Source organism: Dendropsophus ebraccatus, chromosome 8 (assembly GCF_027789765.1).
Source record: "Dendropsophus ebraccatus isolate aDenEbr1 chromosome 8, aDenEbr1.pat, whole genome shotgun sequence".
Classification (NCBI taxonomy): domain Eukaryota; kingdom Metazoa; phylum Chordata; class Amphibia; order Anura; family Hylidae; genus Dendropsophus; species Dendropsophus ebraccatus.
The window spans coordinates 108,682,195-108,826,373 of NC_091461.1; the positions used below are offsets into that span (position 1 = coordinate 108,682,195).

Sequence of the window (144,179 nt, forward strand, 5' to 3'; positions counted from 1 at the left end):
CGGCTATTATTCATACAGGATAAGGCCAATTTACACACAGCCCCCCAACCACTGATGCTTGTTACCAGACACTGAGCAATGACACACGAGCCTGGTGTATAATCTCCGTCTCTCAGATATCTCATAGGTCATTATGGAGAGAAGAAGCCATTTATTCTCTTCTCACATTATTATATATTCCGCTTGTAGATCTTAGGCTTTAACAAACAGATTGGAGAAGATTGATCAAGACTGTGGCAAGGGGAAAAACACTCTGTCCTTGTAAAGTAAGCCTCAACGTCAGATCAACATCATGAATTGTCACCCACTTGCCATGAGGGGCCCTGGTTTTCACTGGGTGTCCCTCCAATACTTGAAAACCATAAGGCTGCATTCACACCTCCAATGTGTATCTGTAGTGCCCACAGTTGCGGAGAGAACTACAGATGTGTGAATGTGGCCTAAGGGCCCTATTACACGGAGTGATAATTGGTCAAATTGGCCAATTATCACTCTGTGTATGCTGCGTTTACAGGAAACGATAATTGGCCCGATCGTACGAGTAATGATTTTTTTTTCATAACGATCAGCGTTTAGACGGTACATTATATCGTACGGAAAATCGTTTTGCGATCGTTTTGTGATCGCTTAAGCCTATCTCACACATTGGTTAAATCGGCGAACGACTGTTTACACAGAACGATCTGCAAATTTTTTGCAAACGACGAACGACGATTTGAGAACATGTTGTAAGATCAAAATGAATGATTTCTCGTTCGTCGTTTGATTGTTCGCTGCGTTTACACGTACGATTATCATTCGATCGTTATCGCGCAAATTCGCACGATAATTGTTACGTGTAAACGCACCATAATAGAGATAACGGTAGGAACAGTAAATACTTCATATGTCCACCCTCCTGGTCTTCTCCTACGTTTTGCATGTGTTGCGGTGCCATGCGCTGTGGCTTCAGAGCGGCCTGTCTGAGCTGACAGGCCGCTCAAAACTTGCTTGAGAATCCACAAGGCCGTCTTCCCTTTTCCCCTGGTGAGCTTACCAGGTTGCTGACATTATTTGATTCCGCCATCTTGTGATATAAATTCAGCTGTGTCAGGGTATAATGGATTTTTAGAAGGTTCCAAGAACTGAAATAACCAATGTTGTCAGAGAATAGATGGCTATACATGACAGGTGTCAGAAAAACTTCTGATGCGATCTTAAAGGGGCAGAACACACTGCAAAGGTTCCCTATAGATACGGTATAACACATTGTATAATAGGTTACTAGTTGCAGCTGTGTTGTCCCGCAGCTTTGGATGTGACTAGAGCATAAGATACAGAATATACTGCAGAAACATCTTCTAGTGTCCGGTAAAGCCATCTAGGATAAAGTGCTCCTAGACCCTCTTGTCCCATCCTACTGTGATCTGCTGCTCCCTAGGATCCTGATTCCAGGAGGACCCCAGCGTGACGCCACAATCATCATCTGCTCACACACTCTCTGTATGACAGGCTGGTAGGTGAATAGTTACTAAGCTTATCAGCTACAAGTGGTCATCTGGAGGCCATGATGTGACTGACAAAGACTGAGACTGGGGCAACCTAAACAGGTGAATATCAGACCATAAAGACTGAGGCAACTTTATGGACAATCTCCGAATATGCTTTTTTATTTATTTATGGCACAATTCATATGAGCACTGTATGGCATTATGGATACAGCACTGTATGGAACAATTTAAATAAGCAGTGTATGGCACAATTCATATAAGCACTGTATGGCACAATTCATATTAGCACTCTATGGCACATATCATATGGGCACCATATGGTACTATTCATATGGGCACTATATGACACTATTTATATAAGCACTATTTGGCACAATTCATATAGGCACTGTATGAAACTATTTATATGGGCACTATATGGCACATTTCATATGGGCACTATATGGCACTATTCATGTGGGCAGTATATGGCACAATTCATATGGGCACTGTATGACACTATTCATATGGACACTAGTTGCATTCCCTGATCCTGTGTCACTCTGTGCCTACAAAATAGTCAAAGCAGATGTTCATCCCCATGGAAGTAGGTATTGTTTTATCACCACCCCCAAAGTAGTCAGAGTCCCTCTTGTTGAGAGCCTTCAGGTCTAGATATTTTATGCCACTCTTCATATGGGCACTGTATGACACTCTATTGGCACTGTATGACTATATAGGCACCTGAAAGTAATATTCATATTGTTGCTTGCTGATATTATATGGGCAGTATATGGCAATATTTATGTGACAGCGATGTGGAACTATTTATACTTGTATCTTATGACAACATATACAGTATAGGAACCTTTAGGTCACTATTCAGATGGGCAGTGTACACTATATCTGGGAGGTATATGTACTAGTTTTATGTAATCAGTTGATGTCGTGTATAGATTAAACAGGTGTAACACGGACACAAATCCCAGGACGCTGGCCCTGAATTACACAAACACCTCATATATCTGAACAAACAGAGGAGATGGATTCTCGGCTTTGAAGTGAAGAGTTTTTAAATCCGCATCTTTCTTCTTAACCGTGTTACATCTCAAACATTTGATGCAGATATGGAGGGATGTGGAGAGACTTGTCTGAGGCTTTTATGCATTTCTTTTATGGACACTACAATAAATGGATTTTTCTGTAAAACCACAAAGGCTGCAGTCTGAAAGCAGCTTAATAGATTTGTGTTACAGTCATTGACAACAAAACCCAGGAGACATGTATTGAGCAATACCTGGGCCCTATCTGCAGATCACCCATGTGTGACTTAAAGGGGTAGTTCACAAAAAAAAATAGTTTCAACTCAACTGGCGCCAGAAATTTGTAATTTACTTCTATTAAAAAATCTCAAGTCTTCCAGTACTAATCAGCTGCTGTATGCCTTGCAGGAAGTGGTATTCTTTTCAGTCTGGAGAGCAGGAGAGGTTTTCCATGGGGATTTTCTACTGATCTGGACAGTTCCTGACATGGACAGAGGTGGCAGCAGAGAGCACTGTTTCAAACTGGAAAGAATACACCACTTCCTGCAGAACATACAGGAGCTGATAAGTACTGGAAAACTTGAGATTTTTTAATAGAAGTAAATTACAAATCTCTGACACCAGTTGATTTAAAAGAAGTCCCTTTTACATGGGGGGATTATCGGTTGGAGTTTTGCTAGAAACGCCCCTGTGGGCAATAATTGGCCTGTGTATGGCTATGTTCACACTATGTAAAACTACGTCCGTAGTTCTCGCCGCGGAACTACGGACGTAGTTTTGAGGGGTGGAACATAGCCTTATTTTCAATGGGATCCCGGCCGGAGCGTACAAACATCGTACACGCTCCGGCTGGGATCTGTGTGGCGCCGGAAAAAAAATGACATGTCAGTTTTCTGCTGCCGGAATTCAGTGAATTTCGGCCGCAGAAAGACCTTTCAGTTCACACAGTGAAGCAAGCGGCTCCAGCCACTCGCTTCACTGTGGGCTATGGGAAGCTCTGATGCAGGCATGCGCTGATGCGCCCGCATCAGAGCTCCGCGGCCGAAAGATCATCCTTAAGATACTTAAGTACCGGCCGGCCTGTGATTGGCTGAGCGCTCCGTCAGCTGACAGGCCATTCTGAAGCTAGAGCGCGCGGGACCCAGGGAGGAAGACAGAGCGAAGGAGAAGACCTGACAGGTAATGTATGCTGATTCTCAAATCGTCGGTCACCCGCCGCGCACCGCTATTCCACCGAAGCGATGCTTGGTGTGGGAACGATGATTTTAGGTCTGGCCCTAAATGAACGATCAGCCGATGACACGACTATCAGCTGACCGTTCTCTCTATTCCACCAAGCAATAATCGGCCGAATCGGTCCTAATGGGGCCGATTCGGCCAATTATCGTTCCTGTGGAATAGGGCCTTTAGACTCAGCACTTTTACAACTTCCACTTTTTTGTGTCATGTGCAGTAAAGTCAGTAGCTATATGGGTTGCCCCCTGTATATAGGATCCCCTGCTATGTCCTCCATATAGTAATAATGTCTCCTGCTGTACCCTCCATATAGTAATAATGCCCCTGCTGTCCCCCCATATAGTAATAATGCCCCTGCTGTCCCCCCATATAGTAATAATGCCCCCAGTGTGCCCTCCATATAGTAGTGTCTCCTGTTGTGCCCCCATATAGTAATAATGCCCCGTTCTGTCCCCATATAGTAATAATGCCCCCAGTTTGCCCTCCATATAGTAATATCTCCTGCTGTGCCTCCCATATAGTAATAATGTCTCCTGCTGTGTCCCCCATGCTGTACTCCCATATAGTAATAATGTCCCCTGATGTTCCCCTCATATAGTAATAATGTCCCCTGCTGTGACCCCATATAGTAATAATGCCCCTGCTGTCCCCCCATATAGTAATAATGCCCCCAGTGTGCCCTCCATATAGTAGTGTCTCCTGTTGTGCCCCCATATAGTAATAATGCCCCGTTCTGTCCCCATATAGTAATAATGCCCCCAGTTTGCCCTCCATATAGTAATATCTCCTGCTGTGCCTCCCATATAGTAATAATGTCTCCTGCTGTGTCCCCCATGCTGTACTCCCATATAGTAATAATGTCCCCTGATGTTCCCCTCATATAGTAATAATGTCCCCTGCTGTGACCCCATATAGTAATAATGCGCCTTCTGATGTGCTTCCTATATAGAAATAATGCGCCTGCTGTACCCACCATAGTAAGAAAGTTCCCCACCTGCCTGCAATTAACCCGACCGCCATCCCCACACACACTACCCCATCTTACCCCCGCACACATACTACCACACCTGACACCCCCCCACATACACACTACACCATTTGACCCCCCCCCACACACACACATACACACTATCCCTCCTGACCCCCCCTCCACACACTATCCCCCTGCAGCCCCCCTCCACACACTATCCCCCCTGACCCCCCCTCCACACACTATCCCCCCCTGCAGCCCCCTCCACACACTATCCCCCTGCAACCCCCCTCCACACACTATCCCCCCCTGCAGCCCCCCTCCACACACTATCCCCCTTCAGCTCCCCTCCACACACTATCCCCTGGAGCCCCCTCTCCACACACTATCCCCCTGCAGCCCCCCTCCACACACTATCCCCCCCTGCAGCCCCCCTCCACACACTATCCCCTCTGCAGCCCCCCTCCACACACTATCCCCTGGAGCCCCCCTCCATACACTATCCCCCTGCAGCCCCCTCTCCACACACTATCCCCCCTGCAGCCCCCTCTCCACACACTATCCCCCCTGCAGCCCCCTCTCCACACACTATCCCCCCTGCAGCCCCCTCTCCCCACACTATCCCCCCCTGCAGCCCCCCTCCACACACTATCCCCTGGAGCCCCCCTCCATACACTATCCCCCTGCAGCCCCCTCTCCACACACTATCCCCCCTGCAGCCCCCTCTCCACACACTATCCCCCCTGCAGCCCCCTCTCCACACACTATCCCCCCTGCAGCCCCCTCTCCACACACTATCCCCTCTGCAGCCCCCTCTCCACACACTATCCCCCCTGCAGCCCCCTCTCCACACACTATCCCCCCTGCAGCCCCCTCTCCCCACACTATCCCCCCTGCAGCCCCCTCTCCACACACTATCCCCCCTGCAGCCCCCTCTCCCCACACTATCCCCCCTGCAGCCCCCCCCTCCACACACACACAAGCGCTAGTGAAGGCAGCCTCACCTACTGCCCATCCGACATATTGATGTGTTCTTCCAATGCCATCAGCCCAGAGCGGGAGAGTGGAGCCGCTGCGGGCAGCCGTGGTGCACGCAGCCAATCAACGCGTGCGTGACGGCCGCCCGCAGCGGCTCCACGCTTCTGCTCTGGGCTGATGGCATTGGAGGAGCACGTGCGGGCGGGCAGTAGATGAGGTGGAGGGACGGCTGGGGCAAGTCTCAGGCGCTCACATGAGCGCGGTTGCGGCGGGCCGGGTGACAGTCTGGGTGTAACTGTCTGCGCCCTGTGCCGTCGCCCGGCCCACCCGGTGCAAGAAATGGCCCTGTGTAGTATACATCCTTGAGCATAGAGTGTTTTTTTACTCCTTGGAGGCTATTTAGCAAACGTTTTTCGGTTTACCAAAAAAAAACAAGATAGCAAGATGAAACTATACATTTATTCCACATACTTTCCACTCATGTCAACAAACATGGCATCAGAAATGGTGTGAAATTTGGTACCCTTAAGGTGTTTCTTCAGGTTTGGAAACAGATAATAGTCGGAGGGAGCTAGATCTGGTGAATAAGGTGGTCAACCAGCTGGAAGCCTAGCTCCACCAGTTTTGCCGTGGTCGCTTGTACAGTTTGAGCGGAGGCGTTGTCTAGCAGGAACAAGGTTCCTCTGGACAGCTTGCCTTGCCTTTTGGCCTTTAGAGCTGCCTTCAATTGGTCCAAAAGTTTAATGTAATACCTTGCATTAATGGTGGAACCATTTTGAAGGTAGTTTACTAGCAGCAATACCCTCCTTATCCCAGAACACAGACCCCATCACCTTAGTGGCTGATTTTTGCACCCTGAACCTCTTTGGACCAGGAGAACCACTGTGCCTCCACTCTTTTGACTACTTCTTGGTTTCGGAGTCATACAGTACATATAAATCCAGGTCTCATCCATAGTGACCAGTCGTTCCAGGAAGTTCTTATCAGTCCAGAAACGCTGACAAATGGACCGGGAAGTTTTCACTCGCCTGCTTTTCTGATCTGTTGTCAAACATCTGGGAACCATTGGCTGTGAATATCGCCTTACACTCCGCCATTTTGTTTTGTTTTCCTGTGTGTCTCGATCACTGGTGCCATAAGCTACATGCACAAAATTTTAAAACGTTTAAAATGTGACTTAACACTCATTACCATAGAAACAGTAAAAAAAAACACAACGCCAAAGACTTATCAGCAGCCCCTTGTATATAGTATCAATTGCTGCTTATTGTAGAGGAGCAGAACACATGTCAAAATGAAGGGTGTCATGCTCCTATACAGTAAACAGTGGTGTGCTCTGGCTGGTGGAGGTAAGTGGCAATGCTATACATCACCTGTGCAGTGTCCACATGACATGTAAATCATCCCCTGGCACAGTGCAAGCTTGTTTAATTAGGCAAAAGAACCCTGAGCTGCATCCTTTCTTATACTCCAGAGCTGCACTCACTATTCTGCTGGTGGGGTCACTGTGTACATACATTACATTACTTATCCTGTATTATACCCCAGAGCTGCACTCACTATTCTGCTGGTGGAGTCACTCTGTACATACATTATATTACTTATCCTGTACTGATCCTGAGTTACATTCTTATACTAATACATGTATATACAGTTGTTCTCCACTGCCGTCACCTTGTAGGCCGCCACCTTCCGCGTTTCTCAGTATGTTTTGGCGGTTCCTGACCTCTTACTATAAATATAAATATGGGCAGCATATGGCAGCGCACGGTGTGTGATATCTGTAGAACATTTAGTCCCTTTTATTAATGAGAGGATTAACTGAGATAATATATAGCGCCGTGATGGTAGGCGGTAATAACTTCTAACAAATGCCACCACCGTCGGGTCCATATTTGTGTGCCGTAAGCTTCTTATATTGGAAATGACTCCAATTAGCGGCAGGCTCCGGTAACATTGCCGCTTATCTGTGGGGGTCAGGTCTGTGCCGGTTAATGAAACATATCTCTCCTAATGAGTTTTCAGAGCCACGTACATGGATGAGCGCTCATTGCACAACATGAGAAATAATTGGACGCAGCTCAATAGCATCTAAATGTCAGGCACGTGAGGGGTTAAATGTACCTAATTAACACATTACTGTGTATTACATGCCTGACATCGTAATAACCCTTTAATACCCCCAATGACTAATTTTTAACAGTTCTAGGTAGATAGTGAAGCTATAAGGAGTACAGAAGTAGAAGTCCCACCCAGGACAATTACCTAAAAAGCCCTTTCACACCTCAGGAAGTTAAGGTCAGATATAAGGTTAGGGGCAAAACTATTGGGGTAACTACCATAGGGGCTGCAGCCTATTAAAAGGATGCACAATAGCACCTCTGTTTATATGGGATGCAGTCTGGTATCACAACATAACCATGGTATAGTATACTAGTGTGACAACCATGATGGCATAATCTTTGGTACTGTGGTTTCAGCTCTCTTAAGGACATTGGCCAGGTCCTCCCTTGTAGTTCTCGGTTGATTCCTGACCTTCTTCAAAATCACTCTTACCCCACAAGACGAGATCTTGCATGGAGGAAGAATGACAGTAAGCGCTGCGGAATCTGTTGGCGCTATACAAGTAAATATTATTATTATTATTATTATTATCTTGTGTTTCTTCCATTTTCTAATAATTGTGCCAGCAGTTGTTACCATCTCACCAAGCTGCTTGCCTATTATCCTTTAGCCCATCCCAGCCTTGTGCAGGTCTACAATTTTGTCACTGTTGTTCTTAGACAAGAGCCGGGTAAAAGTGGTCTTGATTTTGTAGCGCTGGATAACCCCTTTAAATGGGAAAAAATGATTGAAGTTATCATAGTCTTTATAAATCATAGGCACATTCTGTACTATACAGAGTACAGAGATAGTAGTCACACCTAGGCTTGATGCCTGTGGGGGTCCAGGGGCATGTTACAAGACACTAGTATTATAAATGGCACATGAAGGGTGAGGGCCATGAACATGGGACTTGTTGTCCCTCTATAATAAGTCACCGGATCCCAAGCTCTGGTCAGGAGGAAGCTATAACATTTATAATTTCCCTTCAAGTGGAAAATGCATTGAGCCCATTGCTTTGATGGTTGGTAATGTCGGATTTTGTGGCTTGGTGGGTACAGAACACGACATTACTCATAATAAAGGAAACATTCAGCATAATGGCAGATGGCGCTCAGCTCTGCTACACCAACAATTACCATCTCAAGAGCATAATTGTCAACGAGGCCTTTTCTTGTTTTGTTCCTTTGCCTCTTGTATATGATCACAGTGTACTCTATGGCAGGCTCTCCGGTGATGGACGCTTCAATGAGACACTCAAGGCTTTTTATCCTGCAACAAACGTCAATGTTTGCTCATAATTGGTCTAAATGGGGTAAGGGCAAAAGTGGAGGGTCTTATAGCAGCGGGCAGATAGCGGGCCTTTGATAGTGATGCTTGATGTCCGCTGATGATATAAATGCATGTACAATGAATGAATTTCATGTTATCATCATTTAAATTGCTCTATGTGTCTGAGTGCTAGCTATTGTTCTCTGATGTCATGTATTTCAGGCAAACACTGACTGCACATAATGGAGTGTGCTATAAGAGAGTCTGTGTTCCTGTAAGGTTACTGTTCCTACTTGGCTATCTGTAATCACCACTTTTGAAACATAGAGCTCCCCTTAGTGGCCGCTAATGGCAGACTGAATTTTATTATTTTACTCTATGGGAGGGATTTATTAGGATCAGATGTGCTGAAAATATACACCTGTGTGGTGTCCCACCACTGGTGTTTTTCTTCTTTGCACCTGTCTAAAAGTTCTCAGGTTAAAACAAGTGGTGGATGAGGTATTTTAAAGTTTCCCCACTAGGTGTCAGTATTTCTTATCTGTATATGAATTTTTCATGCACAGCTGAAGGAAGTAATGGGTTAAGTTTTCTATGTCATATGCTTTATGTTATCTCAGATGCTTCTTCTGTCTGTACTATCCTCTCTAGTCTATTTCTCACACTCATCCCCACCACTCACAGGCAGGTACACAAAGTCCCCCGTAGGAGGAGTTACACTGGTGGAGGAAGTGAGCTCTCAGTTTTTCAGTGAGAGAGGACAAAAACAAGACAGTTCCTGCTGTAGTTAAGCCAGGGCCTGGCTTTTGCCAGTACCCCTGTCATGGACACCAAAGTCAGTTCAGCGGGAGACCAAGAGTTCTTCCGAAGCAACTACTACTTACACTATGCAGTGCTAATCACAAGTAGAGGAGAGCAGCCACCAAGGAACACCCTAGCCCACGCCAGGAACATGTCTAAACAGTTCAGGACAGACTCCTGATACAAGAGGAGCTGATCCTAGGAGGACAAAGCTACCATAATGAAAAAGGTCTACATATCCTACTGCACAGTGCAGGTAACTGGGAAGTCTTGCTACACCCAGATAACCACAACTGGGGCTCGTGCTACCCACCTAGGACGGGTTCTACGACACTATGGGGCAGAAGGCGGTCAGACATAGTCTAAACATGACTAATAGTATCACTTCACTACTAAGATATCTAAACTACTACTACTAAAGTTCCGGCAGAGTACAAGGCTACATCGGGCATAGGGCTCCTTTGGCAAACTCCTCTCTACCTTCTACAAGCACTACTACTTCTACTCTTTCTAGTGCTGATGAGATGTCAGTCATTAGGGAATACAGTGCTGCATGTGATCAAGGAGGTGCGTCAGGCCCCCTGCAGCACAAATTATTTTAGAGAAGAGTGCATCAGTTTCGTACATGACATTGATTGTCATTATGAGAGAAGAAGAGACATATACATTAAGAGTTAATGACTGGGATGATGTAACAGCAAAGAGTTACCAAAAAGTTAAATATACTAGAAATTTTGAAAACATTATTATTACTCTGGACTTATTATCGGAGACTAATTCATCCATTGTGCGGATATTTGCCTTTGGGAGAAAGTAGTTTTTACTGTCATTATAATGTTTCTAAATTAAAAGATCCGCTAATGGAGAATGTTCTGTGCGTCGACATACAGCCATTTCCTTCCATTCTAAAGTGGTTATAAAACATATAGAGATAAATACTGAACAGAGAGCAAGGAAATGCGTAACAAGGAGATTGTGGCTTTTGGACAATTAAGCATCAACCATTCAATTAAAATATTCTATTTGGACTTATGATCTATAAAGTCAAATAAGTTTTAATTTTCAAAATATATTTAAAATAGTAGTAATATTACATTTTTGTGAAATTTAAAGGGGTATTCCAGTATGAGAATTTTTTTTAAAGGGAATCTGTCAGCACCAGGGCCCTAACACTGATGCTGACAGTGTGCTGTAGCTGGCAGTCCATGGAGTGGATTATGCACAATCTCAGGTCTCCTACTGTAATGAAGAGTCAAAGAGAAGTTGAGGCTTATTGTTTGGGCCGCAGTCTAGCAAATCTCACCACTCCTTCCTTCTCCCTCTTCTTCAGGAATAATCAATGCCCGGCCTCCTGCTCACTCAGCTGTCAGTCAGTATCTGTCAACAGAGGACTGATCTGCAATCAGATATAGTTGAATGTCCTAGCCTGTGTTGGAGCTGTGGCCTTGGGGTAAATCATCTGTCTATAGACCACCAGCAGGTCTTTCTTTGGTTCAAATCCCCTGATAAAAATGAAATATAGGTCTTTATTTTTTCTCATTATTGTATCATTTTTAACAGTGCAAAGAATTCCCAATCAGGTCCAATTTTTTTTTTTTTAACTATACTGCTAAATTTATTTCTGTGGGTGAGGGTATATGCATACGGAGTAATTCTGCTGGAAAACTCTGTGGAATCTGCCGCTTGTCCCTGCGCGCTCCCGCGTCAATTCTCTGGGCGGACAGCGGAATTTTTTAAAAAATATTAAATTTTTATCAAAAAGAAGTTTACAAACGTAGGGAAGACTATGCACATACGTGATTCACCTTATAATCCTACAACATGACATGTATTTCACCCCAACCCCCGATCACCCCACACCCCACCCAACCCCAAGAGAGAGAGAGGAGGAGAAAAAAACCCCACAATACCCAATCTCCTTTATATAGACCCAAGATGGCCTACTCCCCTGTCCATGGTGCCCATAATTTGCTACATCTCTGCATAGCCTTGCGAGAGTTTTGTTTTGCCCAGTATACCTCATATTTATGAAGATAAACTGTCAAACATATCCATTCCTCAATCGAGGGGGCCTTATCGACAAACCACCCCCTGGATATTACAACTTTCGCCAGAGAACTCAGTTTATTTAATAAAGAACCCACCCGACCATCATTGACAATCAGGTCCAAATTAGTTTTTCTTTTTTTAAATACAATGATGAGGGGGAAAAAAAATTATATTTGTTTTTTATTTTTCGCATCATTTTATTAAAAAGAAACTAATTTTAAAACTAATTTGGACCTGATTGGGGATTACTTGCACTTTTAAAAATGAGAAAAAGAAAAAATAAAGACCTATATTTCAGTTCCATCAGGGGCGGTCTTGGCATTTCTGGGGCCCCAAGCGAAGTTATGTCTGACCCCCCCCCCTCAACACGCGCTCCACAACAATAGACCGCTGTGTGCTGCCCCCAGTAGTATATACCCCTTGTGCACTACCGCCAGTAATATATACTCCTCATGTTCTGCCCCCAATAGTATATACCCCTTGTGTCCTGCCCCCCCAGTAGTATATACCCCTTGTGTGCTTCCCCCAGTAGTATATAGACCCCTGTGTGTTCCCCCAGTTATATATAGCCCCCCGTGTGCTCCCCCAGAAGTATATAGACTTCCTGTGTGCTGCCCCAGTTGTACATAGACCCCCTGTGTGCTGCCCCCAGTCGTATATACCCACTGTGTGCTGCCCCCAGTTCTATATACCCCCTGTGTGCTCCCCCACTAGTATATAGCCCCCCTGTGTGCTCCCTCAGGGGTATTTAGCCCCCTGTGTGCTCCCCCAATTGGATATAGACCTCCTGTGTGCTCCCCCACTTGGATATATACCCCTGTGTGCTCCTCCAGTTGTATATAAACCCTCTGTGTGGTTCCCCCAGCAGTATATAGACCACCTGTGTGCCTCACCAGTAGTATATAGACCCCCTGTATGTTCCCCCATTAGTATATAGACCCCCTGTGTGCCCCACCAGTATTATATAGACCCCTTGTGTGCTGCCCCAGTAGTATACAGACCCCTGTGTGCTCCCCCAGTTATATATAGACCCCCTGTGTGCTGCCCCCAGCAGTATATAGACCACCTGTGTGCTGCCCCAGCAGTATATACAGTAGATCTCCTGTGTGCCTCACAAGTAGTATATAGACCCCCTGTATGTTCCCCCAGTAGTATATAGACCCCCTGTGTGCCCCACCAGTAGTATATAGACCCCTGTGTGCTCCACCAGTGGTATATAGACCCCCTGTGTGCTCCCCCAGTAGTATATAGCTCCCCATGTGCTCCCCCACTTGGATATAGACTTCCTGTGTGCTCTCTAAGTTGTATATAGACCCCATTCTGCTGCCCCAAGTAGTATATAGACCCCCTGTGTGCTGCCCCCAGTAGTACATAGACCCCTCTGTGAAGCCCCAGTAGTCTATAGTCTGTGTGCGCCCCCAGTTATATATAGCCCCCCCTGTGTGCTCCACCTGTTATATAGCCCTCGTGTGCTCCCCCCATTTATATAAACCCCCAATGTGCGCTCCCCCAGTTAAACAGACCCCTGTGTGCTCCCCCTCCCATATAGTATATAACACAATAAAACAAACACACATACTCACCTGGGTCCGAGCGTCTCCTCTTCTCTTAACTCTTGTGGCCACAGGAAGGGTTTTCCCTGCGGTCACAAGAGGCCGCACTCCCCTTGTCCTGGCGCCGATGCTCCAGTGATGTCACTGCAGCACCGACACCACAAGGACAGAGCGGCCACTTGTGACCGCAGGGAAAACACTTTCTGCAGCCACAAGAGTGACTGACAGGAAGGGGGCCAATGGCTCCCGCCCTGTCAGTGCTGCTGCATGTAACTGTGAGCGCTCATTACGAGTGCTCATAGTTACAGTTCAGATGGCAGCAGCGAGCGGGGCAGCGGCCCTGTCCAGCCGTCTTGAGCACAAGAGCGGGGTGTGGGGGCCCTCTTGGATGTTGGGGGCCCCAAGCGTTCGCTTGGGGTGCTTGGTGCCCAAGACCGCCACTGAGTTCCATCAGGGGATTGAAACCAAAGAAAGTTTGCTGGTGGTCTCTAGACAGGTTAATTACCCCTAGACCACAGCTCCAACACATTTGGGTTCAGAGATTCAACTATATCTGAGTGTTTCTTTCAGACATAACCTGCCTACAGAGGACTGATCTGCAATCAGAGACAATGGCTGACAGCTGAGCGAGCAGGAGGCTGAGCAGCATTGATTATTCATGAAGAAGAGGGAGGAGAAAGGATTGGTGAGGTGTGCCAGAGTTTGGCACAAACAATGAGCCACAATTCCTCTTTGACACTTTATTACAGTTTGCGATTGTGCAAAATTCACTCCACAGACAAATTACCAAAAGGTGCCATGCTCACTAGGGGACTGCCAGCAATGCACCTAGGATTTCACTGCATTGAGCGCTTTAACCAGCAGCCGGCAGTGTTATCTTTGGCTGGTCTCTCTGAGATCAGCGATCTGTTTCTCTTATGGCTTTACTAGTCAATGCTCCCACCAAGCCAGAATCCTGTTCCACACTGATGAGGGGTGACACCTGAAACAGCTGTCTGTGGATGGATACCTGGCCTTGGTCTTTCCCTTGTCATTAGATTGACTTATGGCAGCTGTCTAAGTGCAACCTATATTGGGCTTCTGGAGAGAGGAAGACCAATCTTGAACATAATAGGGGCTTATTTTGAGCTTTGCTTTGGGGCCCCTTATCTATGCATTACACTTTTGGTGTCTGCTTCCTGGTCTGAGCGGACACCCAGGTCGTGACGTGTCAGTGGCCGAGGTGGGACCCCGCTCAGACCAGGAAGCGGCCGGGGGACCAGGAACTGGAGCAGGGGACAGAGGACTTCTGGACTGGAGCCGGGGAGAAAGGTGTATGCTGTTATGTTCAGACACCTCCTCCCCAGTTCTTTAAAAAAAAAAAGCCTGACACCGGACTTCCCCTTTAAGAATAATATTAGGATCAGGTTATTGCTGAGGATTGTTACGGGAGCTGAGGCTTCATTCACTTCCTCCCACGCAGCCTCCAGCCTGTTTGTTGTCCGGTTCTCTGCAGCAATGACATATTTACCGCCAAACATCAAACTGGAGGTCTGATATCAAAGCCTCCACTGCCGCTGATTCCCCACCGGTGTGAACCATTGACCCAGGTGGTCAATACATATTACATTACACCGGACAAACGTATCATCCCAGGTTCTATCCATTAACACTAAAGAGTGTATTCATAGAGGTGGGATGCATCCGTATCACCCCATGTCCATATCACTATATTAACCCGTTTGTTATTGCATGGTAACAGGCTGGAAACATCTGCTGCAGCTTTGCGTCTCGGTGTCTGTAGGATCCCATGAGGTTTTAATAAGTAATGACTAAGCCTGATGCAATAAAACGGAGAGTTTTGCCTCCTTCTTTCCTACATAATGACACAGGCCGGCCGTCTGCGGGGAGCGTTGCATTAATAATACATCAACACCGTCTTTCTGTGAATTAAATCACTAGATTGAATTACCTCATATTCCTGCGCTTCTTCCTAGCAAAATAACTACATAACGGATCCTGTTTCAATACAAGTAATGAATGTGAACAGCATTTAACCCCTGGACTGTCTGACACTCAGGATATCTGCTGTGTAGAGTCCCTTGTAGTCAGATGTGATATGCTACAGTGATCAGCTATGATCTATGGTGGTCCCCAGCACCAAGTGATTTTTCTACAGCACCACCACAGGAGAAATGAAGTATTACATGTTAGTTAATGGGCTGTATGGGTAGTGCACGGACACACCACGTCCACCACACAGGGAAAGGAGATGCTCTTTGCAGTTCTGCTCAGTCTAATAGATGAGAAACCTGAACAGGAGACACCCCATTATTATATTCCAATTTCCTAAAATTGGACTTTTTAAACCAGACAACTAGAGATGAGGGAATCAGTTCAAAATTGTTGGAATTTTATTTTGGGCAAATAGTTTGGTGCCTGATATAGTAGGAAAAGTACATACAGAAGCAGTGACTCCTTTAAAAGGCGGAGAGGGGGAGTCCAGCATGATAGAGGTAAGGGGAGGGGTCAGTGGGAGTCGCCACTTAGGACCTACCTCTTCCTGGAACGGGACTTGGAGTTGGTGGTTACATTTTGGGGGGAAAGCATTGTGGGTATGCTTTTTTCTATTTGAATGGATTACACCATAACCCCCCCCCGCCTTCCTCAAAAAGACACCAGATTTACTGGCAAGTCTGAATAGGAGGTGGGAGACTAAAAAAAAACACAGGCCGGGACTGCTGCAGCCTGTGATTGGCTGAGAGGCCTGTCAGCTGACAGGCCGCTCTGAAGCTAGAGCACGCGGGACCCGAGGAGAAGCGGAGCACAGCAGCAGTCCTGGAGCGTGAATAGGTAAAGTATACAGTTTAAGCAAGGGCTGCAAGGACAACGATGTCCGTGCAGCCCTTACTAAACGATTATCGGGCTGTGTAATAGGCCCAGTCAACGAGCGACGATCTAGCAGATATGCAGATTGAAATCCAAATCCAAAGGGCACAACATCTCAACAACCCTTGCTTACATACAAATTAGGCAGCCATATTGTTTGCCATTATTTTATTAGGGATATTGGATATCCCACACGAAGAAGGAACAAAGGGGGAGATTTATCAAACATGGTGTTAAGTGAAACTGGCTCAGTTGCCCCTAGCAACCAATAAGATTCCACCTTTCATTTTCCGAAGAGTCTGTGAGGAATGTAAAGTGGAATCTGATTGGTTGCTAGGGGCAACTGAGCCAGTTTCACTTTACATGTTTGATAAATCTCCCCCAAAATGTCTGCTGGATTAAAGTTCACATCCACTGGACCCCAGGGACAGGTATACTAAACCAATGGAGACAAAAACTGTTACATGCACCCACTAGACACCAATGACTAAGGTTCCAGTCCATTGGAGACCTGGGATTGGTACACTAAAGCAATAGACACCAGGGACTGTTATAATATCACAATAAATGCACCTGGGATTGGCGAACAGTGGAAAGAGGGAGCTGATACACAAAACCACTAGTCACAGGGACTAAGATTCAGGTCCACAGGACACTGGGATTTGTACATTAACCACTGGGTAACTGAGACTGAGGAAATATCAAGGTATTAGGTGCCCAAAAAACTAAATAACCTAATGTAGCATTAAAGGGGTTGTCCAGTGAAAATCTTTTTCTTTCAAATCAACTGGTTTTATAGAGTTATATAGATTTGTAATTTACTTCGATTTAAAAATCTCAACTCTTCCCATACTTATAAGCTGCTGTATGCATACCTCCCAACTTTTGCAAAGAGCAAAGAGGGACATGTGCGCCGCGGTCCCCATAGTCACGCCCCCATAGCAACCCTCCATAGCCACACCCCCATAGCAATCCTCCATAGTCACTCCTCTACAGTCACCACATGCTGCTGACTGAATAGTGCCCCATATAGTATCCAATCCTAATTATAGTGCCCTATACAGTATCCAATCCCCCCCAAAATGCCCTATATAGTATCCAATCCCCCATTATAGTGCCCCACATAGTATCCAATCCCCCCAATAGTGCCCACATAGTATCCAATCCCCCCATATAGTGCCACACATAGTATCCAATCCCCCATATAGTGCCCCACATAGTATCCAATCCCCCATATAGTGCCCCACATAGTAGCCAATCCCCCCGTATAGTGCCGCTGGGACCGGCGGACAGGTGAGTTACTGGTTTATTGTTTTTTTTCGGTGGGGCCACGTATAATGCGGGACACTGGGTGCCATTCCGGGACCGCGGGACACCACCCCGAAAACGGGACTGTCCCGCAGAATTCGGGACAGTTGGGAGCTATGTGTATGTCCTGCAGGAAGTGGTGTTTTCTTTTCAGTTTCTGACACAGTGCTCTCTGCTGACATCTCAGGAACTGTCCAGAGCATGGGTCTCCAAACTGCAGCCCTCCAGCTGTTGCCAAACCACAACTCCCATCATGCCTGGACAGCTAAAGCTTTGGATTTTGCTGTCCAGGCATGATGGGAATTGTAGTTTTGCAACAGCTGGAGGGCCGCAGTTTTGAGACCCATGGTCCAGAGCAAAAGAGGTTTTCTGTGTAAATTTGCTGCTGGTCTGGACAGTACCTGTCTCCAACAAAGATGTCAGCAGAGAGCACTGTGTCAGAAACTGAAAAGAATACATCACTTCCTGCCGGACATTTAGCAGCTGATAAGTACTGGAAGGTTGGAGATTTTTAAATGGAAGTAAATTACAAATTTATATAACTTTTTGAAACCAGTTGATTTGAAAAAAAAAAAAAAAAAAAAAAGATTTTCGCTGGATTACTCTGGTTCACTAGCGACTATGAGGACCATGAATATTAAGGATCTGGTATATTTTATTTCTTCACATTTAAGTAGGTTAGCAGGATGGAAAAGTATTTCCCCTCTTCAGCACAAGGTTGGGATTAGTAATTATGACAATGTATTTAAATTGCTTGAAGCTGGTTACTGGGGTGGTGGGGTAACTAACAATTCACTATGTAATCTATACGATAAAGTATGGTCCTACACTAAGCAAAGATGTGGTATAGTGGGTAGTATGAGTTGTTCTCCATTATGGAACAATTTCCACTTGTTGGAATTTATGAAGATTCCCAACTGGAGGGGGATGTTTATTGACATATGTTGGCAGCAGCAGAGGATGGATACCTCTTATGTGTTTATGTCTCGCACAAGAGTATGAGATTCTTGGCGGTGTATCACCCTTCGATGTGATGATCCGCTCTGCCGCTGGATGTTTAGCACAGTTTAAAAAAAAATAAAAAATGATCTTCTTATTTGTGTGGAATGTACTGAATTGTTTGTCGCACAGTTGTCCTTGTTGTTGAGGACCACTGGCTTTCCAACGTTTTTTCTTTGTTAATGGAAAAACTAAAATAATAAAGAGTTTAAAAAAAAAAAAAAAAAAAAAAAGGATCTGGTGACATCGCTCTTACTCCCTGCTCAGCATTCACGAGGATTAAGCTTCATTTCTTGGCTTTTACTGAGCATTGGGCCTGAATAATCTGCTTATGAATGAGTGTACCGTACGCTGCACTTGTTGTTGCTCCTGACTTTTAAATTCTTGGCAGACACGGCGCTCCAGCTGTGAGTTTACAGCTGCGGATATTGAAGACATGGAAACAGCCCACCAGAGGAAGGAGCCAGAGGACCACTGTGACTGTGTCACCGAGACCTGACGCCTTTTCAATCTGTTAGACATATTTTTGTGTGTATCCTCATATCCCCATTTCTCACCTCCATCACATGAATCCCTGTCCTTACTAACACATGGGAGAGCAGGACACTACCTCCCACCAGATCAGCACACTCCTCTCCTGAAACTCTGTACGGCTGGGACCCCTGTTCTCAATTTATGACCTGTCATATGCATCCCTGTGCTTACTACCATCATCACAGGAGAGGATAGGTCACTGACACCCCCCCAAGATAGGGTCACTCCTCTCCTGCTGTTCCTTCCATCTGGTTAAAGAGGGTGCAATCTCAGCCTTTTTTTTATGCATCTGATCAGTGGATCTAAATTACAGCAGAGAGGGTCCCAACTGAACTGCAAGCAGTTCTTGCTCACACGGCATGTCATAAAAAGAGGACTGTAGTGGAGACCAGGCACTAAGGATTATGGGAGCTGGCAGGGTATGTATACTGCTTTATTTTCTCTGTAACCCCACCCTTGTGTAAAAAAAATACTCCACCTCTCATTTTACTGATTAGGAATATATATATATATATATATATATATATATATATATATATATATATATATATATATATATATATGCAGTGAGCTCCCCCTAGTGGTGGCTGCAGATAAACAGAACTTTATCATTCCACTAAAGAGAAGCAGAGGGACCACTTACAAGCATGAGTCCCAAAGTATTGGCATATTCTGCCTTATATACTGCAGGACTTGGGACCCTAAGTATATTGATGTGTTGCACACAGTGAAGAAACACCAATGTGATGAAAAAATGCTGAACTGTACATATACCCCGTGTCCTTTGCGCCTGCTGTACTTTACGGTTTCACAATATGCAAGTAGGAATATAGTTAAACTTTTACCATAAGGTAAAAAAAATGTTTGATAAAGATAAAGTTGCCCTTTATCTTGTGTATACCTGCCATATTAACTTCTACCACTAGGTGTCAGTAGCAGAAACTTATATAGAGCTGCCTGGCAGGAAGTAGGGTCAATGTGTGTCTGGAGCATGTGTAGGAGTAGGGACTCCAAGCACCCGAGTCATAAGTTAGAGGTCAACCTACTATGGAGAGGCTGCAGACACTAACTACAAGACTGACAGATTGATCTAAACTGTGGAGATGCCATCTAGCTCTGCGAAATCTGTTGGCGCTATACAAATAAATATTATTATTTTTATTATTATTGTTAAATTCATGTAAATGTTTATTCTGGGGCCAAGGACCATAGTTAAAGGACCCATCGCCTGGACGAAAAGTTAACCTCCACCTCTACTCGAACATCTTACACAACTATTGCTTTAAAGGGGCACTTCAACTGGTGTCAGAAAGTTATATAGATTTGTAAATTTCATCTTTTTTTTTATTCTCAAATTTTCTAGTCCTTATCAGCTGCTGTATGTCCTGCAGGAAGTGGTGTATTCTTTCCAGTCTGACACAGTGCTCTCTGCTGCCACCTCTCTCCATGTCAGAAACTGTCCAGAGCAGGAGAGGGTTTTCTCTGGGGATTTTCTTGAAAGAATACACCGCTTCTTGCAGGACATAAAGCAGCTGAGAAGTACTGGAAGACTTTAGATTTTTAAATAGAAATTCCAAATCTGCATTGCTTTCTAAAATCAATAGATTTAACAGAAAAAAGGTTAATTTGGAGTTCCCCTTTAAGTCTACATACAATAAGGGACGTAAACACAACTTTAAAACTTGAGTTATAGTGGTCCGGCGAGAAAGGTTAATATATTTAGTTGTACCGATTCCATCCCATGCCCCAGTGGTCGCACATAGCCGCTCGGTTACCGCGTTACCAGGCATCAAAATCCAATGAGACAGGTTGGACAAGGATGACAAGTTCTGCGGATTAAGATTTTCTGGGAAATTCTGCAAGCGATGGAATGAAATCCGCATAACATTCTGTTCAGTTCTTAGAAGGAGTGAAGGCTACCATGATAGAGTGAGCTGTGCGGCGGTGTGGGCACAATGTGTATGGAGAAGATGAATAGGAGTGAGAGGCTGAGGACATGGAGCCGGCGGAGGCTCAGAACAGGCTGGGCTGCTCATCCATTGTACAATCACTATGGGGAATGAGTCAGTGGTGTAAGCCCATCCCCCACCATCTGCAGCTTCTGATTCACCCCATTCCTTCACCAAATGCCAATCTGTCAACTTCTAGATAAAACCTCAGCTGCCGACCTTTATTGTCTACATCACATGACTCCATTACGTGGCCTCAAAACCTGATGAATGAACTGAGGATGTGCAAATCTTCGGAGTCAATGATTTCCAGATGTTCAAAAAGCTGATTAGATTAAGTTACCCACATATGCGTCACATGATCACCGTGTTACTCATGTCTCTGCCATCTAAGCACCCCAATAAATCTGCACCATGTAAGGACCCCTATAATTCATATCTGCACCATGTAAGCACCCCAATAACACATATCTGCACCATGTAAGCACCCCAATAACTCATCTGCACTGTGTAAGCACCCCAATAACTTATATATGCACCATGTACGCACCCTAATAACATCTGCACCATGTAAGCACCCCAATTACTCATCTGCACCATGTAAGCACCCCAATAACTCATATCTGCACCATGTACGCACCCTAATAATATATCTGCACCATGTAAGCACCCCATTAACTCTTATATGCACCATATGAGCACCCCAATAACTTATATGCACAATGTAAGCACTCCAATAACTCATATATGCACCATGTAATCACCCCAATAACTTAAAAATCTGCACCATGTAAGCACCCCATTAACTCTTATATGCAACATATAAGCACCCCAAAAACTTATATATGCACCATGTAAGCACCCCAATAACCTATATATGCCCCATGTAAGCACCCCAAAAACATATATGCACATGTAAGCACCCCAATAACTTATATCTACACCATGTAAGCACCCCATTAACTCTTATATGCACCATGTAAGCACCCCAATAACTCTTATATGCACCATGTAAGCACCCCAATAATTCATATCTGCACCATGCAGCCTATTATTTGTATATATCAGGTAAGCACCCTATTATTTGTATACATCATGTAAGCACCCTATTATTTGTATACATCAGGTAAGCACCCTATTATTTGCATACATCAGGAAAGCACCCTATTATTTGTATACATCATGTAAGCACCCTAATATTTGAATACATAATGTAAGCACCCTAATATTTGTATACATCATGTAAGCACCCTATTATTTGTATACATCATGTAAGCACCCTAATATTTGAATACATCATGTAAGCACCCTATTATTTGTATACATCATGTAAGCACCCTATTATTTGTATACATCAGGTAAGCACCCTATTATTTGCATACATCAGGAAAGCACCCTATTATTTGTATACATCATGTAAGCACCCTAATATTTGAATACATAATGTAAGCACCCTAATATTTGTATACATCATGTAAGCACCCTATTATTTGTATACATCATGTAAGCACCCTAATATTTGAATACATCATGTAAGCACCCTATTATTTGTATACATCATGTAAGCACCCTAATATTTGTATACATCATGTAAGCACCCTATTATTTGTATACATCATGTAAGCACCCTAATATTTGTATACATCATGTAAGCACCCTATTATTTGAATACATCATGTAAGCACCCTAATATTTGTATACATCATGTAAGCACCCTATTATTTGTATACATCATGTAAGCACCCTAATATTTGAATACATCATGTAAGCACCCTATTATTTGTATACATCATGTAAGCACCCTAATATTTGTATACATCATGTAAGCACCCTATTATTTGTATACATCATGTAAGCACCCTAATATTTGTATACATCATGTAAGCACCCTATTATTTGTATACATCATGTAAGCACCCTAATATTTGTATACATCATGTAAGCACCCTATTATTTGTATACATCATGTAAGCACCCTAATATTTGTATACATCATGTAAGCACCCTATTATTTGTATACATCATGTAAGCACCCTATTATTTGTATACATCATGTAAGCACCCTAATATTTGTATACATCATGTAAGCACCCTATTATTTGTATACATCATGTAAGCACCCTATTATTTGTATACATCATGTAAGCACCCTAATATTTGTATACATCATGTAAGCACCCTATTATTTGTATACATAATGTAAGCACCCTAATATTTGAATACATAATGTAAGCACCCTATGTAACACTGAAATGCTAATGATGGACCAAGTGGTCTTTTTGACAATCTTCTGTTTTTATGTTTACTTCCCTCATGTAAGCTCCCTGATACTCGGCCGGAGCCATCCCTTTGTTGGGTCCTTCTCTGGAGGGATATCTGGCTAGTCCCGTGTTTTGACACTTGTAACTGAGGCTCCACGGACTCTCTTTTTTGCATATTAATCTTTTCCAGGGGGCATTTCCCCTAGGATTTCACTGTATTGAGCGCTTTAACCAGCAGCCGGGTCTTTTTTGGAGTTGAAAACACAGAAATTGTGCAGACCTTTCTATTATAATTTTGCCCTGTTAGGTCCACTCATGATTTTGGTTGATAAAATACTGACCAATATACACTGTCGTTTCATTTTTTCTTTTGCAGAAATCAATAGTACAGGCGATTAGAAACATTGTAATTAGGGTTATTAGCCGAAAAATGCATTTTTTTATCCTGAAAAAGCAGTTAGAAGCTCTCCCCCCTGTCTCCATTGTTCTCTATGAGATGAGGCAGATGAGGCACCAAAACAGGACAACAAAGAGTTAATTTACTGCTACATCACCGGGCTATCTCCTCTGAAGTCAGCACTGACCTCTCTGAGCTCTGAATACCGGCTTTCACACAGCTCCCACTGTGCATTCCTTTGTTCTCTGCTCTCTGCTGGTGACTAATCTCCCTCCTCCCCCTCCATAGGTTACACAGGGCTCGACTGATGTAAAAGAGTGAAGATTTCCTGATAACGAGCAGTGAAAGAGAGGGGGAAGTCTTTTTGAATGCAGATAATGGCATATTTGCCTAAGAAACCCAGTTACAAAGTTTTTTTTAAATCGCCTGTACTATTGATTTCTGCAAAAAAAAAAAAAAAAAAATGACAGTGACACTTTAAAGAGAATGTTCCTGTTGGTACATTCGCTTTAACGAAGTACTGTATGTGAAAATAGCCTTACATATATCCACATATCCACCGTGTTTAACCCTATTACTTATATATGTACCATGTAAGCACCCCATTACATACAGTAGATGCATCATGCATACAGTCAGGGCCGGCGTCAGCACCCGGCTAAGTAGGGCAAATGCCGGGGCCCCCAGCTCCTCTAGGGGCCCACTCCCCTTTGTTACTACATTTTTTTTGTTAGTAAAAAAGAAAAAAAAGTGTAGTAACAAAGGGGACTGGGCCCCTAGAGGCCGCATGTGACAGTTAGGGGCCCGCCGATCCATACTGGGGCCCCCGAGCACCTGTCTTCCATCACAAATCTTCCCTACAGCCGAGTAGGAAAGAGGACCTTTGAGTCTGAAGGACCTTTGATGATGTCACGGGTCATGTGATCGGACACATGACCTGATAAAGGGCAGCAGGTAGGCTCTGCAAACTAAGTGTCCTGTATGTGCTGGTTCTTCTACTTGTTTTGTGTATAGAGGTCCTGCTGTAATATATCTATATCTATTACAGCAGGATATATATATATATATATATATATATATATATATATATATATATATATATATATCCTGCTGTAATAGATATAGATATATTACAGCAGGACCTCTATACACAAAACAACTAGATATCTGTATCTATCTATCTATCTATCTATCTATCTATTTCCCTATCTCCTATCTATCTTCTATCTATCTATCTATCTATCTATCTATCTATCTATTTATCTCCTATCTATCTATCTATCTATCTATCTATCTATCTCCTATCTATCTATCTATCTATCTATCTATCTCCTATCTATCTATCTATCTATCTATCTATCTATCTATCTATCTCCTATCTATCTATCTATCTATCTATCTATCTATCTCCTATCTATCTATCTATCTATCTATCTATCTATCTATCTATCTCCTATCTATCTATCTATCTATCTATCTATCTATCTATCTATCTATCTCCTATCTATCTATCTCCTATCTATCTATCTCCTATCTATCTATCTATCTATCTATCTATCTATCTATCTATCTATCTATCTATCTATCTCCTATCTATCTATCTCCTATCTATCTATCTATCTATCTATCTATCTATCTATCTATCTATCTCCTATCTATCTATCTCCTATCTATCTATCTCCTATCTATCTATCTATCTATCTATCTATCTATCTATCTATCTATCTCCTATCTATCTATCTATCTATCTATCTCCTATCTATCTATCTATCTATCTATCTATCTATCTATCTATCTATCTATCTATCTATCTCCTATCTATCTCCTAGCTATCTCCTATCTATCTATCTATCTATCTATCTATCTATCTCCTATCTATCTATCTATCTATCTATCTATCTATCTATCTATCTATCTATTTCCCCATCTCCTATCTATCATATGAACATGGTGAGACCTCTAGTTCTCCTATATTCAGGCCCTGCAGTGATATACAGTGTGTGTGTGTGTGTGTGTGTATATATATATATATATATATATATACATATATATATATATATATATATATACACACACTGTATATCACTGCAGGGCCTGTATATAGGAGAACTAGAGGTCTCACCATGTTCATATTATAAATAAATAAATATATATATATATATATATATATATATATATATATATATAATGCTGGTGCTGCTAGTTCTCTAGTATACAGTTCCTGCTCTGTGTGTGTGTATGTATATACACACACACACACACACACACACACACACAGAAGGAGCTGTATACTAGAGAACTAGCAGCACCAGCATGATATATATATATAATCCTGTGACTGGGTCTGACTCCTCTAGAGTCCTGACTACTGCAGAGATCAGGAGATACAGGAGGAGAAAGATATGCAGCAGCCGCATGTTTCTTCTGCTGCAAATCTTTCCATGCCTGTCTCTCCATGATTTGCTCCTCAAAGGGGCCCGCCGAGGCTCTGTCGCCCAAGGGCCCACAAAAAGCTGGAGCCGGCCCTGCATACAGTATATGCACCCATATATCCATCTTGTAGTCACCTCATTACTCATATATCAATCACACGCACCCGATAGTCACGTCATTGCCCATTGCTGATACACATTTCACTATTCTTCTACATTACAACGTGCAGACGTAATATGTAGATAGGAACAATGCCGGAGAGAATGTCAAGGATTTCCTTAATATAATTATTACAATGGGGAAAACAGAGCAGCGTAACAGTATAACCAAGCACTACATCATAGCAAACATCCACATCTTATTATATAGCCACACCTGGGGAAGAGGAAAAAAGTTCTTCAACTTTCTATTATATGTTGCAGTTTAATTCCCCTGCGGTTTATAATAACTCTGCTTGCTGTTAATAACTGTGCTCTGAATGAAGATTAAAGGGGTACTCTGGGGATTTTTTCCCTCTTTCAAATCAAAAAGTGTCAGAAAGTTATATAGATTTCTAATTTACTTCTATTTAAAAATCTCAAGTCTTCCTGTACTTATCAGCTGCTAAATGTCCTGCAGGAAGTTGTGTATTCTTTCAAAAAATCAAACTGGGACAGCACTGGAAAAAGTGGGAAAAAAAATCAAGAATGTTTAGATGGAGTGCACGTCTCACCGCACAGGAACCTTCAGTTCAGCTTCAATCCAATAGTAAACGTAGGAGACAGCACTACTTGTGAAAAAACTAGATTTTTTTATTCACATCAGACGCAACATTTCGGCTGGTACTTCAGCCTTTCTCAAGCGCTTGAGAAAGGCTGAAGTACCAGCCGAAACGTCGCGTCTGATGTGAATAAAAAAAATCACGTTTTTTCACAAGAAATGCTGTCTCCTACGTTTACTAGTGTATTCTTTCAAGTCTGACACAGTGCTCTCTGCTGCCACCTCTGTCCATGTCAGGAACTGTCCAGAGCAGCAGCAAATCCCCATAGAAAACATTTCATGCTCTGGATAGTTCCTGACATGGACAGAGGTGGCAGCAGAGAGCAATGTGTCAGACTGGAAAAAATACACTGCTTACTGCAGGGCATACAGCAGCTGATAAGTACTGGAAGACTTGCCATTTTTAAATAGAAGTAAATTACAAATCTATGTAACTTTCTGACACCAGTTGATTTGAAAGAAAAAAAAACTTTTTTTTACCTGAGTACCCCATTAAACATTGATTTTTTTTTCTTGTATTCGACAACATACACTGAGGCTAAATGTCACGACCTACAACAATGGATCCTGAAAAACAACTCTGACAATGCAGGAATGAAGTCTATTCCACAAGTGACTCATCCGGCAGCAAGGCATAAATCATCAGGAAAATGTTAAACCCATCAAAGTGATTGCAGATACACGGCTGCATGTTACATAACAGTGCATGTGTATCTCTGTGTATAACTCTATAATAAACTCCCTCTTCACAGCTGCACAATGATGCTTGCTGAAAAGTTAAGAAAAAAAGGAGTCCCAAGGGTCTGAAGAAATGTATCCTGTGTTCTTGTGTGATTCCCTGTACAATGAGAGGCTTTCCATATACAAGAAGGTACTGACATCTGCAAACTTCCACAGTGGGGTCAATTTAAAGGGATTTGTCAGCAAAAATCTTTTTCTTCAAAATCAACTGTTTTCAGAAAGTTATATAGATTTGTAATTTACTTCTATTTAAAAATCTAAAGTCTTCTAGTACTTATCAGCTGCTGTATGTCCTGCAGGAAGTGGTGGATTCTTGCCAGTCTGACACAGTGCTCTCTGCTGCCACCTCTGTCCATGTCAAGAACTGTCCAGGGCTGCAGCAAATCCCCATAGAAAACCTCTCCTGCTCTGAACAGTTCTTGACATGGACAGAGGTGGCAGCAGAGAGCACTGTGTCAGACTGGAAAGAATCAAACACTTCCTGCAGGGCATACAACAGCTGATAAGTACTGGAAAACTGCAGATTTTTAAATAGAAATAAATTACAAATCTATATGACTTTACGATACCAGTTGATTTCAAAGGGTAAAAAAATCACTAGAGTTCCCCCTTAAGTATAACTTGCAACGTATTGATTCAAATATCTGCTCTTTATATTCTAGGAGTCCAGTAGACAGTGTCACTCAGTATCACACTTTTTCGATTGTTGCTTGCAATTACACAGAACGATTATCGTTTAAATTCAAACAATTTTTCTCACGATCGTCCCGTGTAATAGGGCCCCTAGTTTCTGCCTACTTGTGGATTCTGTTTCCTTGTATCTCTTGACTTTTGCTTTGTATCTTTGACCTCCCTTGCTTGCTGTCTGCCCCTGACCTTATTGCCTTATTTCTTACTACGCCTATTGGTTCCTGATTTTGTACTTTTTCCGCCCTACGTTGCTAGGTTCCTTTTTAGGGAAATTGTGAAAGTCTTTACCAGTACCGGCCAGTCAGTACCGGCTGGATGATCTTTATGGCCGTAGAGTTCTGATGCGGGCGCATCAGCGTGCGCCCACTCCAGAACTTCCCACAGTACACTATGAAGCAAGCGGCCAGAGCTGCTTGCTTTATTGTCTGCACTGACATGGGTTTCTGCGGCCGCTATTCACTGAATAGCGGCTGCAGAAAACTGACATGTCAGTTGTTTGCGGCACCGCGAGGGATCCCAGCCGGAGCGTATACTATGTTTATATGCTCCGGCCGGGATCCCATAGACAAATAGGCAACATATTTTTTCGATGTTGCAATCGGCCTTAGGCTATGTTTACACAGCGGATCTTTTAGTAAAAGTACGACCGCTGTTGAAATCGGCAACAACTGCCGTACTTTGTGCGAAAAGACACGCTGCATGTTCTTCTATGGGATCCCGCCGGAATCCCAAGCGGCGCCGCAAAGAACTGACATGTCAGTTTTCTGCGGCTGCTATTCATTGAATTGCGGCCGTAGAAAACCATGTCAGTGAACACTGTGGAGCGAGCTGCTGCGGCCGGTTGCTTCACAGTGTGCTACGGGGAGTTCTGATGCGGGCGCGCGCTGATGCGCCCGCATCAGAACTCTACGGCCATAAAGATCATCCGGCCGGTACTACTGTACCGGCCGGGATGATCTTTGCAGAGACCGGCCGCTCCATGACACGGAACGGCCGTTCACAGAACGTCTGGACTCTTACGCCATGTGAACTTGGCCTAATTATTGTCGTCATTATAGATTTAATCTGTTACATTTTAAATTATTGTTGTGTTACACCAAGTTACTGGAATCGCTGAATTCCATTCAAGCAGAGTCCCATATCCTGTTCTGGAGCAGCAGGACTCAATATTTTGAAGTTTTCATATTTGGCAGGAAATTGTTATGTTTGTAAATTTTTGGTAACAAGAGGAGGAAATATAATATGAAGAAAAGACAAATTGTACAATGGTCAGAATACCCAGGGTGCAACATGAGAGGCGGGGGATGGGCAAATGCTGGAGAAGAAGTCAGGATGGTCCCCTGCCGTGTAAGTTAATAATCATTGTTCTTAAGTTCATACAACTTCAGAGAAACATATAAAAATTATTTTTATCATTATCAGTAAATAAGAAAGAACTTCCTTTACTGGGTAATAGCATATAGGGTGACAAAAGAAAATTTTGTAAATGACTACTCACTGTGGAAAAGACTATAATTACCATAATATTTCCTCCTATGTACAAGAACATATCTACTATAATACTGCCCCTATGTACAAGAATATAACTACTTTAATACTACTCCTATATACAAGAATATAACTACTATAATACTGCTCCCTATGTACAAGAATATAACTACTATAATACTGCCCCCTATATACAGGAATATAACTACTATAATACTGCTCCTATATACAAGAATATAACTACTATAATACTGCTCCTATATACAGGAATATAACTACTATAATACTGCCCCTTATATACAGGAATATAACTACTATAATACTGCTCCTATGTACAGGAATATAACTACTATAATACTGCCCCCTATATACAAGAATATAACTACTATAATACTGCTCCTATATACAAGAATATAACTACTATAATACTGCTCTTATATACAAGAATATAACTACTATAATACTGCTCCTATATACAAGAATATAACTACTATAATACTGCTCCTATATACAAGAATATAACTACTATAATACTGCTCCTATATACAAGAATATAACTACTATAATACTGCCCCCTATATACAAGGATATAACTACTATAATACTGCTCCTATATACAAGAATATAACTACTATAATACTGCCCCCTATATACAAGGATATAACTACTATAATACTGCTCCCTATGTACAAGAATATAACTACTATAATGTCAATGTAAAGAAATAGAGTCTCGCACTCACCAACTTCACAGATTCAGGTGGTTTATTGCAGACACATCGGAGCTTGTGCAGCGGGGAGAGGGAAGGTGGAAAGGCAGGTGCGTTCACAGAGGAGCAACAATGTTTCACGCCTGCTACGGCGCTTCGTCGGGCTAGGAACAGCGTGTGCGTGAGGGGGAGGTGCATATATACAAGTGAACAATAAAGTTACAAAGGTATCAATAAAGTTACAATAAGTTACAATGCAGGTAAACAAGTGGCAAAACATCAAAGGAGGGTATTAAGATCGTTCCTCTCGTTGAGGCCGCAAGGTCCTGTAGCGTCTAGACGCATAATCCATAGAGTCTCGCGTTTGAGGAGGAGTTTAAGCCTATCTGCGCCTGTGGTAGGGGGGTTAACCCTTTCTAGGCCGATAAAGCGGAGCAGCTTAGTGTCACCTGAGTGTGCAGACCGTACGTGTTCTATTAGCCGTGAGACACCCTTGCCCGTGCGCACAGAGTACAAATGCTCTTTAAACCTTGTCCAAAGGGGACGTTTCATTTTTCCTACATAGTACCTGTGGCACGGGCAAAGGATGGCATAAATCACGTGGGTGGTCCTGCACGTAATAAAATCGCGAATGAAGCAATCCTTACCCCCTAGATTGATGAAGGCAAGACACAGCATTTAGGGATAATATTGGCAAGTGCCACACCGCTTATTACCTTCCGGTAGACAGCGGTCGAGCCAGTTCCCTGGTCTAGTGGCCTGACCTTCTGTTAGAGCACCTGCTACAGTCTTGCTTTTCCTGAAAGTAACCAGTGGCTTACGATCTGCCACCGCTTTCAGGTCACTATCCTGCTGCAATAGAAACCAGTGGTTTTTGATGATCTTCATCACTGTGTCATTGAGATTACTATTCTGTAATGCGAATGTGAATCTTTTAGTATCTGCACTGAAAGTTTTTTTGGGGTGGCTGCTGGGTCTGGAACGGGTGAGGGAAGATCTATGGCGGGCGTTAGCTTTAACGAGGGCTTCCTCCACTAAAGGTCTGGGGTAACCCCTATCTAGTAGTCGTGATTTTAATGCAGCAGCTTGGTGCTGAAAGCCCTTCTCGGTGTTATTAATAAGTTTTAAACGCAACATCTGACTGAAAGGTATGGAATTTTTCACTTGAAGTGGATGGGAGCTACTAAAGTGAAGGAGTGAATTAGCGGCTGCTTTTTTACGGAACACTGAAGTGTGGAGGCCCTGTGCTGAGGCCTCTACCATAACGTCTAAAAACTCAAGAGTAGCGCCACCAAAACATGAAGTAAAAAACATGTTGCACGTATTGTTCTCATTCAAAAAGGTGACAAACTCATTAAATTTATACCCTCCTTTGATGTTTTGCCACTTGTTTACCTGCATTGTAACTTATTGTAACTTTATTGATACCTTTGTAACTTTATTGTTCACTTGTATATATGCACCTCACGTACACGCTGTTCCTAGCCCGACGAAGCGCCGTAGCAGGCGTGAAACATTGTTGCTCCTCTGTGAACGCACCGGCCTTTCCACCTTCCCTCTCCCCGCTGCACAAGCTCCGATGTGTCTGCAATAAACCACCTGAATCTGTGAAGTTGGTGAGTGCGAGACTCTATTTCTTTACATTGACATTTGCTCTCCTTTGCTTTGCCTCTGCACCACAACTCAGTGGTAAGGACACTATCGCTTACAGCCGCAATCTCCTGTCCCATACTTCCTGATTGAGTGTTCCCAATATCAGCTAGTGCCGGTCGTCATCCTCTCCACACCATATAACTACTATAATACTGCCCCCTATATACAGGAATATAACTACTATAATACTGCCCCCTATATACAGGAATATAACTACTATAATCACAAGTAGAGAAAGAGACTGGGGCACTCACCGGGCTTGCAACTTCAGTTTATTAAACGATAAGGCTTCAATCCATAGGTGAGGGAGGACAGATGGAATGGCAGGCGCTTACACCCCCGGGACGACGTTTCACGCCCACTCGGCGCTTCTTCCTGCCGGGGGCCAAAAAAACATCACTGTGCCGGTCAGCGACCACAATCCCAGCAAGACGTGCGCAAGCAGAGAAGGGGGGCCACGGAATGGCCCTGCAACCCCATTGTCACAGGACCAGACCCTAAAGGGCCCCCAGGACCCCGCAGGCACCACCGGCGGAAAAAGTGGACGCCAAGCAACACAAGTGTGAACAAGCTCTTACCTCTCTCTTTATTCCTCTGCAGGTAGAATGGGAGAATACTAGGAGATCCTCCCCTTATGTATACAGGTAATCCTGCTAATTTGGATCACATGGGTCTTACAAAGCACGAGTGCTAGCCACAATGAAAAAAGGGACAGAATACATAAAATATGCACAAGCCAAAAAGACAGAAATGGCTGCACATCGCACCCATGGCTGACACGAAAGCTTATTCAGCTACATTTAAAACCAACATCAGAAGTTAGTATATAATTTGGCCAAACCATATTGCCTCATGTACCACGTGCAGGTCATGTGCAGCCATTTCTGTCTTTTTGGCTTAAGCATATAACTACTATAATACTGCTCCTATATGCAAGAATATAACTACAATAATGTACAAACAAAAGAGAATAAAGATACGTGCACTCACCAATGTAGTGTGCCGCTGGGGTACTTTAATGGAGGTTACATCCACATATGCAGGGAGGGGGGAGTGGAGGCAGGTGTCTGTTCAGTGGTAGACAACAATTGTTTCACGTGTTCCCACGCTTCTTCCGGTCTACGGAATGACGCCATGCCACTAAGGAGGTGCTTAAATACATAATAGTGCAAGTGATACAAACAGATTAAAATAATGTTACACAAATGGCGCAAACTCGTTGCGCTCATTTAACCCTAAAGGACCGAGGGCATTTAGCTTGGAGATCCATAGGGTCTCTTTGCGCAATAGGTTGAGATGGCGGTCTCCGCCTCCTGAGACTTGGTTAACTCTTTCCAATCCGCAAAACTTGAGACATCTCGTATTCCCTTGGTGGGCTTGGCGTATGTGATCAATCAGTCTGGGCACGCCTTTCCCTGATCGAACAGAGTAGCAATGCTCTTTATATCGGGTAGCTAGAGCTCGTTTAGTCTTGCCTACGTAAAACCGCCCGCAGTCGCAAATGATGGCATAAACCACAAATGTGGTTTTGCAGGTGATCAAGCTGCTGACTCGGCATTCTACACCATTTAAATTAATGAAAGCTACATTGAGCAATTGCGGACAGTACAAACAATTCCCACACTGTCCGCAATTGCTCAATGTAGCTTTCATTAATTTAAATGGTGTAGAATGCCGAGTCAGCAGCTTGATCACCTGCAAAACCACATTTGTGGTTTATGCCATCATTTGCGACTGCGGGCGGTTTTACGTAGGCAAGACTAAACGAGCTCTAGCTACCCGATATAAAGAGCATTGCTGCTCTGTTCGATCAGGGAAAGGCGTGCCCAGACTGATTGATCACATACGCCAAGCCCACCAAGGGAATACGAGATGTCTCAAGTTTTGCGGATTGGAAAGAGTTAACCAAGTCTCAGGAGGCGGAGACAGCCATCTCAACCTATTGCGCAAAGAGACCCTATGGATCTCCAAGCTAAATGCCCTCGGTCCTTTAGGGTTAAATGAGCGCAACGAGTTTGCGCCATTTGTGTAACATTATTTTAATCTGTTTGTATCACTTGCACTATTATGTATTTAAGCACCTCCTTAGTGGCATGGCGTCATTCCGTAGACCGGAAGAAGCGTGGGAACACGTGAAACAATTGTTGTCTACCACTGAACAGACACCTGCCTCCACTCCCCCCTCCCTGCATATGTGGATGTAACCTCCATTAAAGTACCCCAGCGGCACACTACATTGGTGAGTGCACGTATCTTTATTCTCTTTTGTTTGTACATTACCCTACTTTTCATACGGAGCACCCTATATACTGTGGCCATATCGGTGATACCTCGCTGGACTCTCACCTGTGAATCCGGTTGCCGGAGATTGCGAGGGCGGTGCGATCCACTCTCTCCCTTTCCGTGAATAACTACAATAATACTGCTCCTATATACAAGATCATAACTACTATAATAATGCTCCTATATACAAGAATATAATTACTATAATCCGACATGGAGAGAGAGGAGCGGTTGCACATCACACCTATGGCTGATACTAATGCTGCTAAGCCTATTCAAAAAAAACAACTTCAGGATATTGGAATATGAATTGATCGAGCCATATCGCCTCGTGTACCAACGTGCAGGTCTCCTGGTTTACACGGGTCCCTACGCTAACTCCACACCGTGTCGGTCAGTGACCGCCACCACCGCAAAGCGTGCACGTGCAGGGAAGGGAGGCCATGGAGTGCCTTTTGCACTCCTCCTGGTAAGACCCACATGACCACAATCAGCAGGAGACACCTGAGTGCACATGCTTTTAATCCCTCCTGTTTGTCCCATTCTATCTGCAGTAGCTATGGTGAGCGCAATACCTCATCCAGACTCGTGCTGTTTGGGGGCGACCTTCTCCGCTGGCGGTGCTGGCCGGGTTCTGGCGTGGCATTTTTGGGTCTGGTCCTGTAATATGGGGGTCACAGGGCCATTCCATGGCCTCCCTTCCCTGACTGTGCACGCCTGCGGGGGTGGTGGTCACTGACCGGCACAGTGTGGACTTAGTGTAGGGACCCATGTGTATCAGATACCTGCACGCGGTACATGGGGCAGTGTGGCTTGATCAATTCATACACAAAAATCTGATGTTTTTTATGCAGCCGAGAGGCATTAGTGTCAGCCATAGGTCTGAGGTGCTGCGCTCTTTTCTCTCCTGTATTGCATAACTACTATAATACTGCTCCCTATATACAGCCACTGTATACTATATACAGCCACTGTATACTATAATACTGCTCCCTATATACAGCCACTGTAGCCACTGGACGCCCCTGCCTTCACTTCCCCTCCCCACTCGTGTCTATCAAGACAAAATAAAACGGACTTATACCGCAGCGTTTTTTGGTGAGTGCAAGCTTCTTTGTCTCCTTTTTTGGATTACCCGTATACTTTGTTATAGCTTTGCACCCCTATGCTGCACACTGTAGGCCTATTATCCTCACCCTATATATCCTAGCTCGTGGGTACACATGACATGACACTGGACTCTGGTGCTAACTCAGATCTTCTTCCTCAGTTGGATAACTACTATAATACTGCTCCTATATACAGGAATATAACTACTATAATACTGCTCTTATATACAAGAATATAACTACTATAATACTGCTCCTATATACAGGAATATAACTACTATAATACTGCTCCTATATACAGGAATATAACTACTATAATACTGCTCTTATATACAAGAATATAACTACTATAATACTGCTCCTATATACAAGAATATACTACTATAATACTGCTCCTATATACAAGAATATAACTACTATAATACTGTTCCTATATACAAGAATATAACTACTATAATACTGCTCCTATGTACAAGAATATAACTACTATAATACTGCTCCTATATACAGGAATATAACTACTATAATAATGCCCCCTATATACAAGAATATAACTTCTATAATACTGTCTCCTATGTACAAGACTATAACTACTATAATACTGCCCCCTATATACAAGAATATAACTGCTATAATACTGCTCCTATATACAGGAATATAACTACTATAATACTGCTCCTATATACAGGAATATAACTACTATAATACTGGTCCTATATACAAGAATATAACTACTATAATACTGCTCCTATATACAAAAATATAACTACTATAATACTGCTCCTATATACAAGAATATAACTACTATAATTCTGTTCCTATATACAAGAATATAACTACTATAATACTTCCCCCTATGTACAAGAATATAACTACTATAATACTGCTCCTATATACAAGAATATAACTACTATAATACTGCTCCTATATACAGGAATATAACTACTATAATACTGTCCCCTATGTACAAGAATATAACTACTATAATGTGAAATGGAGAGAAGAGTGCAGCTGCACCTCACACCTATGGCTGATACTAAAGCCGCTAAGCTACTTTAAAAACAAACACCAGGAATTTGGTATACAATTTGATCAAACCATATTGCCCCGTGTACCCCGTGCAGGTATCCTGGTTCACACGGGTCCCTACGCTAACTCTGTACCGTGTCAGTCAGTGACTGCCTCCCTCGCAAGGCGTGCACATGCTAGGAAGTGAGGCCATGGAATGGCCCTGCAACCCCCATGTCACAGGACCAAACCCAAAATGTTTTTTATGCAGCTGAGAGACACTAGTGTCAGCCATAGGTGTGAGGTGCAGCGCTCTTTTCTCTCCTGTATTGCATTTTGCTTTGTTTCTTTCTGTTCCTATATACAAGAATATAACTACTATAATACTTCTCCTATATACAAGAATATAACTACTATAATACTGCTCCTATATACAAGAATATAACTACTATAATACTGCTCCTATATACAAGAATATAACTACTATAATACTGCTCCTATATACAGGAATATAACTACTGTAATACTGCTCCTATATACAAGAATATAACTACTATAATACTGCTCCTATATACAAGAATATAACTACTATAATACTGCCTCCTATGTACAAGAATATAACTACTATAATGTATAGAAAAAAGAGTAAGTCCAAGCACTCACCCAATTATTAGATCTTCGGTGTATTTATTCACATATAACAGGGAGGGAGGTAGTAGCGGTGCGGGAGTTCAGCAGACAACGGTTTCGCGCCTCAGCGCTTTGTCAAGTCTTACGTCACTACCGGGGGGAGGGTAGTATATATAGTTTACACCATACGTGCATTACGAAAAGTACAAGTGACAAAATTATCATGATTTTCGTTTATATGGTCTGCAATTAGGCAGTGCCGGCACCTGTATCTACCAGTTCCTATAACTACTATAATACTGCTCCTATGTACGAGTTTGTAATTGTTATAATAAAGTATATTACTATAAGGCATGTGAACACCCCATCTTCTAGACCATTACCTCCACAATTCCTTATAGATATATATATAATTCAGCATCAAGCCATATAACTTCCTTTGTCAGACATTAAATAATACCTTATACTGTAGAGCTGAGTGACCTTCAATGCGGCCTACATGCAACCTTTCCATAAGTCACTCTGTCAGATTTCTGCCCCAGGTAAGGGCTCTTACTGTGAAGAGAAAAAATGCCCAGAAGTAATAGCAACTGAGGCATAAAGCTGTCGGAGCAGCATGGCTATATACGGTGGATTTATCTTCTGACCGCTCACTGCTGCCATGTCACAGGTTGGTCGGTCCATAGCTGGGAGCCACATATATCTATATACCTGAGTGCTGTTAGTGCAGACATGTTGTCTGGAATACTGAAGAAGCCACATATATACCTGAGTGCACCATATGCTATTCTAAAAGTGCGGTCAGTCTGGTAGAATTCCTGTTAGTGCAGACATGTTGTCTGGAATACTGAAGAAGCTTGGATGATGGATGAATATAGATGTGGGGACCTCAATAGTTATATAGCTGTAGTTTTCACATACGTTCCTTGAGCTTATACTGAAGTTATTAAAAAATAGCAGTAATAAGAAAAGATTAGTTAGTTGCCAAACCTAGCCTCAAAATGCAAGGTGAGGCCCAGGAATATAGGCCACAACCTGAAGGGAGGAATGGCGGCTTCATAAGGAATACTCACTGAGCTCTAAACTGGAAGCTTCACAAGCAAACCTGCAATCTGAACCTCTTCAGGTACACAGTTAAATATCTACAACATATGGGAAAGCTGCACATATGTGGTGTCCTACCACAGGTTTTACTATTGGTTACATCCTTCAGAAAAGTCTGTACTTATTGTATATGTGTGGTGATGAAAGTAGTGATAAAGTTTCAACACTAGATGTCGCTGTATTAGATATGTGTGTTCAGATGCTGCACAGCTAATTATTGTTTGTTTTGTATGTCACATGGATCTGTGAACCAATGGGAATCTGTACTTCTTCTCTCCTATCATCTCTCTCTTTACTTCTTCTGTTTGCACTCTTCACCCACTCACAGCACACTTTAGATGCCCTGAGGAGGGAAGTCACGTGGGAGACAGGAAGAGTAGGTCAGTCTTATCTAGAGCCCCGTATGGGTAGGAAGCAAGACAGGAAACAGCTAACAGTTTTCTTCTTAGTAACGCTACACAACACTATGCAGTGTTAAACCCCTTTCAAGAGAGGACAAGTCAGAGACAACCTCAACCCACGCCATGGACTAGGAGAATCACAGAGCAGGACAGTATCCACGGACAGCAGTAATCTAGGAACTGATCCGGATAGAGTAAAGTTGCAGTACGCCTAGGAACTCTATCTCGCAGTGCAGTTGTCAGCAGGGAACCCTCTACATTCCGCTCATCCCAGGTAACAAGGTCTGGGCTATGTGTCACCCTTCAGGGCAGGTCCCCCAAATCTAGTGGGCATAATGTGGTCTGAAGACTAACAAAAGGTCAGTACACAGGCACAAGTGTTCTTCTAAGTATTCTTCTACCTCATCCTCCAACATCCTGGCAGAGCACAATACTACTTGGGTTGAGACTCTCACGACATCCTCCTCTCTGCTACTCTGCTTCTTTGTATCACTCAGCACACTACTCAGTCAGTACGACTGTATTCTACACTACATTCCTATCGCAGATTCGGTTACTGTATTGTCAAGTATTTGTCTACAAGTGTTATCAAGTGTTTTATCAAGAGAAACATCATAACCTTGTAACCAGGTGCAAGCACATACTTTTATAGTAAAAACGGGCTTATTTATGAACAAGAGATTTTGTGATCCTTCGCCTTACACCGACACAGTATACAACACAACCTTGGGACACTTCCCCTTTCTGTGGTTGGCGGTTCTGATAGTCCGGGAGGGTCACTATACTACTCTGGCCATCCGTGATCACACAGTGATCACACTGACCACAGGGGAAAAAGGTACAACCGGCCTCCTAAAATAAAAGCAGGTGTGCCATCATATCTATGTGCCCTACTGGCACTGTTGTCACGAATTAACATCTCATGGTCCGGCTGTATCTCAGCCAATCACCACCGGAGTGGAGTCACACACTACCATCTAGCAAGTGACCGGGCGATCACCGGGGCTCACACCACACATTCACAATAATTATATATAATAATCATATAACCTATCCCTATTTCCTAGAAAGAACATATATATATATATGTATATATATATATATATATATATATATATATATATATATATGTAGCGTTTGTGTCCAGCAGTGATGCAGCACAGAGCACACTATTATCACTATTATCTTCACATTATCACCATTAAGGTCCGGCATTGACCGGGCGGCAGTGTTTGTCTGATGTCGCTCTGCACATAATGTTCCAGGTAAGAGAACACAATAAATCTTGGATATTCATAGCGGTTATTAAATGTTATTCTGCACATCTCAGGGCAGTAGAAACAAACCTCAATGTTCTGTTTCATATTTTTTTTCCACTTATTTTACATGTTTCGCATGTTCAGTTTTAGATAAAAATTGCCTTTATTATGTTATATGTTTATAGTAGCAGGACGGTGAGTGTATAGCGCCCCCTCCAGGCTGAGGCTGGGTCCTGGTGATTATATCAATATGGAAGGAGCAAGGATGGTTAGATAGAGGGAAGGAAGAATAAGAGGAAAGGTGGATGGAAGAAAGGAAGGAGGTACAGAGGGAGGGAAGAAGGAAGGAAGGAAGCACAGAGAGAGGAAGAATGGTAAGAAATATAGATGGGGAAGGAAGAATAGGAAAATGGATGGCTGAAGAAAGAGAGGAAGGAAGAGGGTACAGTGGGAGGGAAGAAGAAAGGAAGGAAGAATGGTTGTACGGATGGAGGAAGGGAAGACGGTACAGTGGGAGGGAAGAAAAAAGGAAGGAAGAATGGGAGGAAGGATGGAGGAAGGGAAGAAGGTACAATGGGAGGGAAGAAAAAAGGAAGGAAGTATGGGAGGAAGGATGGAGGAAGGGAAGAAGGAAGGAGGTACAGTGGGAGGGAAGAAGGAAGGAAGGAGGTACTGAGGGAGGAAGGAAGGATTGGGGGAAGATAGATAGGGAAGGAAGAATGGGAAGAAGGATGGATGGAGGAAGGAAGGGAAGAAGGTACAGTGGGAGGGAAGAAGGAAGGAAGGAGGTACTGAGGGAGGAAGGAAGGATTGGAGGAAAGATAGATAGGGAAGGAAGAATGGGAAGAAGGATGGATGGAGGAAGGGCAGAAGGTACTGAGGGAGGAAGGAAGAATTGGAGGAAAGATAGATAGGGAAGGAAAAATGGGAAGAAGGATGGATGGAGGAAGGAAGGGAAGAAGGAAGAAGGTACAGTGGGAGGGAAGAAGGAAGGAAGGAAGGAGGGAGGAAGGAAGGATTGGAGGAAAGATAGATAGAGAAGAAAGAATAGGAAGAAGGATGGATGGAGGAAGGAAGGGAAGAAGGAAGAAGGTACAGTGGGAGGGAAGAAGGTAGGAAGAAGGTACAGTGGGAGGGAAGAAGGAAGGAGGTACTGAGGGAGGAAGGATGGTAAGAAAGATAGATGGGGAAGGAAGAACTGGAAGAAAGAAAGAGAGGCTGGATGGAGGGAGGAAAGAGGACGGGAGGCAAGATGGGGAGCAAGAAAGGAAGGAAGGGAGACAAGAGAGGCCGCACCATTACTCAGGCCATATCCCCTTTGAACCCTCTGTTGCAGTGGTGACCCTCCTATATGTGATCAGATCCCATTATTCCTCTATCTCCGGCCCCCAGGGGTTTTCAGAATGACAGAATTCTATAGACATTGAAGAAGGTGTTTTCTGCTGTAGAGAGTTCCATGGGCGACTTTACAATGAGCTGGGGGCTAGGTACAATGGAAGCTGGAAAACCACAGGATGAGGACCATTGCTTCACACCTTCCTAACCCTTGTAAGATTTGTCACTAAGAGGTAGGAATATTCGTGAGATTCACGTCCCTGTAATAAATACCATTCAGAGAGGTAAATCAAGTGCAGTCAATTACCCGGCATTGTGGCCTCTTTAATGAACAGCTATCGATTCTCATAAGACTCCAGCAATGACCGCAGACCTGAGGTGGGCGATAGTGACTTTACACAGGAGGATCTCCCGCTTCACGGACGCGTCGTCTTCTAGGGTTGTTGGTTTTATAGATTTACATATAAAGGAGCAATGATGACAAAACGCTGTTCCCTGCGCTGTTGTTTATTGTGTTGCTTGTGTTTTTATTCATTTCTGTGTTGCTTCTTGTCTATGTTCACATGTGCTTTTCACTGCATTTTCTGTGTATGTCAGTATAGTGGTAAAATTGTATGCTGACATATACTGCTGTGTACTTAAAAGGGTTTTTATATCCCTTGGTGTCAGAAATTATACAGATTTTTAATTTACTTCCGTTGAAAAACCTTTCAGCACTTATTAGCTGCTGTATGTCTTGCAGGAAGTGGTGTATTCTTTCCAGTCTGGCACAGTGCTCTTTGCTGCCACCTCTGTCCATGTCAGGAACTGTCCGGAGAAGGAGAGGTTTTCTATGGGGATTTGCTGCTGCTCTGGACAGTTCCTGACATAGCAGCAGAGAGGACTGTGTCAGACTGGAAAGAATACACCACTTTCTGCAGGACCTACAGCAGCTGACGACTTGAGATTTTTAAATACAGCAGAAGTAAATTACAAATGTATATAGCTTTCTGACACCAGTTCATTTGAAAGAAAGAAAAAATAAGTGCTGTGAAATTAGTTGGTGCTCCAACTTGGACACCCCCCTTTAAGCTCTGCCTATTCATTTCATTGAAACAAATGTGACTCCTAGTGACTATGTTGGGTCCATTTCCAAACATATACAAAGTGCAATTTGCGACAGAACATGGTCACTAATACACCACGTTAGGACTATGGATGGAAATAAATAAGTGTTCCTTTTAGAGACAGTCATCACAGCTAACAACAAGAGATGAGCGAACCTCAAGCATGTTCAGGTTAGGACTCCTAGGGCTGCATCCAACCGAAACCGAATGTGCTTGAAGTTTGCTCATCTTTACTAACAACACAACCACAATGACCATCATAAGATGTATGTTGCAATGCGACATGAGATCTTCATGCTGCACAACCATAGTCACTATGTAGCCTTAGGATATGTTCACACCAGGGGCGTAGCTAAAGGCTGATGAGCCCTGGTGCAAAATTTTTAGCCTGGGGACCCCCGTATGCCATCTGATGAGGCGCAGTCAGAGGCCAAAAAACTTTATATCAAATTAATCTAAGGCGAAACCCCCTAATATGGCACCGTGTTCTAATGGACTGTCACTATTTCCTCATGTACTGTGCCATTGCCTCCACCTCTTGTATTGTGTCACTGTGTCTCCTAATGTACTGCGCCACTGCCTCTCCCTCATGTATTGTACCACTGCCCCTATAATGAATGGACTGTTTCATTCTCTAATCATTGTTTCCCAATCTTTGACAGCCAAAAAACTACAACTCTCATAACCTGTCAGCAGGACATGATGGGGGGTGTAGTTCTGCAACTTGGAAAGCCACATGCTGCAACCTACAACTCCTATCATGACTGTTAGCAGGGCATGATGGGGGTTGTAGTTCTAGGGATAATCTCACCTGTCCGGGTTCCTGCTCTTCCCTGGGGTTCTGTCCTCCTCTGGTCAGGTCTGGCTTCTGTGTATGATGGCGGAGCTAGTCGCTCGGCCTGTATTACACAGAGCAGGAGTCCCGGAGGCAGGAGAGGGAGCAGATGAAGTCAATAGAATAACGGCTGGAATTAATGACAACCGTCCAAATAAAGAACATGCTCATTATTTATCACCTGCTTTTGCAAAATACATTTTTTTTTCACTTGTTCTCACCAGATTTATTTTCACTCAAAATTACAGCCGTATTTAGCTTTTATTTCACTGTGTGCCTCATACTGTTTTTTGTGCCATTGTACTTTTTGTTTTTTTCTTTGTACATTTCTTTACAGTTCTTTGTGCTACTGGTCTTTTTTATGCTGTTTCTTGTGCTATTTCTTATGCTGTTTCTTATGTGTTTGTACATTCTGAGCTGTTCCTCTTGCTGTTTGTTTGTCAGTTGCTTCTTACGCTGTTCGGTACACTTTTTTTTGGTACATTTGTGTGCCTTTCCCTTGTGTGCTGTTTCTTATGTTTCTTTTTTGACATTTATGTGCTGTTCCTTTATTCTTTGTTATCCTTGCCCCATTGTTGCACTGTTTTGTGCTGTTCCTTATGCTATTTATGTGTTTGTACACTCTGAGCTGTTCTTTACAATTTTTGTGCTGTTAGTTACAAAATTTTTTTTTGTACATTTGTGTGCCATTCCCTTACGCTGTTTCTTATGTTGCTTTTTGTACATTTATGTGCTATTCCTTAGGCTTTTTTCTACGTTATCCTTGCGCCATTGTTGTACTATTATTGCTTTTTCTTGCGCTGCTTGTCTTTTTTGCTCTTTTTCCTGCTTTTGTGCTTTTTGTGTTCTTCAATTGCCGCATTGATTCTGGATCGTAGTTATTGGAATAGTAATAAAATTCCATTCGTATAATCCGTTTTTTTTTTTCTTTACAGCCTTCAATATGAAAAAAAAAAAAAAAATCACAGTATTTATATTCATTCTGAAGTGTCATAAAGGGGTCATATGCATTCTACCCACAGAATTACCAAGGTAAGACAACATATAGGACTATTCGCATAGAACCCATAAGCATGCAGGACGCATCCCCCCTCCTTTATGTGCGGAAGCGTTATTGGCACATTGCAGCGGTCGGTAATCACATTGATAAGATTTGTACTTTCTTGCTCCCATGTGGTTGCCTGATGAATGAAAGATCCTGATGGATACAGATGTCCCCTGTGTCCTGATGGCATCTCTGCCCGCTCACTTCACCCTTGAATGAACAGCTCTATGATTCAGCTTTGCAGTCCTCAGCATATGTCAGTCCCTCTACCCTCCCCTGTGGATGTGTGGGAGCTGGGCTGGCTCTACTAGGGGGTGTGATAGCTCACATACCCACATCAGGATCTGCAACTGCACACAAAGCTAGAAGAGCCTGCAAGTACTTCGCATACTGACACCACAGCTGCTGCCCTGGTAAGTTACTATATATATATATATATATATATATATATATATATATATTATTTTTTTATTGTCTGATTTAGAACTAAGTTTGTCAGATGCTGCAGAGCTGAGTTTGTGATTTGGCATACCTCATGGTGATGGATCATACCGTTTTAACAGTAAACCTTCTATGTTATGTGCAGCCTTAAAGAGATCAATAACCGATACAGCTCTGCTAGATCTGCCTAGGCATTGACTTTCTTGTAATAAATAATTCTTTACCAAGAGTTTATTAGGAAATCTAAATTTCTATATAGTCAATGGTCAGTATCAATAGTATAGCTCAACTGTCAGAATCAGGCACATATCTATGTGATATCAGTGTCAGTATGTGTGCATATCCATTATGCTGTATGTGTATATATCGTCATTGTCATACATCATTCATATTAATATTGTCAAAAATCAGGGTCATACTATATACATATACTGAAGGTGCAGTACATGTACATATCCTTAATGGGTTAATGATTTATTATACTATGTGCATTAATTGTGACTGATGGCTTACCGTGTACTGAATGTGTATATGTTTATGTGAATGGTTGTCAGTTATCAGAAATGGTTTAGGTTGTCAATAAAGTTTAATTCAGTTGACTTGCGATAGTGAAAGAGAAAATTTTTTAACAATTATGGTCACAAATTTTAGATACATTGTATCCCTGATGAACCGTATCACATCATACATTGTATCACTATAGCACCTCTAGTATTATTATTGCTTTTTCGTAACATGACGGTACATGGTTTGTGCAATCCACGAAAGACTGCGAGCTACAATAACATTGTAAATCTTCAAAAGTTAATGGGAGGGGGAGGGGGGTAAGAATATAAGAATATGGAAAAGGGGGGAAGGGGAGGAGGAAAGGAGAAGTAGGTATAAATTATTCAGTAGGGTATATAATGTATACATGTTCTCCATGCTGGTAAGCATGGGAGGTCAACTGGGAAAAAAAATAATAGAACCTGCAGTGAACTGCCTTGATCCCCTGCCGTCTCTAATCTGATGGTGCCCGATCCCTACTGATACCTGCGTCCTGGTCACAGTGTTCTCTGGCTTAAAGTGTCACTGTCGTTTAATTTTTTTTTACAGAAATTAATAGTACAGGCGATTTTAAGAAATTTTGTAATTGGGTTTATCATTCGAAAAATGCATTTTTATCATGAAAAAGCAGTTTAAAACTCTCCCCACTGTCATCATTGTTCTCTATGGAGAGGTGAGGGGTGGAGGGAGATGAGGCACCAAAACAGGATAACAAAGAGTTAATTTACAGCTACATCACCTGGCTATCTCCTCTGAGGTCAGCACTGACCACTCTGACCTCTAAATACCGGCTTTCACACAGTTCTCGGTGTTTAAAGGGGTAGTGCGGCGGTAAACAATTATTCACAGAATAACACACATTACAAAGTTATACAACTTTGTAATGTATGTTATGTCTGTGAATGGCCCCCTTCCCCGTGTCTCCCCACCCCCACCCGTGTACCCGGAAGTGTGGTGCGCTATACATACCTGTCACGTGCCGACTCGTCTCCGATCTTCAGTCAGCGATGTCGTCTTCGGACAGCCGGGCCGAATCCCTCCGAGCGTCCTGAGTGCCGGCTGCCCTCTTCAGCGTCATCAGATGCTCAGCCGCGATTGGCTGAGCACAGTTATGCTCAGCCAATCGCGGCTGAGCAGCCGATGACGCGGTAGAGGGTGGCCGGCACTCAGGACGGACGGAGGGATTCGGCCGAAGATGGCATCGCTGACTGAAGATCGGAGACGAGTCGGCACGTGACAGGCATGTATAGCGCACCACACTTCCGGGTACACGGGTGGGGGTGGGGGGACACAGGGAAGGGGACCATTCACAGACATAACATACATTACAAAGTTGTATAACTTTGTAATGTGTGTTATTATGTGAATAATTGTTTACCGCCGCACTACCCCTTTAATCCTTTGTTCTCTGTTCTCTGCTGCCGACTAATCTCCCTCCTCCCCTCTCCCCTCTCCATAGGTTACACAGGGCCCGACTGAGTCGAGATTTCCTGATAATGAGCAGTGGATGAGAGAGGAGGGAGGGGGTGACCTGGGGAAAGTCTTTTTGAATGTAGATAATGGCATATTTGCCTTATAAACCCAATTACAAAGTTTCTTAAAATCGCCTGGACTTTTGATTTCTGCGAAAAAAAATAAAAAATAAAAATGAAACGACAGTGACACTAAGTGGTGATCGGCCTCAGACAGTGATTGGCTGAGCAGGCACTTCCTTTATTAGAAGCGGTAAGTCTCTAGCAGTAAATGGGTAATTGTGGTTCTCAACAATGACTGGTTACTGAACAGTATGCCTGGGCTTTACCTTTAACAGTTACCTTTTAGTGGCTCCCAGAACTCAGATACTTTCAGGACTTACAATAGAGTAGATTAGAATGTCTTGCAGACAGTCACAAAAAAAAAATCATGCAAACATGTATTAATGGTGGAAGTAGAAATGATCGAACCCGAGCATGCGGCATTTGATTACTAGTGGCTGCAGAAGTTAGATGCAGCCCTAGGGAGCCCTGGAAAACATAGATACAGCCTATAACCTATGACTTTATCTATGTTTTCCAAGCAGCCTTAAGGCTGCATCAAATTTTTCAGCCACTGGTAATACAATGACGGTTTAGTCATCTCTAATTGGAAGGTTACATGACTGAGATTAGCAATTTACCATCAGATGAATAACACTGCAGAGGATAGTTTGGATGATGATGATGCGGACAGGAATAAAACAGAAGATGATACAACAAAGACAAATGCAGGAACTGACCCTAACTCTCCCTAATCTTTCCCTAAACTCTAAACACCACTTAAAGTGACTGTACCACCAGGCCCAGGCGGAAGGCCGACCCACCCTTGGGGTATGATGGGGTTCCATTGATTCTAATGGAGTCACGTCATGGAGGGGCTGGGGTTTCTTCCCACTAAGGGTGGGTCGGCCCGCCTCCAGTGCTTCTGCCTGGGCCTGGTGGTACAGTCACTTTAACCTTACTATCCTCGCAAATTGCCCTTGACTATAAACCTAACAGAGACAACAAGACGGCACTAGGACCCTGAGAAACAAGCTTTGCAAAAACGGGATCTTGCAAGGAAACAAACTGTGCAAGAATCCAATAACTTCCAAAGACAAGTTTCAGGATAGCACTAAAATCCATCCAAAGACGTTTTAATGCCTTTAAAGAATTGGGTAAAATTTGTGTAAATTTAAGGGTTGTATGAAATAATAATAAATAAAAAAAAAACAAATAGCGCCACTCTTGCTCATAACAGACAAAAATACAAAAAATACAACAGCAACCCACAGGTGCAAGATCTTACCGTATATACTCCTACCAGTGTACACTGGGAGGAATATATATACGGTAAGATATTGCACCTGTGGGTTGCTGTTGCACTTTTTGTATGTACTTAAGCCACAAGCAGCGTGCAACCTGCAGTGTGAACAGAGACATAGAGGTGCTGCCAATTTTTTCTTTTACATTTTTTCTTTTTTTACTCTTGCTCATAAAACTGTGTTTGTTATTACAGTATTGGCTTTGACTCAATATAGGACTAGTGGGGGCGCTGTTTCTACATGCCACCATGTTTTTCTGATCTCAATTATTCCCTTTAAAACTTTATTCTCTTATTTGTCCTTATTGTTTTGATTTTCATTGACTGTCTTTATATAGGGATCCAGAACTCTTGGAATGTTTTTGATTTGTATGATGCGTGTATTACAAAGTTCTTTTTGGCTGCAGACATGAGAAGTCTTGGAAGACTTGGGGTTAGACTGAATAACTAATGTCTTGGCAGTCAAAAACTTTTTTTTTCTATTCTAGTAAAAATATTTTGTAAATTATTAGTCATAATAATAACAATAATAACAACAACAACAATAACAATAATAATAAAATACATGAGTTTTTAAATCAATCAGTGTCAGGAAGTTATACAGACTTGTAAATTACTTCTATTTAAATATCTCCAGTCTTCCAGGACTTATCAGCTGCTGTTTGCCCTGCAGGAAGTGGTGTATTTTTTCCAGTATGACAGAGTGCTCTCTGCTGCCACCTCTGTCCAAATCCCCATAGAACACCTCTTCTACTCTGGACAGTTCCTGACATGGACAGAGGTGGCAGCAGAGAGCACTGTGTCAAAATGGAAAGAATACACCACTTCCTGCAGGACATACAGCTGCTGATAAAAACTGGAAGACTTGAGATTTTTAAATTGAAGTTTATTACAAATTTATATAACTTTCTGACACCAGATGATTTGAAAACTTTTTTGTCACCAGAGTACCCCTTTAACTATACTATATGACATGGTAGCTATCTATTGACTGTGGACTAGTGATGTCAGTCTGATCACATGACTCATGATTAGAGATGAGCGAGTCCATCCGAACCCGAACGTTCGGCATTTGATTAGCGGTGGCTGCTGAACTTGGATAAAGCTCTAAGGTTGTCTGGAAAACATGGATACAGCCAATGACTATATCCATGATTTCCACCTAACCTTAGGGCTTTATCCAAGTTCAGCAGCCCCCGCTAATCAAATGCCGAAAGTTCGAGCTCGGATGGACTCCAACATGCTCCAGGTTCGCTCATCTCTACTCATGATGAATGTGTTTCATAATAGAATGAAGACTTGTCATTGAAGGGAAATATTTTTTTAAAGGGAAACTCTTAGAAAAATCCTATCCTGTCGTTATTAGTTATTAGAGTATATCCAGATATCTCCAGATATCCCTTTAAGCGCCAGATAATTACTCGGCAGGGAGGTCAATAACATCCTATTATCTTAATGTGATGACTGTAGCGAATAGAGATGAGCCAACCTGGAGCATGCTCGAGTCGATCAGAACCCGAACTTTCGGCATTTGATTAGCGGTGGCTGCTGAAGTTGGATAAAGCCCTAAGGCTATGTGGAAAACATGGATATAGTCATTGGCTGTATCCATGTTTTCCAGACAACCTTAGAGCTTTATCCAAGTTCAGCAGCCCCAGCTAATCAAATGCCGAAAGTTCGGGTTCGGATGGACTGGAACCCAAACCCGGTTCGCTCATCTCTAATAGCAAACTGTATATACCATAGATTGAGAACATTGTCTGCGTTTCCCCTTTAAATCTGGCTCCCTTATGTATATCATGGCGATCTCCTCCGCTTGGATTCAGTCATTTATAAGAAGGTTTATTAAGGAGACGTTAATGAGCTCTGATAACCGAGAGGTGTTTTATAGAGCGGCACCTGCTTGTGAAATAATGAATATTCAGCCAGTGGATATCGACGCTTCCTGGAAGATGTGGGGAATCAGGTTACGAGTCTGCTGTGATTTATACACAATGCTTCAGCCAGACAGAAGCACAACAACTTGGAGGGTTTCCAGGGGCTTCTTCATTTGCATATGATGATGTCATCATGAGATCACTATGTATTCCAAGACACTGACATCATGACCTAAAACGGAGGATAAGTCACTAAGATTAGTTAATCGGTATTCCAGTAGTGTTGGGGCGGCACAAGTGAAAGTTGCAGGAGGGGGTTGGTTTGGTTCACAATATCCCTTAAAGTGAATGTTGCAGAGGGGGTTGGTTTACAATATCCCTTAAAGTGAATGTTGCAGGAGGGGGTTGGTTTGCTTCACAATATCCCTTAGGCTGGGTTCACACTACGTATATTTTAGTCAGTATTGTGGTCCTCATATTGCAACCAAAACCAGGAGTGGATTAAAAACACAGAAAGGCTCTGTTAACACAATGATGAAATTGAGTGGATGGCCGCCATATAACAGTAAATAACGGCCATAATTTCAATATAACAGCCGTTGTTTTAAAATAACAGCAAATATTTGCCATTAAATGGCGGCCATCCACTCAATTTCAACATTGTGTGAACAGAGCCTTTCTGTGTTTTTAATCCACTCCTGGTTTTGGTTGCAATATTAGGACCACAATACTGACTGAAATATACGTAGTGTGAACCCAGCCTATTAAAGTGAATGTTGCAGGAGGGAGTTGGTTTGGTTGACAATATCCCTTAAAGAGAATGTTGAAGGAGGGGGTTGGTTCAGTTCACAATATCCCTTAAAGTGAATGTTGAAGGAGGGGGTTGGTTTGGTTCACAATATCCCTTAAAGTGAATGTTGCAGGAGGGGTTTGGTTCACAATATCCCTTAAAGTGAATGTTGCAGGAGGGGTTTGGTTTACAATATCCCTTAAAGTAAATGTTGCAGGAGGGGGTTGGTTTGGTTCACAATATCCCTTAAAGTGAATGTTGCAGGAGGGAGTTGGTTTGGTTGACAATATCCCTTAAAGTGAATGTTGCAGGAGGGGGTTGGTTCAGTTCACAATATTCCTTAAAGTGAATGTTGAAGGAGGGGGTTGGTTTACAATATCCCTTAAAGTGAATGTTGCAGGAGGGGGTTGGTTTGGTTCATAATATCCCTTAAAGTGAATGTTGCAGGAGGGGGGTGGTTTGGTTTACAATATCCCTTAAAGTAAATGTTGCCGGAGGGGGTTGATTTGGTTCACAATATTCCTTAAAGTGAATGTTGAAGGAGGGGGTTGATTTGGTTCACAATATCCCTTAAAGTGAATGTTGACCTTTGAACACCATTCTTCTAAAGATAAAGAAATCCAATATTCTGTGCTGAGTAATACAGAGACTAGACAGTCTACAAATGCACTAGATTTATCACAGTGGTTTGTGCCGTTGGCCCCTTTGTCAACAAGTTATACCCCTCCTAAGCTGAGTCATGCTCCTTTGTTGCATATGTAACCACATTTTTGCTGCAAATTAAACCTTTTTAGTAAATCTGCCCCCAGAGCTAAAGAAGCACTCCTGAATTTTATTTTTTCCCATATAATACACACTCACCATCTCTATTCCTGCAGTGTCATCTGTTTCATCCCAGCTCTGTTGCATCCACATATTTTATTTATGCACCTGGGTCATGTGACCTGTGTTCAACCAATTTTGACTTTCAAATTTCCAACTAATAAATAAATCTGCTATCAATCCCATGATGCATCGGCACAGCATCGCTGTATGTCCTGCAGGAAGTGGTGTATTCTTAGCAGTGTGACACAGTGTTCTCTGCTTCCACCTCTGTCCAGAACAGGAGAGGTTTTCTATAGGGATTTGCTACTGCTCTGGACATTTCCTGACATGGAAAGTGGTGGTAGCAGAGAACAATGTGCCACACTGAAAAGAATACACCACTTCCCGCAGGACATACAGCAGCTGGTAAGTACCGGAAGACTTGAGATTTTTAAGAAGTAAATTACAAACCTGCATAATTTTCTGAAACCAGTTGATTTTAAAGAAAAAAGATTTTCACCTGAGTACCCCTTTAAGAAGCATAAATGGTTAGGAGCATTTTCCTAATATATACGCTATGATTCTGATGCTCAATTATTTGCCAGCACTAGGGGCAGATGCTACGGATAACTCCCATTGACTTCAATAGAATATTTATACGGATCGCTCTCTAGTGGAGGCAAGAGGCGGCACAGCCATATCCAATGTATTAGACAAACGCTTTGTACAGCTTGTACTGGTAGATGCCTAAATGGTAGGTGACAAGAGAACAGAGAGGGAAATCTTACTCACCGTGTTTACCTTCCCCTTGGTAGAGTATTAATTGATATAGAAAGGTCTGTTATTTGCTCAGGTTCAATATTACAAAGCTTTTAGGAGAAGCGGGGAGAGATTTAGTAACAAGCGCATAATTGCTTCACCTGCAGAATAAGCACCGCGTGGCGCTGCCAAGATGGACTCGTAATGAGCGCCACGTAATTTTGACTTTTACCAGTTTACGCCTGAGCTCTTCCATTATAGATGCGAATGTTACATTTCACTTGTGTCAAATAATGACTTTACTGTCAAACCAGCCTGGGTTACTGGGTAAAATAAAAAGCTAAATTGGAACAGGACGTAATGTGCGCGGTGCTGTAGTCCCTGCTGGGAGGTGTGCAATAAGGTTAGCAGGTCAGTCATTTAAAGGGAGGCAGCAATGTACAGGGGAATGAACAATGAAATCACAGTATTAACACAATTATTCTAGGCAGATGCTGGAAATGACCCCACGCGTTTCAGGAGATATTTGCATGTTCTATGTTGTTGGTGAAGTTGTTGTAAGTTCTTCTAGTTCTATAAGTTATCATGAGTTGTTTTGGTTCGGGGACATTTCATAGCGCCTCAAAGAAGCTAATCTGGAGGTGTGAGATTGGTGACCGCGGTGGCCGTGTGTCGCTAAAGAGATCAATCTATTCCAAAAACACTGCACAGTGCCACCGTGTTGGAGCCAGCTCTATGTGCATTATGTCGTGATGGAATAAGACACCGAATCACTCCGCTAAAACTTTTGAGCAATTTTAAATATTTTTTAAAAAAATGGAAAATTTTAAAAAGTGGAACTATGATTTTGCTTTGTACTGATTAAGTGCCCCCCCCCCCCCTACATTGGCATTGCTCTTTTCTTAGAAGATTTTCTCAATGATAAACTGACCAAAGGAAGTCCAGCTGCCGGCACTGGCAAAAAGCTAATTTTAAAAAAATTCTATTCCACTGGAAAAATAAAGTAATACATGGCGCCCCCTGGAATGAATGGACTCTTTGTATTCAAACACATTGTTGTGTAAATTCTAGCTGTGCCAAGAGTTAGATGCCCTTTGTATCTGCTAATATATAAGGAACCTGAAAATTTTCTGGAATTCCCAAATTTTGATTGGAGTGAGGACTAACATAGTAACATAGTAACATAGTAAACAAGGTTGAAAGAAGACAAGAGTCCATCAGGTTCAACCTAGGAGAATCCCACTGTGTCGATCCAGGAAGGCGAAAAACCCCCACGGGGCAGAAGACAACCGCCCCACCACATGGAGAAACTCCCCCCCCTCCCCCCCCCCCCCCCCGACTGCAATGGCAACCAGAACAATCCCCGGATCAACGTATCACCAGAAATCTAATGCCCATAACTTGTTATATTATATTGTTCAAGAAAAGTATCAAGTCCTCCCTTGAACTTATTTAATGAATCGGCCATGACAACCTCATGTGGCAGAGAGTTCCACAGTCTTACCACTCGCACAGTGAAGAACCCGCGTCGATGCTGATGATGAAATCTTCTTTCCTCTAGACGTAGAGGATGCCCCCTTGTCATTGTTACAGACCTAGGAGTAAAAAGACCACTACAAAGATCTCTGTACTGTCCATTCATATATTTGTACATTGTGATCAGATCGCCCCTAAGACGTCTTTTTTCTAGCGTAAATAACCCCAAGCTTGATAACCTGTCTTGGTACTGTAACCCACCCATTCCCTTAATGACCTTTGTTGCCCTCCTCTGCACCCGCTCCAGTTCACCTATGTCCTTCTTATATACCGGTGCCCAAAACTGTACACAGTATTCCATATGTGGTCTGACCAGTGATTTATAAAGAGGCAAAACTATGTTCTCATCTTTAGCATCTATACCTCTTTTGATGCATCCCATTATTTTATTAGCCTTGGCAGCTGCTGCCTGGCACTGATCACTAAAGTTGAGTTTACTGTCCACCAATACCCCCAGGTCCTTTTCGGAAGTACTTTTACCCAGTGTTTTATTATTTAGCACATAACTGTACTTATTATTTCTATGGCCCAAATGCATAACCTTACATTTATCCACATTAAACTTCATTTGCCATTTCTCCGCCCAAGCCTCTAGCTTCTCCAAATCCCTCTGTAATATGATATTATCCTCCTCTGTACTGATTACTTTACCCAGTTTAGTATCATCTGCAAAAATGGACCCAACACTGACCCCTGAGGTACCCCACTAGTAACTAAAACCCAATCTGAATATTTTCCATCAATGACCACCCTCTGTTTTCTATCACACAACCAGTTACTTACCCATTTGCATACGTTTTCCCCGAGTCCCAGCATCCTCATTTTGTAGACCAACCTTTCATGCGGCACAGTATCAAATGCCTTTGAAAAGTCCAGATACACAACATCCACAGCCTCCCCCAGGTCCAGTCTATAACTTACCTCTTCATAGAAGCCGATCAGATTAGTCTGACAGGACCGATCCCTCATAAATCCATGCTGGTGCTGCGTCATAAGATTATTTTCATTAAGATACTCTAGTATAGCATCTCTTACAATCCCCTCAAATACTTTACCTACTATAGATGTTAGACTTACGGGCCTGTAGTTTCCAGGATCACTCCTTGACCCCTTCTTGAATATCGGTACCACATTAGCTATGCGCCAGTCCTGTGGAACAATCCCTGTCGTAATAGAATCTTTAAATATTAGGAATAACGGTCTGTCCAACACAGTATTTAATTCTTGCAAAACTCTAGGATGGATACCTTCTGGGCCCGGTGACTTATGGATTTTAATGTTTTTAAGGCGTTTCCCCACTTCTTGTTGTGTTAGGCAGGTGAGATTTATGGGAGGATTAACATTATCCCTAGTCATGTCGTCTGTTATGGGATTCTCCTCTGTGAATACAGTAGAGAAGAATGTATTTAGTAGACTGGCCTTTTCCTCTTCCCCCTCCACCATTACACCCAGATTATTTTTGAGGGGACCAACATTTTCGGTTTTAAGTCTTTTGTTATTTATATAGGTGAAGAACATTTTGGGATTTGTTTTACTTTCTGTGGCTATCCTTCTTTCTGTTGCTATTTTTGCTTCTTTTATTTGCGTTTTACACATTCTATTCTTCAGTCTATAGTTGCTCAATGCTTCCCCACTACCTTCTTGTTTTAGTAGTCTGAATGCTTGTTTCTTATCATTTATTGCACCCCTTACAGCTGAAGTTAACCACATTGGATTTCTCTTATTTCTACTACGTTTATTCCCATATGGTATGTGTAGTTCACACGATTTACCCAGGATGCTCTTAAATATGTCCCATTTCTCTTGTGTACTTTTATTTCTGAAGGCATTGTCCCAGTCTATGTTCCCAAGGTCCTCTCTTAGTTTTTGGAAATTAGCCTTCCTGAAATTTAATGTTTTTGTAGCCCCTCTACTAATAATTTTATTGAAGGATAATTGAAAACTTACTATGTTATGGTCACTATTACCTAGGTGACCCCCCACCTCTATTTTTGATATTCTGTCGGGCCTATTGGTTAAGATCAGGTCCAGAAGGGCCCCCCCTCTTGTTGGTTCCTCTACTAGTTGGGAAAGGTAATTATCTTTTACTATTTCCAAAAACACGCTTCCTTTCCTGGAGCTGCAGGTTTCTGCTTTCCAGTTTATATTTGGGTAGTTAAAGTCCCCCATAATAATGACTTCCCCCTGCTTCGCTGCCACATCTATTTGTCTTATAAGAAGATTTTCTGATTTTTCCACTATACTTGGAGGTTTATAACTCACTCCTATAAGAATTTTATTATTCTTCGTCCCTCCCCTTATTTCTACCCAAAGAGACTCCACATTATCATCACATATATCCTCCCGCAGAATAGGCTTAAGGCATGATTTAACATATAGACAGACCCCTCCCCCTTTCTTATTTTTACGGTCATTTCTGAATAGACTATAACCCTGGATATTAACAGCCCAGTCATAACTCTCATCCAGCCATGTCTCGCTTATCCCCACTATATCATATTTCTCTTCAACCATTATGAGTTCTAATTCCTCAGCTTTATTAGTGAGGCTTCGAGCATTAGTATACATACATTTAATATATTTGTCCATATTCCCTTTCCTCTTGTCACTAGTGACTGTTCTAACCCCTCCCGCCGCTCCACCCCCAGTTCCATAATCTAGGCCCAGCTCTCCATCTACTCTGTCTTTACTTACTATATTGTAGTTGCCCTCCCCCCCGGTCCCTAGTTTAAACACTCCTCCAACCTCTTAGCCATCTTCTCCCCCAGCACGGCTGCACCCTCCCCATTGAGATGCAGCCCGTCTCTACCGTACAGCCTGTAACCGACCGAGAAGTCGGCCCAGTTCTCCATGAACCCAAACCCCTCTATCCTACACCAGCTCTTGAGCCACTTATTTACCTCCCTAATCTCCCGCTGTCTCTCAGGTGTGGCTCGTGGTACAGGTAATATTTCAGAGAATATCACCTTGGAGGTCCTAGTTTTTAGCTTCCTGCCTAAGTCCCTGAAATCGTTTTTAAGGACCCGCCACCTACCTCTAACTTTATCATTGGTGCCAATGTGCACCATGACTGCTGGGTCATCGCCAGCCCCTCCCAGTAATCTGTCAGCCCGATCCGCGATGTGACGAACTCGAGCGCCAGGAAGGCAACACACTGTTCGACGATCCCGGTCTTTGTGACAGATTGCCCTGTCTGTCCCCCTAATAATTGAGTCCCCCACTACCAGTACCTGCCTGGCCTGCCCTGAACTCCTGTTTCCCACCTTACTGGAGCAGACACCCCCCTGGCTTTCAGAGGCAGTGTCCTGCTGCAGCAATGCCACCCCTGAATCAACATCCCCCTCATCCGCCAATTTGGCAAACTTGTTGGGGTGTGCCAGATCAGGACTGGCCTCCCTCACACTCTTCCCTCTACCCCTTTTTCTCACTGTGACCCAACTAGCTGCCTCTTCCTCCTGTACCTCCATGCTATCACACTCTCCCCCATCTACCCCTTGGAGTGCTTGCTCAGTGAGCACCAGACCCCTTTCCAGTTTGCTAATGCATCTCAATCGTTGCAGCTGCTCATTTAGATCCAGGATCTGGGCTTCCAAACCAGCAACATGCACACATCTCCCACAATGGTATGCACCCTCGATCGGTTGATCAAGGATTGCATACATCGCACAAGATGTACATTGGGCCGCATTGTCAAACATGGCGCTCATTTATATGGGGATATTATGTATAAAGAAAGAAAAAACAAACAAGCAACAAAAGCAAACAATGTGTTCAAAAGTAAACAAACAATTTGTTTTCCTCTAAAACTCCCCTAATCTAAAGTCCCAGAATATTAAAGTCCCACACTTGAGACAAAAACACACTTCAGATCTAAAACTCGCACGCTCCAAAACTCGCTCACAATACAATATAAAAGCACTTAGCTTGCAGAGTTTGTTGCTTCTGGCTCCTGTGTTGGAAGAGACTGGAAGGCTTCACACAGATGTAATTTATCAACTCTTAATTAGCAATCAGTCCCCTCCCCCTCCACCTGTGTAACCTCCAGCAAGCTTGTGTATATACAGGCTATAGTAATGTGTCCCAAGTAAACCAGATACAATGTATATAACCCCTAGGAAAATAAATACAGATAAACTAATCTATAGTACCTTGCTATATACTATATGTGTACAGAGATTTGTTATCTATAAACCCAGTAAGGACAGATATCACTCAGTAACAGGTATGTTATATACTCCTTCCCAGAATATTAAAGTCCCACACTTGAGACAAAAACACACTTCAGATCTAAAACTCGCACGCTCCAAAACTCGCTCACAATACAATATAAAAGCACTTAGCTTGCAGAGTTTGTTGCTTCTGGCTCCTGTGTTGGAAGACTAGCCCTCTTACCTGTGTATCCCAGTATCACTCAAAGCCCAAAGCTCCTTGGCCCATGGTTTAAAGACCCAAGACCCTTCATTGTCACGCACCACTTATACAGTACTGCTGTATGTTTGGACCCCATCAGGAAACCTCTACATCCCATATAGCATTGGATTGAGGTGTATTTTGTGATCAATATTTTTTTTTTGCTTTCTAAAAAAGCAACTGGTATACCAAAACAAGAAGAGCTAAAAAGGTTTTCCTCAGTATGGACAAAAAGTAATGAAACTGATTACAATGAATATATCTATATCCTTGAATTGGCCCTTTAATAAGCTGGTCATGTTTTGTAGAACACCAGTTAGACCGGGAGAGAAACACAGAATTATTCTTCCATCTCGAACAGCTTTATAATATGGATACAGAATAGGAGATCGAAAGAGAGTAACTTGGGAGTTATAGCTTGGTGATTCTGTCAAATTGGTCTTCAGAATATGAAATTGATTTTTTATGTGGACTGACACATTGTCAAGTTTTCTTGAACCTGTCAACCAGTGGGGAAGAACAAACATCAGTTATGGAGACTCAGAACTTCATTGTTGGTCCTCAGAGATCTAATGTAATGAGGATATCAGGCTTTACTGTCTAATAATCAAAATATCTAACCAGAAAACTGAAGGAAAAGTCTCAAGGAATTGACTATAAATTACAAAAGCCCCAGGAGATTGGTGGAATCAAGAAGAAGCCTCAAGAGATTGGTGGAATAATGTAGATGTCTCAGGAGATTGATGGAATCAAGGAGAAGCCTCACGAGATTGGTGGAATCAAGCAAAAGCCTTATGAGATTGGTGGAATCAAGGAGAAGCCTCAGGAGATTGGTGGAATAATGTAGATGTCTCAGGAGATTGGTGGAATCAAGGAGAAGCCTCAGGAGATTGGTGGAATAATGTAGATGTCTCAGGAGATTGGTGGAATCAAGGAGAAGCCTCAGGAGATTGGTGGAATAATGTAGATGTCTCAGGAGATTGGTAAAATCAAGAAGAAGCCCCAGGAGATTGGTGGGATCATGAAGAAGTTTTGGCAAATTGGCTGATTCCTGGAGAAGTATGAGGGAATATGTTGAAACATGAAGATATCTCATTGGATTATATGATTAATGGAGTTGCCTCATGGTATTGGTTAAATCATGGAGACGTCTCAAGGAAATAGGCTTAAAGGGGTTATCCAGCGTTACAAAAACATGACCACTTTCTTCCAGAGACAGCACCACTCTTGTCTCCCGTTCAGGTGTGGTTTGCAATTAAGTTCCACTCACTTCAATGGAACTGAATTACAAAACCTGCACCCAAACTGGAGACGAGTGGTGTTGTCTCTGGAAGAAAGTAGACATGTTTTTGTAGTGCTGCATAATCCCTTTAATCATGGAGAAGCTTTAAGACATTGGTTAAATCATGGAGAATCCTCAGTGGATTGGTTGGTAGATAAAGCCTCAAGGATTAGTTGATTCATGAAGAAGCCTCTGGTGATTGGTTGAATCATGGAGGAGCTTCTGGTAATTGGTTTAATCTTAAAGCCTCAAGGAATTGGTTGCTTTTTGGTAAAGCCTCTGATCATTGGTTAAATCATGGGAAAACCTCAGTGGTTCAGCTGATTCACTTTGAAGCCACAGGGGATTGGTCATAGAAAAGCCTCAGAAGATTGTTTTAATAATGGAAAATCCTTATGGGATTGCTTGAATATTAGAGAAACCTCAGATGATTAAGAAACCTTTCTCAGGATTGATTGAAATATGGAGATGCCTGATTGGAGTAGCTGAAGTAAGGGGTACGAGTCCGTCCGTACAGGTGATCCTGAGACGGTAGTCATCAATTCTGAAATATACCTGAATTACTAAGGATCCTATTATACTTACTGATAAATTGCTTAAAGTGTAACTGTCATGTTTTTTTTTTTATTGCAGAAATCAGTAGTATAAGCGATTTTAAGAAACTCTGTAATAGGTTTCATCAGCCAAAAAAGCCTCTTTCTGTACTCAAGAAGCAATCTCCCAGCCTCCCCCCTGACTTCTTATCTGTGCATTATCAGGCAAACACGTCTTCATTACAGACTCTCTCTCCATTGTAAGCCTATGAAGGGGGGAGGGGCTGGGGGAGATGAGGGAGCAGGAAGAGGTGACATGAAGGTCAGCTGTTTGTAGACTCTCTGGGCACCTAAAACGCTAAATTCAGGTATCAGAAAGGTCAGTGCTTATCTATGAACTTACTGAGAGAAGATTGCAGGGTGTTGTGCTTTGCAGGACTGCTCTGTGCTCAGTCACTCCTAACAGCCCCTCCCCTCTCCATAGCCACATAATGGAGACAGAAATCCTGCTTCATCTGATGTGAGGGGGGAGGCTGGGAGATAGTTTTTTCAGTACAGAAGGAAACTCTTTTAGTACATAAAACCTATTACAGAGCTTCTTAAAATCGCTTGTACTGTTGATATTTAATGTTTTCAGAAAAATGGCCCTGAAATGACAGTTACGCTTAAAATTCTTATTTAGCGAACAACAAGCGATCTTTTCTTTTGGACGGCATTTAGACGAGAAGATAAATATTTATAAAAAGTCATTTATACGATTGTAATGATGAGTGTTTACACTGAAAGACTTGCAAACAATAAATGATTTTGGGGTCGGTCCAAAACTTTTCGTTCGTTGTTTGATCGTTGCTGCATTTACACCAGAAGATTATTGATTAAATTTGAACAATTTAGCGATTTATTGCAGAATAATCGGCCCATGTAAGAGTCCTATTACGCAGAATGATTATCAACTGAAAAGGTTTGCCACCTGATCTGATCACTTTGTTCAGATTTGCTGAAAAACTATTGTTCCTCACTGTCACATTTCCTCCTATTAGGGGATGTGCGACCATCAAAATAATGAAGCAAGGGGCAGCATTGTCAATCAAGGGATCGTTGCAATGGCCCTCCCCAAAAATCCTTCAAATTAGGGGTTGGGCCATGCTAGACAAATTTCTAAGGTACACTAATTATGGGGAATGCACATATAGTGATAATTCCTTCAATTTAGTAGATCAGGCAAGCTCCAATTTCTCTAAAAAAAAAATGTCAAAACTCGTCGTGAGAACTTATCATTATACATGTAATTTCTATATTTACTGCGCCCCCTGCTGGACCCTTCAGGTATAGACCGGGTCATGACATCACTTTTTTTTTTTTTAGAGAAATTGAAGCCTTCCTGATCTTCTAAAATAATTAGTGTACATTAGGAATTTGTCTCTTTGCTTATGTAATAACATATTAAAAAATACATTTTGGCCGGAGTTGTCCTTTAAAACTTGAGAGTTCCAGAGTTGTGTTTACAGCCAGGTACAATGTCAACACAGACATCATTCTGGGCTATGCCTACTGCTGTGGCATCTGTATCTGTTCTATATGATCCATTAGATTACAGACAGTTCCTATCTATCTCTATAATGTATCCATCCATACCTATCTATTATCTATCTGTTTTCCATTTACTTATCCAAATTAATAAAAAACACTCCAGTGCTCCAGTTCAATAGAATGGTTTGCTGTTACCAACCTGGTGTATAGCTGACAATCTGCATTGACCATATTGGTATTCTGCATTCATCGATATATACCCTACCTTAGCTTAACAACAGAGGCGAATTTTATTGATATTGAATAACTGGAGTGTGGGACTTAACAAAGCAATTCCATTATAATGCAACAGATTCCATTTCTCCTATAATCCTGTGACCTGAAACGTCTTTATAAATGACTCTTCAGGGGGCTCGAATGTGACTTGATTTCTAATAAAAACGCAGAGGGATTAGCTGTAGTTCAGCTTATAGAGCACGTCCACCTTCAAAACCTATTTTTATTTTCTTTATTTCTCCATTGCATCTGAAATAAGACATAGAACGAAAATAAGGTTGTGTAAGTCTCCTCCTGTTATGTGTATACAGCTCCTATGCAGGACTATGTGTCTCCATAGTAACAGACTACAAACAAACCCTGTGTAGTCTGATCCTGCACACTGCTCCCTATTTGTTCGTGATGGAGTCTACCTATAGATGATATTACTTGTCACCCAACTTTCCTAGAGACAGATATAGCTACTAGAATGTTAAAATGGGAAATGCTCAGGTATTTGCTACCCTGTGGATACCAGGCCGGCGTTACATAGAATTATTATTGATGACATTTCCTTTCTTCCTTTATGTGATTACATCTGCTGTGTTGCAAGACTGTTCTTTCTAATGAAGTACATGAAGGCGTCCATCATTCATAGTATGCAGGGTATCTGATCTCGCATACACATTACTCATTCACGGCAGGTCTTTCCAATGCATACAAACAACATCAAAGTAACAAATCTGCAGGAAACATAACTCACCTGAATTAATATGATAATTAGGACCAGAGGCGGGGGGATGGGGGCCGCAGGGGTCACCGGCACTGGGGTTAATCTGCATCCTCCTGACAGGGAATAGATTGATCAATAAACCTTGCATGCTGCAGGAATGTCGATGTCGTATTGTGAGGGTCAAGAAGAAAGTTTACTGCTGTTTACAGTGATCATGTATTATATTTCAGGATTGTCCTAAGAGGAAGGCGACATGGTCCTGCGATGGATACTAGCAGCCCTACTTCAAGGTAAGAAATAAAGATTGTCTATCTATCTATCTATCTATCTATCTATCTATCTCCTATCTTTCTCCTATCTATCTATCTATCTATCTATCTATCTATCTATCTATCTATCTATCTATCATCTATCTGTCTATCTATCTATCTCCTATCTATCTATCTATCTCCTATCTATCTATCTATCTATCTATCTATCTATCTATCTATCTATCTATCTATCTATCTATCTATCTATCCATCTATCTATCTATCTATCTATCTATCTATCTATCTATCTATCTATCTACCTATCTAGATACAAAACAAAAAAAAAAATCACGGTGCTTGGTTGTTTGTGGGTGTTAGTGGTCACGCCAGGAGCCAAGGTGTGAACTGCATACAAAGTTAAAAAAAATCTGCAGCACTCGCAGATGCTATACTTCAATTCTGTGGTTTTATTATCCCATGGGCTAAAAGACAAGCACTGTTTCTGTTTGCTCTATGCAAACCGTTTTCACTCACAGCTTGAAAACGGTTTGCATAGAGCAAACAGAAACGTTGCTTGTCTTTTTGCACATGAGATATTAAACCCACGGAATTGAAGTATAGCATCTGCGAGTACAGCAGATTTTTTGAACTTTTTATCTATTTATATGTCATGTATCCTATCTATCTATCTATCTATCTATCTATCTATCTATCTATCTATCTCCTATCTATCTATCTATCTATCTATCTATCTATCTATCTCTCTCCTATCTATCTATCTCTCTCCTATCTATTTATTTATCATTTATCTATCATCTATCTATCTTGCATTTTTAGGCCATGTTCACACATAGTATAACACCAGCTGTTCTGTGACTGCAGTACCGTCCGGGTGATATTAATTTCTGGTGAATTCAAATGCGCCCGCATCCCAATACACGGCTGCACACAATGGAGCGTGCGGCCGGAGCCGCGCGCTCCATTGTGTAAACTGACATGTCAGTTTTTTGTGTAGCTGGATGGAATCCCGGCCGGAGCATATACTATGGGGGACATTTATTAAGTCCGGTGTTTTCTGCACTGGACTTAAAAATATCCCTGCAGCTCTGACAGTACAGAGATTTATGTAGAGGAGCACTGCCTCTACGTTAATCCCGTGTGCACCAGTATGTGCAGCAGGAATCTACACCAGCTCAGAGCTGGCAGAGGTTTCCTGATCATTTTTCTGCGAGAAAAATGATGAATTAAGCGGACCCTGAGACCCCTCCGTTCCGCCCCCTCCACACCCCCTCCCCGCCCCCATGGCGTAGCAGGTGAAAAATGGCCAGATGCGAATATTTATTTGCATCTGGCCGAAAAATACGCCTTTTCAGCTTGATAAATGTCCCCTTATGTGTATACACTCTGGCTGGGATTTCATTCATTCAGATACATTGTATGTTTAGCATAAATCACAGTCGTGATTAATGCTAAACATACGTTGTGTGAACATGGCCACACTTTGTGTGCATTGATTATAACAGCGATGCACCTGGTATTTTTGCCTTTTATTTGTACTTTTCAACCAACAACATGTTAAATGCCAAAACCCCAGATACTACTGACAGCTGTGATACTGACGCTACTGAGATATACCAGGTTTATTATGATCTGATAATTGATCAGCTGAATATTGGCTTGGTCCCCAGCTTGTCCACCATGGCTCCGTGTAAAGTGGTTGATTAGTGGGTGATAATCATGTGACATGAACAATATACCCTCACACTACATCACACTCATAAACCACTTATCTATATATTGATAGGATCATTGTCCAGCCATATCCCCTGGGTAAGCATCACAGTGTGTCAGGATGCAGATTTATTCTTCTTATATTTTACACTCTCCCAATCCATCAGAATTCTATTAGTCACTGTCTGATCAATAGATTTACATGGTTCATTGCTAATGTAATTAGACGTGGCTGGGTCCTATAATAACTATATATATTGGCCACTCCATATGTAATACACTGTAATCCTTGATCTTCACCGCACCACAAGAAGGCGCTTGAGCTCACAGTCTATGTTTCCATCCGAACCTACTTTTTTTTTTTCCTGTTACCATTGTGAGATGAGATGAACACCGTCCGAATTCTGAATGCAGCTTCGGATGTCAATGTGATGTGATTCAGAATCAGCATGACAACAAAAAGTGAAACTACTTTGCTAAAAGTCTTTAAAAACCACCCACTGTTTTGTGTACACAGCTCTCATGCAAATCTATGTGTCCTCGTGGTTATAGAGTATGAACAAAACTGGTGGTTAATTTGATCTTGCATTAATGCAAGGCTGCACAAGCCCTGAACCCAGCAGTTACATATCACTAGGGCTGCTGCATGCAGATACTGAGCTTCCCCTGATGTCTATATCATACATGTTAGCATTAGAATGGAGATTACTAGTGATGAGCGAGCATGCTCGTCCGAGCTTGGTACTCGATTGAGTATTAGGGTACTCGATGGTACTCTTTACTCGGACGAGTATCTCGCAATACTCGAGAAACAAAGAGTCCTGATAAGACTTGACAACCTTTAGGAGTACAATAGTGACTTGAAATACTTGAACACACTTGCAATAGAATAGATAGATACACTTGAGACTATGGCAGATGAGTTGAATACAGGTAGACAATATACTGATAGTTAGCGGTAGTTGAAATAGGCTTTGGTTGTGCTGGGAGGTTTAGTTAGGATACTGACACATCACTGGGCCTATTTAGGCGCAATGGCTCAGCTGGGGCTGTAGACACAAGTCCTGAATCCACAGGAAAGGACATCTGTCTATATGCTATTATGTGGGCACGGAGTAACACGATCATAGCGAGTTCATCTCCACCTAGTAGAAGAGCTAGTTGTCCAGGAGACCAGTCCAGGGACACGCTAGCAAGTTGCAGTAGAGACTCATCCTTTGCACTTAGCTAAACTACTGACTAGAGTTTGTACCTTAGTTATTTCTAGACTCCTTCAGAGGTGGCAGAAATAGAGAAGAAGTCCCCCAGCGTAAATAGGTTAGTCCTGTACAGTTTTAGCTATCAGCTGTGCAGTAGAACAGTGACATCTAGTGGCAGGAGTTGCATACTACAGTCTACAGTCTCAGAGGTTATACACACATATAATACCGACCTATACTTGTTTAGAAAAGACAGTGGATCCCTCTCTGGGACACTGCAAGAATACAGCAGTGCGAACAGTGATTGACAGGTATCCTACTCTCTATGTTATGGGGTGCTGCTATTAACAAGACACTTCCCCAAGAGTAATAACTATTTTAATACTAACATGTATTATATAGACATCAGGGGAGGCTCAGTATCTGCATCCAGCAGCATTAGTGATATGTAAATGTCCTGGGACCCTGCAGTTCCCAACACAGCCACTGGTGGCAGCAGAGGAGCAATGTCAGCCCTTACTGCTGCCAGTAAATGTAAAAAAAAAAAAAATATATATATATATATAAAAAGATAAGTTTAAGTTGTCTTTAAATAAGTTATATAACTTGTAAATAAAAAAGGGCTAGAAGCCAAGCTCTGGACATCAATCATATAGGGCAATCAGGGGTGGGGGAGGAAGGAGGTATGCATGCTGCCATTGGCCACACCTCCTTGACACTTAATATAAATATAGAGCATGAAGTTGCTGAGACATGTAGCATGACAAAGGATCTCAAGGCTTGTAGTAATACTATATATCAGTCATTCCAGTCTTTGCAAAACTACAACTCCCAGCATGAGAGAAGTGCGGGTTTGTTACCACTGCTGCACAGAAGATTCATCTACTAATACGGCCGCTAATAACAGTAATTATTTTTCCCCAGAATGTCTGACCATATCCATAGTCTCGTCTGAGGTGCACATACTTCCTCCATCAGGAGTCTATCTCTCTTACCTGTACAACAATGATTCTTCATATTCTCCACCGCCTGGAGGTCTGGTGCCAGGAATGGTCACCGAGCGGCATGGAGCGTTACAGCAGAGGAAATTCTCATGTATCAATGTGGAGCACAGCAAAACTGGAGAGTATGGCATCCTCTGCCTCTGGAATGGGATGGGACGTGATCCTGACACAACTGTTCAGGACTATGTGGAGATCAAGAAGCTTATGTTCCCTCCTAATTCCCATCTAGTAGGTGAGTGGACATTAGAGCAATGTCGATACATATCTTCTACTGGTGCCGAGTTACAGTCTGTATGGTCCTCCAGAGCTGCACTCACAATTCTGCTGGCTGTTATTGGCCACAGTCAGCAGGTTTTTACCAGACAACCCCCCCCCCCCTTCTCCAGCACCTGAGCTGAACCTCTATAATATATGGAGGAATTAATTTATTCTATATAAGATGATTGTACAGTGTCTGGTGTAATGATGACTATTTCCAACAATGCAAATCTCAAGAAAAACACGCTGAATATGCAGGGAATTATGAGAATTTTTATAACTGAAACCTGCATAACCATGAGCAGCTCAGGAGTGTAATAGAGATTGTATCTCAGGATAAGTAATGTAATGTATGTACATAGTGACCCCACCAGCAGAATAGTGAGTGCAGCTCTGGAGTATAATACAGGATGTAACTCAGGATCAGTACAGGATAAGTAATGTAATGTATGTACATAGTGACCCCACCAGCAGAATAGTGAGTGCAGCTCTGGAGTATAATACAGGATGTAACTCAGGATCAGTACAGGATAAGCAATGTAATGTATGTACACAGTGACCCCACCAGCAGAATAGTGAGTGCAGCTCTGGAGTATAATACAGGATTTAACTCAGGATAAGAAATATTATGTTAATATGTAATTTCTTTTTTTTGTATGTGAATGTACAGAAAGTTTCAGGTTAAAAAATGTTAGCAGTAAACGGCATGGTTTGAATGATCACAAGGCGTCATACTACTGGGAATTGAAGCAGTCAGCTTTCATTTATAGGGAACCCTGCAGCAAACATTTAGTTTCCCTGCTGCGCCAACACAGGGGAAATGAAGCGATACACAGTTCCCTCCAATGGAATCAATAGGCTGCTCACGTTATACTTGGGCTTATTAGGTCGTAGAGAGCAAGAGGCGCATTTTGTAAATGTTTCTACACTGGTTTATATATGAGGATGCATCCAGCTGTGGTGTCTGGGGAGGCCCTGGGGCTCCTCTGCCACATTAGGGGACCTCAGTATTATAGATGGCAGATGCTAGAGGAGGACCTGAGCATTAGATTAGACCTCGAAGTGTAAAAACCCTTCAGTACAATGAAGTCGATTTTGCTTATACCAGTCGACCTGTACATATAATATGTGTATTTATTTACATGGCAGATCACACGTGGCACTTGCAGTGCTTTATGGAAGTCAATACTACCCTGGTTACCTGCAAGATACAGTATGTGACACAGGAGAAGCGTGTGAAAATGGAGTTTGTGCCTCATTTATATTACTCAAGGTGAGTGTGTATGTGCAGCAGCTTACACCATGTCATATGATACTATAATTACCCCTGATTGGCCGGGTTCACATCGTATGAAACAGGCCATTCTGTGACCCGGCCGTGTCACAGAACAACCGGTGTCAGTGAAGTTCATCCCAGACGGTACTTCAGTACCAGTCAGATGAACTTCATTTGTGCTGAATTGGGATGCGGGCGCATCTGTGAGTGCCCGCATCCCAATTCACTATAGCAGACAATGGAGAGTGTGGCTGGAGCTGCACTCTTCATTGTGTGAGCTGTCAGTGTTGTGCGGCCACTATTCAATGAATAGCGGCCGCACAAAACTGATATGTCAGTTTTCCCTGCAGACGCTAGGGATCCTGCCGGAGTGTATACTATGTGTATACACTTCGCTCGGAATTCCCTCTGACTGCCGTGCAACGTAACTTTTGTATTAATCACGGCCGTTGTTGCCGATTTGCAACAACAGCTGTGATTAATACAAAAGTTACATTGTGTGAACTGTAAACTCTACCTCCTTTCCACATAGTGGGAGGGATTATAATCAAGAAAGTGAGAAAGAGAGAGTTGGCTGAATTCCCAGCTAGAGTGTCCTGTATACAGGAACAGGAAGTCTTTTACAGGCTGTACACCTGATGGGCTAGGAACAGGCAGTCAGTCTGCACCAAAAGTAGATGTCATGTATTATAGACCCCGGAAAGGAAGTAAAATAATGTTATTACCACTATAAACATAGGGGATATTTCTAAACCTGATTTGTTTGAGGTTGGAGGAATCAGGAACCTCATTAAAAGGGTAAAATTATTAGAATTAGACGGATTATGCAGACATAACTTGCAGGATCTTTGTGAGTGTGATTCTTTTAGTATTTTTGCTATGAGTGATTGCTCTGCATGGAGAGCGGTGTTAGAGCCACAAGCAGAATAGTTTCAATCTGTCGGCCACATGAAGACAGAACATTAGAGGTTAGCCAAAAGGAACAGCGTGTATCCTTGCAGGGGATTAGGAAAGATTCAAAACAGAGCGCTGACCGTTTTACGTTCTCGCCTGTAAACGATTCATATGTAACATGCCAAGATTCCCGAATAATTCCAAGAAAACCAGAGCAGAACTGCAATGTCCTGTTCCATATGTGCTGCAGCAGCGGAGGGACATCGCTCCCGAGAGCTCCACATTGTGCGCTCTTAAAATAAAATTTGAAGAGTTAAATGGACTGGAAAAAAAAAACATAAGACGTACATATTAATAGAAGTGGAAACACATCTGCTATCTGTAAGTGAATGAAATAAGGACCAACCTACTGTTTTTCACAGCTATTAGACGGGCCGATGGGGGCCCGATAATAAATGTAAACGAGCGCCGATCTGCTAGATCGGCGCTCGTTTATTGGGCCTATTACACGGCCCGATAATCATTTAACAAGGGCTGCATGGACATCGTTACCGATATCCTTGCAGCCCTTGCTTAAAGGGTTTATCTATTACCTGTCCAGGTTGCAGGGTTCCTCTGTGCTTCTCCCCGGGTCCGCTCGCTCCAGCTTCAGAGTGGCCTTTTTCAGCTGGCAGGCCGCTCAGCCAATCACTGGCTGCAGCGGTCCCGGCCATTAATTGGCTGAGCAGCCTGTCAGCTGAGACAGGGCACTCTGAAGCTGGAGCGCGCGGACCCGGGGAGAAGCACAGAGGAAGAGGAGCCCTGCAACCTGGATAGGTAACGTATATCGTCAGTCAGTGGCCGTGCACCGCTATTACACCTAGCGGTGCGCGCTCGGCGCCCGACAATTATAGGTCAGAACCTATATCAACGATCAGCCAATGACAACGATCATCGGCTGATCGCTGTCTTTATTACACAGAACGATAATTATCGTTCCGTGTAATAGTACCCTGAGAGTTAGCTACAATTATATCCAGTCTACTTTACTGATACATTGTACTAATTGTATTAAAGGGGTAGCTCACAAAAAATAAATCTTTCAAATCAACTGGTTCCAGAAAGTACCAGAGATTTGTAATTTACTTCTATTAAAAAAAAATTCAAGTCTTTCAGTACTTATCAGCTGCTGTATGTTCTGCAGGAAGTGGTGTATTCTTTCCAGTCTGGAGAGCAGGAGAGGTTTCTCGAGACTGACACCCTACCACTTGACCCACCTGGACGATCACAGCAGGAGACATTTTCTATGGGGATTTGCTGCTTCTCTGGACAGTTCCTGACATGGACAGAGGTGGCAGCAGAGAGCACTGTGTCAGACTGGAATACACCAAAGAATACACCACTTCCTGCAGGACATACAGCAGTTGATAAGTACTGGAAGATGAGATTTTTTAATAGTAAAAGTAAATTACAAGTCTTTGGCACTTTCTGGCACCAGTTGATTTTAAAAAAGGTGGACTACCGCTTTAATCAGCAAGGAGATGGAATAGTGAGGCTGATTGTCACAGACTCTCAGAGTGAGAAATTTTAAGTCTGTACAAGTTTTCAATCTCTGGGTGTGAGATCTCCTGCACACGACCATAATGGCTTTGCTGACCACAAAACCATGAAACCGTTGGCCCAGACAGGCAATGGTGTGTCATCCGCGGGCTCCCTGCTGTCATGGATAAGAAGTATAGAATTGAGGACTACAAATCCCGGCTATATAATCTTATTTCCTATATTTTGCCATCTGGGTTCTAGGCAAATCCAAAGACAATGGAATCAATTGTCATATGCACTGGCCCAAAGAATAGAATGGGCCCTATACTATTCATAGTTGGAGACGGTATACCAGGGATGGGGAACCTTTGGCCCTCCAGCTGTTGCAAAACTACAATTCCCATCATGCCTGGACAGCCGGAGCGTAGCTTTGGCTGTCCAGGCATGATGGGAATTGTAGTTTTGCAACAGCTGGAGGGCAAAAGGTTCCCCATCCATGCAGTATACCAAGGATACAGATGAGAAACAACAATGTTCCCACTTTTTGATGGGAAGAAAATTGGAAGTTAGGGTCTTTCTAAATAGCAAATCTTTAGAGAAGGGTAGGGGTGTAACTTATATATGCAGCTCGTTTATAAGCCATTAAATTGAGATTATACCGTTAAGCTATCTCACTAATCACAGAGACATTTGATGGGTTGTGTCCTGATATATGGAACATTTTTCCATAACTTTTCTATAGGGATGACAAAGATGAAGACAAAATGGGAGCTGATTGCAGATGTGACAGCCATGAGAGGTGTACATGCTGCCTCTCCCCCGCTGCGTACAATGACTCCTATATCCTGTGGATAGAAATTGCCGACCCTGTCAAATCTGTGCGCTTCCCTCCGGTGCGGCTCCATACTGCTGCTATTAGTAAGTGACACTTCAGTATACAGAAAGCATTAATGTACAGAATCCTGAGTGCTCCATAGAATGACAGACAGAGAAGTCATCTCATCAGGTATACAGCACCTCACTAAGAGCGGATGTTCTGCAGATTTCTTTTTTATAAAGGGGAAATGTTGGTATGAAGCACAAGCAACCCATTCAATGGCTTTCCATTAGTCACAAATATTGATCATTTTGTCAGTGTACAGGAAAAGATTCTACAACTGAATATATATATATATACTATCTATCTATGTATCTATCTATCTATGTATCTATCTATCTATCTATCTATCTATCTATCTATCTATCTATCTTCCATCTATCTATCTATCTATCATATATCTATCATCTATATCTATCTCCTATCTATCTATCTATCTATCTATCTATCTATCTATCTATCTCCTATCTATCTATCTATCTATCTATCTATCTATCTATCTATCTATCATATATCTATCATCTATATCTATCTCCTATCTATCTATCTATCATATATCTATCATCTATATCTATCTCCTATCTATCTATCTATCTATCTATCTATCTATCTATCTATCTATCATCTATATCTATCTCCTATCTATCTATCTATCTATCTATCTATCTATCTATCTATCTATCTATCTATCTATCTATCTATCTCCTGTCTGTCTATCTATCTATCTATCTATCTATCTATCTATCTATCTATCATATATCTATCTATCTATCTATCTATCTCCTGTCTGTCTGTCTATCTATCTATCTATCTATCTATCTTTCTATCTATCTATCTATCTATCTATCTATCTATCTATCTATCTATCTATCTTCTATCTGTCACATATCTATATTTCTACCATATATTTATTGTATCATATCCATCATATATATCTCCTGTTGCTCCCTTTAAAATCTATCTATCTATCTATCTATCTATCTATCTATCTATCTATCTATCTATCTATCTATTTATCTATCTATCTATCTATCATCTATCTTCTGAGACATCTTCAGCCAAGCATTCCCTTGAGTTCCTATTAATGAGAAAATATTACCTACAGATCTTAACCTTAAGCCATACATAAATTCACAGATTTTTGCCCCCTTGGTGATGTGGAAATTACATTCGCAGTAATTGTGTTGTTGTCTTCTATTCGCGGCGTCGGCTGCTGAAGACATTGATAAATATTCCCATTAGTGATAATTGCCGGTGTCTGAGCGTCCAGCCTTTTGGACAGACACTTCCCTGGAATCCTAATGTTCTCCATGTAATGAGTTATCACATGGAGGAGCGAATCTCTTATAGGACACAGATCAATAAGCGTGTCAGTGCTCAATGTAATGCTCTGTTCACTTATTTAGTGGAACCGAATGGCAGAAGTGAGGCAATATTTTGCACCAAACGCATCATCTGTCACTGCTTGTGTAAGATATATAGTCAATGGGTGATGGACTGCATAACATAACTGCATTGGTCAGCCAATTCTGACCACTAAAATAGTGTACACCATACAAAGGAAAGGTTACATTATTATTTAAAAATTAGTATTAGTATATATCAGGGATGGGGAACCAGTGGCCCTCCAGCTGTTGCAAAATTACAATTCCCATCATGCCTGGACAGCCGAAGCTTTAGCTTTGGCTGTCCAGGCATGATGGGAATTGTAGTTTTGTAACAGTTGGAGGGCCTGAGTTTGACACCTGTGATTTGGCCCTTCAACTATTGCAAAACTACAATTCCCATCATGACTGAACAGTCACATTTTTGGCTCTGGCTGTCAAGGCATGATGGGAATTGTAGTGGTGCAACAACTGGACAGATGCGGGTTCCTCATCCCTGCTCTATGTGAAACAAGGTTGCCTGCTACCTTGTGTCCCATAAGGAAACAATGTGGTTGCGTCACAGTGATAGTAATGAAAGTGACCAGATAGCATCGAAAAACTAGCGGGAGTGGTAAACATGGGGGAACAGCCTAATACAGTGGCTTGGATTACGAGCATAATTCGTTCCGAGGCCGTGCTTGTAATCCAAATCCACTCTTAAACCAAAACAAATTTTCCCATAAGAAATCATGAAAATGCAGACAATTGGTTCCACACCCCAAAATAATGATTCATTATTCTGAATAACATGTAAAACAGATGAAACAAACATTCAGAAACAGCAGAATATGTGATGATATAAGTTACTGTACAGTAATGGAGAGGATGGGAAACACAAGGGTGGACAGAGACTGCAGGGATCATGAAGGAATGAGCAGGGCAGATGTGGGCACATACATGCAGCGCTCTCTGTCCGGGGAGAGAAGGGTTACAGCTATGGAGAGATTACCTCCACAGTCCTGTCCCCTGATGTGAGCCCCAGCCTGAAGTGGATCCGCCATGATTTGAAAGGTGAGGGAGACTTCCTGGGTCAGAGTACAGGGCTGTAGACCCCGCTATGCAGACCATACCCCTCCTCCACTTGCGCTCCCACCCAGTACAGGGAGCTCTTCAACCAAAGCAATGCTCTTAAACCAAGTCACAATTTTGAAAAACTGTGAGCTCTTAAACCAAGTTACTCTTAAACCAAGGTACCACTGTTTATTGTAATGACACTTGTACTATACAAGATAGATACATTGGGGGAGATTTATCAAACATGGTATAAAGTGAAACTGGCTCAGTTGCCCCTAGCAACCAATCAGATTCCACTTTTTTTTCCCAAAGAGTCTGTAAGGAATGAAAGATGGAATCTGGTTGCTAGGGGCAACTGAGCCAGTTTCACTTTACACCATGTTTGATAATCTCCTCCATTGTGCAAGGCCTCAAGTCAATGTTATTCTTATTGTTGACAGTAAAGCCGGAGCCTCCAAGTGACCTGCGGGCAGAGATAACCAGTGACGGAAAGCTGAAAGTTATCTGGTCCAGTATGGCGTCCACATCCCCCGGTCTCCAATGTCAAGTAAAACATTATGTGAACACAACAGAGGCAATGTCACCACCGGTAATAACCTGCGTTATACACTCTGATGTGACTCCATTAGTATCTTATAGCAAATCTTAATTGAGATTGTGAACCCGTCACTGAGCTTGATGGGTAATCGCTCTCTTTATTAAAAAGCTGTCATGATGGGCGTCTGAAAAGGTCAACCAGTGAAGCTTATATGTAAATGTAAATCTCATCACCGAAATGTAAATAGAGCACAATGTACACTGAAAAGCCCCTTCAATACAGCCCACTGCCCTCTCATGGATATCAGGCCCATGACCCTGTAGAATTAAACCGAGAGACCAGCTTTCAAGGGATCAGTTTTACATAAGGTGGAAAATCTAGAGACCTGAGTGACATTGGGGCTGATCATTGGGGCTAGACCAGCTGGGGCCAGGATTTCACCTTTAGGCTATGTTCACACATACTATTTCCGTGAGTCTTTTTTCCATAAACAGGAATGGGTTGAAAACACAGAAACTGTACAAATCTTTCCATTATAATTTTACCCTGTCAGTTCCCATTCTGATTTTTGTTGAAAAAAGACTGAATGGGGTACTTAAAGGGTCACTGTCATTATAACTTTCAAAATCTAAATCAATGGTAGATGTGATATAAAGCAACTTTGCAATTAACATTCATTATTTTTTTGTTGTTATACTGCTGTAAAACAAAGAGTTGAACTTACCAGAAATCCAGGTCCAGTCTCCTGAAGGCAGACTACACAGACTAAACCCAGGAATTCCGGTCAGTACAGAGAGACAGTGACACTTTAACCTCTTCCCGCATAATCACGTACCAGCATGTCCACTTCCGCACACCGTTTTGGCAGAGGGACGTGCCGGTATGTGTCAAGGATGACACAGGCGCAGGAGCTGCGCCTATGTCATCTGCGCTCGGTGTCGGCTGCCAGTGATATTGTTAAAGGGAAACAGAAAGATGTGAGTTAAAGGGGTACTCCGGCGGGGGGTGGGCACTTTTTTGATGGGGCCGGGGAGGGGGTGGCTGAGGAAAAAGACGTCCACTCACCTCCCCGGTTCCAGCGGCGGGTCCCGCATTGCGGCGCTCCGGCCCCCGGCCGCTTCCTGGTGTCTGACGCCGCCCGAGACGCTACGTCTCAGGTCCGCTCAGTCACTCAGTGAAGGAGGCGGGATCTGTGTCAAGTCCGCTCAGATCCCGCCTCCTTCACTGAATGGCTGAGCGGACCTGAGACGTAGTGTCTCAGGCAGCGTCAGACACCAGGAAGCAGCCGGGAACTGGGGACCGGAGCGCCACAATGCGGGACCCGCCGCTGGAATCGGGGAGGTCCCATCAAAAAAGTGCCCCCCCCCGGAGTACCCCTTTAAGGGGAAAAAAGAACGAAAAGCTTTATTACTGACCAGAGGAAAAACAGGGCCTGGCAAGTGTATCCAGATCTCAGGGGAAAAGCATAGCCTGGTCATATGGATCCAGATCTCTGTGGGAAAACATGGCCTAGTCATATGGATCCAGATCTCTGTGGAGAGAAACAAGGCCGTTCAGATGGATCCTGGTCTCAGTGGAGAAACGTGCCCTGGTCAGATGGATGCATATCTCTGTGGGGAGAAACATGGCCGTTCAGATGGATCCAGATCTCAGAGGAGAAGCATGGCCTGGTCAGATGGAAGCAAATCTCTGTGGAGAGAAACATGGTTGGTCAGATGGATGCAGGCCCTGTGGGAAAAACATGGCTTGGTCAGATGGATCCAGATTTTTGTGGAGGAACATGGTCTAGTCAGCTGGATCCAGATCTCTGTGGAGAAACATGGTCCAGTCAGATGGATCCCGATCTCTGTGGAGCAACATGGCCCGATCAGATGGATCTAGATCTAAATCAGGTGTGAACAATGTGAAGCTTTGGATGGATGTTCCCAGAGTAAGGCTTATCTAAGCTTTGTATATGACCAGGGTTATTCGTCCATGGCAACGTTTTCCCCATATGTCCACAATGCCCCAACCACAAGTGACGTATAGTCATAGATTGGCTTCAGGAACCTGACAGTGAGTTTTCCTTGCTTTCCCAGCCCCCAAATGTAAACCATATAGCCATCTCCAAATTCAGGTACAACTTCTGAGAGTGTGGTACCTCTGCAACCGGTCACATGTTAAGTTGTTCGGGGTGATGCCACTTCTATGGTCGTTGGTCGGTGGAATATAGCTCAGCCGGTTATAGTTCTGTTGTAACGCCAGTGTTAACTCAGCACACAGGTATGAAGGCATGCCTGCTTGTTGTGTGTGGCTGGCTATACCCTTACTCAATGGTCGGTCACCTGCTGGGTTGTGATGGGTCCCTTGGGCGCTTATCACAGTGGTCTGGAGTGGAGTTATGACCCATCCGGTCTGTCTGTATGGCCAACCACAGAAAGGGGAGATGACCCAAGGACGGTGTAGCCCGTGTGTAGGTGCTGGTGCAATGATCACTGAGTCACAGTAAAATAAACTCTTTCTTTACTGATAAATCTTCTGTGATACAAGTGACTGATATAATATGTAACTGATACAGACTTGACATTTTTACTGGATCTGTATTGAGAGCTGATGAGGTAGAGTAGAGTAGTGTAACAGTGCTGACTTGGTTGCGTGCTGAGAAGAGTAGAGAGTTCAGAGTAGTGGAGAGAAGTAGGTCATGAGAGTCCTAACCCAATGTAGTAATGTGCTCTGCCAGAACTTTTAGAAGAAGAAGAATACTTGAGAATACTTGAAAGAGAAAGAATACTTGTGCCCGTGTTTCAACCTTTGTCGCTAGACCACGTTTTGCCCTGCAGTGTCGAGTTACCTGTCCTATCTGGGTGATACAAGCCCCAGTCCTAGTTACCTGAGTTGAGCAAAGTGTCCGAGGGTGTTCTGGTGTCACCTGCTTGCAAGATAGAGTACATAGGCTCTTAGCTGCTTTGCTGTATCCGGATCAGTTCCTCTGCTTTAGGATACTGTCCTGCACTGTGTTGAGATGTTCACTGTGTGGGTTGCGGTGATCCCTTATTTGTCCTCTCTGTAGGTGTTTAGCACTGCATCTTGAGGTTGCTTTAGAAAAAAAAGCCTCTGTGTTCTCCATAGGTATACACTGGTCTGTTCCAAACAGGGAACCTGGCAGAGCCAGGCTCCTGGCTAAGCTTAGCAGGGATGCCTGATCTGTGTGTCTTGCTCCACTGAGAAACAGAAAGGAACTGATTAACTGTGGGTCTACACTTCCTCTACCCATGTGACAACTTCCTACAGGGTGTATGCAACAGCTCATGTGAGTGGTGGAGAAGAGAGTGCGAGAAGAAAGGAGGATGGAGATAGGCAGAAGAAAAGAGGAGCTCCCATTGGTGTACAGATCATAGACAAAACAATAACCCTTACATGACTACAGCTGTGCAACAGTTACAAATATACAGACAGTGACCTCTTGTGGTAAAACTCAAATATACACCTTCATTACCACATTGTTTCTTACAGTACAAGGCTTTTTTTGAGGGGTGTTCAAACAAGCAACACCCATGGTGGGACACCACAAGAGCACAACAGGTCCTCGAACTAGTGTAAGAGGTAATCCTGTCCACAAAGGCTGATATTCCTGCAGAATGATTATCTAGCAGGTTCCATGCCCTTATAACTCCTACAATAGACCTAAAATCAGACAGATGCATTCACCTAGAATTTATAGTCTACAAAATAAAAGTATAGGCTCTAAAGAGTTATGTTGAATAAGTTGGCGCTATATCATTATTATGGTGCTGATGTCCTCTTATGTGAATGAGGGATGCTTGAGCAAAAACTGGTTTAGACTGGGGCAGTATCAGATATCCCTATACAAAAAATATGGCAGCACTCTGCAAGTGCTAAACTATATAACACTATAGCCTATTATCCCAGTGGTCTATCCATTAGCGCATGAAGGGCTGTGTACAGTAATCCTATTACCCAGCTCTTGTCATACTCACAAACTCACTTTTTGTTTCTGTACAGTCTTATGTGGTTGTGGAGAAGACCCACGTCATCATCGATGTCCCAGACTCCTGCTCACCACTGGTATTCGAGGTGCGATGTAGAAATATCTCTGAACTTGGTGTATGGAGTAACTGGAGTCTTCCTATGGTCTTTAAGTCCCAAGGTAACTATATACAGCTGCGTAATATATATATAAGAGGCAAATATCTGCATGAAATGTCACTACCTAGACCAGACATGATGTATCTTGGTTCAGAACAGAAGTTTTTTCATTTAAGGCTAGGTTCAGACACAGTGTAATGAAAGCATAATACAGATATAAAATACATGTAAGAAAGAAATGTCTGTTCTTTTTTTCTAAAAATATGCCACCTTAAAGTCTATGGAAAAATGGTCGATCTGTGCACACATTTAAAAAACATTCATTTACAAAGTGTATACAACCTGACATTTTTCCATAGTGCTATGTTACAATTATTTGGTCTATGGGGCTACTTGAAGGCTAATTTTTTTTGCACTATAATCTGTACTTTTTTATCAGTACCTCATTGCACATATGTGACTTTTTGATCAAAATGTGACTTTTTTATAAAATTTTGCACTTTGGTGGGGTTTTTTATCTTGCAGTTTACCGTGATGATAAGTTTAATGTGATAATTATCTACTATAACTACTATAATACTGCTCCTATATACAAGAATATAACTACTATAATACTGCCTGCTATGTACAAGAATATAACTACTATAATACTGCCTCCTATATACAAGAATATAAGTACTATAATACTGCTCCTATATACAAGAATATAACTACTATAATACTGCTCCTATATACAAGGATATAACTACTATAATACTGCTCCCTATATACAGGAATATACCTACTATAATACTGCTCCTATATACAAGAATATAACTACTATAATACTGCTCCTATTCACAAGAATATAACAACTATAATACTGCCTGCTATGTACAAGAATATAACTACTATAAGGCCATGTTCACATGGCGTAAGAGACAGTCTGTTCCGTGACCCGGTGGGGTCACAGAGCAGCCTTTCTCTGAAAAGATCATCCCGGCTGGTACTGCAGTACCGGCCGGATGATCTTTTCGGCCACAGTGTTCTGATGCGGGCGCATCCGTGCCCGCCCGCATCAGAACTCCTCACTGAACGCTATGAAGCTTGCGTCCGGAGTCGCTCACTTCATAGTGTGCACTGACATGGTTTTCTACGGACGCTATTCACTGAATAGCGGCCGCAGAAAACTGACATGTCAGTTGTTTGTGGCGCCGTTAGGGGTCCCACCCGGAACAGATACTGTGTGTATACACTCTGGCTGGGATCCCATAGACACCCGGCCAACGTATTTTCTCATATTTACTACGGCCGTTGTAATCGACAACAACAGCCGTAGAAATACGAAAAAATACGTTGTGTGAACATAGCCTTATACTGCCTCTTAAAATAAAATAAATTGATATGAATGGATAGATATATTTTCATTCAGATTACGTCTTGGTTTTATTAGATTGTCTCTCCCTGGCGGTATTCCGTTGCCCTTTTATGCTGTTACTTTCCTTCTTTATAGATGGATATTATTTCCCCCAGAGAGCTGTAGTCAGCAGCGGATCTAGCGCTTCATTCTTCTGCATGTACTGTAATAGAAACAAGAAGATTCCATCCAAGGCCATAACCTGGGGTCTGAATCTGGTGGAGCAGATTCCCCCCAGGCAGTATATGACAGTGAGCAATTATGTTGGAAAAGTCACAATTGACAATTTAAATACGACAACACCGAAGGGCAAGTTCCAGTTTGATGCATTGTACTGCTGCATGCAGGGCATCGAGTGCCAGCCCCGATATGCAGAAATCTATGTCATAGGTAAGAATATTGCTTGCTGTTGGTGAGTACTTTATAACCAGTGGCGTAGATATAGCGGGTGAAGAAAGAGGTAGTCACATCTAAGCCCTGATGCCTAAAGAGGATTAAAGGTGCCTCTACCACTCCAAGGCTATGAACGACACATGATAGGTGTGGGGTGAGGACTGGTATGCCATGGCCCGGGGCGCTGGATGCTGGGGTTGCACCAGCTGGTGTGCTCTGGTGTTTTGGGGGCAACTTGTCATGGTGGCCAGGATGGTAGTACCCACCCCCAGACACGCGGGCATCAGACCTTGGTAGAAGTGGTGTGAGGTGCAGGTGCGGCGTAAGTGGTGACAGAGTCCCAACTTAACCAGTAGTTTAACTTTATTTGAAACAGCTTCAGTGCAATACAAAATATATGAGCAATACTGCTCACAGGTGGTAGTGCAAGAATACAACAATACTCTTTAGGCTACATTCATACGGAGTAAAACTGGCGGAATTCCGTGGCGGAGAATCGCGCCAGCCTCCGTGTCATGGGAGGCTTGCACCCCTCCTCTCTCCGAGCTGAAGAATGGACATGTCAATTCTTCAGCGCAAAGAGAAGAGGCGCGTGAGCCTCCCAAAGACTCCCAGTTTGACACGGAGGCTTGCGGGATTCCACGGAAGTCCACCAGTTTTACTCTGTGTGAACGGAACCTTAGACAGACTCTTGTAGGAGAAGGTAGCAGTAGAAGGAACTTGTTTGCAAGAGTAGTGTAGGGGCCGGATAGGAGCCCTTATCTAAGAAGTAAACAGTACTCTGCTGGCATGTGTGTTAAAAGTTTAGAACTTCTCATTCTCATTTAGATATACTCTGGATATCTGACCGCCTTCTGCCTACGCAGTCTTGGTGACCACCCTGAGTGATAGTACAAGTCCTAGGTCTTAGTCTCTAGGTTGAGCTAACTAGTGAAGGTTTTCCCATGTAGTCGAGCATAGTGTCAGTACAGCACTTCAGCTTAGTGCACTTTTGCTTCACTGGGGATCAATCCCTCTTCCTTTCCTTTGGGGGTGACTATCCTGACTTAGGAGATCCTCAGTGTAGACAAAGGTTGTCCTGTTTCCTTGTTGCCCCACTACTAAGGTCTAGCAGCGCTAAACTGCTGTTGTCTGTGTCAGCATACAGGAAGAAGTCTGGTCCCTGTTGAGGACTCTGGCCTAAGCTAGGCCACCTTAGTTACTGCAGCAGTGACTCCTAGGCTTGGTCTGTCTCTCATACACTCTCTAGGAGGAACTAACTCCTGACAGGAAACCCCCTACCTTACATAGGTTTGTGTGACAGGAAGAGTAGGTGAGAGAGAAAGTTGTGTACAGACGGTTATACAAACAGATAAAACATAGCCTAACCTTACCACATATACTGCAGCTGTGCATAGGGGGGAGTGAGACACCTAGTGGCTGGAGTGGAAATCACAGCTCACAGTACTTGGTGTGACACCTGAGAGAGTTACTTTACCTGGGTGGTATAAAGCTTAGGGAACCACCTTTGGTGGGACACTACAATTATAGATTTTGCATTGGTATCCAGAAACTTTCAGGACTCAGGAACTATACAATCATCTATACAGATCCGGGGTGTATGTTGTTATATATTATTGATCAATGTGCATAAAATGCAAAAACTGGGGATCAAAGAAAGCCTAAGTGAGAGTGATTTCTGTGCAACAGATTGTTCCTGCAGCACAGATCCTCAGGGGCGGGGCTAACCTGCACTATGTGCTTAACTTACTCCCTGAAAGAAAGACTTCAGTCAATTATGGATTTGTGGACTCCCATAAGAACACATATAGTAAACTATATTCAAGGTCCCAGTTACTCTGACCAATTGTTGACACACAGCCTAGGACACCCGCTATGCCCGAATTCTATTGCAATTCTGTTTTATTAATTTCACCTTTATATTTTTATGATTATTTAATAGATACCAACATCAGTATTACCTGTGAAACCAATGCGAAAATCACAGCCATGACTTGCCGGTGGATGCCAAAGCAGATCATCCCACTGAAGGACATCACCCTAACATTTCGATATTATATGTAAGTATAAACAGGTGTTCTATGGGTGCAAGGGTGGGATTGTGCTGCCATCTTGTGGTGAACTATGTGTACAGAATATCTCCTAGTCCTCTTCTGTACAAGTGATAGCAATGACTAGTAAGGGAAGGAGGAAATTTTAATTAACAGGAGTGACCTCTGAGCTTCCAGGAATAACAATATTAACCCACTAGACTCCAGTAAAATACAGTAAAGTAATATAGAAATATATATATATATATATATATATATATATATATATATATATATAGCTCTATGGTGTTCTATATCATAGGCATATGTCTGTTGCAGGTGAAAATATGGTTATATGCATGATGTCTAACACTGACACTACTACTGCTTTTTTTAAGGGAAATGGACCATTCAAATGAGACGCATATAAAATACAATGCGTCTACTATAAAGGACTGTAAATTGCAGCAGGACGGCTCCTATCAATGTGTGTTCAATCCAATCCAGACCATTTACACCTACCACATGTGGGTGGAAATACAGCACCCAAGTGGCACACTGAGATCTCCACCTGTATCACTAAAGCCCCCCGATGTGGGTAAGAATTTGGCTCAGAGAGCCAGTAATTTGTATTGTGTGGCTGCTATGTAAAGTATTGTAGCTTAGGACCCTATACCCAAAATAACAGATCCAGTCTCTGTACCTGCAAAAGGAATACATAGGTGATGTGGAAGTGCAGTTTATTCCCTACACAGAATGAAGAACCCCAAAATATACTGCATACACCTATAACCTCCCATCCCTGATTAATGTTTATGTATTCATAGCTATCTGTCGCCACCTGCAGGTAGAGGCTGGAATTAAGAGTGATCTTTAGAGCAGTAATTTCCAATCTGTCCAACAGTTGGACAGCACAGGTTCCAGATTGCTGGATAAGAAGATTCATCTAAAAATTTAGACAATTTGATGCTTTGGAAACTATAAGATTCTGTTCATACTGGGCAACAGAATTTTATTGAACACTTTGGAAGATTGTGACTTTTGAGGCAGGCATCTAGCAATTGCATTAGGGTATAGGCAGTTACTTCTTGATGACGCTGAGAAAAGTGAAGCCAAATGGTCATGTGGTCCCAGCTGAGTTGGCTATTGTGCTGTGTTTGGCTTAGAGGAGGACATTTTTTATATAGCTGTGTCCCTCACTTCAAGTGGATTACAGATAGAGATGAGTGAACCTTGAGTATGTTTGGATTTGTCCGAACCTGAGCATGCAACATTTGATTACTGGTGGCTGAAGAAGTTGGATGCAGCCCTAAAGAGTCCTGGAATACATGGACACAACAGCCTTAGGGCTGCATCCAACCTCTGCCACTTCAAATGCTGCACGTTAGAGGATCGCTCATCTCTAATTAGAGACCCCTCTGCGTCCTCACATGAGGATTTCAGACCTTACGGGTTAGGGGGCTCAGTCAGGGACAGAGCTGTGGATTCTCCTAGTCCGGAATCACTGAGGGAGTCTGCCATTGTGGATAAACCTCATATGGGGTATAACAAAATGGCAGCTGGGGTCTATGAACCCCTTGCCATGTACCTTAAAGTTTCTCTGTCGTTTGAGAAAGCTGTTGACAAGTCATACAGACAGGTCAAATGTTTTGATCGGTCCGGGGCTGAGTGTTTAGCGATGTAACAATTGGGGAAACTGCTGCAGAACTGCATAATTCATATATCACCTGCTGCAGAAATGTATAATACACACCTCAGCTGCTGCAGAACTGTATAATACACGCCTCAGCTGCTGAAGAACTGTATAATACACACCTCACCTGCTGCAGACCTGTATAATACACACTTCAGCTGCTGCAGACCTGTATAATACACACCTCAGCTGCTGCAGGACTGTATAATACACACCTCAGCTGCTGCAGGACTGTATAATACACACCTCAGCTGCAGCAAAATTGTATAATACACACCTCGCCTTCTGCAAAACTCTATAGCACACACCTCAGCTGCTGCAGAACTGTATAATACACACCTCAGCTGCTGCAGAACTGTATAAAAAACACTTCAGCTGCTGCAGAAAAACATATAATACACATCTCAGCTGCTGCAGAACGGCATAATACACACCTCAGGTCCTGGAGAAACGCACAACTCACTGTGGAATTAGCAGTTAAACCCGATGGAACTATGCCTATAACATTTTCATCGTAGACTATAGCTCTGTATAGATGTTTTAATTTCTTTTGTATATAGTAAAGCCGAATCCTCCACCTATGGTGAAGGCCGAGATGATGGTGGACACTGAACAGGACAGGAAATGTTTACACGTGACCTGGGGACGGCCAATACGTGCTTTAAGAGACATCTTTTACCAGCTCCGTTATCGGGTAAAAGGACAGGAGGCGGAGTGGCAGGTATGGCAGCTACTCAGTCCTGAAAAATAAAATAGCTTTTATAAAATCAAGAAAAAGTAAGTTAATTGGAATCAATCACTAGGCCCTGCAGCTATAAATACATTGCTATAAGGCCCCAAGCACTGTTTGCAGCCATAAAAGTAATCACTATGCGCTATCAGGTGCTGACAGTGTGCTGTAGCTGTAGCTGAGCATGATACCTCTTGGTAATTTGTACGTGCAGTGGATTATGCACAATCTCGGGTTAAAGAGGAGTTGTGCATCAGCATTTGTGCCTCACTTCTCACCACTGCTTCCTTCTCCCTCTCCTTCATCAACAATCAATGCTGCCTGCCCTCCTGCTTACACAGCCGTCAGTCAGTATCTGCCAACAGAAGACTTCTCTGCAGTCAGATATACTTGAGCCTCCTAGCCTGTGTTGGAACTGTGGTTTAGTGGTAAATCACCTATCTAGAGACCAGCAACAATTTCTTTTCTTTGGTTCAATTCCCCTGATGGAAATAAAATATAGTTATATATCTTTATTTTTATTTTCATTATTGTATCATTCCCAATCAGGTCTAAATTAGTTTGTAGTTCAATAGTTTTTTTTTATTGGAAACATTTATATAACAAGTAGAAAAAATGATCTAAAGCCAAGATCAACTGACCGAACCCCTCTCAAGGATCAGCACAGGTGACAGGTAAATGTCGAGATAAAAGAGAGCTTGTTCTTACAGTAGTAGATATCGAGCCTTGCCGAAGCAATCTATCAACAATAGTGTTTCTTAACAGCAACGCGTTTTGGCCCTTAAAATATGGTAGGGACCTAAATCAAGCATAAACACACACTGACTCCCAGCTTTTTAAATATTCTCACCACAAACTGAGAGAGAATTACTTCCTTAAGGGCAAAGGTCACTGTTTGACAGGTTGTTAGACAATATATAAAATATATAAATAGTATACAGGCAATAAATAAAATAAAATGTATAGAAATACTCACATATTAAAGAGAACATTTGCACAATATGAAGAAGGTTCATAAGCAACTAAACGCTTTTAAGTTTAAGAGTAAAATAAAAAGTAACTATATAGTTGTTTGTTGTTTATTTTTCTCATCATTGTTTAAAAAAAGAATAAAAAAAAATAATAACTATATTTTATTTCCATCAGGGGAATCGAACCAAAGAAAACAAACTGTTGCTGGTCTCTATACAGGTGACTTAAAATTAGACCACAGCTCCGACACAGGCTAGGAGGCTCAACTATATGTGATTGGAGATCAGTCCTCTGTTGACAGATACTGACTAATAGCTGAGTGAGCAGGAGGCTGAGCAGTATTGATTATTCATAAAGAAGAGGGAGGAGGAAGGAGTGGTAAGGAGTGAGGCACAAATGCTGAGTCTTCATTACAGCAGGAGACATGTGGTTGTGCATAATCCACTTCACAGACAACTAGGGGACTGCCAGCTACAGCACACTGTCCGCACCTGGGGTAGAGCCCGGGAGCTGACAGATTCCCTTTATAGATATAGATCTGTAATTTACAATCTATTTAAAAATCCAGTACTTATCAATTGCTGCATGCCCAGTAGGAAGTGGTATATTATTTCCAGTCTGTAACAGTGCTCTCTGCTGCCACCTCTGTCCATGTCAGGAACTGTCCAGAGCAGTAACAAATCCACATAGAAAACTCTCCTGCTCTGGACAATTTCTAACATAGACAGCGGTGGCAGCTGAGAGCACTGCGTCAGACTGGAAAGAATACATTACTTCCTGCAGGACATACAGCAGCTGATAAGTACTGGAAGACAGGATTTTTAAATAGAAATAAATTACAAATCTGTATAACTTTCTGACACCAGTTGATTTGAAATATTTTTTTTTTCCGCTGGAGTACTACTATAGTTTTTCTAGCAATTGTATATACCATTGATAGACAAGTAATCATGAAAAAACGTGAGAATCTCAATAAAGTAAGCCATTGCAGCTAAAGGTAGAAAGGTAAAATGTAATTGGAAAGTTATACGAACTTCATGGTACCGTTAAAATGTACAACTTGTTCCACAAACACATAATAACAATGCCTCAAACCTCCTTCCCCCCTTCAGGTTATAGAAATCTACAGAAAAGAATCTGCCAACATAACCAATGTAGATGTCTGCCAAGCTTACACCGTTCAGGTCCGGTGCCAGCTGGTTAATGTATCTAAGATCTGGAGTGATTGGACCAATGCCATTGATACAGTGGTCAGAGACATCAAAGGTTGGATTGGTTCTCCTTTTACAACTAGGGAGCTGAGGAACGTAGAACTCTGATGTCATGTCTGTATATATACAGTATATATATATATATATATATATATATGTTTTTTTTGTTTGTCTTTCAGAACCTTTGAGAGGACCAGAATTTTGGAGAATTATGACTAAAAATAGCATCCACAAAGGAGATAATGTTACATTGGTTTGGAAGGTAAATGACTTTAGCTTAAAGAGTCACTGTCCTGGATTTTTATTTATTTATTTTTGCAGAAATCAATAGTCCAGGCGATTTTAAGAAACTTTGTAATTGGGTTTATTAAGCAAATATACCATTATCTGCATTTAAAAAGACTTTTCCCAGGCCCCCCCCCTCCTCTCCTTTCTGTCATCCACTGCAAAATATCAGGAAATTGTGACTTGTTGCATCAGACGCAACCTATCTGTTCTATAGAGAGGGGAAGGGGGAGGAGGGAAGAGGGAGTTAGCCGGCAGCAGAGAGCAGAGAACAAAGGATTACACAAACACTGAGCACTGAGCGTATTCAGAGGTCAGAGAGGTCAGTGCTGACTGTCAGAGGAGATAGTCGGTGAAGTATTTGTAGATTAACTCTTTGTTGTCCTGTTTTGGTGCCTCATCTACCTCCACCCCTCCCCTCTCCATAGGGGAACAATGAAGACAGGGGGAGAGCTTCAAACTGCTTTTTCATGATAAAAATTAATTTTTCGGCTAATAAACCCAATTTTCTTATTGATTTTTTCATGATAAAAATTAATTTTTCGGCTAATAAACCCAGTTTTCTTATTGATTTTTGCAAAAAAAAATAAAAAAATAACGACAGTGACTCTTTAAGTGTTTGTTTATTGGGGTCCAGGGTAGTCTGAAATCCTTCTGACTCCAAGAAGAATTCTTCTTTAAGGGTACAAACCCACACACCGTATACACAGCAGATACGCAACAAATACGCAGCAAATACGCAGCAGATTTGTTGGTACAGATTTGATGCTGTGTTCAGTTATTTAGATATAATCTGCTGCGTTTTTGCTGCGTATTTGCTGCGTGTTTGCTGCGTATTTGCTGCGTATCGCAGCAGTAAATACGCTGCTTATACGGTGTGTGGGTTTATACCCTAAGGGTACGTTCACACGTACCAGATCTGCAGCGGATTTCTCGCTGCGTATTTGCAGCGAGATCCGCTGCAGATCTCTGCCCAGTAAACTCTATGGGCAGACAAACTCGCAGCAGGATGCACATCCCGCTGCGAGTGTGTCCGCAGCCCGCCCCATTAACCCCCCAGCCGCCGGAGACTATACTTCACCTGGTCCCCTGCTCCGGCTTGCTTCAGGGGTTCTCGGCACGTCCCGCTCGGCCAAACAGTGCCCCCACCGCAGCGCACTGATTGGCTCAGCGGGACGTGAAGACACTGGGAGCCCCGAAGCAAGCCGGAGCAGGGACCAGGTGAAGTATAGTCTCCGGCGGTTGGGGGGTTAACGGGGCGGGCTGTGGACACACTCGCAGCGAGATGTGCATTCTGCTGCGAGTTTGTCTGCCCATAGAGTTTACTGGGCAGGGATCTGCAGCAGATCTCGCTGCAAATACGTACATGTAAACGTACCCTAAAAGAACACTGGGAAAAGCCAGCCCCTATTACACAGGGCGACGAAAGGGTCAGTGCTCAGGTCAGTGATGGGGGGGCTGCCCGGGTGATCGCTTTATCATCCGGGCAGTCCTTAGAAAATAGCGGCGGTCTGCTGCAGCTCCTATTACACGAAGCGACAGCAGCATATTGTTGCTATCCTCAACGTTGATATTTCAACATGTTAAAAGACAATGATCAGCCGACATCGTGCATGTCGGCTGATTGTTGTCCTCTATTACACAAATGATTATTGACCATAACAGTTGGTATCGGCCAAATATGGCCAATAATTGCTTCGCTAATAGGGCCATATGGTAAAGAGATTGAAAAAGAGCAGAGAGAATCTCTGTGTCATGCTCCAGCTCTACCATCAAAGGACCTTCACTAGGACACAGTGTATGGCTGAGTTCACACGACAGGATTTTGCAGCCGTCATCGCTGATGGCCATCAAAAAGACGCCCGTTGTTTGCCGGTGACGGACGTTCATAGTGATCCCCGGAGTGTTACTATAAATGTGGAGACTAAAGTTGTGATAGTAAGAGGGTCCATTTTGCATTTCCTCGATGTAACTGCGTTTCTTTATGTCTTTACCCAATGCAGCCGTTACAGAAGGAGGAGTCACTGTGTAGCCTCCAGGGGTACGAACTTGTACAGCAGGTGTCCAATATCATCAGCTGGTCCACGTATGTGGGCAATGTGTCAAATTACACCCTGACATTACAGGGCAGCTCCGTCACTCTTACCATACGAGCAGTCAACTCTCTTGGGCATTCCAAAATGAACCACAATTTAACCCTGGCAAAAGACATGAGCACAGGTACGGTATGAGAGTAAACTTTTATAAACAGCATTGCATTATGGGTAGATTTACGAATGGGTGAAAATTGAGATAAATGGTGCGCAACAAAAAAAATTGTTAAAAAACTTACTTGACAATTCAGCTACGGCTGTAGTGCTGCCACCACTGGTGTCCCCAGCTTCTGTGATAGTGCCATGTACACATCTTATGTGACACCGCTGCGGATCACTGGCCTCAATGATCTCTCCCTGCATGTGACCACTAAGGCTGTAATGTGATGTGAACAATGTACCTGAAGCCATTGATGCAGTTTTTGATCATATGTGTTCTTCCCCTTAAAGTGAAAGCCGTAGAATCGCTGAACGTGTACGCCCTAAACAGCACTGTACTCGCAGTGTGGAAAATATTCCCTGTGCCGTACGAACTTCTGGGGTTTGTTTTTGAATGGAGGAACCTGAGAGGAAGAACGCAAATGAGTTGGACGTACATTCCTCCCAATGTCAGCCGATATTACATTGAAGGTTTGTGGAATCATAAAGATTTGCACAACCCCCAGTTAATTTGTATAGTCCCCTGTGATCAGCTGTTAGAGTCTGAGAGGCGCCCAGTCAGGAGTGCTGAACAGGCCAGATAATAGTGCTGCTATGTGTACCTTACAGAGGACGGACACATTGGAGCAAACCCAACAGAGTGAGCTAGGCCAGAACACATGCAGATAAAACAAAAAGCATTATGTATTATTACACAACCACTTACTGTATATAGTCACCATGTTCTTATGTGTGTTTTACAGATCAATTCTTTGCTATTGAAAAATATCAGTTTAGCCTGACTCCGGTGTTCTTGGAAGGTGTCAGCAGCCCCCACGTTACTTATGAATTCTCTAAAGGTAAAATTCTTGATTAAAACTAATGCATATTTTCAGCTAAACCGTAACTAAAATACTGCATACTGCTCCGATGTATAAGAATATAACTACTATAATACTGCCCTCTATATACAAGAATACAACTACTATAATACTGTTCCTATATACAAGAATATAACTTCTATAATACTGCCCCCATATACAAGAATATAACTACTATAATACTGCTCCTATATACAAGAATATAACTACTATAATACTGCTCCTTTATACAAGAATATAACTACTATAATACTGCTCCTATATACAAGAATATAACTACTATAGTACTGCTCCTATATACAAGAATATAACTTCTATAATACTGCCCCCATATACAAGAATATAACTACTATAATACGGAACGGGAGAAAAAGGAGCGTTGCACCTCACACCTATGGCTGATACTAATGCCACTTGGCTACATTTAAAAACCAAAGCCAGGATGTTAGTATATAATTTGATCAAACCATATTGCCTCATGTACCACGTGCAGGTCCCCTGGTTTACATGGGTCCCTACAATAACTCACCACTGTGTCGGTCAGCGACCACCCACCCCGCAAAGCGTGCACAAACAGGGAAGGGAGGCCATAGGATGGCCCTGCAACCCCACTGCTACAGGACCAATCCCCAAGGGCCCCCCCATAACCCAGCAGGCACCGTGGGCTGCCGACAAGGCTGCCGACAAACAACACAAGTGTGAACAAGGTCTAAAACACTCACCATACTTCTGCAGATAGAGTGGGAAAACAGGAGGGATAGGTCATGCGTGCCCAGGTGTCTCCTGCTGATTGCGGTCATGTGGGTCTTACCAGGACGAGTGCACACACTGAGAAAAGAGAAAAACGTAAAATACAGACCGGGAGAAAAACCAATGTTGGTATATAATTTGATCAAACCATATTGCCTCATGTACCACGTGCAGGTCCCCTGGTTTACATGGGTCCCTACACTAACTCACCACTGTGTCGGTCAGCGACCAGCCACCCACCCATAATACTGTTCTCTATGAACAAGAATATAACCACTATAAGGCCGGGTTCACACACTCTAAAACACCGGCTGTTCTGTGACCCAGCTGTGTGGTGTCAGTGAAGTTTATCCGGGCTGGTACTGCAGAATCGGACAGATAAATTTAATTTCTATTGAATTTGGATGCGGACGCATCCATGTGTGCCCGCAACCCAAATCACTATTGGACACAATGGAAAGTGCGGTCAGAGCTGCACTCTCCATTGTGTAAGCTGTCAGGGTTGTGCGGCCTCTATTCAATAAATAGCGGACGCACAAAACGGACATGTCACTATTCTTTGTGGCCGCAAGGGATCCCGGCCGGAGCATATACTATGTGTATACACTCTGGCCAGTATTCCATTGTCTGCAGCACAATGTAAATTTTTTATTAATTACGGCTGTTGTTGCAAATCGTCAACAACGGCCGAGATTATTAGAACATTTATGTTGTGTGAACGTAGCCTAAGGCTATGTTCACACGTCGTATGAGACCAGCCGTTTCGTGACCCCGGCCGGGTCACGGAACGGCCGGTCTCTGGCCGGATCATCTCAGCCGGTACTTAAGTACCAGCCAGATGATCTTTCCGGCCGCAGAGCTCTGATGCATCAGGGCTTCCCATAGCCCACAGTGAAGCGAGTGGCCGGAGTCGCTCGCTTTGCTGTGTGAACTGACAGGGCTTTCACTGAATTCCGGCTGCAGAAAACTGACATGTCAGTTATTTGCGGCCCTGTATGGGATCCCAGCCGGAGCGTATACGATGTGTATACGCTCCGGCGGGGATCCCATTGAAAGTAAGGCAATGTTCCACCGCGCAAAAAGTACGGCCGTTGTCGCCATCGGCAACAACGGCCGTACTTTTACGTAGTGTGAACATAGCCTAATACCGCATTCTTTGAGCAAGAATATAACCACTATAAGCCTATGTGCTCACAACATCTATTTTAAGGCAAAATACTAACTATTGTTTAATAACGATCATTATTGACGCCCATCATTGTAAAATAACGGATGTTATAAAAAAAAAAAATTTTATTTTGCATAAACAAAATTATAAACAGAATGCCTTCATATGTGTATTTTGGGCCTTTGCATTACTGCTCCATGCTTCTCTTTATTACAGTATATTATAGTGCGTAGTTTGGGGTGACTGTGTAGATTTCTACAGGTTTTATCATCTTTCTGTCTATTCCAGTGGACACAGATGAAATGCAGAATAATACCGGCTTGTACATTATTTTACCTGCGATTACAGCAACATCTTTTCTCCTGGTGATAACTCTTGCAATATCCCACCAAAGGTAATTTTCCAAAAATTCTAAAGCAAATATTATCTGTACTATATATTTCACTAAAACTATATTTAAAACTAGGTACATCGCTTTGGGTTTTTCACATGAACAGACTGGTGCTGGCGGGAGGATACCGGTGGAGCGGTCTTTTTTTTGAACCGCCGCTCGATTCCTGCACACAGCACCGGTCTATTCCCGAGCAGCGGCCTGGCCCTAAGCACTGGAGGCAGGCCCACCAGCCCCCAATGTGATAATCTCCCTTCCCTTCTGTGATGTGGCTCCGATGACTCATTGACCACGCCTCCGGCATCCCCGCACCAGCACCGGTCTGTACATGTGAAAAACTCAACGCGATATACCTAGTGGTACATTCACTTTAAAGGGGTTGTCCACTTTATAGTAATATTGTTCACTGGTTTCAGTTTACCAGAGTACCTTCCTATACCAGATTACAGGTTAAAGGATGTTACAAATATCTGTGGTTACATCTATTCCCTTCCCCAGCCTTGGTTGGTTGTCCAGCAGGTTGTGATGCTGCACACCATTGGTTTTTAACACTTCTCACATTATCTCACCATTTCCCATCTTTCTATATGTATCTCTTTGTCTTTGTTTTCTGTTCTTATGTATATATCTCTTTCCATATGCTAGTAAGATGTTGGGCCCCTCTAAGAATTTAATATTGTCAGTGTCAGGCAGGGTTCACACTATGCTTCTGTCATCCGATGCACAGATACATCAGAAGCCGGTGCCAACGTATCTGTGTACACACTAGGATGGACCATTTACTCCAATGAATATAGTCAGGTAGTGGCTATGCTGGAGTAATTTCCTGCACTAATACGAGTTTTTGCTCAAAAATGTGGTTTGCTGCACTTTTGAGTCTGAGTGAAAACTGGTATACATCCAGTAGATGACCTGAACAAAGTCACTATTTGTCTACATTCAGGCCATTGGAGTAAATTGGGTTCATGCCAGTCTGTGCACAGATACGTTGTCACCCGCTTCTGACAGGGTGCTGACACATTCATGCATCGGATGGCAGAATCGATGTCAATGCCTCAGGGCAACCATTTGTATCATACAATACATCTAGAGGTCAATGAGGTCAACTATTATTCCTTGGAATGCACATACTAGGCTTTTCTCCCACTAGCCAGAATCCTGATCCTTACTGATGAGGGGCAAACACCCCAAAACAGCTGTCTGTGGATTGATACCTTGTTCGGGTATTTTCCAGGTCATGTCATGTTTGACTGTGGCTTGTTGGAAGGTGGTTTCCTTGATTGTGAAGGGGGGCTTGGTTATTCCTTCCCGGAGGAAGGTCTGGCTAGTTCAATGACGGTGAGAAACATGTTATGGTGTCTCCGCAGTGTTTTTGCATAATGTTCCTAGATTCAATGACATTGAGAAACACGTGATGGTGTCTCAGTGGTGTTTTGGTTAATCTCCCTGATGTCAACCATCATTCCTTTACATGCAGTACCTGACCTGAACAAAGTTACTAGCTATCTACGTTCAAGCTATTGGAGTAAATGGGGTCCGTGCAAGTCTGTGCATAGATACGTCGGTACCCACTCCTGATGGGTTGTTGACATATCCGTGCATTGGACAGCAGAATCGTGGTATGAATGCCCCCTAGGACAGGCTTCAGGGTAATCTTTTGTATCATACATATACAATACATCCATATGTATACATGCAAAACATATGCAAATGTACATCCTATTTGTATATGTTTTAGCCATTTTTTTTTTTACATATACCACATAATGTATGTGTGGCATAGATGTGTACCCACCCTTACATAGTATCAACTATTTTTCAGAATGAAGCGACTGTTCTGGAAAGAAGTGCCAAACCCCAAGTACTGCTCCTGGGCTCAAGGAGTCAACTTTCAAAAGGTTAGTATGTCCACTAGGTTGTATTTTTTGTTCTTCTCTGAGCATTTACAGTCTCTGTATTCTCGATAGAAAGTCTTATGAAAAATCATATTAGGTTATTAAATCTCTAAACATAAATCATCCATCATTGACATTCTGTGAGCCTTCTCCTAATCTAGTTACCGCAGAGCATCTATGTATTTCCCAGCATGAGCAAGCGTTACTAAGAATAAGTAATTGCGTTTTTGTCCAGCCAGATACATTAGAAAACCTTTTCGTGAAGCATCAACACCTGGCGCACAATTTTCCGTTCATCTTAGAACCCGAAGCTATTTTTGAAAACCTGAATATCGATAAAGGATGGGGGAAAGAAGATGTAGACAATGTCTCGATAATCGAGCGATTCACCGACGACCACGATTCTGCCTGTACCACGAGCCATTTTAGCAGCAGTTGCACGTACGCGGACGAAGCCGAAATCTTCATGTACAAAGATGGTTCATGCCAGTCCAGTGTTAAGTATGCGACCATAATCAGCAACCCTCAACAAAGCAAGCAATGCATCAACGAGAGGAAAATTAGCGTCAGCTCCGGAGATGGATGTTTTCTTAGAAATAACTCTATCGTGATCGGGAATCTAGAAGACAAGAAACAGGCGTTTCTCATCATGGCCGGATTACACGCTAAGGAACCCAAGATGACCTCCTCCAACTCTACTGTATCATCTGAAGGATTTTCCGAGCCAACTGACCAGGAGGAAAGTTTTGAGGGTGATAATTCCGAGAGAAATCTCTACTACTTGGGGCTGGATTCCAACCAAAATAATGAACAGGTCAATTATTTCTCTACAAACTCCTTGGTGGCCTATCACCAGGAGAACATATCATATCAGGAGCTGGACTATCGGAGAGAGAAGTCTTCCAAGCTGATAGAAAATGACTATGGGCACCCAGGTTTTCTGAAGAGAGCCTTGCGCCCGTACATGCCACAGTTTCAAAACGGGTCTCCAGATGACACAGAGGTGTTTGATATGTGTACGTGATATAGTACATTGTCTATAAGGCATTGCACACAATCATTCAAGAATACGAAAAGATGATCATTATACTATGGCTGGATTGGTTACCCTTGAAGGGTCAAGAGGCAGAGGCCCTCATAGGTGATAGAACCTAGTGGTAGAACCCTGCCGAAAACTATCAAGGCAACAAATCACTATGTTGTACCCTCACAGCTCTTGACCTTCAGTTGACTGAACATGATGTCACTACATCTAGTTTGTGACATCATTAAACCTTAGCGGAAGCCCAAATGGGACATTTGTTGCTTTTTTTGGAAACGAGGTCATTATTCTATATAAAGCACATTCTATATGGAGCAGGTAGACACTGTGCAAGCTGGGTAACAACAGCGCAGTACAATGAAAAAGCCAATAAGCTTATGCTCGGCAGCTTATAGTAGTGTTGTAAGACAACCTGCTGATGTTATACACTCACACACACATAAAAGCTCTAAAAAAAAAAGTGATAATGGGAGTAGATATTTTTCTAGTCACAATGGAGAATATTGTAATATTTTAGCTAAAAGGAAAAAAAATAAAGGACTAAACTCTATATTTATGGCTCTTATACATTGTTTGATATACAAGGAAGCACACGTTGACTTTTAACAATAGCTCAAGGTTTAAAGAGAGTTCTGATCCTTTAAATAATGCCGTTTAATAGATCATTTCTTTACTTTTCTTCACCTCCTAACTGTTATATTGGCAGAAATATTGTGCTCGCTATGGGATTGCCATAGTACTGTTAAAGGGGTGTTATAGAAAAGGGGTGTTATAGGAGAAATGTTATAGAAAAGGGATGTTATAGGCGAAATAGAAAAAAAAAATTCTATACTCGCCTATTCTTGATTTCCTGAAGCACCCCCGCAGCAGGACTTACCACATCAGCCAGTCCCTTTAAGAGCCTTCTGTGGATGGAACTCTAATGTGACCTTAAAGGAGAACTCCGGCCAAAATGTATTTTTAATATATTTTATAAACAAAATTAGACAAATTCTTAATGTACACTAATTATGGGAAATGCAAATATAGTGCTATTTCCCTCAATTTAGTAGATCAGGCAGGCTTTAACTTCTTTAAAAAAAAAAAGTAAGATCACGACCCGGTCTATACCAGAAGGATCTAGCAGAGGGCACAGTATATGAAGAAATTACATGTAAAAAATGATAACTTATTATTATTTTTTTTAACATGTAATTTCTACATATACTGCGCCCCCTGCTGGACCCTTCAGGTATAGACCGGGTCGTGACATCACAAATTTTTTTTGAGAAATTGAAGCCTGCGCCTGATCTACTAAATTAAGGGAAATAGCACTATATGTGCATTTCCCATAATGAGTGTATATTAGGAATTTGTCTAACTTTGCTTAACATATTGTAATAACATATAAAAAATACATTTTGACCGGAGTTGTCCTTTAATTCATAAGCACACATTTGTAAGAGCAGAAGTCATGTGACAGGAAAGCCATACACAGAAGTCAGTTTTATTGGAATCCCAGTACTACTTCAACAGTTATGAGATGAGAAGAAAATAAAGGTACTATATTAAAAAAGCCTAAATATCTCTTATCTTGTACTCACCTTTAGTTCTACAATATTGTCTACTCTATAGACCATGACCATGATTGAATGCATTTTGTGAGATCACAGATGTTTTAGTGTACAATGATTTTAAAAGGTTTGTTTCACCTAAAGGGGATTACCCAGACTATAATCCTTAGGAAAGGCCACCAATATATGACTGGCGGGGTTGACGCCTCGCACCCACTGCTTTTTAGTTAAATGAAGGTGCTCCCAGTACTCCAGCGTACTCCATATCCCCTTTACGATTTACTCAGACACAGCGCCATATAACTGTTGTGGCTGTACCCGGTACTACAGCTAACAGCAACTCTGTGCCATTAAAGTGTCCAGGTAATCAATATGGGGAACGCAGCGCTCGCTTGATTCAGCTGATCGCTTGGGGTGATGTAAGTCACGTCGTATATTGATGGCCTGTCCTCTCTGAACTGTGACACTTTCCCACAATATCCCATCCTTATAAGCACAGTAGAGAATTTGATACTTCCTGAAGACTGTAGTTGAACTGAACATGTCTGACCCAACTTATTGGGTCATTATTACCAGGGGGCAACAGGCTACAAAGCAACTTTGATGTGAGCTGAGTAACTTTTTAGGTCTCATACAGTGCAGTTTCAGAAATGCTTGTACATTAGAATTTTGTGTATGTCCATAATGCATCACTTTAGACCTATTTTTCTTAATAGGACAAACCCTTTAAGGGACAGTCATGCTTAAATAGCAGGAACCAGTATCACATAAATGTGACATGGGGCTCAGGTGCCAAATATCAAATGCAAGGAAAATGGTGCAATTATGAAGAAATGGCTGCATAATCAATCACAATATAGTAGCGGATTTATTAGGAACATAAGATATTTACTGGGTGTCATGGAAGATCCTGATCTAAAGTCTATCTCCACTGCAGTAATTGTATACGCATAGACTAAATGGTATCATATATAGTACACATACATAATTCATAGCTATTTGTTCTTTTCTTCCTAGCAACTACCTTACTTCCCACCAAATGAGTATGTATAGCCATGCTATACGGAGGACAGCCTCTTTCCATGTTACACAGACTTGGTCCTGGGCCGAGGAATAATGAGGTTGTGCTGCTTCAGGATAAAAAACAAACAAGACAAGAGAACAAAGTGCAGGTAGAGAGGTCGATGAGGGAACATTGGGCCTGAGAGTCTAACTTCTCAGTCTAACTTCTCAGTATTGCATGAGCACCTTTCAAATCAATAGGTGACCATGCAATATTTGATCTTGTTAAAGGGTTTGTCCAAAGAGCACACCGCTTTAGCCGCCTTCTACTGTCTGGACAACCCCTTTAAGTCTGCCAATGCAGAAACCACTCAGCAGGTTGCTGTCAGGTCTAGCTGACAGAGAAGGGTTCAAAGCAGGGGAACCCCTCTATGATACATGGGTATCTAAATAAAGTATTTGGACATGGGTTATCCTCACGTCCGATTTACGGTTTCATCCAACCACAAACATTACAGGGTATTGCTTCAATGACCCTGCACAACCAGTAACATGTCTGAATCCATAGAGAGATATTTTTAGGGATAAATAGTTTGCGGCTCCTCTTCAACTTTTGCATCCCATGGTATATTTAACCCTAAGCAGATAGCGGACTAGATCACGATGTATAAATTGTAAAGCTATTTTTGTATATGTGCCCTCTGCAAAGATGTTCAGATATGTTATATTTTTGTGTCTCAAGAATTATAAAAGAATAAATAAAATAAAGCTGAAATAAACAGAAATTATCCAGTTGCATTGTCCTATTCACCTCTACTCGGATTTGGGAGTAGCAGTTTGATTTAAAGGAATTTCGGAATCGGGAAGTCATCCGATGTATAAGGGCCCTATTACACAGAGCGATAATTGGTCGATTCTGCCGGTTTATCGCTCTGTGTAATAGAGACAATGATCAGCCGATGCCGGCGGTGCCAAGAAGAGAGCAGAAAACAGGAGGAAACCAGAAGCATGGAGAGGTAATGCATGAACAGTTTAGGGCAAGAGCTGCGCGGACATCGCTAACGATGTTCGTGCAACCCTTGCTTAACGATAATAGAGCCGTGTAGTAGGCCTAGTGAACGAGCACCAATCTAGCAGATTGGCTCTCGTTTACATTATTGATCAGACTGTCTAATAGGACCTTGAGTTATGGAATCTGTTGCTCAGCTCTCTCTTTCAAAAAATGTTAAAAACAACAGTGACACTTTAAGGAAACCTACTCCAGCTCTGAGCTAGTGTAAGTTTCACTGCGAGCACACACAGAGGGGCTCTGGTGCGTACAGGATTTATGTAGAGGCATTGGGTCTACATAAATCTGGTGAACCTCGCAGCTGCGGTGACATTTTTTGAAGCCCAGCACAAAAAACTCTGGACTTAAAGGGGTTGTCTAGCGAAAATCTTTTTATTTCAAATCTACTGGTGTCAGAAAGTTATATAGATTTGTAATTTACTTCTGTTAAAAAATCTCCAGTCTTCTTATACTTATCAGCTGCTGTATGTCCTGGAGGAAGTGGTGTGTTCCTTCCAGTCTGACACAGTGCTCTCTGCTTCCACCTCTGTCCATGACAGGAACTATCCAGAGCAGGAGATGGGGATTCCCACAGAAAAACCTCTCCTACTCTGGAGAGTTCCTGTCTAAGCCAGAGATATCAGCAGAGAGCACTGTGTAAGACTGGAAAGAAAACATTTCCTGCAGCACACACAGCAGCTGATAAGTATAAGAAGATTTGAGATTTTTTTTTAAATAGAAGTAAATTACAAATCTATATAACTTTCTAACACCAGTTGATTTAAAAGGAAAAGATTTTCGCTGGACAACCCCTTTAATAGATGTTCCCCTAGAATACTGATTTCCTTATGAAATCTACTGTATTGATATCATAAGAATTTGCCATCAATAAACAACAGCAATTAATGCCATACACAACATTAATGATTAAATATGTGAAAATAAAAATACAACAATTTTCTTTATTGTTTCTACATGTTATACTGAAAGAGTAGTAGATGCTTGGAAAAAAATTACAACAGGTGTAGGTGGAAAATTAGCAGTAAGTGAAAGTTAACCCATCTAGTATAAACCTGTATCTATCCTAAGTAGGAAAAAAAAACAATAAAATAATAAAAAAAGGGCAATCTAAATTGAGAGCATGGTGTTAAAGGGGTACTCCAGCGAAAAAATATATTCTTTCCAATCAACTGGTGCCAGAGATTTGTAATTTACTACTATTTAAAAATCTCCAGTTTTCCAGTACTTATAAGCTGCTGTTTGCCCTGCAGGAAGTGGTGTATTCTTTCCAGTCTGACACTGTGCTCTCTGCTGCCACCTCTGTTCATGTCAGGAACTGTCAAGAGCAGCAGCAAATGCCCATAGAAAACCTCTCCTTCTGTGGACAGTTCCTGACATGGACAGAGGTGGCAGCAGAGAGCACTGTGTCAGACTGGAAAAAATACACTACTTCCTGCAGGACATACAGCAGCTGATGAGTACTGGAAGGCTGGAGATTTTTAAATAGAAGTAAATAACAAATCTCTGACCATTTATGACAAAAGTAGATTTTTTGCTAGAGTGCCCCTTTACATGCTCTCACCTTTTGCAGGAGGCCGGTGTGGTCCTTGCATAGAGTTACAATTGTTCATAGCAATAAGACAATAAATTCACAATTTTATAAATGAACTTGAAAGCATTACTGCCATTTATAAAAACCTGTGACATGTCAAAAGCTTTGATAGTTTGGGTTCGACCCCCACAGATCTCAAGATGGTCTCTGACTCATTGCAAGGGACATGCTCCATCATCTACTCTATGCAACCCGTCTCCTGCACAGAGCAAGGGAAGTGAAGCGCATTACCATGTGCTTCTCCTGGCTATATCTAGACAGTCTGTGGAGCTAAGGAGTCAAACATCCCAACCAGCCAGGGAGTGGAGCGCATTGCCACGTACTCCCCCATCTATATACACGGATTGCAATGAGTATCAGGAGGTGCAATGTCTGAGGACACATGAAAAGTTACTGGACATGACAATGCTTTACTACGGATGTAGCTTTGGCTGTCCAGGCATGATGAGAATTGTAGTTTTGCAACAGCTGGAGGGCCGAAGGTTCCCATCCCTGTTATAGATAATGGGGTCCTGGGTCCTTTAGATTCCTGAGGGCATTTTAGTCACATTTTGTATGGATTTTATTTTTGATCTCTAATAATGCAGAACACAGTTTTTTCGCTGTATACTTTGTATTTGCAATGTTAAAACATTAGGTTTATTGTTAAGTTTCCATGTTAGCCTATATAAATGGCCGTTGTTTTATCTGTTAAAATCTAATATAAATTAAATTTAAAAAAAAAAAGAATTCAGTTGTTACATGTCATTCATATATTGTGTTATTCCATTCACATTATACTTTTCCCTTTTCAGTCCATGTGTTCTGGTAACGTAAGGTACTGTAGGAAGACACATGCAGGTCACCATACATCTCCATACATCACCATACAGACAGGCTGTTCATCAACCCGATATCCATTGCTTTTATTAGAATAATGTCCATGATTTTGCCAGTCATGTTTGGGGTGAATATATGTCCACACTGCACCTCAGATCACCCTCATCATCCAGTAAGGCCAAACTCATGTTCCTATAGTGTCAAACTATCAGACATGAAGCATGTAAAGGGTTAAACATACATGTACTGCCATCAGTATGGCCATATTGGTCCAGCAGCCAAGCCAACTGCCATCACTGTGGTCTATCATATGCCTGACCCTGCCAACCTGCTGACCCCGGCAACCAGCTGACCTTGGCAACCAGCTGACCCTGGCAACCAGCTCATTGCTCCCTTGGCGACCACAGCGTCTACACGCACAGGTAAGCTATAGAGCAATATTTTGGCGATTTTGTGCTATTTTCTGGCAAATTTTCTGATTTTGTGTTTCTTTTTGTGAGAATGGGTTCTTCCAAGCCACCTGAAGAAGCCCCCAAATCCGAAGGAGGAAAAAAGAGGAGTAGAGAGGAGTCAAGGTCATCAGGCCCCCCAGAGAAGCGGCCATGTCCGGAGGTGCAGCATGGCAGCAGTGGAGGTAGGTATGAAGGAAAGAGGCAGAGATCTGAGGAGAGCGTGGATGGCCCCCAGAAGAAGATCAGGAAGAGCGGGCCACAGGCTGAGGAAGTGAAAGACCAGGAGCCCAGGCCAGGACCCAGCAGCGAGAGCTGCCCTGAATCCACCATCAGCCTGAAGAGATTCACCCTTGGAGAGATCATCGGCAAGGGCAGCTTTGGAAGCGTGGTGAAGATGAAGGACAACGTCCTAAACATACTCCTGGCCGTGAAAATTGTGGCTAAAGACTCACCATCAGCGCAGAGGAGGATTGCCATCGAGGACGACATCCTACACCTGGCTGCAGGGAATCCTTTTCTCATCCAGGCTCAGCGCTCCTTCCCAACAAAGAAGAACAACAACAGGTGGTTCTTCGCCATGGAGTTTGCCTCTGGAGGAGATCTCAGCGACCATCTGAAGAAGCAAGGACGTCTCCCCATCTCCAGTGCCACGTTCTACGCTGCCGAGATTACATCAGGACTCCAGTTTCTTCATGGGAAAGGATTCATCCACAGAGATCTGAAGCCGGCGAACATCCTGATCACCAGCTCCGGCCACATAAAGATTGCAGACTTTGGCCTCGCCCTGAAGAAGACCGAGGGAATCGTAGGATGTGCCGGGACCCAAGGCTACATAGCACCAGAGGTAGCTCGTGGACATCCATACAACCTTGCAGCGGATTGGTTTTCCTTTGGAGTCGTCCTTTTCCAGCTGATGACAGGAGAGCACAGCTCAAGATGCATCATCTCCGCACTGCCGCAATACCATCTTGGGAGCGACGCTGAAGACATCTTGGAGGAGCTGCTGTCCGAGGACCCAAAGAGAAGACTAGGACATCAAGGCTGCATCAGATCTCATCCTTTCTTCAAGGAGATCGATTGGACCGAACTGGAGGAGCTGAAGATACCACCACCATTCATCCCAGCAGAACCATCAAGGCCTCTATGAAGATCTGCACCAGCAAAACATCAATCCTCCTCCTCTACCATACCTGGGACCGGTATTGGTTGCATCCTCCTCGTGACATCTCTCACCACCTCAAACCACCTAGGTGTCCTTACTGTTACATGACAGTGTAAGGTGAGTAGCGGCCTCTGGCCTTTTATTATAGCCGTAATCCTAAAATAATCTTAATGTGCCCTACTTACATCAAAGGGGCACATTATATTTTAGAAATGATGGTCTTAATTTTCCCCCATTTTACATTGTGTGAACATACCCTTAGGGTACTTGGATTATTTGTACAATAAATCTGCACTAAATTGACACTACAATCTGCAGTGATTTTGGTGTGGTGTTTGGCTTAGGCTATGTTCACACTATGTATGTTTTCAATAAATAATGGCCGCTGTTGCAGACTGCAACACCGGACGCTATTTATTGATAGTGTGAAATAACATTAGTTTCAATAGAACAACGGCCGTAGTGTATACTGTTGTTCTATGCAGCCACACAAAAAACTCTGAGGTCTATTTTGTGCAGCCACTATTCAGTGAATAGCGGTCGCACAAAATCGGCTATGCACACAATGTAAACTATGGCTCCCGGCCATACTTTACATTGTGTGCTATGGTTATTGGAGTGCCGGCACACCCTAATGTGCCCGCATTACAATTAACATGAAGTGATGTTCGCACGGCCGCTACTGCAGTATCGGCCAAGTGAACATCTCAGACAGCGGACGCTGTTCTTACATAAGGTTAAACCAGCCGTAAACTGTACGCTGATCCCCATGGATCTCAAGACCAGTACCATAAGCACCACATGATAGGCCAATGTTAGTCAGGAAAATCTCTGTGCTCTGTGCTGTACTGTGGGAGACACATGGAGGAGAATTTGGAGGAAGACTAGGAGGAGAATTTGGAGGAAGACTAGGAGGAGAATCTGGAGGAAGACTAGGAGGAGAAGCTGGAGGAAGACTAGGAGGCGAAGATGGAGGAAGACTAGGAGGAAAAGATGGAGGAAGACTAGGAGGAAAAGATGGAGGAAGACTAGGAGGAGAAGATGGAGAAAGACTAGGAGGAGAAGATGAAGGAAGACTAGGAGGAGAAGATGGAGAAAGACTAGCAGGAGAAGATGGAGAAAGACTAGGAGGAGAAGGAGGAAGAAGAAGAGTAGGAGGAGAATATGGAGAAAGACTAGGAGGAGAAGATGAAGGAAGACTAGGAGGTGAAGATGGAGAAAGACTAGGAGGAGAAGGAGGAAGAAGAGTAGGAGGAGAAGCTGGAGGAAGACTAGGAGGAGAAGCTGGAGGAAGACTAGGAGGAGAAGCTGGAGGAAGACTAGGAGGAGAAGCTGAAGGAAGACTAGGAGAAGAAGCTGAAGGAAGACTAGGAGGAGAAGCTGGAGGAAGATTAGGAGGAGAAGATGGAGAATGACTAGGAGGAGAAGATGGAGGAGGACTAGGAGGAGAAGATGGAGGAGGACTAGGAGGAGAAGATGGGGAAGACTAGGAGGAGAAGGAGTAGGAGGAGAATATGGAGGAAGACTAGGAGGGGACTCAGAGGAGATTATGGGGAAGACTAGGAGGAGAAGGAGGAGGAAGAGTAGGAGGAGAATATGGAGGAAGACTAGGAGGAGAATATGGAGGAAGACTAGGAAGAGAATAAAGAGGAAGAGTAGGAGGAGAGGAAGAGTAGGAGCAGAATTTGGAGAAAGACTAGGAGGAGAAGATGGAAAAAGACTAGGAGGAGAAGGAGGAAGAAGAGTAGGAGGAGACGATGAAGGAAGACTTGGAGGAGATGATGGAGGAAGACTTGGAGGAGAAGATGAAGGAAGACTAGGAGGAGAATATGGAGGAAGACTAGGAGGAGACTAGGAGGAGAAGATGGAAAAAGACTAGGAGGAGAAGGAGGAAGAAGAGTAGGAGGAGACGATGGAGGAAGACTTTGAGGAGAAGATGGAGGAAGACTTGGAGGAGAAGATGGAGGAAGACTAGGAGGAGAAGATGGAGGAAGACTAGGAGGAGAAGATGGAGGAAGACTAGGAGGAGAAGATGGGAAAGACTAGGAGGAGTAGGTGGAGGAAGAGTAGGAGGAGAATATGGAGGAAGACTAGGAGGAGAATATGGAGGAAGACGGAGGAGACTAGGAGGAGAAGATGGGGAAGACTAGGAGGAGAATATGGAGAAAGACTAGGAGAAGAAGAAGGAGGAAGAGTAGGAGGAGAATATGGAGGAACAGTAGGAGGAGAATATGGAGGAAGACTAGGAGCAGAAGATGGAGGAAGACGAGGAGGAGAAGGAGGAAAAAGAGTAGGAGGAGAAGGAGGAAAAAGAGTAGGAGGAGAAGATGGAGGAAGGCTAGGAGGATAAGATGAAGCAAGACTAGAAGGAGAAGATAGAGGAAGACTAGTACGAGAAGATGGAGGTGGACTAGAAGGAGAAGATGGAGGAAGAGTAGGAGGAGAATATGGAGGCAGAAGAGTAGTAGGAGAAGATGGAGGAAGACTAGGAGGAGAAGATGGAGGGAGAGTAGGAGGAGAATATGGAGGAAGACGAGAAGGAGAAGATGGAGGAAGGTTAGGAGGAGAAGATGAAGCAAGACTAAAAGGAGAAGATGGAGGAAGACTAGAAGGAGAAGATGGAGGAAGAGTAGGAGGAGAATATGGCGGAAGAGTAGAAGGAGAAGATGGAGGAAGAGTTGGAGGAGAATATGAAGAAAAGGATGAGGAAGAGGAGAAGATGCATTAGTGTGTAATATTATAAGATATAGATGTATTAAAAATAATATAACAATATAATAAGTCATATACTAAGTCATATAGTAGAAAGGTAAAAAGGTAGACGCTAAATATAAGATGCAAGTAAGGTATAATAGCAAAATGATAAGAATAATATAGAGCAATGTGATTATTAATATAGTAGATGGATAGAATCTAAATATTATATATTGGTAAGGTAATATAATAATAATAATAATAATAATAATAATAATAATAATGTAGGTATATAACAAAAAAAAAGAAAAAATACAAAAACCTTAGATATACTTGAGTAAAGTAAAGTAGTAATGGTATAAGATTAATAGTATAGTAGTATAGGAATATAATAAAATAAGGGGAAAAATTATAAACATAAAATATAGGGTGCACACACCCTCTTAGCGTGTAACAGTTGACATTACTGCACTTCCCAGGGTTGATTGAGCTCCAGGAACTGTTTAATCTGGACAACCTCCTTTGAAGCTGGCCTGGTGATTGGCTGATCAGCTCTGGTCCCCAAATATCATTTGTCATTGGCAGAGGAAAGTTACATTGGTCATACATTTGTAGAAGTACATGCTGCCCATTAAAGCGAATGGACATGAAGGGGTAACCTGAACGATATGAGTAAGGTAATATGATAATAATATAGGTACATAACTTTAAAAAAAAAAGAAAAAAGGAAACAAAAAATAAGATAAGTAAAGTAAAGTAAAGTGGTAATATTATAAGAATAATATAGGAATAGTATAGTATAGTAGTATAGGAATATAATAAAATATGGGGAAAAAAAATCTAAACATAACAAACCTAAAATATATATATATTTTAGATGTTAAATGTTATACATATAAATAAGATAAATATAGTTACAAACTAGATAGTGTGAATGAATGTTATATAGGTATAGGTATAGAAATAGAAAAAAAAACTACAAAAAAAAAGTATGTATGGTATATGTATAGGTGTATTATAAAAAATAATATAGCAATATGATAAGTAATATAGAAGAAGAGAAGAAGCTAAATATAAGTAAGGTAGTAATATGATAATATAGTTATAGTGATGAAAATAAGTTATAAGCTAGTAATATAGAACATAAGATTGGCATATTGATAGATATATATATAGGATAAGCTGTACGATTAGTAAAGGTTTAGTCTAGTAATGATAAAAATAGTATAAGTAGGCATATAATAAGTATAATATGATAGTAGTATAATATAAGAGTAGGATAAGGATAATATACAGAAGGTCTTGCAGTTATATGTTATTTACATGTTATAAGATGTGATAGGGCTCTATCCAGTGTCATCACTGCAGTGAACCAGGGAGTAGCCGACCGCCAGCTCTTGGGGTCAGGAAGGAATTTTTCCCCCTTACATGGGGGTTGTTTCGCCTTCCTCTGGGTCACACCTTTGATTGCAGTAAGTCCCATAAATTAAACTGGATGTAGAGAATTAGGAATTTCCTAATTTCCTTAATAACAATAAAATTAGTTAACCTTATTCACTGTTTCTGTGTCTTCTTTACTGTGTGGTGTCATTCATTACACAATCCCCTGAACATCTGGGAGATACATTGTGTTCCTGCAGTTTGAGGTTCCCATAAACTTTCAATAATTTACGTCCAAATGATTGTTTAGTTGCCAGTTATCTCTACCATCCGCTGCCCTTCCTCCCCATACACAGGAATGTTTGGCATGGCTGAGCGGTCCTGTGTTCTCTATGGAGCTCTGGCTGTGGCTTATCTCTCCTAGAACAAAGGGGTTGGGCAGAGATATTCCATCCAAACCAGCTTACTTGAAACAATTACATATATTAAAGGCTGGGTCTGGCTGGGAAATTTTAGCCTGGGGTGCAAGCACACAGCAGTGGTCTATGAGTAGCCAATCATTAGAGTATGGTCACATATACTTAATCCACTCTTGATCTGATGTTGCAGATTAGGTATTTAATCTTACGTATTTATATACGTTGAACACCTTATCATGCTCTGCTGCATTGTTGCTGATAGAAGTGGGGGGAGGGGGCATTTCCATTAAAGGGGTTTTCCAAAACCCCTTTAAATAGTTGAGTTTTACAAGGTACCTTCAGAAACTGCAGTCTCCCGACTTTCCCAGCAGAGATCACTCTTTAGTGCTGCACAAAAAATCTTGCAATGTATAGGAAAAAATATGGAACAAAAACTGGTCCCAGCCTGGTCTTACTCCATCATTGGCGGCGAGCAGAGAATTTAAAAATTGGTAAAAAATTAAAAATACTGGGGGAGATTTATGAAAGGGGTGTAAAGTAGAATTGGCTCAGTTGCCCCTAGCAACCAATCGGATTCCACTTTTCATTCTTCACAGATTCCTTGGAAAATGAAAGGTGGGATGGGATCTGATTGGTTGCTAGGGGCAACTGGGCCAATTCTACTTTACACCAGTTTGATAAATCTCCCCCACTGCGTATATAGAGACTTGTCTATAAGCTGGGCCTCTTACCAGGTTGGTAGAATGAAGGGACCACAGACAGTCACGTCAGAAGATTCTTAAAGGAAACCAATCAAAAAATATATATACAAATGAATATACAGCAAATCTGCTGATACATCACCCAGCACGCTTCCCAAACATATACATGTAGCCAGGATCCCGGCCCGGTATAACCCGCAAACGTACTCCCCGCACTGTATGTAAATATGGGACAAGTAGTCACAGTCACTGTTACCAAGAGGCAGGCCTTCCATCGCATCAGTGCTCTGACATCTCCACTAGAGCAGACATGTCCTATCCATGCTGTACTGCGCATGTAAGGTCTAATGAAGACTACTTGGCCCACAGAAAACACCCAGATGACTAGTTGGCCTGCATGTAAATACAGTACATCGCAAGTTTGCAGGTTATACTGGGCCTTTACAAACTCTTAGGGGCCTATTCCACGGAGCGATAATCGGCCAATTACCCCTCCGTGAAATAGAGAGAACGATCAACCGTTTATTTGATCGTTCATTTAGGTTCAAACCTAAAATCATCGGTCGCCACCCGCGCATCGCTACGTGGAATAGCGGTGCGCGGCAGGCGACCGACGATTTCAGCAGCATCATACATTACCTGTCCAGGCGCAGGTCTTCTCCTTCTTCCTCCCAGTCTCGCGCCGCTGCAGCTTTGGAGCGACCTGTCTGAACTAACAGACCGCTCAGCCAATCACTGGCCAGGACCACCGCGACCAGTGATTGGCTGAGCGGTCTGTCAGTTCAAACAGGCCGCTCCAAAGCTGCTGCGGCACGGGACTGGGAGGAAGAAGGAGAAGACCTGCGCCTGGACAGGTAATGTATGAAACAAGGGCTGCAAGGATATCGGTAACGATGTCCTTGCAGCCCTCGCTCAACGATTGTCGGGCCGTGTAATAGGCCCAGTGGATCTGGCCCTGCTGGGCCCGTGGAATAGGACCCTTATGTGTAACAGTTGACATGACTGCGCTTTTAAGGGTTGATTGAGCTTCAGGAACTCTCTAATATGGACAACCTCCTTTGAAGCTGGTCTGCGGATCAGCTGATCGGCTCTGGTCCCCAAAGATTATTTGTCATTGGCAGAGGAAGCTTCCATCGGGCATACATTTGTATAAGCACATGCTGTCCATTAAAGTGAATGGACATGAAGGGGTAACCTGAAACTCCTAGATCCCAGGAAACGTTATAACAGGACTGCGAACAATGGTCTACTCCTAAGAAATTGACCTCCTCTCTGGACCACCAGCACATCCGAACCCTATGTCAATGATCACGTCCGAACCATTTTAGTGCGACTGTCATAGAAGTCTACTGACTCTGCCTGAGGCTGTATTCTCAGTGATGTCACTGCTCTCTAGTGAAATAATACTGTCACACCATGACCATGACTACCATTACCATATACTGATCCTTGTGCTGACAGTTATGTGGGATGGGTATGCTGCCGCCAGAAAGCACTGGTGGCGGCTTATCTTTCCCAGAACAGGAGATAAGATGGTGAAAATCATACAGGCCTGACCCTTCTCTCCACCAACTGCAGGAGGTCAACATACAGTATAACATACACAGTCAGCCAGACCCTCCGACAGGATTGGCCTACTTCAGTCTAAGGTATAGGGCACTCTTAGAAGTGACTAAATGCAATGTTTAACAACATGGCTGAAGATGGCGACTTGTTTATATTTAATGGCGAAGCTCTTAATGAAATAGCCTCCATTTATGACAGTGAAGAGCACAGCCCATAGTTCCATGTGTCCCCGCATTGATCAGCGTGCAAATTTGCACTCGGCAAATGAGAAGTGACTCCCTCCTCCTCCTCCTAAGATCCCTATAGCTGACAAGTTAATTGCTGTTAACACTATAACTCAGCAGCCGAGAAAACTTTGAAGAGAAGATGCATAATTACTCTGCCTGAGCAGCCATAGCGAGAGCCGTCCTCAGAGAATTTACAGAACAGTCATATTAATTGCATGGATGTTTTCACAGATCTTAGGAGTGACAGAACAATGACTATAAAAAGCCTGGCCTGTCACCCACAGCGCACAGGCCTGTTCTTTGGTTACCTCTAATAATAGCGTGCCCTGGTGACTTACAATACAGAAGGTGGTGGCCATTTTATAGGTGACGCCCCCAAACTGATAGAAAAGTTTTAACAAGCTTCAATGTTATTAGTAAATTCACAGTATAGGCCCCTTTAAATGGTTCAATTATCATGCAAATGAGCAATCATAACACGGTCTTTGCCAATAGTCGTCTTATGTGATAAGGTCATTCATCGGCCAACAAACAAGCAAATGCTCATTCACTGATCTTTTGTGCGGCCGATAAATTTATTATCGGTCACATCCTGTCTAAACAAGATTTGCGGATGTGCAGCTTTTGGAAAGGATACTTCCAAGATGTGGAATGACAGGTAGTAAGTGGTGGGGAGCAGAAATCTTCTGCCATCATCTGCCCACCAGACAACCCCTTTAAGTTACATTATTAGGCTATGTTCCCACTTACATATGGTAACATAGCATCATAATATAGATGGCCACTAATAACGATTATTATCATTATTAGCGTCCGTCAGTACTACAAGACAGCTGCCTATCCCTGCTATGTTCCCGAAGGGGAAACATATACTTAAAGGGAAACTGTCCCATTGAGAATGTAGTCCGATCTATAGGCAGCATGTCATAGAGCAGGTTTAGCTAAGCAGATTGATATATAATGTGTAGCAAAAGATTTGGTATAACATAATTTATTGGTCTACATCAGGGATGTCAAAGTGCGGCCCTCCAGCTATTGCAAAACTACTATTCCCATCATGCTTGGACAGGTAAAGCTTTGGCCGTCCGGGCATGATGGGAATAGATTTGCAATAGCTGGAAGGCTGCAAGTTTGACGCCAGCGGTCTATATCATGTCTTATTCTCAGTTAAGGAGTCCAATGGGAGGTTCCTGCCTAGTGACAGCCTGTCAATCACTGAGTAAGACCACCCACTAGACTCCTAAGCTCAGACAACAGGAGTTTTAATCAATAAGCTACAAGTTATTATTAGAGATGAGCGAACCTGGAGCATGCTCGAGTCCATCCGAACCCGAACTTTCGGCATTTGATTAGCGGTGGCTGCTGAAGTTGGATAAAGCCCTAAGGCTATGTGGAAAACATGGATATAGTCATTGGCTGTATCCATGTTTTCCAGACAACCTTAGAGCTTTATCCAAGTTCAGCAGCCTCCGCTAATCAAATGACGAACGATCGGGTTCGGATGGACTCGAACCCGAACCCGGTTCGCTCATCTCTAGATATATCTGTAGATCAAGCTGCTCAGCTCCTCCTGTTCTATTAAATCTGCCCCATTGTGTTAGTAGACAGGTTCTCTAGTTATGTCTAGACTTTAGGTATATAGAGATATAGGGGGAGATTTATCAAACATGGTGTAAAGTGAAACTGGCTCAGTTGCCCCCAGCAACAAATCAGATTCCTCCTTTTATTCCTCACAGACTCTCCGGAAAAAGAAAGATGGAATCTGATTGGTTGCTCTGGCAACTGAGCCAGTTTCACTTTACACCATGTTTGATAAATCTCCCCCAATGACCAAAAGCCAGACAGCATCTCCAACGGGGCAGCGGAATGTAAAACTTTTAGCACCTGAGAGCATACAGCTTTATAGCCTTTTTCTGCACCCCAGACAACCCCTTTAAGCATCAACATCACCTAGAAAGATACCACTGCTGTTAGAAGTGGTATCATTTATATCGAGTGTAATAGCCTCTTCATTCTTCTGTATTATGACATAACAGCGGACGGGCTGATCCCTGAGAATTCCTCTTTTTTTCATAGTGAAATGAGATTCAGAACACCTGCCTAAGAGCTTCCAGCCAAATGCATCTGCCAAAAACAGACGCAACAAAAATGAATACACGTTAAAACAAGTGTATATGGCACCATCTATAAACTGTGGGAAAATATATACAAGTCTACCATATGCATATCAGAAACCTATGCAGCCCTATGTGGGACATCCCCCACTGAGACAAACCTCTGAGTAGACAGGAGCAAACCCGACTCCTGGTGGCTGGAGAAGATGGATGCAGCCCTAGGGTATGGTATCCATCATCTTCAGCCACTGGGAGTCAAATGTAAAGTGCGTGGGTTTGTGCGAACCTGAACTTACTGTAATTAAGTAACTTTTTTTTTTGTAAATTATTTCTGTGTTTTTTTTTTTTATCAAGAACTATCTGGCAGATCCAATTTATGAATTTGATCCTGAAGATATTTTTACCGTCGTTAATGTCGCTGTAACATTTTTTTTTTCCATTTTCTGTTGAACTCGACTCTGATCAAATCCACCCACACATCTATCACGGCAATAACAGCCACATTTATACCTATTACAAGTGAGAGCGTAAATAGAATGGAATACAATAGTGATATATATATATATATATATATATATATATATATATATATATATATATATGTATATATATATATATAAATATATATGCTATATAAACAAAGGCTGGGGGACCCCATTGAACTATAGGGGCCAAAGCTGATGCCGGTGCCGAGCATGAGATACAATGTTCTAGAGGGGTTGTTCAGACTGGTAATGTGGTCCCATGGTGCGAGAAGGGTCTTAGAAATATAATATATACTGCAGTCCCAGTGGCTGTATATTCACAATATTATGCTATAATGTTAATGACTCTATGGGATCTGTCTCTTTTTTGCATTGCTTTTATTTCCATATCTGTGGGAGTCATAAACAGCTTCATGAGTGCGACAACCGGCGTCGATCCAACTTTTCTTCACAAAACAGCTAAGAAAAGAAAATATCGATATATACAAGGTGGCGTTTGCATCTCCAGCAGTGCAATAGGCATGTCATTCAGTCTCTATGGGGGAGGTTTATCAAACATGGTGTAAAGTGAAACTGGCTCAGTTGCCCCTAGCAACCAAAAAGATTCCACTTTTCATTCCTCACAGACTCTTTGGAAAATGAAAGGTGGAATCTGATAGGTTGCTAGGGGCAACTGAGCCAGTTTCACTTTACACCATGTTTGATAAATTCCCCCCCCCATTGTGTGCAGACAAGCTTAGGCTCACATGCAATGATTGGGACTTAGACCTGCTTCCTGGATAAAAAAAAGGTGATGTCACTTCCTGGATAACATGGTGATGTCACTTCCTGAATATTATGGTGATGTCACGACCCGACTCCCAGAGATGTGCGGGCTGTGGCTGCTGGACAGGATGATGCTCAGTGTCCCTCCAGTGCCCTGTGTCCCTCAGTGTCCCCTTGCCATCATCCTCTCCAGCAGCCACAGCCCGCACAGCTCTGGGAGTCGGGTCGTGACATCACCATAATATCCAGGAAGTGACATCACCATGTTATCCAGGAAGTGAAGCCTTAATGCAGTAGTAAGTGCAGGGAGAAAAAACACTTTATAAGCATTTCCCCTAATAAGTGTATATTGGGGATTTGTATTACTTTTTTTTTTTTTTGGGGGGGGGGGGGGGAGGCAATAAAATACTTTAATAAAAAGTTTTGCTGGAACTCTTCTTTTAAGTTAAAAAATTAAAATGAACATGTGACATTGAAAATGCAGTCCAATCTATAGGCAGCAAGATTAGCTGAGCAAATTGATTTACCTATAGTTTGTAGCAAAGATTTTGATCTAAATAACTGAACACCGCATCAAATCTGCTGCGGATCCTGTACGTCTGAATGCACCCTTAATCTAAATATTTTCTTATTCTTTGTTTAGGAGTCCCATGGGCAGTCCTGCTTGATGATTAACATCCTAGCTGTCAATCACTTAGTAAGACCACCCACCAGACTCTTAGGGTACTATTACACGGAACGATAATCGGCCGAATCGGCCCGATTCGGCCGATTATCGCTCCATGTAATAAATACAACGATCAGCCGATGACAACGATAGGTTTAGACCTATTTTCGTTGCGCAGCCGGCGACTGACGATATACATTACCTATCCACGTTTCAGGGCTGCTGCTGCCTTCTTCTCCCCGGGTCCCGCTCCCTCTGGCTTCAGAGTGGCCTGTCAGCTGACAGGCCGCCCGGCCAATCACAGGCCGCGGCGATTCCGGCCTATAGTAAGAGTAAGCGGGACCGGGGGAGAAGAAGACCGCAGCAGCAGCCCTGGAACGTGGATAGGTAATGTATGTAGTTTAAACAAGGGCTGCAAGGATTATCAGGCTGTGTAATAGGTCCAGTAAACGAGCGACGATCTAGCAGATCGCTGCTCGTTTACAGGTATTATCGGGCCCCCATCGGCCCGTGCAATGCCACCCTTAAGCTCAGACACCAGGGATTTAGACCAATAAATAACAGGTTAGGCTAAATCTGTATATAAATCTGCTCAGCTCCTCCTGCTCTATTACACACTGCCTGCAGTTAAGACTATTTTTTTTTTTTTTTTTAAATGGTAGGTTCCCTTTAAAGGGGTTTTTCACCAATTTTCTTTTCTTTTAAATCAACTGGTGCCATAAAGTGCTGGAGATTTGCTATTTACTGTTAGAAAAAATCTCCAGTCTTCAAGTACTTATCAGCTGCTTTATGTCCTGCAGGAAGTGTATTCTCTCCAGTCTGACACAGTGCTCTTTGCTGACACCTCTGTCCATGTCTGGAAATGTCCAGAGCAAATCCCCATAGAAAACCTCTCCTGCTCTCCAGAGTGAGAAGAATACATCACTTCCTGCAGAACATATAGCAACTGATAAGTACTGAAAGACTTGACATTTTTTAATAGAAGCAAATTACAAATCTCTGGCACTTTCTGGCACCAGTTGATTTGAAAAAAATAAAATGGTGTACAATCCCTTTTAAGGAAATCTGGCAGATCTATATCATGCTCAGAGGATGGAGGTGGCGCTGAGCTGCAGCATGCATACCTCCTCACTTCCTCAACCTTCTTATACTGATTAACCTTAAAGCAGGGTGGGGAAGGGAGGAGGCATGCATGCTGTTTCTCTACGCCACTTCCTTGATTAATCTCCCATTGTTTTATATATACAGCAGTTTATTTTTATATGCCTTTACAAAACTATGTGCACTGCCGCTATTTATTCTTTACGACAACGTGGAAACATTTGCAGTGTTTGTTTCCGCCAACACCCATAGACAATTAATTGTCTGTCGCTATAATATGTAATTTGACAGGATCTTATAAATACGTTATCAAAATAAAATGCCTTCCCTATTGCACCTTGCAATGCTTTGTCTTCCAGCATGTATGCAGCTTGCACACGCAGTAGCGCACTCCTCCATGCGGTGTTCCGCGGTTACTTTCTGTGATTACTGGGGGTAATTATCTGTAACTAATCACGTTTTCTAGCATCATTTAACAAATTCACCCGGGGAGAGGTTGGATTTCAATAATTTAAGGGGAGCTGTGGACTGGAATTCTAATCCTAAATTTCAACACTAATTTAATTTTTTTTTAAATAGCATAAATGCATAAATAGAAATTCTCTATGCTGCCATACAAGCCTATGAGAGATTATATTATAAATGTGGATAACTTTCTGTGATGGGTATACCACATTACTAGGGGTATGTTCACACTGAGGAACAGGCAAGTAATTTCAAGTGGAAGCTTAAAGGAGAAGTCCAGAGATTTCTTAAAGCCATCAGCCTGCAGGGAAAGGGGGAAATGGATTCTAAGTAGGAACTTACCCTTGCCTGTGCCCACAATGAGCGGCTGGATCGGCCGCAGGACCTCCGCCAGAAGTCGTTTTCCCTTAAAGTTGTGATGACGTCACGAAAATGCCTGTCCCGGCTGATGGACTGGCCGCTCAGCCAATCAGTGACTGGACTGGCATCTTGCCCCAGTCACTAACTGGCTGAGCGGCCAGTCCATCAGCCGGGTTGTGACATAGACACCCCGGGACCAGGGCCGGCCCCACCTCTTACCGTGGGCACGGGGAGAGGTAACTTCCTACTTGTAATCAATTCGCCCCCCCCCCCCGCCAGCTTTTAGAAATCTTTGGGAATGAGATTTCCGGCGTAATTTACGCACGAAAGGTTCTGCCGTGGATCCACTTCGGGCGGATTCCACTTGAGAAATCCCATAGAAGTCAATGCTGCTTTCAATTTCCGCTTTCTGTTCGAATTCCACTCAAATTCCGTGCCTATTCCGGCAGAACTGGAGAAGAAGAAATTTCAAGCACCTATTCCTTAGTGTGAATATACCGTGACAGTGGTATGGGACTTTGCTCAACTATTTTTAATTAAACAAATCAGTGAAACAGGTTATTTTGAAGAAAAAGAAAAAAAAAAAATAAAAGGCCTGCAATTTACTTTAAAAAATCTCAAGTCTTCGTATACTTGTCAGCTGCTGTATGTCCTGCAGGAAGTGGTGTATTCTTTCCAGTCTGACACGTTGCTCTCTGCTGCCACCTCTGTCCATGTCAGGAACTGTCTGGAGCAGGAGAGGTTTTCTATAGGATTTTGCTACTGCTCTGGACAGTTCCTAACATGGACAGAGGTGGCAGCAGGGAGCAATGTGTCAAACTGGAAAGAATACATCACTTCCTGCAAGACATACAGCAGCTAGAAGGCTTGATTTTTTTTTTTTTTACAAATCTATTTAACTTTCTTAAACCAGCTGATTTAAAAGATTTTTTTTTGCCAGAGTACCCCTTTAAAAATGCTAAACATACAAAATTCTAAACCAAAAAAGCAAATATAAAATGTATCATTTTGCACATTTTTATTTATGCTGCCATTTTTGGCCGCATCATAACGGACCGGCATTGTACAGATGATACCATTAATACAGGTGACAGGTAATAATGTATCACTGCAGAACATCATGCAGACTGGGCACGCCTGGCAGACTCTCCATCCAATTACAATGGAAACAGAGAGATAAGAAGTCCATTAACTTCTTAAAAGTTACCAAATATAATTTTAATCAACCATTGCAGGAAACCATGTGCTGTATCTATATAAAGGTTGAGAAGGTCTGAAGAAGATACAACATGATGTGAAATACCCTGTTAACATACAACACTGTATAGTAGTGGCAGACAACCCCTTTAAATACCTTGGGGGAGATTTATCAAACATGGTGTAAAGTAAAACTGGCTCAGTTGCCCCTAGCAACCAATCAGATTCCACTTTTCATTCCTCACAGACTCTTCACTTTACACCATGTTTGATAAATCTTCCTTCTTGTTGATAAATGCTGAGGGTTAACACTTAGCACCCCCACAATCAGCTCTTTGGTAGAACCATACAAAATAAACGGGATCAGAAGCAGACAGCACCATTCATTGTGTAGTGGCCGTGCCAGGTAACTGCAGCTCAACTACCATTCATCATCTTGAAAGTTTCAAGAAATTGGTGCGCAAAATATATTCTGAGAACGAAAAAGCTGTATATCCTTTTAAAAGGGTAGTTCCCAAAAAATTCTTTCCACTCAACTGGTCCCAGAAAGTGCCAGAGATTTGTAATTTACTTCTATTAAAAAAAATCTCCAGTCTTCCAGTATTTATCAGCTGCTGTATGTCCTACAGAAAGTGTTGTACTCTTTCCAGTCTGACACAGTGCTCTCTGCTGCCGCCTCTGTCCATGTCAGGAACTGTCTAGAGCAAGAGAGGTTTTCTATGGGGATTTGCTGCTGCTCTGGACAGTTCCTGACATGGACAGAGGTGGCAGCAGAGAGCGCTGTGTCAGACTGGAAAGAGTATGCCACTTCCTGCAGGACATACAGCAGCTGATAAGTACTGGAAGACTTAAGATTTTTTTAATAGAAGTAAATTACAAATCTCTGGCACTTGCTGGGACCAGCTGATTTTTTTTGTGAACTACCCCTTTAACTATTGGCCTCCCATGCGGCCACAGAAAAATGGATGTTGGGAAATAAGAAACAAACCTTCTCCGTGTATCTCCCATTACACATAATAAATGTATCACTGAATAATAATAACAGCAGAATCCTTCTGAATGGCAATTTGCCTGGAACAGCAATTATTAAGCGGACGGTAAAGCTCCTCATACCTCCTAATTATATCCTCCCTCAGTCTACACGCGTCTCGAGATTTATGGCGCTCCGTGTCTTGGGGCCATGGAGACATTTTGCTGTTGTCGTATCTGCAGTCAGTGTTCAGCTGGGTTAATTGCATGTTTAATAGAAAATAAATGCAAAATAAGAAATCCTCTATCTGCCGACTGTGGGAGGTGTTATGTGTGTGATGTCTCCTATAGCACTGACAGTATAATATGCAATGACTGTGTATTGGGAGCTCAGACATATATAGGTTTGTGAGGTATTTACGGCCACATGCAGAAGCCAATGGACGCAACATTCTGCTGATCCACTTTCATGGCGTGAGGCAAGCGGCTCATGTTGCCTCAGTCTGCAGTTATTTCTCCCTCTCATGGCTCACTTCTCTATGTGTCACTGCGGGTTAGTTTCTTGTACATTGTTATCATTCTATAATAGAGATGAACGCTTGAGTCTGATCGTTTGGTATTTGATTACCGGTGGGTGAAGAAGTTGGATGCAGCCCTAAAGAGTCCAGGAAAAATTTGGGTACAGCCATAGCCATAAGCTGTATTCATGTTTTCCAGGACTCCGGTAATCAAGGGCTGATCGATCGGACTATTGGATCAGCTCTGAATGTATCTGGAGAAACTGTGGCGGGTTTCTACCTATACACAGCAGCCAAGCAGAACAAGCAGAGCTTCGGTGTGAGGCTATGTTCACACATAGGTTTTTATTGACAATTTCTTGGCCATTTTACAGTATAGTTCATAAAGTAAAAGTTTTGATCAATTGGGGTCTGTGTCCTGAGACCCCCACTGACTGCTGGAATGAGTGGAGAGAAGCATTTAATGAAGAGCTTCTCCCTCTGTCTTTCTCTTTACTACAGCAAATTAATTCTATAGAACAGGGGTCGTCAACTGGTGGACCGGGGTCCGAATGCGGACCGTGGAGGCCAGCTGTCCGGACCCCTGCTGCAGCTCAGTATACCAGTATACTGAGCTGCGCTGCTCCGCTCTGCACTGTAACTATGAATGCTCGTAAAGAGTACTCATAGTTACTGTTCAGGAGCAGCACTGACAGAAAGGGAGCTATTGCCTCGCTCCCTGTCAGTCACTCTTGCGGCCGCAGCGGTCACAAGAGGACGCTCTGTCCTGTCTCTGGTTTCGGTGCCCGAGTGACGTCACTGGAGCGCCGGTACAGGACAAGGGGAGAGCCGCCTCTTGTGACCGCGGCAGTGCGGCCACAAGAGGGGAAGAGAAGAGGAAACGTCCGGACCCAGGTGAGTATAAGTGTTTGTTTTTTTATGTTATATGCTATATGGGAGGGGGAGCACAGGGGGCCTATATAACTGGGGGAGCACACAGCAGGGGTGCTATGTAATACTGGGGGAGCACAGGGCAACTATATACTACTGGGGGAGCACACAGGGGGTCTATATATTACTAGGGGAGTGCACAGGGGGACTATATACTACTGAGGGAGCGCACAGGGGTCTATATACTACTGGGGGAGCGCACAGGAGGGCTATATACTACTGGGGGAGTGCACAGGGGGGCTATATACTACTGGGGGAGTGCACAGGGGTCTATATACTACTGGAGGAGTGCACAGGGGTCTATATACTACTGGAGGAGTGCACAGGGGTCTATATACTACTGGAGGAGCGCAACACGTTTACTAATGATATTCAGCTTACAATAGACCCCGGTAAGTGGACCTTCACAAAAAATTGCTGAGTAACCCTGCTATAGAAAATCTATGGTGCCCAGGTGAGTATAATTGTTCAGATAAACTTTTACAATTGTTAGGGGTTTAAGACACCCAGACCCTGATAGAACAAAACGTTTGACATGTCATTATGACAGTAACACTTTAAAGAGAAAAAAATCAGCTGCTTAGAAGACTCTAACCTGATGTTGTGGTGCCATAGGACTGGAGAACAGAGGAAGAATGTAGTTTTCTTACCTTCACCCTCAGCATCATTTTTGGTAAATCTTCAGTTTAATTAATAAGTAAATTTAATGGTTTGGTGCACTGAGGGGAGTAGTATGCCACACCCACTTTGCAGTGATGATGTAATTGCAGAGCACCTCTTAAGGATTTATGAAGAGGCAGCCAATGAGCAGGGCGGATTGCAGCAATGAGGGTTGTAGTCCCGCCCCCAGTGCAACAACCCACATATTTTACATATTGATTAAAGTTACGGTTTACCGGAACTTCATTGGCTGAGCATAACTGATGAGCAGCTGATGACGCCGCAGAGGGGGGGCAGGCATGAAGGAGGTCTGGTGCGGCCGGCCTCCCGAAGACGATGTCATTGTCCCCAAGATGGCGTATAGAGCACTACACTTCCGGGTCTAGCGCGGGTGGGGGAAACACGGGGAAGGGGGCCATTCACTTACATAATATACATTATAAGTTGTATAACTTTGTAATGTGTGTTATTTAGTGAATAATTGTTTAGCGCCGCACTACCCCTTTAAAAAGGTGGGGGGAAAAAATGGAGCAAAAATTTTAAAATAATTGGACCAAGAGCTGTTTGGTCATTTTTTGAGCTGTAAAATTGATGTTTTAGGGTTTCAAAATACTGGGGGATACTGGGGGAGCGCTAGATCAGCGCTTGTTTACTCGATGATCATTTAGCAAGAGCCGCATGGACACTTTTACCGATGTCCTTGCAGCCGTTGCCCAAGCAGTATACATTACCCATCAGCGCTCCAGCACTCCTCCTGCGCTCTTCTTCCTCCCCGGACCGCTGCGGCCAGTAATTGGCTGAGCTCTGAAGCTGCAGTGCGCGGAACCGGGGAGGAAGCAGAGCGCAGGAGGAGCCCTAGAGCGTGGATGGGTAATGTATATGTATGTGAGTAGAAGAATAGGGGAATTAATAATCTCCCTTTAAATATTGAGCCTCATACCAACTCTCTACGCACCATTTTCAGCATCTTTCATTAAGATGTAGTTACAGGAAAATCTATTTCCAATTTTTTTTTTATATATTAACTAAATTACTATTTTTGTTACATTGTAAAGGTGATAGCATTTAGATTCTTTACTAATTTATACAGCGCTAACCCACCTAAAGAAACTAAGTGTCGTTTCTGGTAGGCTCTGAGCAGGTTGTGTGAGAAACCTGATATATGATTCCATTTCTCATTATCAGTCCCTACTGGAAAGAAAAAAATAAATAAAATAAAAATAAAAAATTCTAACTAAGGGATGTATATCTCAAGTGTTTCCCTTCACAGAGTGCAGCCAGGTCCTGGCCCGACCTTGGGTCTTATGACCCTCTCTGCCTGATTCAGTTTGGGTTAAACCTCCACCGATCAAAACTTCTCATGTCAGAACTTTTTTAAAGTGACAGTTAAGAAAAAACTTTTCTTCTTTACTTCTTCCATGACGCCACTGAAATGGTGACTGTATGGCTGACCCCAGCCCACTCACCGTAGCTTTAAGTGACACTCGAGACTAAATCTATGAATAACGGGGAGTGCGTATAATAGACTGCGCCGTTCACAGCTGACTAACCGCACCGTGGCTTCTATAGTTCTATTGTTTGCATATTAATCCCACATCTCTGTCACCGGGGATGATTCACCAAGAACGACTGTGTCACATGCATTAGATGTATAATGTTTCCTTTGTAGGGTCTTTGTAACACGTCACATCTCCTACTTGGTGTAAATCATGAAATACACATGACACATGCTTAATTATTACCCCATAGTCATCCACTATTACCTGATCTATTACTATCCCCTATTCATCCACTATTACTTGATCTATTATTACCCCATATTTATCTACTATTGCCATTAAAGTCTATTACTTCTGAAAGTCAAGAACCTCCTTAAGCTGCTAGATACCAAGGACCCTTTTACATGAGCTGATTATGAGCTGAATGAGTGTTCCTCGGTCCTCTTGTTCCCAATAATTGGCTCATATAAAGGGGCCAACGATCAGCTGATTGTCCGCTGATTGCCTCTTATGCGTGGCCGATAAGATCATTAATATCACATCATCCTGTGCAAATAGCCAATGTTACGGCCAACAATGATGATGTTTTAGGGCCTACCCGCTATCCGGCTATAGTTCGTCCAACCCAGTATGTTGGTCATGGCTTATGAAGGCTCAGCAATTGGTGATCATTGTAAAAAAAAATTGTGACCATGTACAAAAATAATTTTTAAAGGGAACTTGTCAACATGAAAATGCTACCTAAGCTATCAGTATCATGTTATAGAGCAGAAAGATCTGAGCAGATTGATATATAACTTAACAGGAAAAGATTCAGTATAAATTGTAATTTATAGATTGAAATCTCTGATGTTTCTATGCTAAAGAGTCCAGTCCATTGAGTGTCACCGCCCACTGGACTCCTTATCACAGAATGAGCAGGGATTCCAATCAATATGTTACAAGTTATACAGAATCTTTTCCCACAAAGATATATATCAATCCGCTCAGCTCTTCCTGCTCTATAACATGATGCTGATAGATTAGATAGCATTGTCTAGGTGACAGATTCCCTTTAAGTGTTGTGGAATATGTTGGTGCTAAATAAATAAAATTATTATTAGGGCCCCTTTACACAATAAATAAAATTATTATTAGGGCCCCTTTACACTATTGTTGGGCAAACATGTGTTTATAGGGATGCTTGTCCCCAATAATCAGCCAATAAATGAACAAGCCGTGACAATAAAGTGTTAAAGGGGAACTCCAGCGACATTTTTATTCTTTCTAATCAACTGGTTTTAAAAAGATGAATATTGTTTTGTAATTTACATCTATTTAAAAATCTCCAGCATTCCAGTACTTATCAGTTGCTGTATGTCCTGCAGGAAGTGGTGTATTCTTTCCATTCTGACACAGTGCTTTCTGCTGCCACATCTGTCCATGTCAGGAACTGTCCAGAGAAATAACAAATCCCCATAGGAAACCTCTACTACTCTGGACATTTCCTGTCACGGACAGAATTGGCAGCAGAGAGCGCTGTGTCAGACTGGAAACAATACACCACTTCCTGCAGGACATACAGAAACTGATAAGTACTGGAAAACTTGAGATTTTTAAATAAAAGTAAATTAAAAATCTATACAATGGTGCCTTGGATTACGAGCATAATTCATTCCGGGACTGTGCTTGTAATCCAAATCCACTCTTAAACCAAAGCAAAACTTCCCATAAGAAATCATTGACATGCAGACAATTGGTTCCCCACCCCAAAAATAATGATTTTTTTTTTTTTTATTCTGAATAATGTGTAAAACAAATGAAACAAAGATTTAGGAACAGCTGGATATGTTATATTATAAGTTACTGTACAGTATAGCAAACAGCATGTGGAGTATAATGTATAGTAAGTCCATAAACCTAAAAAAAACAGCAGCAGTTTGTAGATAGAGGATGGAACTGCAGATCCCCATAATGGGAAACACAAGGGCAGACAGAGACTGCATGGAGGAATGAGCAGGGTATAGGGTGAGCACAGTATAGTAGCACTCTGTGTGGGGAGAGAGGGGTATCAGCTATGAAGAGATTACCTCCACAGTCCTGTCCCCTGGTGTAAGCCCCAGCCTGAAGTGGATCTGCTATGATTTGGAAGGTGAGAGCGACTTCCTGGGTCAGAGTACAGTGCTGTAGACCCCACTGTGCAGACCATGCCCCTCTCCCACTACCCCTCCCACCCAGTACAGGGAGCTCTTAAACCAAAGCAATGCTCTTCCACCAAGTCACATTTTTGAAAAACTGTGAGCTCTTAAACCAAAACGCTCTTAATCCAAGTTACTCTTAAAGCAAGGTACCACTGTATAATTTTCTGACACCAGTTTATTTAAAAGAAAAAGAGTTTTGCCAGAGTTCCCCCCTTTAAGCTCTGCATAAACAATCCAGTGATCATTTATGCGGACTGATCATTAATCCTGCCATGTATAGGCTCATTAAACATGTGGCGTTCACCAACATCCCTATTGTGGCATTGTTGGTCCATCTATGGTTAGAAAAAAATACATAGTAGTACAGTGTTAGCGAGAAAAATCCATATCGTGATACTTGTGATCAAAGTATTTTAGGAGTGATACCTTTATTGGCCAACAAAAAAATCGTTAATAAATTGTTAGAATTGTTATTATTGGCCTGTCTATAAAAGCCTTTAAATGCCTGGAACAGCTTATTACTGTATACTAAACTGTGTACCTGCATCTGAGCCTGCCTGTCTGCTCAAGATGATCCATACTGTTCCTTAAAGGTAAATCAAAGCTTTCCTTTCATCTCTGACCACTCAAAGTTCTGTGGAAATCCCAGTGTATCTACTGTTTTATGTCCACAGTGCTGTAGTGTAATATCGCAACCCCCAACCTTTTTTTTTTTAGTTTTTTTAGCAACAACAGTAACAGCTTAGTGCTTAGTGTAACTCCTTCCTTGCTGTAATGCTGTTATTGCTTTTTCGTCTGCACGTAACCCAGTGCATCAGTAACCCCTTCTCCCCCCGTATGCCATCTATTGTTTGTGTATCAGTAACAAAAATCAAACAACACTATGACCCCTATACATATATATTGTGCAGGTAGCATGGAATTTTGGATCTTTTTGGATCCAATATAAAAGAAGGTTCTTTGCTTTAATAGATATGGGGTTTGGTAAGACAAATCAAATGATAGAAATGTAGCACAGCAAGGAATAAGTTGGAAAGCAAAGCATCCCTGTAAATTATTCTTTCCTTCCAATGCCTGACAGCCTGTGGCGTAACCTTCTTTCCGGTCATATCCCTGGATAGAACAGGTCATTCACACAGACCGCAGAACTATGAATGCAGCTCTGCAAATCAATGGAGGATTCTATGACTTTTCTTCAGACCTCGCTGGAAAGTCTTGTTCCTGCTGTGACAGATAACTCCTTAAGCGTAGCTTGGAAAGGAATAGGAATTGCTGGAAAGGAAACGTGTTGATCTGAAATCCTGCGGAGCTTCCGCTAATGGCCTGAATCCGATATTTACTGATGTTATGTTACATTGTATCGGCTGAGAGAGACCTTTCCTGGCATCAAAGGCTCCACACGTCCCATGTCAGTCAGTGATCATCAATACCAACCCTCAAAGTCTAAGAAAAAATCACTTTAAGCAGATTTCCTGTGCACAACGAACTGAATGTACGTTTACTGCAGTGGATTACACTGTATGTTTCCTAAGGTCGGGGGGGGGGGACTCTATTTCTTTAAAATCCATAATTGCAGATCCTTGGATAATCTATAGCGGGATCAGCAGCAATAGAGTTGTTTATAGATTTTATTATGGATTTTGACCCTTGAATTGGATTTCTCTCTTGAAGTCAATGGGGGAAAACTGCAAAAATGTATGAAAAAGGAAACTTGCATTAGAGTTGTAGTTTTGCAACAGCTGGAGAGCCACAAATCGGGGAATGCTGCTTAAAGGGGTGATCCACTGCTACAAAAACATGGCCACTTTCTTCCAGAGACAGCCCCACTCTTGTCTCCAGCTTGGGCAGGGTTTTTCTGCTCAGTTCCATTGAAGTGACTGGAGCTTAATTGCAAACCGCACCTGAACTGGAGACAAAAAGTCGTGTTGTCTCTGAAAGAAAGTGGCCATGTATTTGTAGCACTGGATAACCCCTTTAATGGGATCGCTCAGTAACTGTTCACATTGAAATCAATTGATGATCATCTCCTTCAGTGGATAACTGTAATCCAATAGAGATGTACTCTTGGGTTCATCTAAAAGACAAACCCCTCATAACTTTATACATGGCTGGCGTCAGCACGGGGCTTACCTGGGCAAGTGCCGGGGCCCACAGCGCCTCTAGGGGCCCAGAGAGGGAGAGGGTCACAGTGTTCTAATGTTCAACACACTCACTGTAGTGCAGGGTGAGCGCTGAACAGCAGAACACATAGGAGAGGGAGCAGGACCTGCACAGAGAGAAAAAAAGGGTGAAGGACCTGATCACATGACCGGAAGGTCCTCAACCTCACAATGTGGAGAGCAGACTGGCAGAGAGGAAGAAGGAGAAGACTGAGCTGTAAGTGCTGTGTGTCAGTGTCTGAGTGTGTCAGTGTCAATCAGTGTCTGTGTCAGTCAGTCAGTGTCTGTCAGTTAGTGTCAGTCAGTGTCTGTGTCAAAAATGGCCATACATGGTACTGCAAGATACAGATGTACAGAAACAATACATTGCAACTAAGTTAAAGGGGTACTCCAGTAATAATAAAAAAAAAAATTACAAATCAGCTGATGTCAGAAAGTGGCAGAGATAAGTAATTTACTTCTATTAAAAAAAAATCTCCAGTCTTTCAATACTTATCAGCTGCTGTATGTCCTGCACAAAGTGGTGTATTCTTTCTAGTCTGACACTATGCTCTCTGCTGCCACCTCTGTCCATGACTGAAACTGTCAAATCTCGAAAACCTTTCCTGCTCTCCAGACTGGAAAGAACACACCACTTTTTGCAGCAGCTGATACTTACTGGAAGACTCAAGATTTTCAAACAGAAGTAAATTACAAATCTTTGGCACCAGTTGATTTGAAAGAAAAAAAAGAAATATATAAATATATATATATATATTTATTTATTTTTTTTTGCTGGAGTGCCCCTTTAATAAGTGAAACCTGTTACAATAGTTGTACGCATACGGCTGCTTTCTTCCATAGCTGTCCAGGTGTGTAGCCCAGTTCTATTGTGGATTGAAGGGAACTTAGATGCAATACCACATACAACCTGTGAACAGGTGTGGCGCTATTTTGGGAAGAAATCATCCCAGTTTTTAACCCTGGATAAACCTTCAACCTAGTGCAACTTTTTTTTTTTTTGCACACTCTAAGGCATCTATGGTGAATATAATTTATGGCGTCCAGCTGGGTGCTGGGAATTGTATCGATCCGGGGTGGCGGTTTATGTGCAGGTCACTGCATTTATTTCCAGTAAGACAGTAAATAATATGTTCATTGCCAGATTGTCTGTCATCAATCATTTCCTATGTACAATATACCGTAAGCGTTTTATATATACAGTGCCTAAATTTTTATAGTGTTTTTATTGTTTTTATTTTTTTTTCCCAGAATGGATGTAAATGATCCGTACATCAGAACCGTCAAACTATAGAGGGTCATACTGTATATGAGCTCAAGTCTCGGGAAGGGAAGAACCATCTGCGGCCCCGGAGCTCCACTTTGATATCTGTGACTGTAGACATGGGGAGATGGATGCTGCGACTTGTCAGGGCAATTAGTAAGTCGTGTCAATGTGTCAGCAATCGCTCCATGCCAGGGAACAGTACGTAGCATGATAAAAGTGACGGAAACGCATTCTCCACCCTCTCATTATATTTATATCCAACATCCAAACTTGTACGGCTTCCGGCAACACAGTCATGTAGTGTAATCGTCTATCATTAGATTAATGGGATTATAGCAGATAATGACTACCCTGCTGTAAATTATAAGGAACATTGCGAGGAACATTGCGCAAGGGCTTCTGTACAGGTAACGGATACAACACTATTATATTTGTTCCTATTGTTTGCTGGATGTTTCCTGCGGGTGACGTGTTCTATGGCTAGGTTCACACTATGTAAAAATGACGTCCGTCTTTCATAATAATGGCCGTCATTATTACCGAGTGTGAACCTAGCCTATGTGTGCAAGCATTGCAAAGACAATAGCACACTGATCACTGGTGGTGATATATACTGTTTACCACTCTATCTTTCCGCCCCCCCCCCACCCACCCTCCATACACATGCACGCTCAGCTCAACTGAACATACACATTTTTTTCAAAGGAGAGCTTAAAGGGGTAGTTCACAAAAGAGATTTGTAATTTACTTCTATTTAAAAAAAAAATAATCTCAAGTATTCCAGTACTTATCAGCTGCTGTATGTCCTGCAGGAAGTGGTGTATTCTTTCCAGTCTGGAGAGGAGGAAAGGTTTTCTATGGGGATTTGTTGCTGCTCTGGACAGTTCCTGATATGGACAGAGGGGGCAGCAGAGAGCAGTGTGTCAGACTGGAGAGAATACATCACTTCCGGCAGAACATACAGCAGCTGATAAGTACTAGATAAGATGAATTAGGATCCAGCTTTGCTACATCTGCATAGAAAAAAATCTAAATAACATGGTTGCTCTGTGACAGGGGGCAACAACCAGCCATTTTTCCTTGCTTAGGGTATTCATATACAAGGATAGGGCAGCAAACCAAAGCTTTGCCCAGGATGATAGAGCATAGCTAGAGCTCTGAACCAGGGTCCAAGAATACAGAATCAATGCAATCATTTACTTTCCTTTGTGGCTGTATAACTAGGGAGATTTCCCAGAATCAGGGGTCTGGGAAAGCTGGGTAGCGGTAGCTTGACACTCGGCTTTCTTAGTGGGTACACACTGTGTTTTTGCAACCTGTTTTTTTTCATCCATTTTAAGCAAAAAACGGATGAAAAACAGATAAAAAAAATTGATGCATTTTGATCCGTTTTTTAATCCTTTTTTTTTTTTTTTTTATAATGGATGTGAATGGAAAAACAGATAAAAAAAATCAAAACGCCAGAACAAAATGGATCTGTTTTTTAACACACAAAAAAACACAGTCAACCTCATTTTTGTGTCCGTTAAAAAGAAAACGGATTTGATCCTTTTTTTTTTTTTTTTTTTCATATAATGGAAGTCAATGGAAAAACGGAACAAAACGGATGCACACAAATGATTCTGTTTTTTGCATAAAACAGATGGGGAAAAAAAATGGATTGCAAAAACGTAGTGTGAACCCAGCCTTAACGTACAGAAAAACGGGGTGAACCATTTTTTTTTGTATACGCAAAAAAAAAACATCCGTTTTTTGATCCGTTTTTTTTTTTTTTTTTTAAATGAATGTCAATGGAGGAACGGATCAAAATGGATGCACGCAAATGCTTCTGTTTTTTGCATAAAACGGATGGGGGAAAAAAAAAAAACGGATTGCAAAACCGCAGTGTGCACCCAGCCTTGGTAGCAAAAGTAGTTGAAGTGAATGAAGTATTGAACATCTGGTCAGAAGAGGACGAGTCAAGGTCTTCTCCAGCTCCTGGTATCCCTCTATACCATCCTGGTCTCCTCCTGATGCCGCTCTGGATATTTCAGGGAGGATGGTGCCCCCGGTCCGCCGGTCCGCACCTGGCATCTCCGCGCATCCTGCTGGGGAGATAATTGTACCCTGCATAAAGGAGAGCTGGTGTCAGAATAAGACAGGCACCATTGTGCAAGTTAGGGAAATCTATCCTTTTGTTCGGTGCTGGGGAAAGGCTTTGAATTCCCAGAGCGCTGTGCACAGAGGCAGCCTGACAGCAGCGCCGTGACTGCATATCCAGATGGAGAGAGGGGGGGGGGGGGGGGGGTAATGGGGTGGGCTTGGAATCTGCGGGTGTGTGACTAGCTGAAGCCTATGTCTTATGAATGGGGCTTGAAACACTCCAGCACCAGGCCAGCTGTAATGTAAGCGCATTGGCTCTGGATACAGGACAATAGGGGATCAGGAACAGCACCCCCCCCCCCCCCCTATTATAGCGCCGGTTTACTTTACACCGGAGGGATCAGGATGAGCAAATGCGAAAGGTCTCTTTGCTGAACGGGTGAGTCCGGGGTCTTCTGTTCTGTATACGCTTCGCTCGGTTTCATGCATCCATCGGCTCATTGGATGTCAATGGAAGCAGCCATCACCGCTCCATGCATCCACTCCTGCAAACTTCATAGGATTCTTGTTTGTTGGAGCCGAGACCACAGATTTGGGAGGGGGGCACAGTGACGCCGCTCCCACAGCGTCCTAAGGGAACTTTCAAGGAAAGCAAATATCTAGTGGCATGTGTATTACTCTGCAGTATTGTGTGTGTTGTGCTTTCTAGATATAAATATGTATTATTATTATTATTATGATTGGGAGTACTATGACTATTATACATAGACTATACATAAGCTAGGACTTAAAGGGGAAGTGCACCATAAAAGGTAGATGTATTATGTAAGCGTGCATGATTTATCTGTCAGGAGATTCGAAGAGAAATGCTGCCATGTTACCTTGAAAAGTCTATCGCTAGAGCCGTGCCGGATCAATAACCGGAGTTTACAGGAATCAGGGAAGTTGGCTGCAGATTAGAGCAGCTGCATGTGGTGTGAGGGCAATGGTATCCGTGCCCTGGAGGTTACATACAGTACACATCCTAATTCCTCCACATTGCAGAGTATAACATATATAACAGTATAACAGAGTATAGCAGTGCATTGTAATAATAGTGCTTCATATCTGCACAATGGAGGGCATGGTGATATGCAGGGGTTTCTTAGTGTACGCAAATGTAGTCTAGTATACAAGGAGCCGTCTGGTGGTACACAGTGACTTATTACATTGGGGGCAGTATATATTCCTGCATATAGGAGGCAGTATTATAGTAGTTATATTCTTGTATATAGAAGCAGTATTATAGTAGTTATATTCTTGTATATAGAAGCAGTATTATAGTAGTTATATTCTTGTATATAGGAGCAGTATTATAGTAGGTATATTCTAGTATATAGGAGCAGTATTATAGTAGTTATATTCCTGTCTATAGGAGCAGTATTATAGTAGTTATATTCTTGTATATAGGGAGCAGTATTATAGTAGTTATATTCTTGTATATAGGAGGCAGTATTATAGTAGTTATATTCTTGTACATAGGAGGCAGTATTATAGTAGTTATATTCTTGTATATAGGAGGCAGTATTATAGTAGTTATATTCTTGTATATAGGAGCAGTATTATAGTAGTTATATTCCTGTATATAGGAGCAGTATTATAGTATATTCTTGTATATAGGAGCAGTATTATAGTAGTTATGCGGTTCAGGGAAGAAACAGAGTGCTGCACCTCACACCTATGGCTGATACTAGTGCCGCTAGGCTAAAATAAAAAACACATCAGAATTTTGTGTATGAATTGATCAAGCCATACTGCCCCATGTACCTCGTGCCGGTATCTGATACACATGGGTCCCTACACTAAGTCCACACCGTGCCAGTCAGTGGCCACCAACCCCGCAGGCACGCACAGCCAGGGAACGGGGGCCATGGGACGGCCCTGCGACCCCCATGCCACAGGACCAGACCCACAAACACCACACCAGAACCCGGCCAGCACCGCCGGCGGAGAAGGTCGCCCCCAAGCAGCACAAGTCTGGATAAGGAATTACACAATTGACCGCAATTAGCAGGAGACACCTGAGTGCACATGGTTTTAATCCCTCCTGTTTTTTCCCATTCTGTTTGCTGCAGCTATGGTGAGTGTAATTCCTTATCCAGACTTGTGCTGCTTGGGGGCGACCTTCTCCGCCGGCGGTGCTGGCCGGGTTCTGGTGTGGTGTTTTTGGGTCTGGTCCTGTGGCATGGGGGTCACAGGGCCGTCCCATGGCCCCCGTTCCCTGACTGTGCACGCCTGCGGGGTTGGTGGCCACTGACTGGCACGATGTGGACTTAGTGTAGGGACCCATGTGTATCAGATACCGGCACGAGGTACATGGGGCAGTATGGCTTGATCAATTCATAAACAAAATTCTGATGTGTTTTTTATTTAGCCTAGCGGCACTAGTATCAGCCATAGGTGTGAGGTGCAGCACTCTGTTTCTTCCCTGAACCGCATTATAGTAGTTATATTCTTGTATATAGGGGCAGTATTATAGTAGTTATATTCTTGTATATAGGAGCAGTATTATAGTATTTATATTCTTGTATATAGGAGCAGTATTATAGTAGTTATATTCTTGTATATAGGAGCAGTATTATAGTAGTTATAATACGGACCAGGAGAAAAAGGAGCGTTGCACATCCCACCTATGGCTGACACTAATGCCACTTGGCTACATTTAAAAACCAACGCCAGGATATTGGTATATAATTTGATCAAACCATATTGCCCCGTGTACCACGTGCAGGGCCCCTGGTTCACATGAGTCCCTACACTAACTCCACACTGTGTCGGCCAGCTACTGCCAACCCCGCAAAGTGCACGCAAGCAGGGAAGGGGGGCCACAGAATGGCCCTGCAACCCCAATGTCACAGGACCAAACTCAAAGGGCCCCCCCAAACCCAGCAAGCACCACCGGCGGAGAAAGCTGCCACCAAGCAACACAAATGTGAATATGAACTTACTACTCACCATTGCTCCTGCAGGTATAATGGGAAGGATAGGAGGTACTTGCCATGTGTGCACAGGTGCCTCCTGCTAATTGGGGTCACATGCGTCTTACAAGGAGGAGTGCCAACTGCTCAGAAAAGGGAGAAAAGTAAAATACTTGTGTTGGTTGCATCTTTCTCCGCTCCGCCTGCTGGGTTTGGAGGGGGGGGGGGGGGGTCTTGGGGTTTGGTTCTGTGACATTCTATGCCCCCCCCCCTTCCCTGCTTGTGCACGCTTTGCGGGGTTGGCGGTCGCTGACTGACACAGTTTGGAATTAGTGTAGGGACCCATGTGAACCAGGAGAGCGGCACGTGGTACATGAGGCAATATGGTTTGATCAAATTATATACCAACATCCTGGCGTTGGTTTTTAAATGTAGCAGAGAGGCATTAGTGTCAGCCATAGGTGTGAGGAGCAGCAGCTCCTTTCTCTCCATGTCGTATTATAGAAGTTATATTCTTGTATATAAGAGCAGTATTATAGTAGTTATACTCTTGTATATAGGAGGGAGTATTATAGTAGTTATATTCCTGTATATAGGAGCAGTATTATAGTAGTTATATTCTTGTATATAGGAGAAGTATTATAGTAGTTATAGTCTTGTATATAGGAGGCAGTATTATAGTAGTTATATTCTTGTATATAGGAGCAGTATTATAGTAGTTATATTCTCGTATATAGGGGCAGTATTATAGTAGTTATATTCTTGTACATAGGGAGCAGTATTATAGTAGTTATATTCTTGTACATAGGAGCAGTATTATAGTAGTTATATTCTTGTATATAGGAGGCAATATTTTAGCAGTAATGTTATTGTACATATCAGTGTTAGACTATGTTCACAAAACTTTTTGTGAGGTGAAAATATGGCTGTATTTTGATAATTATGGCCATAAATAATGATTATGCTTTTTATTTACGTCCGTAATAATCAAAATACAGTTGTACTTGAAAAACGTTGTGTGAACCTGTTGTTTTAGTACTTATATAGTTCTTGTATATCTAGAGGAAGCTTTATAGTTGTATTTTTGCACAATGTGGAAGCAGAGGATGCAGCTGCAACTGGGCCCATAAATCTGCAGGACCCCTCTTCTCTGACCTTCTAAAATTCTATTCCATTACATAGCAAAAACACTGAGGTGTCACACAGGTTAAAGGTCGGAGAAGTATAGTCATAAAACAAGAGGCTGCACTGATAGGAGCAGAGGAGAGAAGAACTGTGTTAATCTCTTCCTCTAAATTCACCCTTTATTATATACATTGGTGTTAATAATTATAGCTACAGTCAGGGCAAGATAAGCATTGCAGCTCCAGTAGCTTCAGCTCCATCCCCGCATAGGTACATACAGTAATAATAATAATAATAATAATAATAATTTTATATATATATATATATATATATATATAGCCTTAAATGGGTTCCCAAGCCAAGTGTTTGCATTGGGGCTCATGAACCTTTACCTATACCCCTGTTTTTGCACATAGGGAGCTGCATTATAATACTTATATTGTTATATATAGGAAGGAGCCACCTACAATTTATTCCTAACAAGAAGAAGCAGATCCACTGCAGCACTTACTATTCCATATGTTGTCAGTGTGTTTGCTCCCCTGAGTATTTGAGGAAGCTTGTCTGTATATGAAACGGATATAGGCCAGATTAATGCTGCTTCTTTTCTCTTTGCACCCTGTATTCATGTGAATAAAGAAGATATTTAAGTGAGATGGTGAGTGCCACAGATTTATTGTGTGTTCTTGTTTGTAATCTATCTTATGCTTTCCCCAGGGAATTATAGAGATGGTGTCATGGCCATAGTAATAATAGTGCGGAGGTTCTTGTGTAAGCTTTGTTATTACTTGTTTTAGATTAGTTGATATGTTTGGGTTTTCAGCCATAGTGATCCCTAATTCCTCCCTGAAATGATTTCCTAATATTGCCTACATTTCCCATGAATCCTCTGGCTTTGCAGAGAGAGTCGGCAGGGTCTCTGAGTGACTGCAGATCATCTATTTGGGCCGCTGGTGCTTTAGTCCAGCCAGGTGAACTAATTAGACTCCATGATGGGTTGGTGTCAGTTCACACCACATGCAGTTTTGAAACACTTTCCTATTCAAAGTGCATTTTGTAGAGAAATATTGGCATGAGGAGAAAATGATAACCTATAATCACAATTGATGTGTTCAGAGAAGATTTGAAGTCTCCGGGCTATGTTCACGCATTGTGTTTTAACTGTAAATTTTGATCATTTTCTTTTCCACATTTTGCCTGTGTTTTTGCTGTGAAGTGACTGTAAAAATGATGCGATTTTATCAAAATATTGCAATTATGGTAAAATAGCGCAATTTACCTACCATTTCAGGAAAAGCACAGCAAAAATGCAGAAAAAACACAGCAAAAGTGAACTACTATATATCCTTATGCCATAAAGGTGATAGCCGTAATGTACAGATATGGGCGGAGTCTGGATGGAAACGGGTCTGGTAGCTGCCAGGAGGAATCTCATAGGTGATGGGGTCATCTTGTAGTTCACAGGAAGTCAGGTGACCCAGGACATGTCACTTCATGAGACACATAAATCCACATAATTTTCTGGTGGTCACATGACCCAGATGGAGTACTGAAATGTTTGGAAGCAACAGAGCTGGAATGAAACAGACGGCACTGTGTGAACAATGGTGGTGACTGTGCATTATATGGAAAAAATGAGTCAAGTTTATGAATTATTGGTTGTAGTGTAAGTTATCAATGCAGCAAAAGGCAACTGCCTATGTTGTGTGCATTTCTTCCCTTCTGCAGAACACTCATATAGGATTTCATAATAAATAGGGGGCTATAGAAACAGAAGATTGTCAGTTCATCTTGGCTATATTATTTCATCTATAAGGATAGATGTATGTTTATCCCAGGCAGGTATACATTAATTTACTTTAGATTTACCTGCCACATCTGCAGGAAGTTTGTTCCTTTCAGTAAAGTATCATTTTCTCATATTGCTTCTGATCTTCTCCCCAAATAACCTCAGATTGTGTCCGCTTTATTAAGCCCCTTAACATATTTTGAAGGTTTTGTCATGCGACCTCTTTCTCTTCTGTCCTTTAGACGATATAGATTTAGATCCTTATGTTTTTACTAAGTTTATGCCTGACACCCTCCACCATTTTTGTAGCCGTCTTTGGACCCGTTCTATTTCTCCAGAACTGGTCACAGTATTCTAGATGGGATGTCACCAGAGTTCTGTACAGCGGGACCACAGTCTCCCTCTTCCTGCTGGTTATACCTCTAGCTAAACAGCCGGCATACGATTTGCCCGGCATATGATTTGCTACCTCTAAATCCTTCTCTTCTGAAGTCCTCACTAACACAGAACTGCGCATATAATAGAGGATACCTCCTTACCAGGTGCAATTTTTTTTAAATCTTGAAATATTGAACTGCAGTTTCCATTGTTTGGGCCACTTATCTAGTAAAGGGAAATCATTTTCCATATTAATGACACCTCCGGGAATATCAACCAGACAAATAAGCAATAAGCAATAAGCAAACAGACAAATCTTACCTACCAAACCTTCTCCTATATAACTATCCTTACCTACCAAACCTTCTCCTATGTCACTATCCTTACCTACCAACCCTTCTCCTATGTCACTTACCTTACCTACCAAACCTTCTCCTATGTCACTATCCTTACCTACCAAACCTTCTCCTATGTCACTAACCTTACCTACCAACCTTCTCCTATGTCACTAACCTTACCTACCAACCTTCTCCTATGTCACTTACCTTACCTACCAAACCTTCTCCTATATCACTATCCTTACCTACCAAACCTTCTCCTATGTCACTATCCTTACCTACCAAACCTTCTCCTATGTCACTAACCTTACCTACCAACCTTCTCCTATGTCACTATCCTTACCTACCAAACCTTCTCCTATGTCACTATCCTTACCTACCAAACCTTCTCCTATGTCACTATCCTTACCTTCCAAACCTTCTCCTATGTCACTATCCTTACCTACCAACCCTTCTCCTATGTCACTATCCTTACCTACCAACCCTTCTCCTATGTCACTATGCTTACCTAAGGAAGGGTTTGCCAGCTGGAGGTACAACCGTGCAGGAAGATCCGGGACTTTTGCTGGCGCTGACGGCATTAGATGGACATCACTCCTTCAATGATGGGAGTAGTAGTACTTGACGTAAAATCAAAGCTTGATGTAAAATTAAAGTTTTATTACAAGAATTACGCGTTTCAAGGCACAGCCTCTTCATTAGTCATGCGAGGCTGCAAGAGGCTTGTTATTTGATTATGCGATCGGCGGTGTCGGGCTCGTAGCACGACTACCCCAGGTGAGCGGCTCCAAAACCACCATTTCTATTCGAATGTCCAGTTTGCAGTAACACACTATGTGCGCCCCCGGTGTTTTTTAATCTCTCCATTTTTATGCACTATCCTTACCTACCAAACCTTCTTCTATGTCACTGTCCTTACCTACCAAACCTTCTCCTATGTCACTATCCTTACCTACCAAACCTTCTCCTATGTCACTATCCTTACCTACCAAACCTTCTCCTGTGTCACTATCCTTACCTACCAACCCTTCTCCTATGTCACTATCCTTACCTACCAAACCTTCTCCTATGTCACTATCCTTACCTACCTAACCTTCTCCTATGTCACTATCCTTACCTACCAAACCTTCTCCTATGTCACTATCCTTACCTACCAAACCTTCTCCTATGTCACTATCCTTCCAAACCTTATCCTATGTCACTATCCTTACCTACCAAACCTTCTCCTATGTCACTATCCTTACCTACCAAACCTTCTCTTATATCACTATCCTTACCTACCAACCCTTCTCCTATGTCACTATCCTTACCTACCGATGCCTCTCCTATGTCACTATCCTTACCTACCACACCTCCTGTGTCACTATCCTTACCTACCAAACTTTCTCCTATATCACGGTCCTTACCTACCAAACCTTCTCCTATATCACTATCCTTACCTACCAAACCTTCTCCTATGTCACTATCCTTACCTACCAAACCTTCTCCTATGTCACTATCCTTACCTACCAAACTTTCTTCTATGTCACTATCCTTACCTACCAAACCTTCTCCTATGTCACTATCCTTACCTACCAACCCTTCTATATCACTATCCTTACCTACCAACCCTTCTCCTATGTCACTAACCTTACCTACCAACCCTTCTCCTATGTCACTAACCTTACCTAAGGAAGGTTATGCCAGCTGGAGGTACAACCGTGCGTTTCAAGGCACAGCCTCTTCATCAGTCATGCAAATCTGATGAAGAGGCTGTGCCTTGAAACGCATAATTCTTGTAATAAAACTTTAATTTTACATCAAGCTTTGATTTTACATCAAATACTACTACTCCCATCATTGAAGGAGTGATGTCCATCTGATGCCGTCAGCGCCACCAAGAGTCCTGGATCTTCCTGCATGGTTGTTCCTGCTGCAAGAGGCTCGTTATTTGATTATGCGATCGGCGGTGACGGGCTCGAAGCACGACTACCCCAGGTGAGCAGCTCCAAAGCCACCATTTCTATTCGAATGTCTAGTTTGCAGTAACACACTATGTGCGCCCCCAGTGTTTTTTAATCTCTCCTTTTTTATGCACTATCCTTACCTACCAAACCTTCTCCTGTATCACTATCCTTACCTACCAACCCTTCTCCTATGTCACTATTCTTACCTACCAACCCTTCTCCTATATCACTATCCTTACCTACCAACCCTTCTCCTATGTCACTATCCTTACCTACCAACCCTTCTCCTATGTCACTATCCTTACCTACCAACCCTTCTCCTATGTCACTAACCTTACCTACCAACCCTTCTCCTATATCACTATCCTTACCTACCTAACCTTCTCCTATATCACTATCCTTACCTACCAAACCTTCTCCTATGTCACTATCCTTACCTACCTAACCTTCTCCTATGTCACTATCCTTACCTACCTAACCTTCTCCTATGTCACTATCCTTATGTACCAAACCTTCTCCTACAGTATGTCACTATCCCCACCTACCAAACCTTCTCCTATGTCACTATCCCCACCTACCAAACCTTCTCCTATGTCACTATCCTTACCTACGAAACCTTCTCCTATATAACTACCCTTACCTACCAAACCTTCTCCTATATCACTATCCTTACCTACCAAACCTTCTCCTATGTCACTATCCTTACCTACCAAACCTTCTGCTATGTCACTAACCTTACCTACCAAACCTTCTCTTATATCACTATCCTTACCTACCAAACCTTCTCCTATGTCACTATCCTTACCTACCAAACCTTCTCCTATGTCACTATCCTTACCTACCAAACCTTCTCTTATATCACTATCCTTACCTACCAAACCTTCTCCTATGTCACTGTCCTTACCTACCAAACCTTCTCTTATATCACTATCCTTACCTACCAAACCTTCTCCTATGTCACTAACCTTACCTACCAAACCTTCTCCTATGTCACTATCCTTACCTACCAAACTTTCTCCTATGTCACTATCCTTACCTACCAAACCTTCTATGTCACTATCCTTACCTACCAAACCTTCTCCTATATCACTATCCTTACCTACCAAACCTTCTTCTATGTCACTGTCCTTACCTACCAAACCTTCTGCTATGTCACCATCCTAACCTACCAAACCTTCTCCTATATCACTAACCTTACCTACCTAACCTTCTCCTATATCACTATCCTTACCCCCCCCCCCCCCAAACCTTCTCCTATATCACTATCCTTACCTACCAAATCTTCTATGTCACTTATGTCACTCATGATCCATGACTTTATGTAGATTTCTATGCATGTTGTCTCAATAAAGTACTTAATATTTTTGGTCTTTACAACCCGAATTGTTGGTACCGTTTAGTAAGGCAGTATATGAGTACATTATGGCGACATGTGTGAGAAATATGGTAACTTGACAGGAGCATAGCCACTTGCACTGAAGGGCACAATGTCTCCTGGGGAAAGCATTGATGAGGGCTCCTGGGACACTAAAGAGAACGTCTATGGACAACACTCACTGTTATGTATCGCTCTGTGGTTGATTCTCATGACTTGCGGCCATTATTCCTTATAGGGGTATTCAGCTCAGGTAAAATACATGTGGAAATCATTCCCCCTCCTGGAGACTAACAATTTGTTGCATACTTGTTATTATCTTTTCAGTCTCCTTCCCCCGATTCTGAGTCTGCTGCTTTCTGTTGAAGACACAAAAAACTGTGTGTGAGCTGTTTTCTCCATCTGCACTCTATCCCCCCCTCCTCCCCCCTTCCTTCCGAGATGGCTCATGTAAACAGAGCCGGCTGTTTCTGCACTCTGTAATGAAGGGGAGGATTAATCACAGAGAGGTCACCAGCAACTTAACTTCAGATTAACCCTCCTGGCATCACAGAGTACAGTGACAGCCTGTTTACATGAGCCATCTTGAAAGGGAGTGGGAAGGAAGGGGTTCAGAGTGTAGAGGGAGTAAACAGCTCACACACAGTTTTCAGAAGAAAGCAGCGGGCTCAGAACTAGGAGAAGGAGACTAAAAAGATCATAACACCTATGGAACGAATTGTTAGTCTCCTGGAGCTGGGATGACTCAACATGTATTTTACCTAAGCAGAATACCCCTTTAAGTCACCTGTAATGACATCTGTACTAAAAGTTACCCAAATTTCCCAGACAATGTTCTTTAAAGGTTATGTACCCTGCAGCGATCTGTAGTTTTTTACTATCATTGTCAAATCAGGTCAGATCTCTGGTTCATGTAAGCCGATCTTGTCAGATAGAACTATGGAGTCCCCATGGAGAGTGGCCGAGCCCCTTGGAACAATCAGTTACGCATTGCTGAGAGTCGGGGCCCTGGCAGCCGCCTGTGTTTTTACCATTCATAGCATTTAGCAGCCACATAAAGACTGTACTTAGATAATGGTATAATAAGGGGATCGCTGCCTACGCTGTGGACCTCTCTCTTTTTTTTATTCTGAAATTCTAACAAATATGTTTTGTTGGTGGGGTGGTCGGATGATGAGTCTCCTCCAGCAGCTTGGCGTGTTGGCAGGCTCCGCAGATCATGCTTTGGATAATGTTTATTCATCTCTCTGCTGCCAAACAGGCCAGTGGAATTATGCTGGATTCTGTGACTGCAATAAAATCTAAATGTACAATGAGATGGATGAAAATGTCAGCTTGTTCTTCAAAAAGTAGAGTTTTTTTTTTTTTTTTTTTTTTTTTAAAGAAACCATTACCTGTATCCAATGTACTTACAATAACTCATGTCTGGCATATCATGCTTATACTAAGCATGCCACCAACCATACCCCATCATTCTACATACTGAAGATACTAAACCCCAAACCATTGTCATAACTAACCATATCAGTGCACATACCCCAACCATTGCTTATATGTGGTATACCACTACCCATCCTCAAGTCCTTGCTCATATGGCCTTATCAAAACCATTCTCCATGACACAAATAACCCATTGCTTATATGTAACATACCAGCGCCCATACCCAAACCCTTGCCCAGATAACACATACCACTGGCCGTACAATTCTCCATGCCTAACGTACCGCTTTTCATACCAACATGAATATACCACTGCCCATATCCACATTAATGCCCATATGACACTTACCATGCTCCATATCCAAACCATTGCCCATATGACACATACAATGCTCTATATCCAAACCATTGCCCATATATACACACCACCGCCAATACCCAAACTATTGCCAATATGACACCTACCATTGCTTATACATAAACTATTTCCAATATGACACCTACCATTGCTCATAACCAAACTATTGCCAATTTGATACATACCACTGCCGTACCCCAACTATTGCCAATATGACACCTACCATTGCTCATACCCAAACTTTTGCCAATTTGATACATACCACTGCTGTACCCCAACTATTGCCAATATGATACATACCACTGCCCATATGCATAACATACTGATTTTCAGACCAATATTGCCCATGCTGAATATACCAGTGCCTAAACCATTGCCCATGTGGCACATAGTTACCCACACCAATCCATTCTATACCATCACCCATTCTAAAGAAAGCATTGCCCCATCTAAAATTAAAGGGGTTGGCCACTTTATAGTAAAATTGTTTTGTGTGCAGTATAAGTGAGTGTATTGACAGCAGCTCCCTGTGTACCTCATAGAGCTAAAATCAGACTCCCCTCCTCCAGGCTGTGCTGTCCTGCTCTGTGGTGAGTCTGTCCATAAGATGGCTGACATGGAGGACCATGTGATGATGGCTCCCCTTTAGTGTCCTCCATAGGCATATACAGGCTCAGTGGTAGACACAGGGGGGCGGGGCATGGTAACATGCTCCTCCATGTCGGCCATCTTATGGACAAACTCACCAGATAGCAGGACAGCCCAGCCTGGAGGAGGGGAGTCTGATTTTATTTCTATGAGGTACACAGGGAGCTGCTATCAGTAAGTGCAGTAAATACACTTACTAAGGGCTCGTTCACACTGAGCAAAAGCAGCTGAATTTCTGCGCTGAATCAGCGCTGAAATTTCAGCCGTTAAAATAGGTGCAGAGCTAATTTCCATTGTGTTGAATGGAAATTCTGCTCTGCAGTTCACACGGTGGAATTTCCGCACTGAACTAATCCGCTTTCCGCCAGAAGAATGAACATGTTCATTCTTCCGCTAGCGAAAGCCTATACAAACCAATGGGGCTCTGATTTTCTGTTTCAGCGCGGAATACAAGCGGAAATTACGCGCTGAATCAGCGCGGAAATGGGGAAAAAAGGGGGGGAGGAGGATTCTAGTATATATTCTGGTATAGTCTAGTTTACTCGCCAAATACTCGCTGAATTTCAGCGCTGAATGCATGCGGATTCAGCGCGGATTCCTCGAGTATTCCGCGCTGAATTTGTCAAGAGCTGATTACGAGCGGAACACTTTCCTAGCGGAATACGCAGGGATTCTGCTTACATTCTGCTTATATTCTGCTCGGAATTCAGCGTCCGTTGATTTCAGGCGGAAATATTTCCTCGCGTAATCCGCCCCTTTTGCTCTGTGTGATACCGTATACTGAGCCTAATACCGTATACTGAGCAATTTTACTATAAAGTGGCCTTACACCATTTCTGGTGGTTTCCCAACTCTTGTCCAGATGAATTTTAATGTACCCAATCCTTTAGTTCTGAAAGGGGTACTCCCCCCCCAATTTTTTTTTGCACTAATACGTTGCCCACCCATAGCTTTCCATCTTTCCAATATCAATTTATCATCAATTCTGCACAGTTTTGCTGTTATCTAGATGCATTCACCCCCACCGAATGCATAGAATCATTAGCTCTCAGTCCAACCCGAAACGCTCCCTGCTCCTGGCCCCCACCCTCCGAGACGGCATCACGTGTCCTCAGTCTCTTCAATGGGCTGAGTTAGTTCTTCTATCCCTGCCCATTGAAGTGAGGGAGGACACTGACAGCTGCTGCTGATCACTGTCTCCCGACTCCCTTCCCCCAGGTCCCCTGTGTGCCCCCCCTCCTGAGCTCACCTGTGGCCCCTGACGTTTCCCCCCTCCCCCCCCGGGAGACTATGCCCATGTGCTGGAGGTGTTCGTGACTCATCTGCAGCACCCCCACCCCAGGACTCACACGCAGGAACCCCGCCGGACCCACCCGCGGCACTGATGTGTCCCCCCCCCCCAGAACTCACCCACGGCACACGGACTTCCTGGGCGATGTGTACCTTGGCAGAGTGGCAGAGCTTCGGCACCCTTCCCCCCCCCCCCCCCCCCCCCCCCCCGTAACTCACCGGCCTCAATCTGCAAACACCACGCCCCTACAACCCCCCCCCCCCCCCCCCGGGACTCACTCACCGCAGTCTGCTGTTTGGCCACAATCTGCATCCCCCCCATCCCCCGGAGCTCACTGTCCGCAATCTGCTCCCCCGGAGCTCACTGGCCGCAATCTGGCCCCCCTCCGGATCTCACCTGCCGCGCACCTGCCCCTCTCCCAGACTCACACACGGCACCTCCGTTGGACTCACCCGCGGCACTGACAACTCACCGGCCGCACCTGCATCCCCCCCCCCCAAATTCACTGGCGGCAGAACGTCCCCCCCTGCGCAGTGAAGGTGTGCGGTGTCTACGGCTGCACACTCACCAGTAAAATTAGTTGCGGTAACACTTGGGCTGGCGGCTGACCTGTGGACCCCCATAACCCCACTCTGCTATGTCACAC

At 42.7% G+C, this 144,179-nt stretch overlaps 2 protein-coding genes across 2 annotated transcripts; both read left to right on the forward strand.

Moving 5' to 3' along the window:
• The first annotated feature begins 44,735 nt into the window (after positions 1–44,735).
• LEPR (leptin receptor) lies at positions 44,736–96,595 on the forward strand. The gene is made up of 19 exons (XM_069981397.1): positions 44,736–44,791; positions 62,922–62,981; positions 66,797–67,108; positions 68,284–68,407; positions 71,568–71,743; positions 74,584–74,732; positions 78,684–78,828; positions 80,260–80,553; positions 82,499–82,616; positions 82,985–83,184; positions 84,840–85,000; positions 87,094–87,247; positions 87,372–87,454; positions 89,481–89,697; positions 90,021–90,200; positions 90,473–90,568; positions 92,796–92,901; positions 94,721–94,796; positions 95,029–96,595. Exons 2-19 carry the CDS (start codon positions 62,945–62,947, stop codon positions 95,815–95,817), a joined length of 3,417 nt encoding a protein of 1,138 aa, XP_069837498.1. The 5' UTR covers positions 44,736–44,791; positions 62,922–62,944; the 3' UTR covers positions 95,818–96,595.
• A 5,678-nt stretch (positions 96,596–102,273) lies between these two features.
• LOC138798812 (protein kinase C delta type-like) lies at positions 102,274–104,919 on the forward strand. Its single transcript, XM_069979413.1, has one exon. It carries the CDS (start codon positions 102,371–102,373, stop codon positions 103,466–103,468), a length of 1,098 nt encoding a protein of 365 aa, XP_069835514.1. The 5' UTR covers positions 102,274–102,370; the 3' UTR covers positions 103,469–104,919.
• Positions 104,920–144,179: the final 39,260 nt, after the last annotated feature.

Bases quoted from the DNA above. Each gene is read 5' to 3' on its own strand.
- LEPR (XM_069981397.1), top strand. From the start codon at position 62,945: ATGGTCCTGCGATGGATACTAGCAGCCCTACTTCAAG. The intron at 82,617-82,984 runs GTAAGTATAAAC...GCTTTTTTTAAG, and splicing joins CTAACATTTCGATATTATAT to GGAAATGGACCATTCAAATG. The intron at 87,455-89,480 runs GTAAATGACTTT...TACCCAATGCAG, and splicing joins ATGTTACATTGGTTTGGAAG to CCGTTACAGAAGGAGGAGTC.
- LOC138798812 (XM_069979413.1), top strand. From the start codon at position 102,371: ATGGGTTCTTCCAAGCCACCTGAAGAAGCCCCCAAATCCGAAGGAGGA.